The sequence below is a fragment of the Pteronotus mesoamericanus genome, unplaced genomic scaffold (assembly GCF_021234165.1).
Source record: "Pteronotus mesoamericanus isolate MK-2021 breed Mesoamerican mustached bat unplaced genomic scaffold, CSHL_Meso_final contig_493, whole genome shotgun sequence".
Classification (NCBI taxonomy): Eukaryota; Metazoa; Chordata; class Mammalia; order Chiroptera; family Mormoopidae; genus Pteronotus; species Pteronotus mesoamericanus.
The window spans coordinates 428,468-567,152 of NW_026555183.1; the positions used below are offsets into that span (position 1 = coordinate 428,468).

The 138,685-nt window shown below is 50.8% G+C and overlaps 6 protein-coding genes and 1 pseudogene across 8 annotated transcripts in view; 4 read left to right on the forward strand and 3 right to left on the reverse strand.

The window, feature by feature from the left end:
- The first annotated feature begins 9,772 nt into the window (after window positions 1-9,772).
- LOC129074382 (vesicle-associated membrane protein-associated protein A-like) lies at window positions 9,773-13,562 on the forward strand (annotated as a pseudogene).
- A 1,084-nt stretch (window positions 13,563-14,646) lies between these two features.
- Window positions 14,647-31,139, forward strand: PLXNB3 (plexin B3). Its single transcript, XM_054578111.1, has 36 exons — window positions 14,647-14,675; window positions 16,043-16,139; window positions 18,075-19,118; window positions 19,563-19,742; window positions 20,358-20,486; window positions 20,564-20,664; window positions 21,218-21,350; window positions 21,515-21,671; window positions 21,760-21,868; window positions 21,948-22,062; window positions 22,246-22,371; window positions 22,455-22,571; window positions 22,874-22,967; window positions 23,051-23,220; window positions 23,451-23,602; window positions 23,823-23,928; window positions 24,749-24,879; window positions 25,141-25,317; window positions 25,439-25,628; window positions 25,768-25,998; window positions 26,083-26,244; window positions 26,327-26,478; window positions 26,642-26,742; window positions 26,822-27,045; window positions 27,209-27,387; window positions 27,688-27,754; window positions 28,076-28,403; window positions 28,531-28,634; window positions 28,724-28,817; window positions 29,169-29,347; window positions 29,500-29,660; window positions 29,907-30,054; window positions 30,247-30,311; window positions 30,379-30,454; window positions 30,568-30,642; window positions 30,867-31,139. Exons 3-36 carry the CDS (start codon window positions 18,084-18,086, stop codon window positions 30,969-30,971), a joined length of 5,673 nt encoding a protein of 1,890 aa, XP_054434086.1. The 5' UTR covers window positions 14,647-14,675; window positions 16,043-16,139; window positions 18,075-18,083; the 3' UTR covers window positions 30,972-31,139.
- A 1,708-nt stretch (window positions 31,140-32,847) lies between these two features.
- Window positions 32,848-37,526, forward strand: SRPK3 (SRSF protein kinase 3). The gene is made up of 15 exons (XM_054578147.1): window positions 32,848-32,962; window positions 33,035-33,165; window positions 33,315-33,423; window positions 33,553-33,640; window positions 33,923-34,010; window positions 34,496-34,602; window positions 34,685-34,850; window positions 34,957-34,982; window positions 35,459-35,588; window positions 35,693-35,932; window positions 36,020-36,120; window positions 36,558-36,665; window positions 36,734-36,803; window positions 36,883-36,975; window positions 37,115-37,526. The coding sequence occupies exons 1-15, from the start codon at window positions 32,913-32,915 to the stop codon at window positions 37,297-37,299; spliced, it is 1,692 nt and encodes a 563-aa protein (XP_054434122.1). The 5' UTR covers window positions 32,848-32,912; the 3' UTR covers window positions 37,300-37,526.
- A 53-nt stretch (window positions 37,527-37,579) lies between these two features.
- IDH3G (isocitrate dehydrogenase (NAD(+)) 3 non-catalytic subunit gamma) lies at window positions 37,580-46,931 on the reverse strand. 2 transcript variants are annotated; one of them, XM_054578149.1, is made up of 13 exons: window positions 46,798-46,931; window positions 42,638-42,676; window positions 42,322-42,333; window positions 41,963-42,060; window positions 41,403-41,515; window positions 40,280-40,340; window positions 40,025-40,157; window positions 39,734-39,867; window positions 39,283-39,385; window positions 39,045-39,191; window positions 38,195-38,289; window positions 38,050-38,110; window positions 37,580-37,749 (listed from the first exon to the last, which is right to left on the reverse strand). In XM_054578149.1, the coding sequence occupies exons 1-13, from the start codon at window positions 46,876-46,878 to the stop codon at window positions 37,648-37,650; spliced, it is 1,179 nt and encodes a 392-aa protein (XP_054434124.1). In that variant the 5' UTR covers window positions 46,879-46,931; the 3' UTR covers window positions 37,580-37,647. The 2 variants fall into 2 exon arrangements, with proteins under 2 accessions (XP_054434124.1, XP_054434125.1); XM_054578150.1 differs by lacking the exon at window positions 42,322-42,333.
- A 94-nt stretch (window positions 46,932-47,025) lies between these two features.
- SSR4 (signal sequence receptor subunit 4) lies at window positions 47,026-51,184 on the forward strand. The gene is made up of 6 exons (XM_054578112.1): window positions 47,026-47,301; window positions 49,178-49,296; window positions 50,132-50,206; window positions 50,370-50,459; window positions 50,757-50,822; window positions 51,015-51,184. Exons 1-6 carry the CDS (start codon window positions 47,235-47,237, stop codon window positions 51,117-51,119), a joined length of 522 nt encoding a protein of 173 aa, XP_054434087.1. The 5' UTR covers window positions 47,026-47,234; the 3' UTR covers window positions 51,120-51,184.
- Window positions 51,185-55,317: 4,133 nt separating this feature from the next.
- PDZD4 (PDZ domain containing 4) lies at window positions 55,318-78,572 on the reverse strand. Of its 2 annotated transcripts, XM_054578114.1 has the most exons (8): window positions 78,373-78,572; window positions 61,311-61,546; window positions 60,122-60,212; window positions 59,535-59,633; window positions 58,506-58,568; window positions 57,987-58,088; window positions 57,574-57,684; window positions 55,318-57,406 (listed from the first exon to the last, which is right to left on the reverse strand). In XM_054578114.1, exons 1-8 carry the CDS (start codon window positions 78,430-78,432, stop codon window positions 55,859-55,861), a joined length of 2,310 nt encoding a protein of 769 aa, XP_054434089.1. In that variant the 5' UTR covers window positions 78,433-78,572; the 3' UTR covers window positions 55,318-55,858. The 2 variants fall into 2 exon arrangements, with proteins under 2 accessions (XP_054434089.1, XP_054434088.1); XM_054578113.1 differs by lacking the exons at window positions 61,311-61,546; window positions 78,373-78,572 and adding an exon at window positions 60,759-60,989.
- A 48,401-nt stretch (window positions 78,573-126,973) lies between these two features.
- L1CAM (L1 cell adhesion molecule) overlaps window positions 126,974-138,685 on the reverse strand; it is a 15,117-nt gene continuing 3,405 nt past the window's right edge. The window contains exons 3-28 of the mRNA XM_054578115.1: window positions 138,265-138,370; window positions 137,818-138,020; window positions 136,863-136,985; window positions 136,578-136,748; window positions 136,219-136,330; window positions 135,912-136,096; window positions 135,635-135,766; window positions 135,357-135,500; window positions 134,702-134,813; window positions 134,417-134,583; window positions 134,163-134,319; window positions 133,818-133,942; window positions 133,547-133,657; window positions 133,115-133,312; window positions 132,568-132,638; window positions 132,156-132,378; window positions 131,491-131,606; window positions 131,066-131,267; window positions 130,848-130,970; window positions 130,559-130,732; window positions 130,340-130,459; window positions 130,062-130,217; window positions 129,467-129,601; window positions 129,082-129,154; window positions 128,963-128,974; window positions 126,974-128,366 (exon numbers count right to left, since the gene is read on the reverse strand). Coding sequence (XP_054434090.1) covers window positions 128,135-128,366; window positions 128,963-128,974; window positions 129,082-129,154; window positions 129,467-129,601; window positions 130,062-130,217; window positions 130,340-130,459; window positions 130,559-130,732; window positions 130,848-130,970; window positions 131,066-131,267; window positions 131,491-131,606; window positions 132,156-132,378; window positions 132,568-132,638; window positions 133,115-133,312; window positions 133,547-133,657; window positions 133,818-133,942; window positions 134,163-134,319; window positions 134,417-134,583; window positions 134,702-134,813; window positions 135,357-135,500; window positions 135,635-135,766; window positions 135,912-136,096; window positions 136,219-136,330; window positions 136,578-136,748; window positions 136,863-136,985; window positions 137,818-138,020; window positions 138,265-138,370 — 3,683 coding nt within the window. The 3' untranslated portion in view covers window positions 126,974-128,134. The remainder of the gene's footprint in view (window positions 128,367-128,962; window positions 128,975-129,081; window positions 129,155-129,466; window positions 129,602-130,061; window positions 130,218-130,339; window positions 130,460-130,558; window positions 130,733-130,847; window positions 130,971-131,065; window positions 131,268-131,490; window positions 131,607-132,155; window positions 132,379-132,567; window positions 132,639-133,114; window positions 133,313-133,546; window positions 133,658-133,817; window positions 133,943-134,162; window positions 134,320-134,416; window positions 134,584-134,701; window positions 134,814-135,356; window positions 135,501-135,634; window positions 135,767-135,911; window positions 136,097-136,218; window positions 136,331-136,577; window positions 136,749-136,862; window positions 136,986-137,817; window positions 138,021-138,264; window positions 138,371-138,685) is intronic.

Below are 138,685 nucleotides of genomic sequence, written 5' to 3' on the forward strand. Positions count from 1 at the left end.
ACAGTGTGGGAAACCAGGGAACCAGGAAGCGGGCTGACTGGGGGAACATGGGGGAGGAAAGGTCCTGGCCCGGCCTGGCAAGGGCAGTGGGGAAGAGTTGTTTCTAGATCTTCTAGGAGGAGGAAACACTTGTACAAAGGGCCAGGAGTAAATCGGAAGCAAGACACGGGTTCTTGATGCAGAGTGCAGGGGAAGGCAGGGACAAGGCCTACCCTAAGGAGCCTGAACTTACTCCAGAGACAACAAGAAGCTACTAAAGAGTTTTCAGCAGGATGAAAGAACTTTAAGCACATGGAGTTATGCTTAAAGCGGGCTGTGTGGAGAGTTGTTTGGAAGGAGGCACACCATTAGAAAAAGAATGAAGTTCTGACCCGTGTTACAACATGGGTGAACTGAAAAAACATGATTCTGACCGAGGAGAAGGAGCCAGTTACAAAAGACACATATCGTATGAATCCATTCCTGTGAAATGTCCAGAATAAGCAAACACGCAGAGACAGAAAGGGGATCAGTGAGTGCCAGGGGCCAGGAAGGTTGAGCAATGCAGAATGACTGCTAATGGGTACAAGATAGCCTTTTGGGAGAATGAAAATGTTCTGAACAATAGAGGTGATGGTTGCACTAAATGCCACTTAATTGTGTGCTTTAAAAGGGTTAAATTTGTGTTATGTGAGTTTCACCTCAAGAAATAGGTGATCAATGATTGATTGCTTGATGATAGAGGACAGATTGATAAGTAATAGAGCGGAGAGAGAGAGGGGCATAGATGAGCGAACACGCCACCTTAAACAGCCCAGACAAGCTGCGCTGAAGCCTGAAATCTCTGACAGATTAGAGAGATTAGAAGAAAGGCAATAGGCCTGGGGGTGGGGTCAGACGAGGGGCGGGGGGTGGGGGATAAAGTCAAGATGACCCTTGGGTTCTGGCTTGGGTGGCCTGGTAGAGAGGGATGGCACCCTTCACTGAGAAGGGGGGTCAGGTTGGGGAGAAGCCGTCACCCAGTTAGCATTTGCCGGGCCTGGGCCTGCAGCGCCCTGGGAAATGATGAGTAGGCAGTGGCCAGGGAAGTTTGCAGCTTGGATGAACTCCAGCCTGGAGATCCTCCGAGGGGGCATCGGGCTAGCAGAGAGGTAGGTGGTGGTTGAAGATCTGCACAGACAGCCTGGGAGAAGGAGGCTTGGTCTCATGGCAGCTGTGGGATGGGTGGGAGATAGGATGCATTTTATCCAGATTTTGAGGTTAAGGTTTGTTCTCGATTCCAAGAGAGGTGACGAATGGAAAGGTGGTGAGTTGTGGAGTTGTTCCTCCATCTCTTCCCAAGATTGCGTAAGTCATCCCTGTCTGATCGTAAATCCTTTTGTTCAGGAAAAAAAATTAAATAGCTCAAGGTTCTGTGGTCTGCCACCAAACCCTAACTGATACGGATGGAAAGAGACAAACCAGCAAATACCATACACAAAGAAGTTAGTGAAGAGAAATTAATATAAGACAAAGTAGACCTCAGGGCAGAAATCATTATTAGGAGTAAAAGAGGTTGCTGCATAATGATTAAAGAAATAATTCACTTGGAGCATTAACCATTCTGAATGTGTGTGTACCTGCCCAATGACAGAGCTTCAAATGTATATCGAACAAAAAAGTAGCAGTAAAGGGGAAAATTAATAAATCAGTGCATCCACCACAGTGAATTACACCACCTGCCACTACAATTGGCAGCTCAAGTAGACAAAGCCAGTAAGAATGTAGAAGGCAACGTGAACAAGCTTGATTAACGGGCATTCCAAAACTAATGACTACGCATTCTTATCAAGTTCACCTCAAATATTAACTATAACCCACCATGTCCTAAGCCACAAAACAAATCTGAACAAGTACTAAAAGAACTGGTATTGTACAGATCGTGTACCCAAGCTGCAATAGAATAAAATCATAAATTGATAATAAAACTAAAATTAGGTTCTCCCAAATGTTTGGAAATTTAAATTTACAAATTCAAATGTACAAATACATTTCCAAATGATTGGTCCAAGAAGAATGATAGTGGAAATCTAAAAACAGAACTGAACAACAATGACAAAACTATATGGAAACTTATGGGATGTAGCCCAAGCAATACTTATGAGGAAATGTATAGCCTCAAGTGAATAAGATGAACACCAACTCAGGAAATTAGAAAAACCACAATAGAATAAACCTAAAGAAAGTAGAAGGAAGGCCCTGGTCTAGTAGCTCAGTTGGTTAGAGCATCATCCTGATACACCAAGGTTGTAGGTTCAATCCCCTGTCAGGGCACATACATCAACCAATGAGTGCATAAATAAATGGAACAACAAATAGGTCTCTCCCCACCCTTCCTCTCTCTATAATCAATTTTAAAAAAGGAAAGTAGAAGTAAGGAAATCACAAAGAGAGCAGAAATTAATGAAATGGAAAACACAAAGATCAATAAAACCAAAAATTGACTCTTTGAAATTAGTAAAATAGGCAAGTCTCTGGCAAGATTGAAAGGAGAGAACATAAAAATTAACGATGTTCAGAAGGAAAAGCCGAATATAACCATGGACCCAAGAGCCATTTCAAACATAATGGGAAACTTTGAGTTAAGCATGGGAGCTTGAACACTTGTGTGGTCCTTGCTTCTCAAAACACCACGAAAGTGACAGTAAGGGAGTGACAAATGTAAAGAAGAATAAACTCACCAAAGAAATGTAGAGGAGGACCTCTCCAGGAAAATTCTGGAAACTGGTGGAGGACTAGAAGAGCAGAACAAACTTTAAAACAGTGGTGGGAAGCAGCCAGCAGCAGGGACTGGGTTTGCACAGGAATTGGAGGCACCAGATATCTCAGAAGAAGAAAAAAAGTGACTATATGGTGGGGGTGGTAGAAGAGAAGAATCGACTGAAAGTCTGTATAAGAAGCCTCTAACAATCACACAAAGTGTAAAAAAAAAAAAAAGCTTCTAGATCATGTATATACACATATTATATATGATACCTGACAGATGCACACATCTTTGTCCCACCTTGTGCAGAAGACCAGACTTTATTCTCTGGTGAGTTAAAACAGAAGGTCTGTGGAAATGCAAATTAAAGCCAGAGTGAAGTATCCTTTTATTCCCACTAATTGACAGAAATTTAAAGAGTCTGACAATACCAAGTGTTAGCAGTACTATGGAGTAGCAGAAACTCTTACACTATGGGGTAGAGGCAGAGGAGATGTAAACTGGTACAACCACTTTGGAAAACAATTTGGCATTATCTAGTAGAGTTGAAGACATGCATATTTATAACCTAACAATGTCATTCCTGAGCACACCCTGGAGAAGGTCTTCCACAAATATGCCAGATTACATGCACGAACCATTCATAACAGCATTGTTGTTGTTGTTGTTTTTAATTTTATTTATTCATTTTTAGAGAAGAAAAGGGAGGGAGAAAGAGGGAGAGACACAGAAATGTGTGGTTTCCTCTCACACGCCCCCTGCTGGGGACCTGGCCTGCAACCCAGGCATGTGCCCTACACTGGGAATCGAACCAGTGACTCTTTGGTTAATAGGCCGGTGCTCAATCCACTGAGCAACACCAGCTAGGGCCATAACAGCATTGTTTGTAATAGGCAAGAGACGGAAACCACCCAAATGCCTATTAACAGGAGAATAAATGAACTATGTTAGAGTCATACAATGGAAAACTATTCTGCAATAAAAGTGAATAAACTACAGCAATATGTATCAACTTATATGCATATAAAAAATGTAATATGGAAAGAAAGCAACAAGTTACAGAAAAATACATCTAGTATAATTCCATTTATATAAAGTTCAAAAAATACAAATGAGATCATTCATATTTGGGACAAGTATAAAGAAAAGCAAGGAAAGGATAGTGGTTGCCTCTGTCAAGGGAAGAAGAGGGTACCTGGGGGCTTTAAAGACATTGGAAATATCCTGCCACTGACAGTGGGGACATCAGTGTAGCACTTTATCACCATTCTCTAAACAATTCATATAAGTGCTATGTGTTCTTTTGTATGTATTAGGTTGAGTAAAATGAAACTGCCATTTTTATAGGTCAAAAATAGCTGAATGTTAAGCAATATCATCGGGTTTTGACCTATCAAATTTCATAATAAAATAAAACCAAGAGACTTTATGCTAATAATCTCCCTGACTGGTGTGGTTCAGCGAGTTGGGCATCATCCCCCAAAGCCAATGTCTCCAGTTCAATTGCTGGTCAGGGCACATGCCTGGGTTGCAGGCCAGGTCCCCGGTTGGGGTGTGCAAGAGGCAACTGATCGATGTTTCTCTCACATAATCAATTTTTCTCTCCCTCTCTTTCTCCCTCCCTTACCGCTCTCTCTAAAAACTATTAGAATCTTTTTTTATAAAAAGACTTATGCTAATAAGTGTGAAACTTTGATGAAATGAACATGTTCCTAGGAATATATTGTTTACTAAACATTGACTCAAAATTGAAAAATTCACCTGAAAATTCATATGGAATCTCAAGGGACCCCAAATAGCCAAAACAATTCTGCAAAAGAAGAGCAAATTTTGAGAACTCACACGTCCTGATTTCAAAACATATTACAAAGCTACAGGAACTGAAACGGTGTGGTACTGGCATGAAAACAGGCAAAGTAGACCAACAGAACAGAATAGACAGCCCAGAAATAAATCCTCACTTATCTAGTCAAATGATCTTCGACGACGGTGCCAAGACCATTCAATGGAGAAAAACAGTCTCTTCAATAAATGGTGGTGGAAAAACGGAATATTCACATGCAAAAGAATGATGTTGGACCCTTATCTTACATCATATACAAAAATCAACCCAAAACAGATTAAAGTATAATAACTAAAACGATAAAACTTCTAAAAGAAAACATAGGAAAAAATCTTGATAACATTGGAATGGGCAATGAATGACTTCTTGCAAACAACACTGAAAGCATAGGCAACAAAATCAAAAGTAGACAAATGGGATAACATCAAACTTAAAACTTTTATGCATCGAAGGACACAATCAACAGAGTGAAAAGGACGCCTATAGAATGGGAGAAAATGTTTGCAAATCATATATCTGACAAGGTGTTAATATCCAGAATATATAAAGAACTCTTACAACTCAACAACGAAAAATCGAATTACCCAATCAAAAAATGGGCAAAGGAGTTGAATGGCTATTACTCCAAAGATGATATGCAAACGGCCAACAAGCATGTGAAAAGATGCTCAACATCACTAATCATCAATAAATGTAAGTCAAAACCACAATAAGATATCACCTCACACCCATTAGGGTGGTTACTATTAAAAAAAAAAAAGGAAATGTCAAGTGTTGGCAAGGATGCGGAGAAATTGGAAGCCTTGTGCACTGTTGGTGGGATTGTAAAATGATGCAACTGCCATGGAAAACAGTACGGAGGTTCCTCAAAAAATTAAAAATAGAATTACCATAGGATCCAGAAATCCCACTTCTGGGCCTGTATCCAAAAGAATGGAAAGCAGATATTTGCATATCCATATTCATGGTTGCAGTATTCACAATAGCCAAGAAGTAGAAGCAACCTGAGTGTTCATCCGCCGGTGAATGGATAAGCAAAATGTAGTATATACATACAGCGGAATATTATTCCCACTTTAAAAGGGAGGAAACCCTGCCATATACTACATGCGTGAACCTGGAGGACATTATGCCAAGTGAAATAAAACAAATATTGTATGATTCTACTTATATGAGGTATCGAAAGTAGTCAAACTCATAGAGACAGAAAGTAGAAGGGTGGGTGACAGAGGCTGGGTGAGGGGGAGAAGAAGAGTTTTTTAATGGGCATAGAGTTCCAGTTCTGCAAGGTCTTGAAAAAGTTTTGGAGACCTATTTCACAACAATGGAAGTGTACTTAACACAATTGAACTGTACACTTAAAAATGGTGAAGATGAGCCCTGACTAGTGCGGCTCAGTGGACTGGGAGCCGGCCTGCAAATCAAAGGGTCACCGGTTCGGTTCCCAGTGTAGGGCACATGCCTGGGTTGCAGGCCAGGACCCCAGTAGGGGACATGTGAGATGCAACCACACATTGATGTTTCTCTCCCTCTCTTCCTCCCTTCCCTGCTCTAAAAATAAATAAATAAATAAATAAATTTTTTAAAAACAACTCTTATTTAAAACAAAAAATCAGGAACAAGACAGGGAGGTCTGATTTCACCTCTCTTTTTCAACATAGTATTGGAAGTCCTAGCCACAGCAATCAGACAAAAGGAAGAAATAAAAGGCATCCAAATTGGAAAGGAAGAAGTAAAACTGCCTTTATTTGCAGATGACATGATACTTACTATACATAGACAACCTCAAAGATTCCACCAAGAAACTACTAAAACTGATAAATGAATTTAACAAAGTAGCAGGATAAAAAATTAATATACAGAAATCAGTTGCATTTTTTATAGGCCAATAACAAACTAACAGAAAGGGAAATTAGAAAAACAATCCCATTCACAATTGCTTCAGAAACAATAAAATACCTAGGAATAAACCTAACCAAGGAAGTAAAAGACCTGTACTCAGAAAATTATAAGACACTGAAGAAAGAAATCAAAGAAGATACAAATAAGTGGAAGCACACATTGTGTTTATGAATAGGAAGAATTAACATCATTAAAATGTCCATACTACCTAAAGCAATATATAGATGCAATGCAATTCCTATCAAGATTCCAATGATGTCTTTCACAGAACTAGAACAAATATTTCAAAAATTCATATGAAACTACAAAAGGCCCCGCAGAGCAACAGCAATTCTGAGAAAGAAGAGCAAAGTTGGAGGAATCACACTACCTAACATCAAACTATACTATAAGGCCATAGTAATCAAAACAGCATGGTACCGGCATAAGAACAGACACATAGATCAATGGAACAGAATAGACAGTCCAGAAATAAACCCACACCTCTATAGTCAATATTCAACAGAGGAAGGAAGTACATACAATAAGCTAAAGATGGTTTATTCAATAGATGGTGTCGGGAAAATTGGACAGGTAGGTGCAGAAAAATGAAACTAGACCACCTCCTTACACCACACACAATAACAAATTCAAAATGGATCAAAAACTTAAACGTTAGATCCGGAACCATAAAAATCCTGGAAGAAAACATAGGCAGCAAAATCTCCAACATTGTTCATAGTAATTTTTTAATTGGATATATCTCCCCAGGCAAGGGAAACAAAAGAGAAAAAAATAAACAAATGGGACTACATCAAAGTAAAAAGTTTTTGCAAAGCAAAGGAAATCATCAACAACATAAAAAGACAACCCACAGAATGGTAGAACATATTTACGGATATAGCTGATAAGGGATTAATATCCAAAATTTATAAAGTACTTATAAAACTCAATGCCAAAAAAATAAACAACCCAATTAAAGAATGGGCAAAGGACCTGAATAGACACTTCTCCAAAGAGGACATGCAGATGGCCAATAGACGGATGAAAAGATGTTCAACGTCATTAATCATCAGAGAAATGCAAATTAAAGCCACGGTGAGATACCATCTCACACCTGTCAGAATGGTTCTAGTCAATAAATCAGCAAACAAGTGCTGGCAAGGATGTGGAGAAAGGGGAACTGTTTTGCACTGTTGGTGGGAATGCAGACTGGTGCAGCCACTGTGGAAAACAGTATGGAGATACCTCAAAAAAATTAAAAATGGATCTGCCTTTTGACCCAGCAATTCCATTTCTGGGAATATGCCCTAAGGAACCCAAAACACTAATTTGAAAGTAAATGGGCATCCCTATGTTCATTGCAACATTATTTACAATTGCCAAGATATGGAAGCAGCCCATATGTCCATCAATAGATGAGTGGATAAAACAACTATGGGCCATTTACACAATGGAATACTACTCAACCATCAAAAAGAAGAAAAATTTTACCCTTTGCAACAGCATGGATGGACCTGGAGAACATTATGCTAAGTGACATAAGTCAGTCAGAGAAAGAAAAATACCCTATGATTTCACTCATATGTGGGATCTAATGAACAAACTGAACTAACAAGCAAAACAGAGACAGACTCGTAGATGGAGAGCAGATAACAGTTAGTGGAGAGGGAGGTTAGGGGGTGGAAGGATTGAGCAAAAAGGAAAAAGGATTCATGGATGTGGACAACAGTGTGGTGATTGCTGGGGAAAGGGGATATAAGGGGACTAAATGGTAATGGGGAAAATACAATAAAGATTTAAAAAAAAGAAACAGAATGCCCTGGCTGGTGTGGCTCAACGGATTGAGCACTGGCCTGCTAACCAAAGGGTCACAGGTTCAATTCCCAGTCAGGGCACATGCCTGGGTTGCAGGGCAGGTCCCCAGTAGGGGCGCTTGAGAGGCAACACACTGATGTATCTCTCTCTCTCTCTTTCTCCCTCCCGTCCCCTCTCTCTAAAAAAAAATTAAACAGAATCTTAAAAAAAAAAAAGAAAGCTAAAACCTGAACTGTTCCATAATTATTAAATAAATTGGATCAGTAGCTTAAAATGTATGGATAGAGGGGCAAGAGGCTGCAAAAACAAGGAAGGCTTAGATAGTTTTACAGATTAATTCCACCAAACCTTCAAGGAACTGAGAGCCCCTCTCTTAAATTGTTTCAGGAAATGAAAAAAAGAGGAAACGCTCCCCCAGTGCATTTCATGATGTCTTGATACCAAAACCGAACAAGGAGTATACAAGGCTTAAAAAAAAAAAGCCAAAACAAAACTGTATATGAATAAAATGCACCATGACAAAGTTGAATTGAGCCCAGAAAATGCAAGGGAGGTTTAATATTAGAAAATCAATTAATATAATTTACCACATTAACAGATGAGAGGAGGAAAATTTTGTCATCATCTCAATAATACAGTCAGAGAAAAACATTTGATAAAATTCAACATATTACAAACTAGGACTACAAGGAAATTTCCCTAACCTCATAAATGTGTCTACCGAATACCTCCATCCAACATCATATTTAACGATGAAACATGGAGGACATTGTCTTTGCTTCCATTCAATGGTGTGCTATTCAAGGAAGTAAAGTGAAAAAAAGAAACCATAGTTACAAGGCCTGGAAAAGAAGACACAAAATAGTCATTACTGGCAGATGACATGATTATGTAAGTAGAAAACCAAAAAGAATCCACAAAGGGAATCCAGAAAGAATTATTAGACTTAACACAAGAGTTTACAGGGTAGCCTGATACAAAATCCATACACAAAGTCGATTGTGTTTCTATATACCAACAACACAGTCAGGAGGTGAACTTAAAAGACAGTATTTATAATGGCACAAAAAAGTAAGTCTAGTAATAAATCTGAAAAATGATGTGCAAGTCCTTTAGGGAGAGGTTATTGAAAGGATCTTAATAGATATGCTATGCTGGTACATGGGAACTCAATATTTTAAAGATGGCTAGTCTCCAAAGTGATTCAAAATTTTTTTAAAAAATCCCTCTTAAGATTTTCCTGGAACTTAACAGTCTCTTTCTTAAACTTCTAAGGAAAACTAAAGGTCCTAGAATAAGCGTGATAGTTGTGAAAGATGAGGAGGAAGAGAAGAAGGAGCAACAAATGAAGGGGGAGCACAAGGAGGTGAAAAGAGAGAAAGAGAAAGTAGAAAAAAGAAGAGACTCCCAACTATAAAGACTTGCTTTAAAGCTTTAGTAGGCACAACAGGGTAGGGAAGTAAACCCAATGGACAGAAGAGAGAGCCATGCTCACACAAGCATGGGACATGACATATGACAAAGGGTTCACCACACGTCTGTACAAAAGGATGAGCCGACTAATGAGGTGGGGATGATGGATACCCATGTGGAAAAATATAAAACAAGGTCCCTATCTCACGCCATACACAAACAAACCCATTCTAGATAGATGAAGAAGCTGAATATGAAAGCCTATAAACATTTATTTTTTTAAGGATTTTATTTATTTGTTTTTAGAAAAAGGGGGAGAGAGGGAGAAAGAGAGCGAGGGAAACATCGATGTGCAAGAGAAACATCAATCGGTTGCCTCTCAAACACCCCCAGCCAGGGATCCAGCCCGCAACCCAGGTATGTGCCCTGACTGGGAATAGAACAGGCGACTTTTCAGTTTGCAGGCTGGTGCTCTACCCACTGAGCCACACCATTCAGGGCCCTATAAACATATTTAGAAAAGAAACACATGAGTAGGGTGGGGGGACGGGAGGATTTCCTAAACAAGACAAAAATGACGAACCATCAAAGAGAAGATCAATAAATGTAGTTCTATTCAAATTAAGACTTGTTCATCTAACAACGCTGTAAGCTAACTGAGAAGACAAGTAATGGACGGGGAGAAGACATAACAGACCAAGGACTGGCATCTAGAATATATAACGAATCCCTCAAAATAGTAAGGAAAAGAAACACATGGAAAAAATTGGCAAAGACACGATGAGGCATTTCGCAGGAGATGAAACGCAAAGCAGCTCAATATTATTAGAACGCAGGGAATGCCAATTAAAAGCCCAACAAGGCATAACCACTTCATCCCCCTCATATTGACAGAAAGAACTAAGTACTTCCCCGACTGATGTGGCTCAGTGGGCTGGGTGTTGTTTCGCAAGCCAAAAGGTCTCGGGTTCGATTCTCGTCAGAGCACATGCCTGGGTTGCGGGCCAGGTCCCTGGTTGGGGGCGTGCCTGAGGCAACCATCGATGTTTCTCTCACACATCAATATTTCTCTGTCTCTCTTTCTCCCTCCTTTCCCCTCTCTCTAAAAATAAATAAATTAATTTTAAAAAGTTCTTAAAAGAAAGAACTAAGTACTAGGTAAAAGTACTAGGTCAAGGGGTTCAGTCAGCTGTGAGACCTTCAGCTGCTCACCTAGCAAGCTGCCCACCAACCCGGTGACATAGTGGCAGGTTCATCCCAGCTGTTGCCCTTGTGCCCAGTCCCCAGCCAGCAGCGGGCACATCCCACTCTGTGCGGTCTCTCCATTGGCGTCTGCCTCTGGGTCTACTTACGTGAAGCATGAGTAGATCCTGGTCCTCCACCCTCCCACAGACCTCAAAATCAAAGGCCTGTTCACAGATGTAGTCACTACAGATCTTAGCTTGTGAAATCCATCATGTAGAAAAGTATGTTTCCAAGTGAAGACTACAGCACCTCGTCGGTGCTGTGTGAGGCCCAACGGTGGAATTACGGAGCCAGGGCTGAGAGGGACTGCTTCAGCAATGCGGCAGCCTTTTGACTATGAGCCCAATGAATGTAGTAAACCCAAGTTCATGGTACAGTTTTTGCTCCAAACGTTTCAGATATGGAAGCTGTGTGGAAAGAGGCAAAACCCAATGAATTAATGGATTCTAAATTGAGATGTGTTTTTGAAATGCCCAATGAAAATGATAAATTGAATGATATGAAACATAGCGATGCTGTTCTGCTGAATGCATCTAAACAAGATGGACCCACGCCAAAACCACATAGTGTTTCACTCAATGACACTGAAACAAGGAAACCCGGGGAAGAATGTGAAAGACTTCAGGGAGGAATAATGAAGCTATCAGAAGAAAATCAACACTGGAGAGACGAAGGTTTAAGGCTCAGTAAGGTAGCACACACGGATAAACCTGGATCAACCGCGGCTGCATCCTTCAGAGATAAACTCACCAGTCCTCTTCCTTCACTTCTTGTTGTAATTGCAGCCATTTTCATTGGATTCTTTCTAGGGAAATTCATCTTGTGGAGTAAAGCATGTAGAATGCTCTTCTTTTATTTTCTCTTGACCGGAAAAAGATTTGTTTACCTACCAATTCATTGGTAGCTTGGCCCAAGGCGACCATTTCTTTTCTGTGTACAGTGTCACATAGGGTTTGCCTTTAATGATCTCTTACAGTTAGAAAACACGGTAAGAAAAAATTGTTCGACTACTGGACAAACTGTATATTATCAGATCATGACTAGCAGATGTCAGTTACACATTCAGTCCTTCATGAAGTTCATAAATAAAGAATTGTTCTTTCTTTGTGATTTTAATGAGTTCAATAATTTTTCAGCCTTGTAAATGTTATTTTTATTATCCCTTTAAATTTTATCTGTTGCTATTACCTCGTGAAATGATTTATTTCAATTGCCAATCGCACTCATTCAGAAAATGCCAAGAGGTATTCTGTGGGGAAATGGTGCCCCTCACAGTGTAAATTTTCTCCTTTACCTTTGCTGGTATCCTGGCAGAATTTTTCTTAACCCTTGTGAGGCAGTTGTTGACTGAGTTTTTCATCCTTACAACCTTGGCCCATGGTATTTAACATTAAACAAATACAGCTGTTAACAGATTCTCCAAAAAAAAAGAAAGTACTAAGTACAAAGATGTGGAGAAACAGAAATGCATGTGTATAGAGTGACACTGGGAGTGTCACATGGGATAACAGCTTGGAAAGCGATTCCTCCATACCTGGCAGCCAGACTGCATGCGTGCTGTGACCTGGTGAGTCCCCTTCCAGCATCTAGAGAACCTGGCACTTGGCAAGGAAACAGCATCAGGACACCCAATGCAGCACCTCTGGTTGCTCAGAACAGAGGAAGCTGCCTTCCCGCCCCTCACAAGGCCAGCGATAACCAGCGTCCTGTGCAGCTGGCCAAGTGGCCGATTCATGTGAATCAGCGTCAATATATCTCCAAGGACAGTGGGGAAGGGAAGGAGCCCTGTGCAGAAGAAAACATACAGTCCAACTCCCTTTCTTAAGACGTGAAAGCTCACAAAACCAGCAAAGGTCCTTCATGGGTGCCACCAACTTCAGACCAGGTGACCTGTCATCTGCTTAGGAGGAATGGAAGGGGCCCTTGCAGGTCATATAACATACATGCTAATCAAAAATTGTGTTGTGTGGGGACAGATTTATTTTCCTTTGTGGAAAGGTAGGAAAAAGTTCCCAATGCTAGCGTTGAAGATGTCTGTCTTTCCTGAGGCCACCAAAGTGTGTGTGTAGGAGTGGCGGCGTGGAAGCACAGGGTTGGAGAGAGGCCCAGGTGACTACGGGGGCGCTGAGGGACAGTCCTTCCAGTTCTAATGTTCAGAGCCCTTTCCCCATCACCCCCCCCCTCGCCACCTCCTGGAGCTTCTAGATCTCTCCCTGGCTCTTTCTCGGCCTCCTGGCCTTCCCCCATGTCCCTGGCCTCTCTTCCAAGTCCTCTCTAACAACTGATACCCACCCCCCAGTCCTCCAGTCACCCTGAGCTGAACTTCTCACACCAGCACTCCAACAGCTCCACTGGCCATCTCCTCCTGTCTGTAGGCCCTTGAGTCCTCCTGTCTGTCCTCCTTCTGGCTCCCCTGCCCCATGGAGAGCAATGCCCCAGCAGAAAGGACTGAGGGGTCTCCTGGATTCTACTGCCTTCATTGCCTATACCCCATCCAATAACAAGTCTCCAGGACTCTGCTCTCCCAGAGCATGTCTGGAATGCATTCACCTCTCTTCTTGCCCACCTGTTCTAGGCTTCCCCATCTTCTCCACCCCATGGTCCAAAGGCAAAGCTGTTTCCAAGGTCATGGCCAAGTAAGTCCAAGTTCTCCCTGAGTTGCTGACCTCTGCACCCTCAAAGCCTACCCCGACCAACCTTATGCTCCAGGTAGGAGAAATCACCCCATGGACATGTCACCTGCATTTTCAGCCTCGGGCAGTTCCCATTTCTCCTCCTTCCCAATACCTGCTGTATTCATGGTTCAGGGCAGCTGGCCTGATGGTTAAGTGCAGGGACCGCGTGGTTGAGTCTTAGCCTTGTCACTTACTAGCTGCGGAACTTTGTGTAAGTTTCCTAACCTCTCATGCCTCGGTTTCCTCTCCCGTGAACTGGGAGAAGTAGCTATACCCCTCTCTGGAGCCGTTGGAAGGACTGAATGAGTTAACATACCTACAACATTTAGCCTAGCTCCAGTACCTCAGGAGGAGGGTCAGAGTAGCAGCACTCATTTAACCTTAGCTTAAACCTCAATTCCTCTCTCTGATGCCCTGAGCGCCCCTAGACTTGACTCTCCCTCCTTGTGCCTCATGGTGTCCTCCGCAGGTGGGCTTTTATGACAGCAGGGCCTCATCTGTTGGTAAGGAGTTCTGCTGGAGACCCAGAAGATTCATTTTTAATTATTGAAATTTTATTTATTGATTTGAGAGAGAGAGATTCGTTATTCCACCTATTTATGCATTCATTGGTTGATTCTTATATGTGCCCTGACTGGGGATTGAACCTGCAAACTTGAAGTATCAGGATGATGTTCTAACCAACCAAGCTACCCCGCCGGGGCTGGAAGACTTTTGAGGCACGCGGAAATGGGCTTTGTCTCTGACCAGGTTCAAGCCTGGCACCCAGAAGGTACTCTGTGAAAGGCTACGGGATGCTCCCCTGACCACCCGATGGGAGGGTACCACCCTGCTCTCACCTGCTCCAGTCAGGTGCCCACAACCTGCCCTCTGCCATGCCCGCCAAGGCCGGCAGAGGGCAGCAGCACTCTGCCCTGCTCCATCAGGCAAAAGGAAGGGCGGGGAGGGGCTGGGCTGTGGCCCGCCAGGATGAGTCGGGTTGGGCACGATTGCATTGTGGGGAGAGAGGCCGGGACTCCACAGAGACGCACTTCTGGCACCGCCAGCTGCTCCTCAGCCCCTGCCGCCGCCCACCCAGGTAGGCAAGAGCCAGGGCTGGTGAGGGCAAGGGGTACAGGGGCCTCTGGACTGAGGAGCAACACCTCAGGATGTGCTGGGACCTGGGAGAAGCCAGGGGTCCACAGGACCAACTAGCTCTGATCTGACCCAGGCCTTCAGGGGCCAGCCCCAGCCTTGTGGTACTTTCTGGTGCCTGGTGGCACAGTGCCCCCCCGCCCAGGGGATGGCCCTGGAGCTGAGATGTAGGACCCAGAGCTTCTGCCCCCAAAATGGGAGAGCTGGCTTTGCCAAGGAAAGGGAACAGGGTAGGGAGGTGGCCCGCCCAGCTCCCTGCCCCCACAGCCACTCAACTGGCCCGGCCAGGTGGCAGCAAGCCCTGCTGCTGCCGTGCACAATGGAGAAGGCAGGGACTCCAACCTGCACGCACCTGCCCCAGAGCCATGACCCAGAACACTGGCTCTGCAGGCTCGGTGTGCAAACGGTACCCTGGGAGAGTGGCAAGGGAGCCAGTTGCCAGCAGACACTCCTTTCCCCACCCCATGCACGGAGGGTGGGTCTAGGCCCTTCCTGGGATGGTGTTTCCCTGGAGGAGGGGGAGGGGCACAGCCAGTGACCAGTTGCCACTGCCTGAAGCTAAGGGCTGGGTTCCCGCGGGGCCATAACCCCCACCCCTTTCTGTGCGTCCTCTGCCAGCACTATCCACTACCACCATGATGTCTCTGGCACAACGTTGCCAGTCCCCAGAGGTGGGGCTGGATGGGGACAGCCCAACTGCTTGCTTTCTGGCCAGTCCTATTCTGGGCCGAAGCGGTGGGGGGTGTTGGGGAGAAAGTCTCCTGGATGGGTTGCCTTTGTCAGCGTCTCCCCTGCCCCCAGTCTGGACAAAGGCAGGCATTGAGGGCCAGGACTGGCATTTCAGCCAGGCACCAAGACTACTAAGGCTGAGTCTGGCATTGCAGGGACTCAGTGCTCTGACCCTCCTGGGCGGGCTCTGTGGCCTCCCCCATGCCGCTCACAAGGAGGAGCTTGCTGGCTGACACCAGAGCGGTGGGGCTGGCTACGTGGGTCTCATTTTTCGGGCTGGAGGAAACCCTGTCCCTTTGTCCCCAGATCCCAGGGGGTGTCTCTCCGAGGGTGGGGAGTGTCCGGGAGCCCCTTGGACAGAACAGTCAGGGTGGGAAGAGACTACCAGAGAGTGGGTCCCTGGCCTCTGGACAGAGGGGACATTGTTGAGTTGGAGGCAGGGCTGCCTTGGCCAGGCCACTATTGACAAAGCTGCCAGCTGTGGCGGAGCCCGGCCGCTAGGCCCTTGCCCCCCTCCCGCCTCCTCCTCCCCCAGGGCCACTGTGAATGGGGCCAAGCCTCAACTGTCTCCCTCCCACTCAGGGCAATGCCCCCCACAGCAGTCTTGTGCCTGTCACCACTGGCCTGGGGCAGCTGAAGTAAAGAAGTGTGCTTCCCTCTGCTGTTCCCCTTCTCAGCGGTGAGTGCCTGGGCCCCAAGTCCCCAGAGATGTTCTTGGGAGGAGCAGGGCAGGTGAAAGAGCAGAGGCGAACCTGGGCGTAGGGCTCCAGTGTGCTGCACCTCCTGGCCACAGTCCCTCTACCCTGTCACCCACATGCCACAGACACTGCCGCTGATATCCCAGGTCTGGAGGAAATAGGCCTGTCTCTGAGCCAGGCCTGACCTTCCTGTCTGTGTTGCCAAGATAAGGGGCTCTCCCCCACTGGCACGCCTGGGAGCCCAGGCGTGTGCCTCTGCTGGCAGGCGGTGGGGCACTGAGTGACCATGGGCCTGCTGTGCCCGCAGTGCCCAGTTATACGGGCTCCCAGCTCCACTTAAAACCCAGCTTCTGTCCCCTTCTCTGTGGCTCTGGGCTTGTGGTCAGGAGGAGGGAGGAGCAAAAGTCCACTGAGGTCTGGGGTTTCTGACCCGTTGGCAACTCTGTCTTTGTCTCTTGCCTGGTCACCTGGGCAGCCAGCCGGGGCTGTTGGGCAGGGGCTCCTAATGGCCCCCCTCTGGGAAGCAACGCTCAGACTCAGCGCCCCCGCCCCCCGCACCGGCCCATGGGAGATACCTCCGGGCTGGGCTCTAAATGGCTCCAAATGGGTGGGGAGCCGTGCCTATGCCCTCTCTGGGTAGGATTCCCTTCAAGCTTTCCACCCCTCTTCCCCGACTGCCCTCTTCTCAGTCAAGCTCTCTCCCTGGCTGTCATCCTCTCACTCCCCTCTTTCCTCTCTCCCCGCTCCACATCCACACTCTGGGTACCAGGCCCCAGTGGACCCTGGCCGTTGGGGCGCACAGAGCAGGGGGACAGACCTCCTGTACCCTGCCTTGATGCCCTCCCGCCTCTTCCCCCAGACCTCACTCAGACTGGCTCCCAGCTCTCCCCCAACCCCAGCCTGACCACTCCACCCGCCCCCCGCTCAGTCTGGAGGGGCCCTCACAGCCCTCTGTGACAGGACCCTGTTCTCCAGGGTCCTGGCTAGCCCTCCACCCTCCTTGACATCTTTGGGGCGCGCTAGGGCAGTGTCCAGCTGTGTCTCAGCCTGCATTCCTCTGGCTGCCTCGGTTTCTCCCTGGCTTTTTCTCTTCTCTTCTGTACTCCCTCTGCCTGCTGGTGAGGGCCTCTCTTGGCCGCAGCTCTGGCTGCCCAGGGCCAGTTTAGTCTCCCTGATGGGGTCTCCCTGCTCTTGCTGACCCTCATGCCTCTGGTCCCTGTGCCATCTCTCATCTGGACCGCCCATGACGTGGCTTCCACCAGCTCGCCTTCTCTCATGTCCTCTTCTGTCCGTGGGGTCCTGCTCCCTTTCCTCCTCATCTGGATGCTCCCCACCCCCCCCCCCCCCCGGCCTTCCCTCCTCTCTCCCCATCACCACCTCCTCTGCCCTGCTCTCCTCTCCTCCTCTCCGTGGTCTTTCCTCTCTCTGTCATTGCCCACTCTGTCACTGTGTCCTTCTGTTCTTGTGGCTTTTCAGGATCTGCCCCCCTTCAACACGCTAAGTGCATATAAAATGGAAAATGAAAGAAATTCTTCCCTTGTGCACGCATGTGCACACCACCCCCATCTCGTGGATAGTCTCTTTGTCCCTCTTTCTGTCCTCCTCTCTCTCTGACCCCTTTCTCACTCCCTCCCTCCCAGTCTCCCTGCTCTCTCTTTGTCCCTCTCTTTGCTTCTCTCTGCCCTCTATTTTTCTCTGTCCCCGCTCTCTGCCTCCTTCTCTCTGCCTCTCTGTCCTTTTCTCCCCCGCCCCCACCCCCACCTTTTTAATCTGTCTCTCTTCTCACTTCTTCTCTCCCTCTGGTGCTCTCTTCGCCCCCTCGCCTTCAGGTCCCCCGCTGCCCTTACCCGTGCTGGCCGGGGGAGGGGAGGCGGCGCTTCCTCCCACTGGGCTTCAGGTGCTCGGCTCTCTCCCAGGACCTTGTGATGGCTCCCTGGTCTCCCTTCGGCTCCCACCTCCTGCTCCTGCTGTTGCTGCTGTGCCCACCGCTGCCCCTGACTCAGGCCCGTCACTTCTCTGCACCCAACACTACCTTCAACCATTTGGCACTGGCGCCCAGCCAGGGCACACTCTACGTGGGTGCAGTGAACCGCCTCTTCCAGCTCAGCCCTGAATTACAGCTTGAGGCTGTGGCTGTCACCGGCCCTGTCTTCGACAGTCCCGACTGTGTGCCTTTCCGTGACCCAGCTGAGTGCCCACAGGCCCAGCTCACTGACAATGCCAACCAGCTGCTGCTCGTGAACAGCCGGGCCCGGGAGCTGGTGGCCTGCGGGCAAGTGCGGCAGGGTGTGTGCGAGAAGCGGCACCTTGAGGATGTGTCCCAGCTGCTGTACCAGGCCGAGGACCCCGGCGACGGGCAGTTTGTGGCCGCCAACGCTCCAGGAGTGGCCACAGTGGGCCTGGTGGTGCCTGCTCCAGGCCGGGACCTCCTGCTGGTGGCCAGAGGCCTGGCAGGCAAGCTGTCAGGAGGGGTGCCACCCCTGACTGTCCGCCAACTGGCTGGGCCACAGCCCTTCTCCAGCGAGGGCCTGGGCCGCCTCGTGGTGGGGGACTTCTCCGACTACAACAACAGCTACGTGGCGGCCTTTGCCAACACCCGCTTCGCCTACTTCGTCTTCCGCCGCCGTGGGGCCCGGGCACAGGCCGAGTACCGCTCCTACATTGCCCGCGTCTGCCTGGGGGATGCCAATCTTTACTCCTATGTGGAGGTGCCCCTCAACTGCCATGGCCAGGGCCTCATCCAGGCTGCCTTCCTCGCCCCGGGCGCCTTGCTGGGGGCATTTGCTGCGGGCCCAAGGGGGGCACAGGCGGCCCTGTGCACCTTTCCCCTGGCAGAGCTGGATGGGAGCATGGAGCAGGCCCGGCGCCTTTGCTACACAGCAGGTGGCCGGGGCCCCAGCGGCACAGAGGAAGCCACCGTGGAGTATGGTGTCACTTCACGCTGCGTCACCCTGCCCCCTGTGAGTGGCTGGACCCAGGCCCCGCACTTGTCCTCTCACCTCAGGCTATGCCCACTGTCTTCTGGCAGCAGCTCTGGCCTTCTCTCGCTGCCTCATCTGGCTTTGCCTGACTCTCTGTCCCTGCCCCTTGTTGTCCCGCGGCTGCCACATGGAGTCCTGGGCCATAGGCAGCTGGACATTCTCATGTGACAATGGCCCATGACCTCTTGGTTAGAGGATGGCAAAAAGGGGCCAGCTTGGTCTCCAAGTCTCCTAGCTGCTCTGTCTTTCTTGCTCTCTGCCGTGTGAGCTTGTCTTGCCACGGGGCTCCCTGGCCCTGTTCTCCAGCCCGCCTCGCCCTCTTCTCGCTGGCTACCTGGCTGTCCTCCTCTGACTAGCTCTGGGCCTGGGGAAGGCACCCCCTGCCTCTTCTGAGAACTGATTCTCCTCTCCCTGCCTGTCCAGGACTCCCCTGAGTCGTACCCCTGTGGCGATGAGCACACCCCCAGCCCCATTGCCGGTCGCCAGCCCCTGGAGGCCGGGCCTCTGCTGCAGTTCGGGCAGCCCATCAGCGCCATCGCAGCCCTCCAGGCAGATGGGCACATGGTAGCCTTCCTGGGGGACACCCAGGGCCAGCTGCATAAGGTGAGGGCCTGACGGAGCAAGGGAGCTTCCATAGCACCGGCCTCCCAGGCCCCGCAGTCTCTACATTGCCAGGCTAGGCCCTGTAGTGGTTCAGGGGAGCCCCAGGTACCTTGTCTCTTGGCTTGTGTCCTGGCTGTCTGGGTGCCACCTGCTCGCTGTCTGGCTCCCAGAGGCAGGGCTTAGGATGACAACCCAGGAGCCTCCCAGACAGCCCCGACTTCTGCAGCCCGTAAGTGGGAGCTGACAGCCAAGGTGGATGAGGGTGGCAGGGAGGCCGGGTGGGCAGTGCCTGGTCCTCAGAGCCAGCCTGGCCCCAGAGGTCTCTCAGAGGCAAACTCTTGCCTTCTCGTCACCTGCTTGTCTTCCCACAGCTGCCTTCCCACTCCTCGTGCCCGAGGGTCTCACCCAGGGAGGCCCTGCCACCCCAGCTGGGTGACGCGGAATGGAGGAGGCAACATGGGCAGGCTGGACGCCCACGGGCCTTCCCCACCCTCCACGGCCTGGGATCCCCAGCCAGGAAGAGAGCACATGCCCTGGATAGTTGGCCTGAGGCCATCTTGAGAGTGGGCCTTGGCTCGGAAGGCTGGCCCAGTCGTGTCCTTGTCCTCCCCGCAGGTCTATCTCAATGGCTCCCAAAGCCAGGTGTACCACTCCCAGCAAGTGGGGCCTCCAGGCTCCGCCATCAGCCCCGACCTGCTGGTGGACAGCAGCGGCAGCCACCTCTATGTTCTGACTGCCCAGAAGGTGAGAGCTATCCCAGGGGGCTGGGTACGTGAGGCCTTAGCCCCCACACCCACCGCCTCTCCCTACTGCCTATGCAGGTGGACCAGGTACCGGTGGCAGCCTGCCCCCAGTTCCCTGACTGCACCAGCTGCCTCCAGGCCCAGGACCCGCTGTGTGGCTGGTGCGTCCTCCAGGGCAGGTGAGCGCAGGGCCTACGCCCAGGTTTGGGCTGACGTGTGGTATATGCCAGGAGGCCACACCTGGAAGCAGCTCCAGGCATGCCAGGAAGCCAGCTGGGCTCCCTGTGATAAAGACTGGGGGCCTCTGCTGAGTTCCTCCACGCTGCCCCATTCCACCCAACCGGGAATCTGGTCGGCAGCCCCTTCCCGCCTCTGCCAACCCTCTTCACTTCTCATTCTCCCAGCTCTACCTTGGGCCAGGTCTTTGTCACTCCTCCCAGGTGTCCCCTCCAGCCCATGCTCCACACGGCAGTTGCAGCAATCCCCACGGCACCCCTAAGTCACTTGTGCATGCCTTCCCTCCGTAGCCCGGCCCCCTCTTACTCACTGTCAATGCCAAAGCCCATGCATTGGCCGCAAAGCCCTTTGTGCTGGGCCCCTTCCTCTGCCAGCACAGTCCTTTTCATTTCCCCTGCTTGCTGCACTCCAGAGGGGCCATCCTTCCAACCCCCTGCTGCCGGTCATCCAGGGATCCTGAGACCCAAGCAGTGACCCATGGGCCCTTAACCACAGGTGTACCCGCAAAAGCCAATGCAGGAGGGCAGCCCAGCCCAACCAGTGGCTGTGGAGCTATGAGGAGGACAGCCGCTGCCTGCGTGTCCAGAGCTTGCTGCCGACCCACCACCCACGCCAGGAGCAGGGCCAGGTGAGGCTCATACCACCACCTGCCTGTGGGAATGCCCCCAGGCTGCCCCCATCCTCCTCCCCTGTGGCCTGTGCTCCTGCTCACTTTACTCTGGCTCCATCTCCCTTGGCGAGTTGGCCCCCGAGAAGCCCTTGTCTGCTCTGCTTTCCTTGCACATGCCCCAGGTCACCTTGTCCATCCCCCGGCTGCCCACCCTGGCTATGGATGAATACTTCCATTGCGCCTTTGGAGACTATGACAGCTTGGCTTATGTGGAAGGGCCCCACGTGGGCTGTGTCACCCCTCCCGAAGACCAGCTGCCGCTTAACCCTCCAGGCACAGGTGAGGGGTCCCTGGGGAGAGTGGCTGGGGCAGGAGCTGGAGGGCCAGGAGCCACATGACCTACCCTGCCATCACCATCGCTTCTTAGACCACACCACATTGTCCCTGGCCCTGATGTTTGAGGACGTGGCTGTAGCTGCCACCAACTTCTCCTTCTACGACTGCAGTGCTGTCCAGGCCTTAGAGGTGGCTGCCCCGTGAGTGCTGGTCCTGGCTGCCGGGTAAGGGTGGCAACCTCAGGGAGTGCCCAGCCTGAACAGCCCCCTGCCCCTCCAGGTGCCGGGCTTGTGTGGGCAGCCTCTGGCGATGCCACTGGTGCCCCCAGAGCAGCCGTTGTGTGTATGGAGAGCACTGCCCAGAGGGCGAGAAGACCATCTATAGCAGCCAAGAGGTGGGTGGGCCTTGTCTGCTGGGCTCCCTTCAGTGCTCAACCCCCCTATGACCACAGGGCTGCGTGCAGGCCTCTGCTCGCCCAGCAGCCAGCCTGCACTGCCGCTCAAGGCAGACCCTCCCCGCCCTCTGCCTTGCCCAGACCCCTTGACTTCTGAAGGGCTAGCAGATCTTCTTTCCCCAGGTGGACGTCCAGGCCCATGGCCCAGAGGTTTGTCCTCAGGTCGAGGGCCTGGCAGGTCCCCACCTCGTGCCTGTGGGCTGGGAGAGCCGTTTGGCCCTGCGAGTTCGGAACCTTCAGCATTTCCGAGTGAGCGATCTGGTGAACGGGGGGTGGGGACAGGGTAGGGGGTGGCTGGCAACGTCCAGGGTCCTGACGATGTCTCCCCCCAGGGCCTGCCAGCCTCCTACCACTGCTGGCTGGAGCTGCCTGGAGAACTACGGAGGCTGCCAGCCTCCCTGGAAGAGACGGCCGGGGATGCGGGCCTCATCTACTGCCAGGCTCAGCAGGTGAGCAGTAGCCCCACAGCCTCACCTGCCACTGGCGCCTTCTGCAACCCTCAGATACCCCAAACCCCCTTACCTCCAAGCCTGTCCCAGGCCTTCAGAGGCTCGCCCTCTACATTCCGTTGTCACGAGGCCTGCTCTTCGCAGCAGGAACACGATGCTCAGGGCCTCTGCCCCGGGCCTGCAGTCTGGTGGGAAATGTGGGCAGCGAACAATGGCATCCATTCTGGAGGGAGCATCCTGGAGGAGGCAGGGTTTAGGGGTGTCTCGAGTTGGGCTAAGCCTGACCCACCCTCCATCCACAGTTCCACCCCTCCGTGGCCCAGCGGGAACTCCCAGTGCCCATCTACGTCACCCGGGGCGAGAGCCAGCGGCTGGACAATGCCCATACTCTTCATGGTGAGCTTGGGGGCGGCAGGGCAGGCAAGGCAGGGTATGAGGCGAAGGGGCGGTGCCTCAGTGTGCCGCCTGACCTTCCCCAGTGACCCTCTATGACTGTGCCGTGGGCCACCCCGACTGTAGCCACTGCCAGGCAGCCAACAAGAGCCTGGGCTGTCTATGGTGCAGCCACGGCCAGCCTGCTTGTCTCTATGGGCCACTGTGCCCACCTGGGGCCGTGCAGCTGTTGTGTCCAACGCCCAGCATTGACATGGTGAGCCCTCCGGTCCCCCACCCGGGCCTCCACCCCACACGCCTCCCCTATGGCCCAGTCTCCCACCCCTTCCCTCACCCTTAGCCCCATCTGCCTTGCTCTGTCCCTCACTGTCCTAGCCTCGCCCGGGTCAGAGGAGCCCTGTCGCAGTCTGGTCAGCTAACCAGGCGCTCCTCACTGCAGAGCTGGCGTGGTTTTGGGGATTCCATGGCCATCCTTCCCTGCTGCAGGTTGAGCCCCTGACTGGCCCCCCTGAGGGTGGCCTGGCCCTCACCATTCTGGGCTCCAACCTGGGCCGGGACTTTGCCGACGTGCAGGATGCCGTGAGCGTGGCTGGCCAGCCCTGCAGCCCTGACCCATCTCTCTACCGCACCTCTGCCCGGTGAGGCCCTCAGGGACTAGCCACCCAGAAAGAAGGGAGGCTTGCGGCCAGGAAATGTGGGCCCGGGTCAGATGTGCCAAGGGAGGGGAGGGGAGCTGCCACTGAAAGGGGCGGAGGGGGCAGGCTTCAGGCAGTGGCTGGTGGGTGGCCCCACAGCTCCAGCCAGGGAAGGGCCCAGCCCACAGGGGCCCTGAGCAACTACCAGGCCTCTGCTCCCCAGGATTGTGTGTGTGACATCTCCTGCCCCCAATGGCACCACAGGGCCAATCCAAGTGGCCATTAAGAGTCGGCCACCAGGCATCTCAACCCAGCATTTCACCTACCAGGTCCGTGTCCGCCCTGGGCTGGTCCCCCCCAGGGAGGAGGGAGGGGCAGAAAGGCATGGACAACTAGATGAGGATTTCAAACTTGGCCTAAGGGTAGCCAGAAGTATTGCCGCATGTCCGGTAGGGAAGCTACATGGCCTGAGTAGAGGACAGGCTGGGAGCAGCGGAGGTCGGGCTGGGAGCAGCGGAGGTCGGGCTGGAAGCAACGGCGGCACAGTGAAGACACTGCTGGCAGCAGCTGTCCAAAAGGGAAGCAGGCAACAGAAGCAACAAGTGCAGAGAGTAGGCAGGCCAGTCTGGGACTTGGAGCTGCTGGGACTTGCTTCAGGCCTGGCTGCCTGCAGGCATGGGGATTGGGGAGACCAGGGATGCCTTTAGGTGATAGCCTGAGTCTTAGGTGCCTCCAGGGGCCGTCTGGAGGGCCAAAAAGCCCAGGGCAGGAGCAGTGAGGGGCAGGAGCAAGTTTGCATTGGATTAGCATCCGCTTGGCACATACAGCACCTCAAGGAGCAATTGGATCTCAGAGTTTAGCGTTGGGGGCGGGGTGCCTGGGAAGTGCAGGCAATGGCAGAGGAGGCCTTGCAGCGAGCAGACACAGTAAGGAGAGAAGAGGCCCCATCCCAGTGGGCAGGGCACGAGGAGAGCTACGAGGCTACAGGAGAGGAGCACAGGGCTTCCAGAAGGTGGGTGTGGTTGGCTGTGGCCCAGGAGACAGAGCTGAGAAATGGGCCAGCACCTCACGGCCTTGGGGGTGGGAGCTGAGGTGAGGAAATGCCAGGCCAGGCTGCCATGCCTGCCCCAGCCTGCCCTGTCCCCCCAGGACCCCATCCTGCTGAGCCTGAGCCCCCAGTGGGGACCCCAGGCAGGGGGCACCCAGCTCACCATCCATGGGCAGCACCTCCAGACAGGAGGCAACATCAGCGCCTTCGTGGGCAGCCAATCTTGTCCTATGTGAGTATCTCTCCCCTCCTCATTCTACGTTCTAGCTTGACTGCTGTCAGCTGGGGATGTTCCTTGCGGGCCTCAGTGTCCTCTTGTGTGCAGCAGAGGGGTTGGACTCAGGGCCCTCCCAGGCCCCCGTGAAAGTCCAAGAGAAATGGCCACTGGGACCACCCCTGGTGGGCTCTGCCCTAGAGGGCGGCAAAGCGGGGCTCTTGTGGGGTGGCCAGGCTGAAGCTGCAGCCCGAGGTGCCAGACCCCTCCCACCTGCAGCCAGGAGCCAGTGTGTCCCGAGGCCATCGTGTGCCACACCATGCCTCAGGACAGCCCGGGAGAAGCTGTGGTGCGTGTGGTCTTTGGTCATGCCCAGCGTACGCTTCTGGCCAGCCCTTTCCGCTACACCGCCAACCCCCAGCTCACAGCAGCAGAGCCCAGCGTCAGCTTCCGAGGGTGAGGACCTGGTCGGCCAGGGCAACCTGTGCGCCCTGCCTGGGATGCCCAGAGGTGGAGAGGCGGGACTGTGCTGGGCTGCCTGTCACTCCCACCCCTGCTGACTACTATCCTGGCACAGGGGCGGGCGGCTGATCCGAGTCAGGGGCAAGGATCTGGATGTGGTGCGGTGGCCCCTACTGTCCGTGTGGCTGGAGGTCACGGCCGAGGTGCAGGCTGCGGGGTCCCAGCCCCAGGACCTAAGGAGGAGCTGTGGGGCCCGTGCTGTAGCTCCTCAGGCTTGTGTCCAGCTTGAGGGGGGTTTGCTGCAGGTGAGCCTCCGCCAGCAGTCATCAGGGCTGCCATGGGGCCATGCCCAGTGAAGGGGACAGGGAAGGCCACCACGGTCCTGGGTAAAAGCAGGAAAGCCTCAGCTCACCCCACTTCACCTTGGCCCCAACTTCCTCGCAGTGCTCCACCGTCTGCTCCATCAACTCCTCCAGCCTCCTCCTGTGCCAGAGCCCCGCTGTGCCAGATGGGGCGCACCCTCAGCGCGTCTTCTTCACCCTAGACAATGTACACGTGGACTTTGCCAATGCCAGTGGGGGACAGGACTTCCTGTACCAGCCCAATCCCCGGCTGGCCCCCCTCAGCCACAAGGGGCCTGCGCGCCTCAAGCCCGGCAATGTCCTGGACGTGGAGGTGAGAGCTTCTGCCGCCGTTGCCGTGCAGGGGCTGTGGGCACAGGCTGGGTGGCCTGGCTCAGGCCCCTGGTCTGTCTCCTAGGGCGAGGGCCTCAACCTGGGGATCAGTAAGGAGGAGGTGCACGTGCACATTGGCGACGGCGAGTGCCTGGTGAAGACGCTCACACTCACACACCTGTACTGTGAGCCGCCCCCGCGGGTCCCACAGCCTGTCAATGGCTCCAGCACACTGCCACAGTTTGTGGTAAGGCTGGGCCCTGGGTGCAGAGGTAGATGGCCGAATGCAGCACTGAAGGCCCACGCTCAGGAGCCTTGCCCCCCACCAGGTGCAGATGGGCAACCTGCGGCTGGCTCTGGGCCCCGTCCAATATGAGGCTGAGCCCATGCTGTCTGCATTCCCTGTGAAGGCTCAGGTAGGCCTGGGCATGGGTGTCGCTGTGCTGATCGCCGCTGTGCTCCTCCTCACTCTCATGTACAGGTGAGGGGCCCTCCCGAACATGCGCGCACCTGCACAAACTTCCCTCTTCACTTGGAAAGGGCACCCCGTGGCAGGCCTCCAAGCAGGCAGCCATCTCCTGACTTAACGGCCTTGGCCCAGGCAGGCCTGGATCTGTGGCTAACACCTAGTCCCTGGGCTGCAGGCACAAGAGCAAGCAGGCCCTGCGTGATTATCAGAAGGTTCTGGTGCAGCTGGAGAACCTGGAGATTGGCGTGGGCGACCAGTGCCGCAAGGAATTTACAGGTGGGGAGGGGGCAGTGGGGAGGTGGGCAGAGGACCCCCTGGGGCCCGAGCCCACACCTTGGTGGCTCTCGCTCTGCAGACCTGATGACCGAGATGACTGACCTCAGCAGCGACCTGGAGGCCAGCGGGATCCCTTTCCTGGACTACCGCACGTACACTGAGCGTGTCTTCTTCCCAGGGCACGGCGGCTGCCCGCTGCAGCCTGTGTTCGAAGGGCCTGGGGAAGAAGGCCACCGTGCCCCTGTGCGCCAGGGCCTCACGCAGCTCTCCAACCTGCTCAATAGCAAGCTGTTTCTCCTCACAGTGAGGGCCACAAAGGCGGGCAGGGGGTCTCAGGGAAGGGAGGGCGAGGAGGTGGGGCTGGGCACAGGCCGGGCTGGGTGGCAGGTATAGACACAAAGGTGGGAGGACCCACGGGGCATGGTGCTTCCCAGAGTGAGCACCAGCTCCCCCCACTACCACCTAGCTCATCCACACGCTGGAGGAGCAGCCCAGTTTCTCCCAGCGGGACCGCTGCCACGTGGCTTCACTGCTGTCCCTGGCACTGCACAGCAAGCTCGAGTACCTGACTGACATCATGAGGACGCTGCTTGGTGACTTGGCTGCCCACTACGTGCACAAGAACCCCAAGCTCATGCTTCGGAGGTTGGGTTTGGCCTGACATTGATCCTGGCAGCAGGGGTAGTGGCTCCCCCTGAGCTGCCCACTACCTTGCTCTGTCCTGGGGTGGGTGGAGCCAGGAACCCCCAGGAGGTAGGTTAGGACAGAAGCCATTGGCAGGGAAGTAGACGGGCATCCTCACCAGAGACGGGCATCCTCACCAGAGACGTAGGCACAAAGGGCTGACAAGGTGGAAAAGCTCTGCATCGCCTCTGTGGCCCGTCTCAGCCCAGGGACGGGGGGCCCTGCAGCACCCGTCTCTAACCTGAAGCCTGCTCCCCACAGAACAGAGACCATGGTGGAGAAGCTGCTCACTAACTGGCTGTCCATCTGTCTCTACACCTTCCTGAGGGTGAGAGGAGCCCTGGATGGCACCTTCTGCCCTTGCTCCACTGAGAAACTGCTGCCTGTGGCCTCTTTAACCTGCACCCACATTCCCCCAGGGGCCTCAGGGCGTGAGGGCACAGTGATGGGGGGCGGTGTGCAAAGGGAAGGGCTTTGAACTTTTTTCCGGGCTGGATGGAAGGCAGCGGCCAGCTGTCATTGCCCTCGCCGCCCTCACTCTGTGCAGCTGGCTGACCCTCCCCACCCCACCCCCACCCCACCAAGCCCTCTGAGCTTTGCGCAGCCGACCAATCCCCTGGCCAATGCCGCTCTGTCCTAACGGTTGCAGGAGGTGGCTGGTGAACCCCTGTATATGCTCCTCCGGGCCATCCAGTACCAGGTGGATAAGGGTCCGGTGGATGCCGTAACAGGCAAGGCGAAAAGGACCCTGAACGACAGTCGCTTGCTCCGGGAGGATGTGGAGTACCGGCCCCTGACACTGATGGTGCTGGTGGGCCCTGGGGCTGGCGGGGCTGCAGGGAGCAGCGCAGCGCAGCACGTGCCCGCCCGGGTGCTCGACACAGACACCATCACCCAGGTCAAGGAGAAGGTGTTGGACCAAGTCTACAAGGGTACCCCCTTCTCCCAGAGGCCCTCTGTGCACACCCTAGACCTTGGTGAGAGAGCCTGCCTGCCCTCCCCTCTTGGGTCTGTTCCACCGGTAGAGGCTCAACTCTGCCTTGCTCTGAATGGCAGACTTGGGGAACAGGCTGCAGGCTGATTGGCTTCCCTGGGTCCCTCCAGAGTGGCGCTCAGGCCTGGCTGGTCATCTAACCCTGTCAGATGAGGACCTGACCTCGGTGATTCAGAATCATTGGAAGAGACTCAACACCCTGCAGCACTATAAGGTTCACGGTGGGCACACGTTGGGGGGGCTGGCCTTCCACCTCTGGATCAGCCAGAGAAGAAGTCCAGCCTCTGCTCCCCTCCCCTCCAGGTCCCAGATGGGGCCACAGTGGGACTTATCCCTCAGATGCACAATGGAGGCGCCATCTCCCAGAGCCTGGCCCAGAGCTGCCCCTCCGGGGAGAGTGAGTCCCAAATCCAGACATACCTATCGATCTGCCCCCACGAACTTGAGGAGGGCAGGCAGGGGTCCCGGGGAATGCCGTCACCTGGGTCTCCTCATCCCTTGCCAGCAGGCCAGCCAAAGCTCCAGGCTGAGCCAAGGGCCTGGGGCGGATGAGGGCACCAGTATGTCCTGGTCAGGGAGCTCCAGGGGCATGGGGTGCTGGGCTGAGCAAGCCCCTGGCCTGCCACCCTCCTTTCCGCATCGCTATCCTCTGCTTTCCCAGGCTCCTCCCACCCTGCACCACCCCAGCCAAAGTGGGGCGGGGTGGACAGCAGGGGCATAGGACTGAGGCTGGCACATGTGTCCTCAGACATCCCCATGCTGGAGGATGGCGAGGAGGGCGGGGTCCGCCTCTGGCACCTGGTGAAAGGCACTGAGGAGCCAGAAGGGGCCAAGGTACGGCGCAGCAGCCTGCGGGAGCGGGAACGGGAGCGGGCACGGGCCAAGGCCATCCCGGAAATCTACCTCACCCGCTTGCTCTCCATGAAGGTCAGTGCAGCTAGGAAGCTGGGCCTCAGGGGAGCCGCGTGGCAGGAAGGCTCGCCTAGGGGCCCCTGATTGAGCTGGGGAGGAGACACGGTCCTGAGAGGCTGAGCGGTGGCCCCATCCCCGCTGATGGAGCCCGCTCCCGTTCCTTCTAGGGTACACTGCAGAAGTTTGTGGATGACACCTTCCAGGCCATCCTCAGTGTGAACCGGCCGGTGCCCATCGCTGTCAAGTACCTGTTTGACTTCCTGGATGAGCTGGCAGAGAAGCATGGCATCGAGGACCCAGAGACCTTGCACATCTGGAAGACTAACAGGTATCTTGCCTGCTGCCCCCATCCCGTGCAGAAGGGACATGGAGCCCCGGAGGGACAAGGACATTGCCATGGCAAGAGCAGCAGGACCTGAACAGGAAGCCAGGCTTGGCAGTATCAGCTGGATTTCTGGCCACCCCCAGCATGGACTCACAGGATAGCTCCCTGTGGAACCCGCGGCTGGGGCCTAGGCTGATAACGTGTGCTGGACTAGCCACGCCTTATACCTATGCTGGCCTGTGTCTCCAGCCTGCTGTTGCGGTTCTGGGTGAACACCCTGAAGAACCCACAGCTCATCTTCGATGTACGAGTATCAGACAACGTGGATGCCATCCTTGCCGTCATTGCCCAGACCTTCATCGACTCCTGCACTGTCTCAGAGCATAAAGTGGGCCGGGTGAGAGCAGAGCTGGCCGGAGCGGCACTCAAGGGGTTAAGGAGAAAAGGCTTGTGGAGGAAGCCGTGGGGGCGGGGTACAAAGCCCTGGGTGGGGCTGAGACATAATGAGGGGAGGGGCATTGGTGGCACAGTCCTGGGGACAGGGCCAGAGCTCCTTCACCCCACTAACACCCACCCCTACCTGGAGCAGGATTCCCCTGTGAACAAACTGCTGTATGCCCGGGAGATCCCTCGCTACAAGCAGATGGTGGAGAGGTAGGTGTCAGGGTGTCACCGCTGGGGGTGGAGGCTGCCCACCCCTAACTGTGTTCCCCCCCTCCAGATACTACTCTGACATTCGCCAGAGCTCTCCAGCAAGCTACCAGGAAATGAACTCAGCTCTGGCCGAGCTCTCGGGGGTGAGGCATAACCCCGGGGTGCGCCCTTCCACATTTGGAGGACAGGGTGGAAGGGGGAGGCTTGGGCTTGAGGCCCAGGCTGGGACCTCAGCCCCTCAATGTGCTGCCCCCAGAATTACGCCTCTGCTCCCCACTGTTTGGAAGCTCTGCAAGAACTCTACAAACACATCCATAGGTATTACGACCAGGTGAGGCCAGGGCTCCCCAGGGGTAGGAGTACCTCCTGGGGGTGGAGGAGGTGTCCACGCCCACCCCCACCCTCGCAAGCAGAGGGGAGGAAGGACCCAGGGAGGCCAGGGGCAGTCCCCAGTGGATCCCCCAGCCGCTGCTGAGATAGAAGCAGGGCTGGGTAGCACTGGCCAGTGGGCAGAGGCTGGAGGCTCACACAGGGTGCCCTCCGCTGCCCCGGCAGATCATCGACGCCCTAGAGGAGGACCCCGTGGGCCAGAAGATGCAACTGGCCTGCCGTCTGCAGCAGATTGCTGCCCTGGTGGAGAACAAGGTGACTGACCTATGAACTCAGTCCACAGTGGGAACCTGAGGCCCACCGGCTTGGAGAGCAACAAGCAGGACCCACCACCGCAGTGCCTTATGACCCCCGGATCAAGCCAGCAACAGAAGAGAGGAGCTGGCAGAGCAGAGGGGGACTCCCTGCAACCTCTCCCCTCCCCATCCGTCCTCCCCGCCCCGGGCTTTTTTCTAATTTATAGCAAACCTTCCCCTTCCCCCTCATTATATTTATTTGCTTGCTGAAGAGTTGCACCTGGAAATAAAATCTGTCTTTTTAGAAAAAGACCAATCCCCAACCCCTTCTGTCCCCTGGAGTCTATGCAGCCCTCTCCTCAGCCCCATGGCTGTGACTTCTGCTGCCTGAGGAAAGGAGGGGTCATTAGGCACCCCCAGGCCTTGCTCTCCTCCGCCCCCTCACCTCTCTTGGTCCCTGCAGGAAAGGCACCCCTGCCCTCCCGTCCCCATCTGTGCCCACGCCGCTCTACCAGTTCTTTTTCTGGCACAGAGACACAGGACCAAGTGTCTCCCATCTCGGGCTAACCACAGTCACTGCTAAGCCCCCCCCCCGTTTCATTCTGACTCCCCGACAGTTCCCAGCTCGCCTCCAGGCTTCACGCATGCCCCCTACATTCCCTCCTGGGAGCAGCCAGAGTGATTTTTCTAAAGAGCATAAGTGCCCATTGGCCTCTGCCAGAACCCCGTACTTGCTCGCCCAAGGCCTCCCCTCCGCCCTTGACCCCCAGCCAATCTGCGGCCAGGCCAGCCACAGAGCCATGGGCCGCCAGAGGTCTCCAGCCCATCCTGCTACTGGCCTTACCCCAACGAGGCCCTGTCCCACCCTGGAGGCTTAGCCACCCACCCCCTTTCTGAGGGCCTGATTCTTCCCTGCCCCACGGATGCAGGCCCAGAGTCACAAGTTCTGCCTAACCTGGGCATCCCTTTGTCACCAGCCACTGGAGGCTGGGGGGGGGTGGCTTGATTGCTCCCCACTAGAGGAGAGCTGCTGCTGAGGGCAGGGCCAGTGTGGGCAGCTCCCTGTGCCTCCCACTTGGGCACATGGCATGTGTTGGTGGAGACAATAAGCAGGGCAGGGAACGGCAAGCCTGGAATGGAGCCGGGAAGGAGACTGCATGGGCTCTCAGTGCCAGAGTCCTCGCTGGCCAGGTTCTCAGGCTTCCATTTGGTCGCCACCTCTGGTGGGAAGAAGGAGTTGCCTTCAGCTCATGCCCCTGACTCTCAGCTATACCAGGGCCCCTAGTGACCCGCATTCAGGAAAAGGAGGACACCGGGCTCCCGCAGTTCTTAGGGATCAATGAGGCACGGGAAAAGTGGGAACCCTGCTGAGAGTGGGCCGGGAGTGTGGTGCCCAGGCAGTAGGAGAGGTCCCCTCTGGGAAGGCCCTCACAAGGGCCAAGTGGTAAGCCAGAGAATGTTCCAAAAGTGTCAGTGGTGCTCTCGGCACTGGGGTGGGGTTGAGGTTGGGGCGGGGGTGGAGAATGCAGGGTGGTCTTGCGCTGAGTGAGGATGGGGTTACTGTGCCCACAGTGTCCTTGCCTAGCTGTCCCCCTCAGCTGGCTCTGAAGTTTGAGAACTCAGACTGAGGTCCAGTAGCCACGTCCCCGCGTGGTTGACCCCCTTGGTCATGGGATGCCTGTGGGGTTGCTCAGTGTAGAGACTGGGTCACATCCTGTCCCCGAGGTGGCCCCCTCTGCCAGTCCTGGGGCAGTAGCAGAGGGCTCATCCTGGGGGCTGGGCTCTCCCAGGCCCCTGTCACAGCACTACCCCCTCCCCGCTGCATACCTTGCCCACAGCTGAGCAGCTGGGAGGCTATTTATAAAGGCGGGTGAGATCAGCAGCCGGCCAGCCTGCTGCGGAGGCTATAAATTCGCAGGCCGAGGCCGGGCCCCAGAGGAGCAACCGCCCGGGGTGCTGGGGCACCGGAGCCAGGATGAGCGCCAGCGTGGGCGGTGGGGACAGTGTCGGTGGCAGCAGCAGCAGGTAGGGCTTGGCCCAGGTGCATGGGGGCCCCTGGCACCTCACATGCTCACTGCCCGCCGGCCCCACTCACAGCTCACAGGCCTCCTGTGGGCCCGAGTCCTCAGGCTCTGAACTAGCCCCCGCTGGGCCAGCACCGCGGATGCTGCAGGGGCTGCTGGGATCTGACGATGAGGAGCAGGAGGACCCTAAGGACTACTGCAAGGGTGAGGCCTGGCCTGGATCGCAGGCAGCCAGGTGTCGCCACGGGGAGCGGGACAACCCAGGAGAAAGCGGGTGCTGACATCAGCCCACGTGGGCCAGGGGGCCAGAAGGGTGACGGCCCCCACGGGGCTCTATTGGCTCCCTTCCCCAGGCGGCTACTACCCTGTGAAGATCGGGGACCTGTTCAATGGGCGGTACCACGTGGTGCGCAAGCTGGGCTGGGGCCACTTCTCCACCGTCTGGCTCTGCTGGGACATCCAGTGAGTGTCCCCTTTGCCCCTGGGTCCCAATGCCAGCTGGGATCCTGCCCCTGGACTTGGATGGGGCCACCACAATGTCCCCATGGGTCTAGCTGGGGCTGGCAGCTGACGCAGGTCTTGGTGTTGCAGGCGCAAGCGCTTCGTGGCCCTGAAAGTGGTTAAGAGCGCAGGGCATTACACGGAGACAGCTGTGGATGAGATCAAGCTCCTGAAATGTGTGAGACGCCTCCCTTACCAACTCCCAGCTCCCTGGGAGCTGCCTGGGGCCTCACAATGTGGGTGCAAGGCCCGCTGGGGCTCCTGGGGTGGGGCGGGGCTCCCAAAGGGCAGGCTTCCACTGGCTCTGCCTTTCTGGGAAGACCTGGAGGAGCTGGCAAGGGAGGGGCCAGCAGCCGTCCTTCCAGCACCCTGCTACAATGGGAGAGGAGGCTGCTGCTGCTGGGGGCAACTGGTGAGGGGCAGGTCGGAGCCATCCATGGCCCCTTGGCTTTTGGTCCAGGTCCGAGACAGTGACCCCAGTGACCCCAAAAGAGAGACCATTGTTCAGCTCATCGATGACTTCAGGATCTCAGGGGTTAATGGAGTCCATATCCTTTGTAGGCTGAGCAAAGCACTGTGGCGGTGCAGGGGCCAGCTTGTGCCTTCCCAGCTCCTAGAGCCTCAGTTTGCAAATATGCGCGATGGAGTTATACCCCTTCCAGTGACATTTGTCTTTGAAATATCCTCACTACTTTTTTATGGCGGGGAGGGGTAACCGGATTGCTGAGTAACCCCCAACTAGCAGGGGCCACCTCTGTGGCACACCAGGGCACTGGAGTGGGGTTGATCTGAGAGGCTCTGTGTCTGCTCCTCAAGTGCCTTTTCCCTAGGATGACCACAGAACGTACCATCCCAATCGGCATACCTGACTATGACAGGGACACTATGACACCTGGATGGTGGTGATCACCAGGCCCACCGAGGCCCAGCTCTGCACTGCCCGAGCCTCATTGCTCCCTCATCCCAGCTGAGGATGAGTGGGGCCTGTGTCCCAGCTGTGTGTCTGCCAACCATCCTTCACTCCAAGTCCCAGATGTGTGCATGGTGCTAGAGGTCCTGGGCCACCAACTTCTCAAGTGGATCATCAAGTCCAACTACCAGGGCCTGCCTGTGCCCTGCGTGAAAAGCATTGTGAGACAGGTGAGTGTCCTGGGCCCTGTGTGCACAGCACTGGGAGGCAGCCTGGGCAGGGCTGGCGGAGCTCAGGAGCGGCTCTCCCCAGGTGCTACACGGCCTGGACTACCTCCATACCAAGTGCAAGATCATCCACACAGACATCAAGCCTGAGAACATCCTGCTGTGTGTGGGTGACACCTACATCAGGCGCCTGGCCGCTGAGGCCACAGAGTGGCAGCAGTCAGGGGCCCCACCCCCATCCCGCTCCACAGGTACGAGAGCCTGTGCGGGGCTGGAGCTGGGCCTGTGGGCCTCAGCCCCTGCCTGAGTCTCTGTTCCTTTCTCTCCGCCCCCCGCCATGCTCCTCCTGCCCCCCAGTCAGCAATGCCCCCCAGGAGGTTTGGGTAAGTTGGGCACCCCTTTTCGTGTGCCTCATCTCCCCATGTCTTCGAAGCTTGCCTCCTTGTCCTCCCCACCCTTCCCAGCACTCTCGCAGTGGCATTTCCAAAAGGCTGGGTGGCCCAGATGAGGGTGATACTCAGGGTGGGTCACATGACTCAAACTGCCTGCTATTGGGCTCACCAGAGGGGCCCAGGCTGCCCCTGGGGCGGGTAGTCACCCAATCTGAGGCAGGCCCGTTAGCTCCTCCCCAACCTCGGGCTTTGAGAAGTGAACGCAGGAGGAAAGGCAGAAGGTGGACAAGAAGCTGATGCCAAAGGGGGGGGGGCTGGAGGGGGACTGTACCACATTTTGATGTCCACGGGAGCCCTGGGGCCTGGAGGTCTTGTCCCCTGTGGGGCATGTGGACCACAGGCAGAGGCCTGGGCTGGTCAAGGGACGAGTGACAGGAACCGTGGGGTGACCCTGGCTCTAACGGCAGCCAGGTAAGCTGTCAAAAAACAAGAGGAAGAAGATGAGGCGCAAAAGAAAACAGCAGAAGTGGCTGCTGGAGGAGCGGCTGCGTGACCTGCAGAGGCTGGAAGCCTTGGAGGCAGCGGCCCAAGCAGAGGGTGAGACACTGGAAGGGCTGGAAGGGCTGGAGGGGCCCCGGGGCTGCCAAGCATGGCCACCAGGGCATCAGCTCACACACCACCACTTCTGCCCATCTCCCCAGACTCTGGCTCAAGACTAGAGGGGGGCAGCGGCTCCACCTCTTCTTCCGGCTGCCACCCTGGAGGGGCCAGGGCCGGCCCCTCCCCTGCTTCCTCCTCCCCTGCCCAGGTGGCAGACCGCAGCCTCAGCTCAGGCTCCCAGACCTCGGGCTTCTCCGGCTCCCTTTTCTCTCCTGCCTCATACTCCATCCTCTCAGGCTCATCCAACCAACGGGAGACTGGGGGCCTCCTGTCACCCAGCAGTAAGCAGGGCAGGGCCAGCGGGTGGCGGGCAGGTAGGGCGGGGGGGGCCAGGCCAGCTCAGTTTCTCCCTTCTCTTACTTACCCAGCACCATTTGGTGCCTCGAACCTCCTGGTGAACCCCCTAGAACCCCAAAATGCAGACAAGATCAAGATCAAGATCGCAGACCTGGGCAACGCCTGCTGGGTGGTATGAGCGTGCCTTGGAAAGCAGAGCTGGGTGCCCTGCCGTGAGGGTGGAGGCACAGGCCCACTCCTGGGGAACCCCGACCCGACTTGGGCCTGTGGGGCAATGGATCATTTGTTCAGAAAGGGCTCACCCAGCAATACACTTGACCAGACCCCTCGGTCTGCCTGGCGTGGCAGACCCAGGGCTGAGTCCATGGGCCCCACCCAGTCAGCAGAACTAGGCCCATAGCAAGGGGTGGGGGGGCCACTGGGAAGAGGCCAGACTCTGCCTTAGATCACCTGGCCAGTTCTTCCTGGGACTTTTGGGGATCCTGAGGCTCACAGAGAGCCCCACTAAGCTCCTTGCATAGCCCAGAGGAGGTGGCAGAAGAGTGGGAGACTGGTGGGGGCAGGCCAGCTGTGGCCCCAGCTCCTCCCCAGGGCTCCCCTTGCCTCCAGCACAAACACTTCACTGAGGACATACAGACGCGGCAGTACCGGGCCTTGGAGGTGCTGATTGGTGCCGAGTATGGGCCCCCAGCTGACATCTGGAGCACGGCATGCATGGTAGGCCTGGGCTGCCCCCACTAGGGGCCAGCCTGCTGGCCAGCAGCCTCAACCTCTGCTCCTTCCAGGCCTTTGAGCTAGCCACTGGCGACTACCTGTTCGAGCCCCACTCTGGAGAAGACTACACTCGTGACGAGGGTAAGGGAGGCATGCCTTGGGTTCGGCCTCACAGCCTTGGGGCCTCCGGGCTGCCTCCCAGCCTCCTCTCTGTCCACAGACCACATTGCCCATATTGTGGAGCTCCTGGGAGACATCCCCCCAGCCTTCGCCCTCTCAGGCCGCTACTCCAGGGAGTTCTTCAACCGGAGAGGTGAGGCCGAACAGACTCAGGCTGCCTGGGTGCGGAGGGTCGGGCAGAGAGGGACCCTGGGTTCTCAGAGGGGAGCACAGGCCTCAGAGCCAGAAGCCATGCTGGCAGAGCTTAACCGAAGCCCTGCTGCCCACCCCAGGAGAGCTGCGGCACATCCACAACCTCAAGCGCTGGGGTCTGTATGAGGTGCTCATAGAGAAGTATGAGTGGCCCCTGGAGCAGGCCACTCAGTTCAGCGCCTTCCTGCTGCCCATGATGGAGTACATCCCCGAAAAGCGGGCCAGCGCGGCCGACTGCCTCCAGCACCCCTGGCTCAACCCCTAGGCCTTGTCGGCTCCTGCCTGAACCCTCACCTCTCAGTGCCTTCCGGGGAAGAAAGACAACTGCCATCCTACTGGAGCTACCCTCTCCTACCCTGCGGCTACAAGCGCTTACTCCCCCATGGCAGAATAGACAGATGCTGGGGACAGGCCCACCTGTGGGAATTTGTTCTGCCCCTGACCTTCACAGAGGGCTCTGTGAGAAGTGTGTTTCTTTTCTTAATAAAGTGTGAACTGAAATACCCTCATCCTGGAGTGACAGAGCACAAGGCCGAGGGCTGGGGCAGAAACTGGTTTATTCTGGGTCGTCCCAGCAAGCCAGCTGGGGTGCTGGGGTGGGGGTGGGGACAGCCTAGGCCTCCACAGCCCGGCCGTTACTGACGCGGATATGGCGGATGATGTCCTGGATGGCTTCTGATGTAGTGCCCTGGCCGCCAATATCCGGAGTGTGTATCTGCGGGGAGATGGGCAAACCTGGGCACACGGCAGAGCCCCAACACCCAACCCCTACCCTGCAAGTGGCCCAGGGCTGCCCACTGTTGCCTGTGGCTTTCAGGGGCTGGAACTGCCACCAGGAAGGCAACAATACCAGCTAAGGCCCAGAAGCCCTGCCTACCTGGTACCACCCTCCCCCTGGGGGCAGCAAGAAGTGCCAGGTCACCATCTCCAGCCCCTCAGGTGTCACACCAGCTCGACCCGGGCTAGAGGAGGGGTTTGGGGGTGGGGGAGGCAGGGAAGGGGAGAAGAGCCTTACGTTTTCATTGTCCATGGATGCCAACACAGCGTTGCGGATGGAGGTGGCGTAGGAGTGTAGCCTAAGGAGGGAGAGCAGCCTTCAGTCCTCAGGGCCTAGGGAGCTGATTGAGGGACTCACAGGCAGGCATCGAGAAACCACTTACTTGAGGTGGTCGAGCATCATGCAACTTGCCAGCAGTGTAGCTGTGGGATTGGCAATATTCTTATTGGCGATACTCTTGCCTGTGTTCCTTGTAGCCTGGAAGAGGCAAGATGACAAAGGGGGTGGCAAATGTAAGAATGCAGGGAGTATGATTTCATTTGTGTGAAGTGTACAGACAAGCAAATCCACACAGAGAAAAAGCAGATCAGCTGGTGCAAGGGGCTGGAGGAAAGGGAATGGGGAGTGACTGCTAACGGGGACAGGGTCTCCTTTTGGGGTAACAGAAATGTTCTGCACCTACAGAAGTGATGTACGACACTGTGGATGTACTTAATACCCCTGAATTACTCACTCTGAAGGGGTTTCACTCTATGTTATACAAAATTTTACCTCAATTAAAAAAAAACTTAAAAATAATGGATCAATAAAATGTGGTCTGTCTTTATAATGGACTATTATTCAGTCATAAAAAGGAATGAAGTACTGACAGGCTACAAAATGGATCAACCTGGAAAACATCGTGCTAAGGGAAAGAAAACAGTCACAAAAAGACACATGTTGTATGAGTCCATTTATATAAAATACCTATAATAGGCAAATCCATAAGGCAGAAATCAGATCAGTGGTTGCAAGGGGGCAGGGATGGGGGTGGGCATGGAAAGCGACAGCTGACAAGTAGTGTTTCTTTTTGGGGTGATAAAAAATGTTCTGGAATTAGATAGTGGTGACGGTTGCACAACTCTGGATACTCTAAAAATCAATGAATTGTACACTTTCAATGGGTGAAGTGGATGGTGTGCGAGCTATTGCTCAAAAAAGCCAGCAGCCCTGGCGTGACGGGCAGCACTCACCGTCTCAAACACAGCATACACGTGGCCATAGTTGGCCCCAGCCACCAGGCCAGGGCCCCCAACCAGCCCTGCGCAGACGTTGTTGACAATGTTGCCATAGAGATTGGGCATCACCATGACATCAAACTGCTGGGGCCGGGACACCAGCTGCAGGGCAAGGAGGGCCAGACAGAAGCTTAAGCATGAGGAGCCCAGGGTGCCTAGAGCAGGCAGCCATGGAGCCCAGTGGGTTAACTACCTGCATGGTAGTGTTATCCACAATCATATTCTCAAAGGTGATCTGGGGGTAGCGGGCTGCCACCTCCTTGCAGCACTGGAGGAAGAGGCCATCTCCTAGTTTCCTATGGAGGGGAACACAGGAAGGACACCAGCTTGGCCACTGCAAAGGTCAGCTGGAAGGATGCGGTGTGCAGATGGCCACAGAAGCCTGGGTTCTAACCTCTAGCCAGTTCCCCATCTGCAAAATGGGCAGAATTCTGTTCCACCTCCCCCAAGTGTACACTGGGGTGGGGTCGTGGCTGGACACCGGCAACAAGGCACAACCCTGGGTGTGTGGGCGTGGCCCCTTGGCGGCTGGCCAGGGTCCTGGGCCCCGAGTCCCTGAGAACAGGCCAAGCAGGCTGCTCAGTTCAGCTGCTTCAGGACCACTGGCAGAATGGGCAGGAGCATGGCAGGGGTGGGGAACATACATAATGTTGGCCTTGTGCACGGCTGTCACTTTCTTGCGCCCACTCTCCTGGGCCAGTTTGAAGGCATATTCAGCAATGCGCAGGGACTTGGCCTTGGTGATGATCTTCAGGCTCTCCACCACTCCTGCCACACTCTGAGAAGGGGATGAGAAGAGACCAGGTTCTGTCTGAACCTGCTCTCCAGCACAAGCTTCCCCCTGGGCACATCCTTCCTTGCCGCTGACCCTCCCCGGGCTCATCCCCAGCCCCCACAACCAGAGAGAGTAAGGGGGCAGCCCAGGTCTCACTCACCTCATGCTCTAGGCTGCTGTACTCGCCCTCTGTGTTTTCCCGGACAATGAGAATATCTATGTCCCTGTGCCGCGTCACCACTCCTGGTAGGCTCTTACAGTGGATGACATTGGCATAAAGGTCTAGGCTGGTGCTAGGGACACACAGAGAGAGAGGGGCAGCTGGCCAGTGCCACCACTCTCTGCTAGCACAGCCCATATTATCCCTGCCAAGAGCCCACCCCTGCCGAGTCCACCCTGTGTACTTGGCTCTCACCGAAGAATGTTGTTTCGGGATTTGTGGGATGGTGGCAGGTTATGGTTTGTTTCAATATTGCCTGCAGGACAGAAACAAGACAGGCAATCTGAAGAAGGGACCCCCAGGCTCAGCTGTGCCACCATGTTCCCCTTCCTGACACAGGGCACAAACACCAAAGGCAGCTCCAATCCCAGAAGATGGCTTTTGGCAGCCAATCTGTCTGGTATGGCAGGTACATACCAGACACTCAATAAATACTCACTGAATGAATAAATGAACAAGGCTTGGCAGCCAATCAGGAGGCCTTATCAGACCCTGGGAGGAGAAAGGCTAGACCAGGGTCTGGCTAGATAGAAAGTGACCACTCCTGCTTACCAACGGGCTGGCCAGCCAGGCTGGTGCCAGCAAGGAGACCCCGGCCAGGGTTATTGCCGGGCCCTGCATCATAGTGCCACCCAAGCCCCACCTCAGGGACAGGAGGGGGCTGCCTGGAAAAGGCCACAGCTTGGCCTTGGCTGGACGGAGCACACCCAGAGCAGGTGCAGTAGGAGAGCAGCAGCCACTGGGAAATGGCACTCAAAGGGTGCCAAGTGGAAGATGCATTCCTCAGGACCCACCAGGGCCACCGGTGCCTCCGAGTCATGCCCTGCGTGGACTGCCTTCACCCAGAATGCCCTCAGGCACCCTGTGGTCGGCATGTTCGCTTCTCCACTTGACTGCCAGGGCCTACATCTCTACTTTGGTTCACCTTTGCCCACACACTCCTCACACCAAACAGTGATCAAAACACTTTAAGAACCTGGACCAAACCAAGTTTGCCTCTAGGAGGGCCTAGAATTCTTGAAATATCCATAGCTGTGCCAGCTGGAGCCAAGGCAGCAGGCAGCGGTTGCAAACTGCATCTTTGTGACATTTGGTTTGTGAAGACAGACTCTGAGGGTCAAAGCAGACCCTAACAGACAGGGCTACCTCAGGAGGAGAGAAGAGGGTGGGAGGCAGTCCGTCACTAGACAGGCTCCCGCACAGTCTAGTGCCACCAAGATCTCAGAATCACAGAACGGACAGGCACTCAGGAGCTTCCGTCCCCTCTCCAAGCACAAGTATCAGCTCAGAAGTGAAATAACCATGCCCCCAAGCTCACCCTTCAGGGCCACGCGGTTCCGACGGATGGCCATGATAGCGTTGCGGATGTCTTCTTCATCGGCATTGGAGCTCACGTGCACCTCTTCAAAGTCCACTGGCACACATGCGTGCCTGGGGAAAAACTAGATCAGAGCAGCTGGCCCTGGGCCCCCCCAGCACCTCTCCTATGAAGCCTGCCTGGACCACTGGCTGCAGAAGGCTCTGTCCTGCTGCTGCTGCCTACCCTGATCTGGCTCTGGCTGATAGGAGACTGGGCTCACTTGCAACAACTGATGGGAACTTACTTGACATCTACAACATAGTTAGCAAGAGTGGCGCCACCTTCCCCATGCCCAGCCCGGCCTGGTGGGATTGCCAGCACGAGGATGAAAGGCCTGGCCTTATAGCCCTCTTGCCACTGGCTCACTGGGTGCTTGGGCAAAGTCCCAGCAAGTGGGCTTCTGGACTTACTGCCCCTGCCCCGGCACAAAGTTCTTAGCGCACCCCCTTGGCTGGGCCTGAGGCACAACCTTCCCTAGAAGGACAGGTCAAGGGGAGGTAGGCCTGGGGGCTCCTTACCTGAACACAGATTTGACGTGCAGCATGAGCTCTGGCCCAATGCCATCTCCTGGAATCATAGTCACTGTGTGTCGCCCACCATACTTAGCTGATGGAGGCTGGAAGGAGGAAGAGGGTGAATGCAGGCCTTTAGTTCCCTTCCTCCCACCAGCACTGACCCAGAGGGTCAGCCAGTCATGAAGTGCCAGTTTGGGGTACTTTAGCCCTGCGCCCCGCCCCATCCCAGACAGGGCTGATCACAGGGGCTCCTTGATCAAGAGGACTATAGCAGAGGCAGTCCCTGCCCCGACCTGGACTTGGGTCAGTCCCAAAGCAACTAAAAGCCCCAAATCTAACATGCAGATGAAAAGAATACTCACAATTGTTTGTTGCTAGAGGGGGAAAAGGAAGGAAGAAGATTTGGATCAGCCAAGGTTAGAGGAACAAGACTCTCTTCCCTGGGGATACTGTCTAGCACAGTTCAGGTAAGGAGGTAAGGAGGTAAGGAGGAGGGATGGGTGACTTCTGGAGACCATGCCTCAGAGGGAAGGACAGAGGGCCAGGGAACAAAAAGGCACAGCACATACACCAGCACACGCACAGACAGAGGCACACATGCATAAACACAAATATACACACGTGCAAGCACACACATACTACGCAGATGCACGCACGCACACCCAGGCAAGTACTTACTGAGAAGCATCTCCGGGGGGCCTCCTGGGCACCTAGAACCTGGCAAAGAGAACCCAGATGCTAGTGATTGTTGCCCGGCCCAAAAAGTCAATTTGGCAAGGAACAGCAACTGTCCCCACAGTGCCCAGACAGGCCCTACACGTCACCCCCCATGTCACCTCCTCCACATCACCCCTTCCACTTCACCCATGCACACTGTCCAGTGAACAACAGCACCCAATGCATGCCCAGACGAATGGCTCCAGAGCCATTTTCCAGAGACCAGCCTGCTGAAGCACCGTGGAGGGTCGCCATAATCCTTTATGCCTCCTTTAGCTCCATGGTCAGTTTTTAAAAGAAAATGTTTTCCTCCCCTCCCCCAACTTTAGTTGTTTCTGATTCCTTTTTGGTCAATTATTCCTATTCAGTGATGTCTGTTACATGGAAAAGTTGGCATGCTAAACATCGTACAATAAAGGAAATCATTATAATAAACAAGGCCACCACAACGATCATTTTATCTTTTTTTAAAATTGTTTTTCCTTATTACAAAAGCAGCATATGGCCCTGGCCAGGTAGCTCAGTTGGTTAGAGCGTCATCCCCATACACCAAGGTTGTGGGTTCGAATCCCAGTAAGGGCACATACAAGAAGCAACCAACGAATGCATCAGTAAGAGGAACAACAAATCAATCCCCACCCCCCCCAAAAATCAGTAAATATGGTAATTTTTTTATTTTTTTAAAGATTTCACCTATTTATTTTTTTAAAGAGGGGAAGAGAGGGAGAGAAACATCAATGTGTGGTTGTCCCTCGCACTCCCCCTACTGGGGATGTGGCCCACAACCCAGGCATGTGCCCTACACTGGGGATCCAACCAGCAGCCCTTTGGTTCATAGGCCGGTACTCAAATCCACTGAGCCACACCAGCCAGTGCTGGCAAATCTTTTTTAAAAAGCAGCATGTAATCAGAACATGGAAAAAATATAGAACATAGAGATGAGAAGAAAAAGACAGAACCCAGCTTGCCTTCCAGAGAGACAAGTACTGTTGGGAACTGCCCTCCAGAATCAGATATCCAAAGCAACCATGCAGGAAAAACCCAACCATTTTTAGAAGAATAACAGACACCAATCTTTTGGAAGGCTTTCATAAAGGATTGCAAAACTGCTTCATGGCCTACAGGGATGACAAATGTCCCCCAACTCCAGCTCGGAATCAGCCATGTTTGGCCACATCGGTGCCACGCTTGACAGCTTCAGAGCAAAAACCACCGAGCCAAATAAGACAGGTGCTGAGAAGTGACCAATCTGGAGTCCCCACATTGTCCTGGAAGGAGAAGCCCTCATCCAAGGTCCCACTGCAGGGGGACTACAGGCCCACATGTCCCTCAATCCAAAGAAGCAGGAGCAGAACCAAGGTCCTTCTTGTCACTTGGTAATGCCCTGCCACTTGCCTGTGGAGCAGCATCAGAGCATTCCAGCCAACAGCAGAGTCACTGTGGCCATTTCTCGCCATGCCTTCCTACTAGAAGTCTGGAAAGCTCAAGCAGAGGCTGACCATCTGAGTCTCCTGGCCAGTATTCACAAGGCATCCACCTGCACAAGCTCTGGAAGCACAGATGTGCCACTCACCCACCCAAGTCAGGCGCTAGGAGCGAGATGACTGCTAGGACCAGATGCTCTGGGGATATCTGCTGACCCATGTGGTCCCTGGATCTGTAGTCACAGGCATACTCAGGGCTTTTCTATTTTCCTTCTAATACTTGTCAGCAGTTTGATTCATTTTCTTTATAGGCTATCAATACAAACTTGTGGAAGAAGGCTTAGACTGCCCTTCCTCCAGGAAGCTTTCCCTGACGCCCTAAGGGTGCTGAGCTATTAGTACCCACCTCTGGCCTTCCAAAGCCCTATCTCAATTCCTCTCCTTCCAACCACAATCTCCCTAGGCTGTCACTGCCTTGCTCCCTCCCAGACCCCTAAGCCACCGAGAGTGGAAGCCAAGTTTGTCTAGTCCCCTACGGTTACCCTAAGACACAGCAGAATGCCTGGCTCAGAGCAAGGACACAAGAACATTTCCTGAATGAATGAGCATTATCAGAAAACGTAGGACGAGATGGAGGGCTTTTGGGGCTAAGGAGACCTCAGTCCGAATCAACATCTACTACTCTTGGCAACAAACAGCTTAACCTTGCTCCACTTCCCGTCCTCACCTGAAATCCAAGGAACAGAGGTGCCTATTTTATGCAACTGTTAAAAGGATTAAGCAAGAGGAAGTATGGGAAGTCCCTAGCCAGGCATGCAGAGCTGTGCAAAAGCATACCAGCCCCTTCACCCCAACAATCCCTCAGGCCAGCGTTCAACACTGGTGTCCAATTGTGGGAGGCGGGGGGGATGCTGGGCTGACCCTTGCTGCTCCTGGCAGTAATTCTCTTTGGGTTTTGGCCCTCTGAAGTCCACTGACACTGAACAGGTAACTCAGGTGTGGTGGTGAGCCAGCCCTTGCACCAGGCCTGGCTCTGGTCTGTGCAACTCCCCTCCTCCACCTTAAATCGCAACACCACCACCACCAGGGTTAAACCTCTTCCTCACCTGGTCCCTAAGCTAGATGTTCCTCCTAGCTTTGGCCAAAGACCCAGAGAGCTCTCAGGATAGAGACTCCCTTGACCTTGCTCTGAGCAGATGCAGACACCTTCCTTCATGGTTACAGAGGTTCTGCCTCACATCCAGGCTCAGTGAATCTACCCATCAAAGGAGCTTGGTATGCAGGATGGGACAGATGCATAGGCTTCCTGCTCAGTTCTCAAGCGAGAGGGTGGACTGTCAGCCCTCATTCTTTGATGGTGCTACGTAAAGGAAGCCAGGGTGGTATGTGTTCCCACCAAAGGGCTCCCACACTCCACAGCTTAGTGAGGCTTCTCTCTTCAGCGTGTTTCCATCAGATCAAGTATAAATGGTAGTTGCATGTTTTCCCACAATTAGCGGGAGCAAAGACCTGGGGTTCACTTCTAAAGGTTCCCATACCCACGACAACCAGTCTCAGGGCAAGACACTGCCCAGATTGTTCACAGACCCCTATGTCCACCCCAACGTGGACACAAACACACACACAAGAGTCAGGGAGGAGATAAATGTCTTCACAAAGGACCTGTGGGAGCTTAGCAGCCAGAGCTGTCAGGGCCTCTGGAAAGTCTCTCTCATCAGCAAGGTGGGAGAAGTGAGCATTTTAAATAGAATTTCATAAAGCATAAGCTGTTACAAGGTCTTCCCCAAGGGTAAGAGAGGGGAAGAAGACAAGAGATGTTTCCACAAGGAGTGTCAGCAAAGTTTCAGGGTTCTAGGCCAGTGTTGGCTGGATCTTTTGAGATCTTTTGAGAAAGAAGCAAAACTGAAACCCAGATAGAGGAGGGGCCTGGCCTGAGGCTACACAGTAGGTCAGTGGGGTAGCCAGGCCTGGAGAGCATATCTCTTGTCCTCCAGGCCAGTCCTGGATCGCTGATGCTTCAGATGGATTACGACCCGCCCAGAAACTAAATTATCCTCATTTAAGTGTGTAAAGAGAGAGGAATTGGACCCAAATAACCAAGGTCCTAAACGGAGAACTCCGGAAAGCCCCGGGGGACCTCCACTCGCCAGCCTCAGAAACCCTAGCTCCCTCCTATTCCAAGCACCCGCGGTGGAAACAACTGGAGCTATAAGAATGTCCGGGGAAGGGCTGGGGGTACTTGGCCAAATCCAATTCTCTATCTCCACTGGGACATGTGGCAAAGCAGTCCACAAGAGAAACCCGAGGCACGTATGCAAGGAACCGGATTCCCAAGGCGACAAGAACAAGGCAGACCAAGACATGCGACCGCCTTGGGAACGGTCCCACAAGGACACTAGAGAGGCGACACTCGGGACACCTAAGAGCGTTCTCCCTACCTGTCCCTAGCTCCCCGACCACAAGATGCAGACCCCTGGGAAAGCCGGATCAGCGCCAACTTTAGCCAATCCCCTCACTGACAACGGAGGCGACCAATCAACTCTGGTGCACAGCCCTCTCCCCACCCCTCACCGGGCCTGCAACCAATCGGATTCCAGGACGTTGTGGCGGCGAAGGCCCCAGGTCAGACCCCACCGAGGGGCAAGGACCCCCCACCTAGCGCGGCGACTGTCCCTGCGACCTGCTCCCCCCTCTCACCTCCCAAGGACGGCAGAGGAGGGTAGGCCTGAGCACTGACTTCGCAGGGCCGCAGACAGCCACCGCCACCTTCAGCGCCATGACAGAAACTGACAACCGCGGCACGTTCCAACAGGCGAACACCGCTCTCGCGAGAGTTCGGAGGTGCCCAAAGTCCGCGAAGTGGGCGCAGACCTGGCATTGCGCACGCGCATGGCTTGCCTGTTCTCACGCCGTTTTCCGGCGCCCGAAGAGAAACCGCCACCGCCATCTTGGGGGGCGCCCAGCCGGGCCCCTGGTCGGGTGAGAGGACACGTCGGTGCCGCCAGCGACGTCATAGGCCCGCCCGGCCTGCCGGCGCCTGATTGGCTGCTGCGTTTTCTTACGCGTCGCGCTTCCTTGTCTGCCCCTCGTGCTCAGTGGAATCGCTCTTTTTTTACCTCAGCATAGAAGAAGCGATGGTGGCGCTGGCATCTCTCGGCGCCCTGGCGCTACTCCTGATGTCGGGCCTCTCCTGCTGCTCAGGTAGCGGCATGGCAGGAGCTCGTTTTTGTCGAGCTTCTCTCCAACGACTGGTGGTGCGTGGCGGGGAGGAGGGATGCGGGCAAAACGGGGTTCTGGGCCTTCTTCCTCCGAGAGGCAGGTGGCTTCGGGGCGCGACGACCAAGGCCACCACGCGCTTCTGCACCACACACCTTTACCTAGCAGCCAGGCTGCAGGAAGAAACAGCCCAATCTTACCCTTGCCCCGTCTGCTGGGAGGAAGAGTTTCAGAGCCTCTCCCGTGCACCCAGCCCCCACCCCCAGCAGAGAAAGTGACACACGTCCCTGCTCCCTCTCCCGGAGCTCCTGGTATCGGAAGAGGGTCGTACAGGAGCAGAGCCCTACAGCGCAGGGTGATGGGGCGAGAATCTGGGCTGGTGGAGAGGAGACCCCTGACCAAGTGCGGTGGGGCCAGGCCTCCCCGGGAAGGGAGCTCTAAGTGAAAAGGGAGCAGGGACGGCCCAGGCAGAGTGGCCGTGAGCGTGGGCAAGTTAGATCGGAGCTGACGAGGTTAAGGTAAGCGGGAACCTCGAGTGTCAGGCCAGACTGTTGACTTTTGACTTTTTACCTGAGGCCCTGAGGTAACCTTAAAGGGCTTTTCAGCAGAGCTGAGACGCCACAGTCGGATCAGTTGACATTCTTGAGAGATTCTTAACACCTAGTGGCAGGATTGAGCTCAGATTGGAGTCCAGAAGTGTGTTGAGAAGGATGTTCTTGCAAGGAGATGGAGCCCTCTGGGGGCTGGATTGGGCAGGGGGGGCTTTCTGCGCATTCACTTTACCTACCCTACTTCGGGCCAGCGCCCTTGGTGCCTGGAGTATTTCACCAACATAGCTGGCCTCCTGCCTACACGCTTCTCTCTGACCCCTCAGGAATTCCCCGTGCTGTAGCCAGTTATGTGTGGAAAGGACAGATCTGGCTGTATTACCCTCTGGCGCTTACACAGTGTCCATAGGAAAAAGGCCAGGCTTAGCAGGGCACAGAAGGATCTGCAGGATGTGGCTCCTGAGAACCATCCCCACCAGTGTTGTCAGGCATCTTCCATGTCCAAACCCAAAACCTTCTCCGACTGCCTCAACCTAAGGCATGGCTCTCGGACACCACATTCAGAGAGCAGCTGGCTGAGAACTTTACTACTGGTAGCATTTACTTGGTTCCCTGTTACTAAGGTGGGACCCTTCTTTCTCTGTAGCCTCTAGCAGTGCAGAGATGGCTAAGGCAGCATTTTTCCTCTCAGGGTAGCCCTGTTCAAGGGGACAAGTTTTGCATCTGGATCCAGAACGTCACCCATTTCCTTCCCTTGGGAAACACTGGGGCTAGTGTTGGCATTTCAACTGTGGCTGGGGTCAGAGACTCTTCCCTCATCTTGAAAGCCCACGTGCTTGCTTGGCAGCACCATGTTTGGTGTCTGTGGAGGACGCCTTCAGTAAACTCTAGGGCTCTTCATGGCTCTGAATTGAGGTCAGCTTAGGTCCCTGGGCTTCCGGGGTGCTGCAGGGCAGGACAGGCTGCAGCCCCAAATTGCATGGCTTCCCTGCTTGTAGGTTCAGGGACAGATGCAAGTTGTGCAGTGAATCCATGCAGCCACCCACAAAGACTCACCACCTGCTCTTCTTTCGCCCCTGCATTGAGGTTCTAGCTGTACAAAGCCTTCCCATTCCCCACCCCTCCTTGCCACTGCACTTCTGGCTGATCATTCATATCTGTCTCCCACATCCTACCTGGCAGAGTCCAAAGGGCCCCATGAGTCCTCAGATGATGAAGTGTGGGAGTTGGGGTCAGGGTGGTCCTGACTGTCCCCTGGCCCGGCACGTACAAGCTAGGCCTTACCCAGGCATCTCTCTGCCTCCTCCCCACAGCAGAGGCATGCGTGGAGCCCCAGATCACACCTTCTTACTATACAACTTCTGATGCCGTCATTTCCACTGAGACTGTCTTCATCGTGGAGATTTCCCTGACATGCAAGAACAGGGTCCAGGTGAGGCAGTGGGTGTTCAGCCAGGAGGGTGCTGGGGTGAGACGTGGGTAGTGAACATAGGACCTTGGGCATCAGCTGCTCAACTGGCAGTTGATGGGGTCAGACCCATGGACCCATGTGGATTTTGATTCACAGGTGTAGGAAAGATCGGGGCATACCAAGATCACATTCTGGCAGGTGTTTAAAGAACATTCTCCTAAGCTGCCTGGTCTGCTTTGTCTAAGTGCAGTAATGTAGGTAGACACTTCGCTGTGTCTTGAAAGCATGTATGTGGAAGTAAGAAATAGCCAGGGGTCAGTCCCCAGGCTCCTTCATCCCTTTTCTGCTCTTTGCCGAAGTATATGTCCATGTGTGTATTTTGTAATTTTAAGACTGAGAAGACCTGGCCTTCGGCCCTGACCTTAAGCTGCAGCCCAAAGAAGGAAGTTGGGCTTTGTGGGTACAACAACACTTCTTGGGCAGCTCATTGGGCACCCCGTGGCCCCAGCACCCCCATACAGGCTCAGAAATAATGAGGACACTCAAATCATCCCACCCTGTTCACAGCTAACAAGTTTGTTGTGGGATAGGGAGGCCAGGTCATGTGTCCCCAACCCCCTCTTTGAGGAAACAGATAATGACAGCATCCATGGGTGTTGGCTTCCTGGCAAGGCTCTGGGTTGTGCCAGGCCTACCTCCATGATTCTCTCATGGTATCCCATGCCAGACACTGCAGTCCCCAAACATGCCTGCCTTCCCTGCCCACAGGCCACAGGCGCTGCTGTGGGCAGCACTGTGGGGTCTCTGCCAACAACCAGATAAGGGAAAATGATTCTCCATTTGTTCCCTCCCCCAGAACATGGCTCTTTATGCTGATGTCAGTGGAAAACAATTTCCTGTCACCCGGGGCCAGGATGTGGGTCGCTATCAGGTAAGGGTTGCTTTGGTTGTCATTTTTTGGGGAAGACCACTGCTCACTAGTGTGACTTGAAATCCTAGAGGTGGCCTGGTTAAGCAGGGTCAGGGTTATTAGCACTGGCAGGGGAGCCCTGATGTGTCCTTTGTGCCCACCCTGTACCACATACCCAACCCAGGTATCCTGGAGCTTAGACCACAAGAGTGCCCATGCAGGTACCTATGAGGTCAGATTCTTCGACGAGGAGTCCTACAGCCTCCTGAGGAAGGTGAGTATCACCTGGAGCCCCTCCCAGGCCTGCTGGCAGGCGGGCACACCCTCCTTCCACAGCCACCTCCCACCCTGCAGCCCCTTCTCCCTGGAGCTCTGGGCCACCTGGGGCCTTGCTTACAGGAGCAGGAAGCCTGGGCACGTGCCTTCCTATCCGCCTGCTCCACCTGTGCTTGTACCTTGTGTGCTTCTCCCTTACACATTTCTCTCTTCTCCCATGACTCAAGCCAATGGTCCTGCCTCTCCTACCCCACCCCACTCAGCAACGCCCCTCACTCCAGCACCTCCTTTTCAGGCTCAGAGAAATAACGAGGACATTTCCATCATCCCACCCCTGTTCACAGTCAGTGTGGACCATCGGGTAAGTGAGCTGAAGAGGCTGACCTGGTCTTGGGAAACAGCCAGCACACAGCAAGCCTCATTCTTTTTTAGGGGGTGGGGGCTGGGCCATAGTTGGCCAGCAAGCCTTTATGTCCCCTAGAGAAGGTAACCAGGGCTGGCTGGGCCCCTTGCCGGCCATCCCCTGAGCTTGCTTTGGTCTCCTTTCTTTCAGGGCACCTGGAATGGGCCCTGGGTTTCCACCGAGGTGTTGGCCGCAGCCATCGGCCTAGTGATCTACTACCTGGCCTTCAACGCCAAGAGCCACATCCAGGCCTGAGGGTAACGCTCTCAGCCCTCCCTCCTTGTTTCTTTCAATAAAGTTATATGGCTCCTGGCTCCTCACTTGTGTTGCCACACCATGCCTTCCAGACAGTGCAGCAGAGTGGAGATGGGGCAGAAATTCCTGTCCCATGGGTTTGTTTTGCTCTTTGCTATCGCAGACTCTCCTTCCTCAGCCCCCAGCTAAGCCTGCCCTGCCTGGTACACCTAGTACCCATTGCCCACCCCTCTCTCAGTTGCCTGCATTGGTTTGAGTGGGGCATAGAGTTGCCCCTTCCCCCAGCACATGCCATCTTCTTCCCCCAGAGAGGACTGCTTTGTTCTCTCCTGCCCTCCCCTACCCACCCTGGCCTGCCTAGGGCAGGGCCCCTCAGACCGCCTGCCATTAGGAGTGCAACTGCCTAACCTCCCTGAAATCCAGCAGTCAGCCACACACACACAGACACAGCCCTCCTGGCCTCCAGTGGCTCCTGTGGAGCCTAGGGCAGAAGCCACGTGCTGAAGCGCTTTTGTGCTTCTCCTGTGGTATGTCGTGAGTGCCTCTATTTTACTGATGTGGTCGAAGCTGATATACCTGGCAGGTGTCTGGGGTGTGGTCTTTCTAAACACTATACCCTGTCCCTTGCATGTCGCTTCCCAGCGTGCTCCCACTTCATGGTGTCAGGTGGGACGCACAGAAGGCAGAGGGACTAGATGACCATGACCCCCATGTCTCTGGAGCCCATCGCTGCTTCTGGTTTGGACTTGCACTTTCCCCTCCTAGTGGCCCTGCTCCCCTGAGCACCCAGTGCCCCTCAGGACACCAGACATGCCTGTTCCTGCTTCATGCTCCAGGCCAACCTTCAGCCTTCCTTCCCAGACCAGTTTCACTAGTACCACCTGTGGCTGCAGAGGTGCTGAGGGCCCTGGGGTCCAAGGGGGCTAGATGGCAAATCTCAGGGGAGTCCTTCCCACATACATGATCCAAGTTAGTCTGCTCAGCTCTGTCATGGTGACTTCCTCCTATGGGGTTCTCAGTGGCGGGTTTGAGGGGGTGTTATTGGGCCCTTCTGACGGAGTGCCAGCACCCTTGTGCTTGACTGTTACAGAAGACAAATAGGGCTCTGTGAACACAGAAGCCTCCAGAGGTTGTGCTCAAAAAGGAGAGTAGGCCCAAAACCTACCTGGCAGAGCAGGGGGCTCCTCAGTTTCTGGGCTCTGTCCTCCGTAGCAGTAGGAAGGGCTGGGAGGGGAGAGCGGCTTGTGACCGAGGTGGGACTGCCTGGGACCTCCTCCAGACTGGGACACCAGCCTCTCCTTGCTCATCGGGATGGGAGCAACTGGCAGGGATGGGGAGGCTCTGAAAAGCTGGGTTCTCATTCCCTAAAGCAGCACAGCAGGAGAGTTAGGTAGGGCTGAGTCCTCTGAGGACCAAGCCAGGCTAGGGCTGCTGGTTGCTGGATTTGCTAGATTCCAAAGACCGGCAGAGGGAGCTCAAGGGGAGCCTGCTGGTGGTGATCAGTGCTCACCCTCATTCTAAGGAGGTAAAGGAGACCAGTTCTCAAGTCGTGCATTGAGCAAACAACCTGGGCAGGGGAGGCAAGTTCAACAGTGGCAGCCGTGTGCAGCCCCGTTACTTTGATCCTGACTCCGCCACCCTGCCCAATGGCAATGAGACCCGAAAGTGAAGTCACTGTTCCAGGATATCAATAGCCAAGGGCTGCCAACCCTCCTGGTGCCACCTTTCCAAGAACCAGTGAGTGCCACGCCCCCAGTGCTGGCTTTCATAAGGCCAAGGGACTCCAGGTTCCAGGCGTCTTGGCCCACAATCCTGGCACAGTGGGCCTCCAACCAACTCAGTGGAGCAACCAGAGTGGGGTGCCTCTAGAGCAGCTCATGGCACACATAAACTTCTAAAATTCTGCAGCACACCAGAAAATATTTTTTTAATTTTTATTTACTTTCTAGAGAGGGGAAGGGAGGGAGAAAAATTTATGGATGTGCAAGACAAACATGGATTGGTTGCTTCTCACACACCCCCAACTGGGGACCTGGCCTGCAACCCAGGCTTGTACCCTGACTGGGAAGCAGTGACCTTTTGGTTCGCAGGCCAGCACTCAATTGACTGAGCCACACCAGCCAGGGCCAGAAAATCTTTGCTGATCTGACCAAAAAAGGTATAATTTTTATTGACTCACAAGGGATGGCTATTGTGTTGGCTGTTGTCATTTTTTTAAATTGGACAATCTAAGGAAAAAGAGGTTTAATCAGGTATTGCGTGTTTTTAAAATTCTTGCAACATACCAGTTGAAAATTGCTGCTCTAGAGTCATCAAAGTGAGTCTCCCAGCAGCTGGAGGGATGCCCAGGGATCAGCTGAGTTCTATCTCCAACTCCCCCAGCACCCGTTTTCTGTGGAAGCGGAGGCCCATTCTCTTCATGGGCCTGTATCCCTTCCAGGGAAACAGACTGGTCACAAGAGTCTATGAACCTAGTCCTCAGCCAGAAGTCCTGGAGGGCTGAAGAAAGCTGAGGTGAAAAGGGAGCATCTCCTGCCCCTACCCCTCTGCTCCCCATCATCCCTTTGCACCCAGTCCTTAACTCCCTTCCCACTTGCTGAGCCTTGCACAGCCTGCAGTGTGACATGCCTTTCCTCCCAGCTGCTCAGCCAGCCAAACAGATGTAGCCCACTTGGGAACCAGCCTTCTCAGCAGGGTGCTGGGCTTCCGGGAACATAAACTGGGTTCCTTGCTCAAGCCCATGTCAGCCAATTAGTGCAATTAACAAGAGGTCTACATTGTTGTTTCAAGAGACTTATTTTACCGTGTCCTTGCTTGCTTCAGCTGCCAGCAGTGTCCAGTGTCTGTTTAAGGGAAGCTCCCTCCATGGCCAAATTGCCCACTCCAGGGAGTGCCACGCACAGAACAGGCCACACCCAGAGCTGGCCTTCAGGGAACTGGCCCTCACCCAGCATTCAGCATGATTCCTGGCACTTACAAGATGCCCAGTGGTTTGCTCACTGAATGGAACCACCAGCATCTGGCTGCACCTCTGGAAGTCTCTGAGCCAGAAGGGCCCTCTGTGTGCCACCCAGGTGCCCCTTCATTTGGCCAAGACTTTTACTCAGCATCTTCTACATGCTAAGCACTGTGGGGACCCAAATAGAGAAGATAACCTGTGCCTCTGAGAAGCTCTCAGCTCCTTACCCCCGCTGAGGCTTTTCTGGAGCAGGGGAGGAGGTGAGTGGAACCCTCTTCTCTCAGGCTCCACCAGGGAATGGGTATTGGCCTTATTCAGTGGCAAGCCCCGCCACCAGTCCTGAGCCAGGCTTCTGCCATCCTTCCTGCATCTGGGAACCACCCCTGTGGCCATGTCACACCACTGAAATGATTCAAGTGACCCTGTCATACCTCCTCCCAGAATACAGGACACTGACATCAGAAGACCTTGCTGTTCCTTAGTGACATGCCAAGGAAAGTGGAGGCACAGCTTTCAGTTAGTCCCAGTCCTCGCCTGCCCTGTCCTTCCCCCCACAACACACACCCCTCTCCCACTCCAAACCGATTTCTCCTAGCACGATGAGAATGAACACAGGGAGGCCAGAAGTCACCATAAAAAGGCAGCTTGCTTTATTGTCATGATGCCAGTGGGGCACAAGGATGGGCAGCCTATCTGACTCCAGTCTGAGACTGAGGCCGAGGGGCCCCGGGAAGCCTGAGGTCAGCTCTCAGTATAAATGCACCAGTTCCTGAGGGCTGCCCAGTCCACACCTGCAGAGCAGGGCGCAGGGCATCTTCTCCCCAGTCAGCCCAGCTGGCTGGGCACACCTCTCATTCGGGTCCAGGCCACTCCCTCAACTCCATGTGGTTCTTGTCACAAAAGTCTTTTGCTATTACTCATGGGCTTTGGCTTCGGGATCACTCATGTCTAAGCACGACCCTCAGAAGAGAAGCCACACTCGTCTTGGAGTCAGGCACAGCCCTGGGCTCAGTTATGTCTTCTTGGATGGATACTGTCCCCTCAGTCCCCCTAGTCTCAGCTCTCCCTCTTCAGAGGAGTTAGCCCCAGGGTGAGCCTCGCAAGCCATGTCAGGGGCTCCTTGTCCCCACACCTCAGAGAAAGCTGCTTCCCATCCCTCCCCTTCATTCCCATCCCTTCCCTCCCACCCAACCCTCCCTCTTATCCCACCCCCCCCACCCACCTCCTTCCCAGCCCTCACTAGGGGATTCCACCTTCGTCAGACTGCCTGAAGGAGCTGCCAGTCCCCAGGGAAGGTGCACAAAACAGAAAAACAATTGGCAAGCACAGAAAGGGAGAAAAACCACAAAAATCAGGGTTGCCTTTGTCTACAAACAGTGGAGGCTCCCAGCAGGGGAAGAGACTGCTCAGCTCGGAAGCTGGACATTCTCTTGTGCTTAGGACAATCCTCTTCACCTCCTTTTCAGCTCAACTTCCCTGTGCCCAAGTTCCCACACTGAGAGACCGCTAGAGGGCTGTGCATGAGTGTGTGCACGTGCCTGTGCCTGGGCTCGTGCTGCGTACACACACGCACGCAGCTGAAGGGGTGCCCCTGCTCCTCAGAGGCTTCTCTCTGGTAACAAAGTCCTGTGCACAAAGACGGTACACGCACACCTGTCCACATACAGACACACACTAGATTCTAAGGGAGAGTAGGGGGCAGGGTCCCTGGAGGCTCACTGAACCTGGGCTGGGGCAGAGGGCCAGCACCTGGAGAACAGCTGGCTCCCACCTGGGAGGCTCAGACAGTGGTAACGGAGAGCAGAGGGTTGTAGACCCGCTTGCCATCAGCCGAGCGTGTGCCGTGGGCCAGCATCTCCTGGATGGTGATCCAGTTGTCTAGAATCTTCTTGTTGCGCTTCTTCATGGTTTTGCGGTGGCTCAAGGCAATGATGTTGAGCTCAGCCTTGCTGTCGCCATTCTGCTGTTCCCTCAGGCACTCCAGCCGGCTCTGCATCATGAACTCACGCCGCTTCCGCTGCTCCCGGGCCCGGATCAGGTGCTGCTTCCGCTCTTCTTTGCTCCAGTAGCGGCCCATCTTCATCTCACTCACCGCATCGTCGTCCGTGGTCATGCCACTGCGCTCCTCCCGGATCTTCAGGGCCCGGGCTTTGAGGAGGCGATCACGCACAGGCCGCTTGGCCACATAGCGGGTTCCGTCGCTGCGCACCTTGACCTTCCACTCCATGCGGGGTGCTTCATTGGCTGTTGCCACTGCTCCGCCCACCCGAGGGCCACTAGCCAAACTCAGGGGGCCATGACCCAGATCCTCCAGGCCACGCGGTGGGGCCAGCTGCACACAGCTGTGGTAGTGCTCACTCTCCTGGCCCTGGGCTCGGTGGCGCCTAGAGAGGTAAGGGCTGCCCTCGGGGCCCACGCGCTCCAGGGTCACCCCCATCTTTGGGCCGCGGCGGACGCGCTCCTCTGAGTGCTGTCTCCGGCCCACCTCAGGATCCCGGGAGAGGGATCGGAATTTGGCGGGGCTCCCCTGTGGAGGAGCTCCCTTGGGGTGGGTGGCAACAGGGGGGCCGGGGGCGGTCTGGTTCAAGTTGGAGTTGCCAGCAGCTGCCCGCCTCAGGGGGCTCTCCAGCAGGGGCTCGGTGAGCAGTGGGGTGCTGCGGCAGCTCTCCCCTGTGTTGTAGGCACTGGTGCTGTCCTTGTCAGACTTCTCAGGCAGCTCAGAGATGTCGGACAGCTCATGCTTCTTGGGCTCACTGGCTCCCAGCTCATAGAGGCTCTCGTCCTCCAGCAGCCAGGCCTTCATGCAGCGCTCCCGCAGCTGCTGCATCTTCTGCGCCCGCAGGATGTTGCGGCACTTGAATTCCAGGTGCCGGAGCTCCTCCTCCAACATGGCCATCTCATGGCCCAGGCTCTCATTGCGGTTGACGTCCAGGGCACTGTTGCCCCCAGAGGCCCGGGGAAAGAGGAGGCCCAACTGGTTGCCATTCTCCAGGTGGCACTTTATCTCCAGCAGCTCCCGGTAGCGCTCATACTCCTCGTCAGTGAGGCCAGGGACTTCGCCACCACCGAGCCCGGCCCCCTCAGCCAGCAGGGAGTCCATACTGAAGTGGAAGTCCCGGCTCTGCAGGGCATCCCCTTGCAGGCCGAACTTGCGCAGGGTCCCAGGTGTGTTGGTGGTGCTCGGGGGCTCGTCCCCCAGCAGGTCGTGCTCAGAGCTCTCCTCATTGCGGGTGCTCTCATCAGTCCGGCCCACCCCACTGTCCAGCTCCTGGCTGTTGCTCAGGCCTGGGCCCACATCAGGGACCCCTTGCTCCTCTTCGTTCCCGAGCTGGGTAGAAAGGTGAACCCTGCTCAGTCTGGGTCCCACTAGCAGGATTGGCATCAGGAGGGCTTTTGGGTCCGGCGCACCTCCCACGCCCCCCCAGCCCCTCCTCCCTCTCCCTTCCTGCTTGCCCTCCTCGCCCTCCCTACTACCTGTTCTTCCTCCTTGCTCACCTGCTGGGCAGGGGACGATTTCAACTTCCCACCGCGCGGGTCCCCCTCATTCTCTGAGCCCAAGTTATCCAGGAAGTCATCCCGGTCACTGTCCTTCCATCGCTTTGCCAGCTGCAGAGACAGGCCCGTGATGTCCCCCATTGTCTTAAGGGCTTCCCCAGACACCCCCCCGCAGTTGCCTCGAGGTTCCATACCCAGCCTCCTGGTCTCAATGAAGTTAACAACCCAAGAGAGTGGTGGTCCCAGCCCACTCAGCCATCATAGGTCAAAAGGGGAAATAGGCCCTGGGACACTGCCAGCCCTTTATCAGTGCCAGGTTGTTGGCATGTCTGTGCTCTTGTCACAGAACGGCAGATTCCGAGACAGAAGGCCCAATGTGAGGGGACCCAGAACACCCTGCTGGACACACACACCTGGCTCTCAGGCCGGGCCACCAGCAGGGAGATGTTGGTGTTCTCCTCTTGGCTCAGGATGGCCACCGCCTCTTCCCGGTTCTGGACGTCCACACCGTTTATCTGTGGCAGGCCGAGGAACAATCAGGGACACCAGAGCTGGCCCTGGGGCGGGCCCTGGTTGAGCGCCCTGGTCTAGAACAGGCTCTTGAGCTTTGGCAGGATGCAAATAAGTGAAAGGTGCTTCGGGAGAGGACCGCCCGGCCGGTGCAAAAGCACATGTGCTCAGAGAATAACATGGAGGAGGAGATATGCTCACATCTGGGGAATAGAGGGAGAGGCTGGCAAGGTGCCAGAGCAGATCCCCTGTGCACACAGGGGTCACCCAAGGTAGCTGTGCAAGAGAGATAAGACCCAGCCCTGGTTTTAATCACGGCAGGACGCCTGGCACCAGGCTAACCTCTTAGCAGGACAGAGCAGGGATCGACTAAGAAGAGGTGGTGTGACAGCTGGCACATCAGGGCCTCCTACCCTGCTCACCTGGATGATTCGGTCTCCTTCTCGGATCCGGCCGTCTTTGGCTGCAATGCTGTTGGGATTCACCTGCAAGGCACACACATCCTGGGCACTTAGCACGTCCACTAAAGTGCCTTTTCAGTAGGAAGGGTCAGCCCCAAAGCAAACCAAAGGCTCCTTGCTTACTACCTCTTCAGTTCAGACCAGCAGCTTCCAAGCTCCAGGAGGCAGGGACAGAACAGTAGGCCTGGGGCTTGTCACCTCACCGCAGCACAAGCCGCTGACTTGCTGACCAAAGCCTTCCAGCCCCTGTCTGCCAACCCCATGCCCACGCCCTGGCTGGCACTCCTACACTCTTTTGTATGGAAGCCTGGGGGGGAGGGTGGGTGTGTGTGTGTGTACGTACGTACGTACGTACATGTGCGCGCACGCACAGGAAACTGGACACTTCCCCATACTTTGCCGTACCCCAAAAATGTCAGCAGTAGGATAGTCACATGAGGGTTAACTTGATTAGGACACTGCTAGAGTGTGGAGGGGAACAGGGAAGTCATCCTCCCTCCTGCAGACACACAGACATCTGTGACAGACGGGTGAGGAAGAATGGCCCCCATGAGTGCCCGGAGGGCTGCTGGCTGCAAGATGTGAGAGGAAGAATAAAGCGTGGCCTGGACCTCATCCTGCCTCAGCCTTGCTCAGTGTCCCATTCTGGCCATGTGTGCTGGTGAGGGCTGTCAGGCTGGACATACACTAAAGCCATTGTTTGCCCTGGCCTCACTAAGCAGCGGGCTCCCTGTGATGCTAAGCAGGCCCTGTCCCTGGCACCTGGGTCCCTGTGGGCGGCCTTAGAGCCCTAGGCAGTGTGGAGAGGCCAAGGGGTTGGATGGTGTGCCAGACCCCGCCTCAGCACCCACCACCGTGGCACCCGTTCCCCTCACTGCTACAATAGAGGTGGGCATCAAAGTCCAGCTTTGAAGTCCTAGCACACAAGAAGACAGCATGGGGCTCTGCTGCCTTCTAGGAGACTCCACCCCCGTATCCCCACCTTCATACCTCTCCAACGTAGATGCCCAGGTCCTCCTCATCATCGGTGCGGTAGCAAACCATCAGGCCCAGCTTGTCCTGGTGGCTGGCTTTATACAGCTCCACCTCCTGCCACAAGAGGGGGTGAGGGAAGCAGAGGAAGAAAGCCCCGGAAATATGTGAACAACGACCCATGCTGCAGCGGGTGGCAGCCATGGCCCAGCCCTGACCCCCAGCAGCACTTCACCTGAGCTGAGCTTCCAGTCCCAGGTTTGGTGGATCTCTCTTACCATCCCAAAATGGCGCATGTGTTCAGTGGTCTTCCCTACCAGGAAGTGCCCGAGACATACGAGACACACGAGACATACAGGACACAGACATGTGCAGACGCAGACTCACCAACAGAAACTGACCATAGGACCTCACCCGTGCCCTCCTCCCCAATTCAGCCAGACTTGGTGGGTGAGCCTGAGTAACCAGCCACACACTGGGAAGGACCACAAGGCCCAGCAGCCTGGGAGCAGCAGGAGCCAGGCCTGCGCTGGGCTGTAGACAGCCGTCCTGGGGGGCTGGCTCCCGAGGCTGGCTGCAGGCCTTGCCCTGGCCACCCGGCTCACCTCATACTCCAGCTCGTCCATACGATCTGCCTCCTGCGGGCCGCCCTCCATGAACTCCGCTGGGTCATAATACTCATGGTTGATTGGGGGGCTGCCCAGGAGAAGGGGGGGATCAGGCTGGCCATCTGCTCCACTCATGCCCTTGCCCAAGCTCCTGGGCTGGCCAGTCTCACTGCACTCAGCATGGAGCCCTGCTCTGGGTACACCCTCAGGGAAGGCGGCCAGGCTACTTCTTCCAGAACCCCTTCCTTCTGAGCTACATGCACAAATCAGGAATTGTTACTGAACGGGAGTGTGCAGGGGTCCGCACTGAGGACACAGGCATGCCTAGCTGTCCCCCAGCTCAGACTCTCCAAAGCATGCCAGCCAGCAGGGACTGACTTCTCCAAACTATGTGTGAGTGCCCTTCCCGCCCAGCACTGACCCCACTCATGCAATGCCCCCAGGAGTTATCCAGGCCCCGGAGGACTGCTAAGGGGCAGAAAAAGACCCAGTCTACCTCTAATGGTGGCCGCCCCTCTTGCCCCGAAGCTAAGCTTGGCTGTTGGCGGCCCTGGGCCTACCTCTCTGCGGAGGGGATCCTGGGACCACCTCCCTGCAGCAGGAGTTTAGACTAGCAGAATGAGTCAGTGCTCACACAGTCATGAGCCACCAGGCCTGGATGAGAGGCCCTTCTTCCGAGCAGGCCAAAGAAAGGAGCCGAAGAGATGGAAGAAGTTCAGAGCAGGAAGAAGGATGAGACAGATAAGGATGCAAGAAGATTCAAGGGGTGATGCTTGTGAGGCAGAAGGCGATGGGGCGGCAGAGGAGAGAGGATGAAGGAGGAGGAGCTGAGGACCTCAACCTTCCAGCAGCAAGGTCCCAGGATGATCCTCCCTTGGCCCTGGGGGTAGATACAATGGGGATCCTGGATGTCAGCCTCCCCTGGCCCCTTCCTCGGCTGATGTCCAGCCCGAGGCTAGAGGCCTGGAGATTTTTGAGCCCTTGGGTGCCACAGTCGACTCTGGAGGCCAGGAAGCCTGCTTCCTGCCTGAGAGGGCAAGCCAGTTGGAGTCTCCCTGCCACACCCAGAGCTGCAGCGCTGTAGCCTCTGGGTGGTGTGGGGGTGGCTGCCCCTGGTGGCGTGCCCTCTCTGGAGGCAGGGCCCGGGGCCCTCCTGAGGGCGACTCACAGCTCAGACAGGACGTACGGCTCCAGGATGACCATGGGCGGGGTGGGCGGGCGCAGCTTGCCCAGCGCCATGATATGCTCGAAGGTGATGTCAGTCTGAGTGCCACTGTCCACCAGCTGCAGGTCGTGACAGGAGCTGTCCCCCCGGAGGCGGGGGCTGCGTCTCAGCACCTGGATCACCAGGGGCTCCTTGGAGGAGCGCAGGGCCTCCAGGGTTTGCTCCTGAGACAGCTTGGAGAGCTCCTTCCCGTTCACCTGCGGCAGAGACACGCCCCCATGAGAACCCACTGACCAGAACCCCAGTCTGCTCAACCAAGAAATCTGCTCTCCACCCTTGGTCCTGCTTACCCTCAGTGTCCTCATTCACAGGCAAACTCCACCTCTTAGCCCTGCCCCTACACAGTGCTGTCTGGGGATTGCTGGGCCATACCCCGAAGGCCGGGGAGCCTGTGATTGATGCCTGGGTCTGGGGGCTCTGCTCTCACACTGGAACATCCTTCAGCCCTCCTCTAGGAGCCACCCGCTCTTCGGTCCCCCTCACTCCGGCCCTGCTTCTCCTTCAGGCAGCACTGAGGCCAGAGCTAGCATCTAAAAAATTTACAGTCACCCTTGGCAATAACTGGGCATCTCTTGTATGAGAAAAGACCTTGACTCCTATCCCAATGGGTGTCAGTCAACAAACAGGCTCAGGTGGGAGGGTCGGGAAGAATAAGAAGATGGGAAGGACAGGATCTCTGTCCTTGAGGTAGTGATGGACTCACCAAAGAGAAAAAGGCCAACATGCACAGAGCCTCCTGGCATTACAAGGCAGTCTAAGGCCAAGGAAGTGGCCCCATCTATGACCACTGCTGTTTCTTAGGTGCCTGATGTGCCCAATTCTGACCGCGACAATCTATTTGGCAGATGAGGAAACCAAGGTTCAGCAAGATGAAGGAGTCCTGAGCCAGGCCAGGATGCACAGTGGTCGGGGACAGGAGCAGGGAAGGAGGCCCTATCAGGCTGGGGGCCAAGGAGAAGATGGGAAAAGCAGGCTGATACTGGCTGGAGGAGGGAGGGCCTTCCAGGCAGAGATCCAGGCTGGGGTCTGAGCTGGGGGCAGAAGGCTGGACCCCAGCCCAGCCCCTGATTTCTGCAGCAGCCTGTGTGCTGTGGGCTCTGGGGCAGTCACTTTTCAGCTAGTGAGCCGGTGAACCCCACTGCACACACTGCAACTCCAGGGCCCTCCTTGGCAAGGAGGCAAAAACACTAATGACCAAACACACACAGCCAGAATTTGTCATGGGGCCAGTGAGGGAGAGTCGGGAAGCAGTTCCCGGAGCGGGGAGAATGGCAAGGTCTGCAGTTCACTCAGCAGCTTTGTGGAAGGGCTCTTCCAGGCCTGGGGAGGCCACACACTAGCAGTGACATCCCAAATGACTACACCCAGCAGGTAAGCGCTAAAAGAGACCTTTGGGGACTGCTATGGAAGCAGAGGGGGCAAGGGAAGGCTCCCTGAGCAAGTGTCTCCTGTCCTGCTTCAGGGGAAGGGAGAGGGGGCTACAGCGAGACAGGGAGGCTGGTTTGCAGGTGGAAGCAGAGTCCCTGACAGTCAGCATGAAGAGTGCAGGTCCCAGGAACCCAGTGCACCCATGGACAGAGCTTCTGCAGGATGACAGGGAGAAGGGCTCTCATTTACCACACGGGGGCACAGGGGGATGTGGCCAAGGAGAGCCCCTTTCTGCTTAGATATGCTGTTCCTGTCTTCTCATTCTCATACACAGAGCCACCTTCCTCCTGGATGTCTCAGGGGAGTGGGAGTTCTTTGTAAAGATGCCCAGTCCAAGTGCAAAATCATGTCTTCCCAGCTGCAGCGTGACAGACCAGCCCTGGGGTATCGTTCCAGGAAGGCAGGCTGTCTTAGGGGAGCCCAGGGAGCCCAGGGAGCCCTGGCTGGCCACGGCTCCTCTGAGTAATTGCCTTTCTGCTATATGATTATGTCCTTGTAGGTAATTTCAGCTTTTGTCTCCCCTCTCTCCAAACATCCCATGGTCAGAAAAGGTATGTTTTAATCAATTTTGTCTAATTATGAAAGAAACACAGGTTCATTATAAACATTTGAAAAATGTAGAAAACCACCGCGTGTCTTCGGAATTCAGAGTTCCTGAGTTTCTGCAGAACAGCTGTAAGAGCCTGAGGAGCCGCAGCATCTCAGGTCTGGTGGGAGGCAACATGGGGCTGGGGGTCCAGAGTGAGGAGTGGGCTCACTTGGGGACCTGGGAGAAGCCCCCTCCTTGCTATATGTAGTAGGGGCTGGGGGGGTATGGGAGGTGGTGCCCGTGTAGGGTATGGATGGGAGTAGGGCAGAGGGTATGTGAGTGGGGATTGGTAGGGTGGGAATAGGAGTGTGGGGGAGCAGTGGGGATGTGGGTGGGGTTTTGGCTGAGGTGTAGTAGGTATGTGGGTAGAGTGCATTTAGGGGTGGTGTTTATGGATTGAGTGGATGTGGTGGTCTGGGTAGGGCTATAAGTGGGGTGCGGGGATCTGGGTGCGAATGGATTGTGTGGGTGAGGGGTAGGCTTAGTGGCTGCGGGGTGGGTATATGACCCTGTATTGAACCCTCTTCTCCTCTAGAAGGTCTTCTCTCCTCCATCTCACCCCCGACCCTCCGCCACCTTCCCACTCAGCCCTAAGTGTCAGCCTGTGTCATTATCCTCCTTTGTTTCCATCCTAAGCTTTTGGTTAATTATTCATCTGCAGGGCGGGGTGGGGGGGGGCACCTGGGGTGGGGCTCTACATCATCTTACCCCAGCTCTCACAGCTGCCATTCTTTCCTGCCCCCTCATGCATCCTTCCTCCTGTGGGCCAGGGCAATGGGAGCGGGCATCCCTGGCACCTGCTCATCACTTACTGCTCTCCTCTTGTCACGTATACCCACTCAAGGCCAGGTGCCTAAGCGTGTCCATCCCACCCAAAGAACCACACTCACTGGTAAACAGACACACGGAGGCTCTCTGCTCAAGCACCTGTGCATTGGGAGCTACGAGAAAGGCCCAGCGAACACCCAGGGAGGGAGAGCACTGAGCATGCTGAACATGTGGGTAAACCTAACATGTGCGTGAGGTTTCACAGCCATGGACTTGATTTTCATCAGGCTCTGGGAGACTCACCAAATACACTCACAGCACACCTGGATTTCCAACCTGAGAGGGCCCACCAGAAGTTAAAGGCTCAGGGTGGGCACGGGGAGGCCCAAGCTGGGCCACAGCAGACAAGGAATCCTCAGCTCATCCTCCAATCAGAGAGGAAGCCAGGCTCCAAGGGGGCCCACCCAGCCTTCCCAGGAGCTCCTGGGCAAGGTGGCCCTCAGCTCGGTTTCTATGTCTGTCACCGAAGGACACCTGCTCCTATTGCTCTGGTCCACAGAAAGAAGGACACCCAAGGGAAGGGACCTGGCTACTTAGAGCCAGCAGGAATCCAGTTAGGATCATGTTCCATGTGGAACCAGGGTGGTCAGCTTCGCGAGAAGCCTTTCCAGTTCAGGAAGAGGCACACTTGCTGCATGAGCCCATTGTCAGAAAATTCACAATATCAAGTGCAGACCTGCCTCTTTTGAAACAATCCAGAAGAAATCCACTTTATCTTCCAATACACTTCACATACCTGACGCCCAGTTGAACATCCCACGTACCTCCTTCACCCCAGTTCCCAATGGCTCTCATCTTCTCTAGTACCCCGGGCGGTCTGCGCAAGCCTTGCCATGTGCCGGGCATTATTTCTTGCCTTAGCTAGAAAGGACCCTTCAGCAGTAGTCCTGCCGGTTTCGGCGTGCTTGCCTTGCCTGAGCCTCCATGATCTCTACTTGGGGCCTCTCCGCACTCAGCCCTTTCAACTGTTCTGGGATGGGCCCAATTGGGTCGGCCCATGGACCACAGCTCCAACCCAATCCCAGCTGAACTACAAGTCACTTCATTTCCACCAAGGAGAGGGGACTCGAGTCTCTGAGGCATCCCTTTGCCCAAATGAGACCAAGGTGGCCCTCACACTGTGCTTTCAGACAGCCTGGCTCCCATTTATGCGCTGAGAGAGCACTCACTGCCCAGTCTCCACAGGTCCCAGGAGCAGAAGCCACCCCCAGGCCCCGTGGCCCTCAGCATCCCTCATCCCGGCTGACCCCCTCACCCGATCACATACTCAGCCTGGGTCTTACCTCAGTGTGAAATAGTTATCTTTCTGAAGGAATGTATCATTAATTATAAAGTTTGAAAACGTTCATCATACCCTCTGATCCAGTAAATTTGCTCTAAATAATAGATCCTAAAATGATGACAGATATTATGCAAATTGCAAGGATGTTAAAAGCAGCATTAGTTTTTTTATTGTGGTAAAATAGGCCTAACACAAAATTTACCATCTTAACCATTTTACAGTGTCCAATTCAGTGGCATTTAGCACATTCACATTGTGCAACCATTGCCTCTGTCTCATTTCTGTCCATCTGGACATTTCAGATAAATGGACTCCTACAGTACGTATCTGAGTTGTCTGGCATCTTTCCTTAGCAAGTTTTCTAGGTTCACCCATATTGCAGCAAGCATCACTACTTCACTCCTTCTAAAGCTAAATAATATTCTACTGTACTCCATAATACAGGGTATAGCACAAACACACCTTTTTTTTTTTTTTTTTTTTTTTTTTTTTTACAAAATCATAAGCATGTAATTCTGTAACGTAACAATATTACACTCAGGCACACCATATGGCATTTTAGGTGAAATGTTCAAATTGCTGTCCATCTCGTGTGAGACATTCACATACCCTACCAACCACACTCAGGAAAGCCTTACGTCTGCCAGACCCTGTATTCCATTGTATAGATAGACCATATTTTGTTTCTCTGTGGGTGGACATTTGGGTTGTTTCTACCTTTTGGAGACTCAATCATGCTGCTAGGAGTATTCCTGCACAAGTCCCCAACTTCATGTTTGAGTCCCTGTTCTCAAATTTTTGGGGTGTACACCTAGGAGTGGAATCACTGCACCATATGGTCATTCTACATTTAATTCATTAAGGTACCACCATTCTTTTTAATGCCAAAAACTTTACAACAATCTTGACCGTAAGTGTCTACCACAGTATTCTAATAGCAAGTCTGTTTATTAAAGATATAAAATGACACATGAACATCCTGACTGGTGTAGCTCAGTGGATTGGGCTTCATCCTGCAAACAGAAAGGTTGTGAGTTCGATCCCTGGTCGGTTGGGGTGCGCGCAAGAGGCAACCAATCCAAGTTTCTCTTGCGCATCCATTATTTCTCTCCCTTTCTCCCTCCCTCCCCCTCTCTAAAAATAAATAAAATATTTAAAATAACACATAAACTATGATGATTACCATATGAAGTGTTTATGGGAAAGGGCTTGGAAAGAATAAATAAAAATATTGTGCAATGGAAATGGAAATCTGAGACTTCTGGGAGTATAGATCCCGGCAAGTGGTAGGCAGCCTAGGCTGAGTGGAAGCCGTATTTTTTTTGGAGAGGAGAAGGGAGGGAAAAAGAGGGAGAGAATCATTAATGTGTGGCTGCATCTTGCGCCCACAATCCAGGCATGTGCCCTACAACGGGAATCAAACCAGCGACCCCTTGCTTCGCAGGCCCACACTCAATCCACTGAGCCACACCAGCCAGGGCATGGAAGCAGTATTTATGTGACTTTTCTCTTTTGTTCTTCACAGCATTTTCTCCAGCGAGCATTACTTTTATAATCACAGAGAAAGTACACAAAAACAATCTAGCCTGTGATCTGTGCTGAGGTTTTCGCAGTTTCCCTGCAGACCATGGGAGGTGGCTGGTTGTGCCCCTGGCTCCTGGGCAGCCAGGCTCAGACTGCAGCCTCTGGGCTCCAGCCCCTTGAGTGCCAATTAAAGGAGAGCAGTGACAATGAAGTCACATCAGACTTCACATCCGGACCTGATCGAAGAAGGCACAGGAGGTCCTAACTTTCTCCCTCCACTGCCTTCAACTTCCTGCCCAAAAGGAAGAGACAGATCCCAGGAGCCTGGAGCCCTAGAGGATGAAGTAGTGGAGGGATGGGGGAGGGGGAGCCTTGGACTGTGGGCTCCAGGTAGGGGAAGGGCCTTCACTCCAGGACCTCCTGCCCTGAAGGTGAGGGTGATGAATCACAGCCACCCACCTCTCAAGGGAGGTGGCCAAGGAGATCTTATACCCACTCCAGGGAAGACTGGGAAGCCGGTTTTGGAAGAATGGGGAAGGGCCTGGCCACAGGGCTGGCCAGTTAGCCTCAAATGGCCCTGGAGACAGGGCAGGACTGGGCAGACACCCTCTAACCCCCACCCCCTCCCCACCCCCATCCTCCCACCCAACTCCCACCGTCTCTCTAGGATTGCATTTGCAGAAATGATTCTGCAGGTGGCCAAGGTGTGGGCCATTATCTCTGAAGTCCAGGGTCTAAGCAGAAGGGGGCACTAGACCTATCAGGATGATCACTTTGTAAGTTACACATCTGAAACTAATATACGTATGTCAACTGTCACTGAAAAAAATTGTATTTGTTTTTTAAAAAAGAAGAGGACACCCTGGCCAGGTAATTTGGTTGGTTAAAGCACTGTCCGATACACCAAGGATGTGGGTTCAATCCCTGGCAAGGGCACATACGACAATCAACGAGTGAATAAATAAGTGAAACAACAAATTGATGTCTCTCCCTCTCTCTCCGAAATCGATTTTAAAAAGAGGACAAGAGGCCCCAGGGTGGGAGAGGACACTGACACTCTAGGTGCTGGGTCTGCCTTCAGAGGGAGCCCACGCCCACCTGGTACCCCAATGCCCATCCCAGCCACTCAGTGCAAGCCAGGACCCTGACCCCTCCAACAAGAGCTTGGTGACCAACCAGAAAGCAGGGTGAGGGTGTGAGGGGTTGGGAAAGGGGACAAGACACAGCTAGGGCATGTGCTTAGCCTAAGGCAAGCCTAAAAGGAGGACCTGGATGGAATCATGGTGGGAGTGGGAAGACCCTTCTAACTAACAATCAAGGCTGTTGGAGGTGAGTGAAGGAGGTGAGGGGCCCCAGCAGGTGGACCGTCCCAGGCTGCACAGGAAGCATAGAGTGGGAGCTCCCGGGCCACTGCCTGCTGTCTGTGCTCTGGGAGCAGCCCTGGAGGACCCAGCTCTCTCATCACCAGGGAGATGAGGACAAGAGGCACCTGAGTTCACCTGAATGATGATGGGACAGATTCAAAAGAGGAAAATTTCATAATGCTAGAGAATGAGGAAAAGAGAAAGCCTTGGAGACGTAGGTAGGCAAGAAGAACACCAGGGTAGGAGAAGGGACACCAGTGGCAGGTCAAGGACACATGGGAGGAGCAAGAAGACCCAGGGACAAATGAGAGCAACACAGGAAGCTCAGGGGTCTGTCAAGATTGGGCAGGGGCCCGGTACAGGCGAGGGCGCTGGCGCTGCTTCCCCCCACACACAGGGAGCACTATGGGCCAGGGCAGTGGCCAGCAGCCGGTAGCAGAAGGCGGCCCTAGGCATATTCGCGCACAGTCCCCCTCCCATCCCAGAGCCTCAGACAAAGAGTCAGTGTGCATCTCTCCCTCCCCCGTGATCTCTCTCCCCTCTCAGTGTGTGTGTCTGTGTGTGTGTGTGTGTGTCTGTCTGTCTCTCCCTCCCATTCGTGTCTCTCCTTCCCTCTCCCATCTCTCACCTCACCCCATCTCTCTCTCCTTCCTTCCCCCTCCCCACCCCCTTTCGTCTGTTTCTCTCTTGTCTGCCTCTCTCTCCCCATACTTCCCAGATGCTCCGATTTGGAATGGGAATCTCAGCAGATGAGCAGGGAGGGGGAGGCTGAGAAAAAGAGCCCAGGCCTGGCTTTCTCGAGTCCCCGTGGGGACACCCTGGGAATCCCGGGGAAGGCCTTTTCACTCATGGTAAGGCCTCAGGGAGGTGGTTAACTACCTAATTGCTAGGGGCGCCCACAGCCACTACATTATGACTCAACTAACCCCACTCTGAGGATTAGGAAACAGACTAGGAGAGCGCAGAAATCAGAAGTTACCCTCTTGTCCTGGAGCAGGGAGTTCTGACCAACCAGCTGGCTCTCAGCTCTGCAGTCAGGAGTGTCCAGGGGACACTCTGGACGCAGCTGTGTCTCTGGCTTCCCCAGTCCAAACAAGTATCATGGGGACCTCCGAACTGACAGAGGACTGGCGAAGAAGGAAGCCCAGAGAAGAGCAGCCTGAGCCAAAGGCAGATTCTCTGCACTCCTGCCTTTTCAGTGGCCCAACCAAAGTCCTCGTTCATGTCTTACCAATTCTGGATTTTGAAAATTGGCAAGCCGCAGGAGTGCTGGGACATCTGACCGTGGACATCTGCATTCCCTTCACCCCAGTCCCCCAAGAGTGCACAGTCTGCTGCCCCAATCCCTCCTCTCTACACATACATTACACTTCTGACAGCAAGATGCTGCTGACATGAATGCTGCCATTCCTGAAGGAAACAACACCCTTAAAATGCTCATGGATTTAGCACTGATCTGGTCACCTCCACATCTCTCCAATTGTACTACTAATGCCCTTATAGCTTTTTTTTTTCCCCATCCAGGATCCAATCAAGGATCACACACATTACATTTGATTGTTATGTCTCTAAGTCTCCTCAAATCTAGAACAATTCATCCACTTTTTAAATTTTCGTGACATTGACCTCTTAGAAGAGTCCAGGGCAGCTGCCTTGTAGAATGTCCCAGAGTCTGGATTTGCCCTCATTAGATTCAGCTTAAGCACTTCGACAAGCTGCTGCATCCTTGTCCGTCCCCCCCATCCTACCAACATCAGGAGACAATGGGGTCAGGCTGTCCCACTGCTAGGGAGGCCTGGTTGGTTTGATCATGTAGCCAAGGTGAAGGCTGCCAGATCTCTCAGTGACAAAAAAATTGCATTTACACTTCCTAATTCATAGGAAATTTGGAGTAATACCTTGAGACCCTGTGAATAAATATCCTATTCCCTGACATTTATCTAATGGTTTTACCATCCAAGGATGATTCTTGCCTGAATAAAGTGCATTGGTGGCTACAAAATGCCTTAATTTGTAAGAATTCTAGCAGGGACACAGCAGTACACTCCATCATGTGACCAGCCCAGTGAATGGTGCATGTCCCCACCTGAGGCTGCTTGGACGAGCCATACCAACCCCCCCATAACACCCCCAGGACCTTTCCGCCTGGGGGCAATAGCGAAAAAAGAAAACATGAGAAGCCTTCATCTCCAAGGTGTTTTTACTAGTCTGGAGGCGGTGTGTGTCTGGGTGCCCATGTGAGCTGCCTGCATGTTGGTAAGGCTGTGAGTGATAGCAAAGGAGGGTCAGTTACTACATGTGGCATGGAAGAATAGATTATGTCCTTTGGGACTCACCTTGAGTAGTGGCCCTTGGAAATTGATTCAGTGGTTCTGAGGTGAGGCCTCCCTTATTTGTAACAAATTCACATCCTAAGTGATGTTGATATGATTTGGGGCTTCACCGATTTAACGCAAGTTCCTATCTGAGGTTCTTACTACTCTGCATGTAGACCAAGGACCAGCAGAACAGACATTGCTTGGGAGCGTGAGACATGCAGAATCCCAGGCCGTACCTGGACCTGCCCAACCAATCCCCTATTTTAACAAGGGCCCCAGGGCGGAGTCAGCTGTCCCAGAGGACCCCCTCGAGTAACCAGGGGGACGTGCACACACCTGAACAGGATTCAGGCATCAAGCGCTTGCTGTAAAGGGTCTCTCTCGCCTCTCTCTTCAGCCCTCCCCTTTCCTCCTCCAAGCTGCTAAGGAGGTGGGTGGTGTCCACCCATGGTGGGCTGAAATCTGACCCATCTGCCCTGCTCCCTGCCTTTCCCAGGGTGGGGACAGGCCTCTCAGAAACCTCTGAAGTACTGCTTGGACAGAGCAGCAGGGCAGGTGGGATGCCCCACTCGACCTGCGTGTAAAAGCAAAGCAATTCCTGAGGCCGTGATCAAGGTCCATCCTTCAGTGTGCTCACTGCTTCCCAGGCCCTGTGGACAACTGAAAACACCCTCCTACCCACCTCAGGACTAACCTGGGTGGCCCAAGGGCTCTATCCTCAATCCTCATTTAGTAGTAATTAAAATGATATTCTTTATGGAGTGCTTTTCATTTCTGCTGCTCAAAGCAAGCATGAGGAAGAGGCAGATTGCACTACAACGAGGGGAGATGCCTGTGACACCCAAAGCTAGCCCCAAGCCCCAGCTTCTCAGTCTTTCTTCCTTTGGCTTGATTCCTGAGCAAATAGCCCAATCTGTTCATTTCTTTTACAGCAGAGGAACCCTCAGAATAATACTGGACATTCCTCTGTCACTGGGCATTGACTGTGACACATCCATGAGTGAGGCCTTCTCCACCCAATGTCAGCATTTCAACAACTGACCTAATGTGTTGATGGCAGTAATTCCACCCAAACGAGGCTCCCGGGGACCCAGTGCCAAAGATACTGATTTTGCCAAGACAATGATCCCAGGAGGCAGACACTCTTTATTCCCATTTAGAAGGTGAGGAAACAGGCACTGAGCTACTGAACCAGTCAGTATCAGGGCACCACACTGTCTTACCTGGCAGGGACCTGAGACAGAAGGAAGACCCATTCAGCCTCACCAGGACCCGTGCCGGGCTAAATACTCGCACCTGCTTTTTTGCCTTTTGGGGGTGTATGCTTGCACATGTATTTCTTGTTTTTAAAGTTTTAGTGAGGTATAATTGTCTGCACATATTGAGAGCATACAATTTTTAAAGTTTGGAGATATCATATATATGCACGTGTGAAACCCTCACCGCAATCAAGAGAGCTACCATTTCCATTGTCGCCAAGTGTCCTCATGCCCCTTTGTCATCCCTCCCTTCCAACCATCCATGCAAATGCTGCTCTTTCTTCTGGCCCTATAGATTAATTTGCATTTCTAGTCTTTTCTATCAATGGCTCAGACAGTCCTCAGAAACGAAGGAAGGGCATTTTAAACTCTTGGGTCAGTGGTGAAGCCTGGTGAGGTGGTCCACATGACGACGACTGGAATTCAGGGCGCCGTCCGCCATCCGCGCACTCCACAGTGATTTCCAGAGGACCTACTCCATGCACAACGACAGAACCAAAGCCCTGCTCACAGAAGGCCCTCACTAAAGCGGAAGGGAGCATGTCAAGTGGGGAGAGGTGTCATGGAAGATAAAGATGCCTCGGAAAGAGGGGACAGGTATGGGCCCACTGCCCTCCCACGCTGCTCTCACCATATCCCCCCTCAAATAAGTAAAAAGGCCCCCAGGCGAGGGAATTTGTGGTGCTCCAAGCTGGATTTCTAGCACACAGGATGGGGGCTGGCACAGTGGGGGTTCAGCAAGTAGGTGCTGGAGGAAAGAACACTAGGGAGACTACCCAAGGACTGGAGAGGTGTTCTGTGACCTCTCCTGATGCGGCCAGAGGGGAGAAGACAGGCGGTTGACTCACTCATCCTAGAGGCTGAAAGAAGAGCAGAGAGGGCTGGGCCCTGCAGGGAATGGGTGAAGTGGGCTGGAGGCACTTCCTTTGTCACATAGTGCTCCCATGTGCCAGGCCTGCCAGCCAGGCAGCGCACGACGGTGTCAGAGAAGCAGGGAGCAAAATCAGGAACACCGCAGTGACAAGTGGGAAAGGCAGGCAAAGAGAAGCTCAAGACAGTGCAGCGTTATTAGGTCCACCAGAGAAAAGGGCACAAGCCCAGCAAGCAGAGGCACACGGAAGGCATTTTGTGCCTTGGTGCTAGATGGCGCTAGGTGATGCTGCTTCCTCCCTTTCCGCCCTTTGTAACCTGGCTCCTTCTGACTCTTAACTCAACATGCATATCTGCCCCAACTCAGGGTCCTTTCCAGATTTCCAAGCTCAACCCTCCCCACCCCCTCCACCTCCAGCACCCATCCTTGCAGTACATGACTTGGATAATAGAAACTGGGCCCTGGTTGGTGGACTGAGTGCTGGCCAGCAAACTAAGAGGTCACCAGTTCGATTCCGAGTCAGGGCACATGCCTGGGTTGCAGGTCACATCCCCGGTTGGGGGCGTGCGAGAGGCAACCACACAGTGATGTTCATCTCTCCTTTCTTTCTCCTTCCCTTCCTCTCTCTAAAAATAAATAAAATCTTAAAAAAATAAATAAAAGGAAAAAGGAAATTGGGAAGGAGTTCTGACATGCTGCATTTAAAGTACTGTTATAGACCATGTCAGTAGAATAAAGGGCCAAAGTCACATGAACATCTCAACAGCCACGGAAAAGGCATTTGACAAAATCTAACAACGCTTCACGATAAGAACACTCAAACTAAGAATAGAAGGGAACTTAACCTGATAAGGAGCATCTGTGAAAAACCCACCGCTAACCTCATACTCATTGTTGAAAGACTGGAAGCTTTCCCTTAGATCAGAAACAAAGCAACGGTGCCCACTTCTATTCAACATTGTACTGGAGGTTCTAACCAAAGCAAATAGGCAAGAAAAAGAAAGAAAAGGCATCCAGATTAGAAAGAAAATAAAACTATCTCTATTAGCCCATGACATGATCCCATATATAAAAAAATCCTGAAGAACCCACTAAAAACTATTAAAACTAATAGATGAAGTTTAGTAAGGCTGCAGGATACAGGATCAATATACCAAAAAATCAATTGTATTTCTATACAACGGCAATGAGAAAAATGAAAAAGAAACTGAGAAAACAATTCCACTTACAATAACATCATAAAGAATAAAACATACAAGAATAGATTTAAGAAAAGTGCAAAATATCAGTGAAGGAAATTGAAGGCCCAAATGTAAAGACATCCCATGTTCATGGGTGATAAATAAATACTCCCTCAAATTGATCTATTAATTCAATGCAATGCATGCAATTCCCACAAAATTGCACCAGGCTTCTTTTCAGAAATTGCCAAGCTGATCCTAAAATTCACATGGAAACTCAAGGAAACCGGAATAGCCAAAACAATCTTGAAGAGTAAGTACTAAGTTGGAGGATTCACACTTGCTGATTTCAAAATTTACTTAACAAAACTACAGTAAAAGCAGTTGGTACTGGCATAAAGATAGAAATGTCTCCAAAAGATACACAAATGACCAACAGCACATGAAAAGATGCTCATCATTAGCCATAGCCATCAGGAAAATGCAAATCAAAACCACAGTGTGCTCGCACCTCACACACAGTAGGACGGCTATTATCTAAAACACGTGTTGTCTGCCCTGGCTGGCGTGGCTCAGTGGATTGAGTACCGGCCTGCAAAACTAAAGGGTCACCAGTTTTCGTCCCAGTCAGGACCATGCCTGGGCTGTGGGCCAGGTCCCCAGTTGGGGGTCGCGCAAGATGCAACCACACATTGATGTTTCCCTCTCTTTCTCCCTCCTTTTCCCTCTCTAAAAGTAAATAAATTTTTTAAAAAAAAAACATGTGTTGGGCCCTGGCCCATGTGGCCCAGTTGGAGTGACTGAACGTCACAAGGGTTCGATTCCCTGTTAGGGCACATACCTAGGGTCTCCAGTGGGTACGTTCTATGTTCCTCTCTCACGTTTCTTTCCCCTTTCTCTCTCCCTCCCTTCCACTCTCTCTAAAAATCAATCAGCATGTCCTCAGGTGGGTATAAAATAAGTTAATTAATTTTAAAACATGTGTTGGGGCCCAGCTGGGTGGTTGGGTACACAAAAAAGTTTCAGTTTGATCATCGGTTGAGGCACATATGGGAGGCAATGGATCAATACCTCTCTCAAATCAATAAACCTATCCTTGAGTGAAGATTTTTAAAAAATGTGTTGGGGAGGATGTGAAGAAATTGGAACCCTTACACTGCTGGTGGGAATGTAAAATGGTTAAGCCCCAGTGGAAACATCGAACAGAATTACCCTATGATTCAGCAATCCATTTCTGGGGACATACCCAATAAAACTGAAAGTAGGGACTCAAACAGATATTTGTACACCCACAGCAGCATGATTCACGATAGCCAAAAGGTGGAAACCCAAAAGGCCATTGATGATGAATGGATAAATATGATGCGGTGTAGTCATACAAGGGACTCTTACTCAGCAATAAAAAAATGTTAATACATGCTACAACATGGATGAACTTGAAAGCATGATGAGAGAATCCAGGCACAAAGGGTCACATATCATACAGTTCCATTTGGAAATGTCTGGAAAAGGCAAATCCACAAAGACAGCAAGTAAATCAGTGGGTGCTGAGGGGCTGAGAGGTATGGGGGGAAAAGGGTACAGGGCTTTCTTTTTAAGGTAACAGAAATGTTCTGGAATGAGATAGTGGTGATACTTGCCCAATTCCCTGAATATACCAAAAACTTCTGAACTGTACACTTTAAGGGTATGCAAATTATATATCTCAAGCTGCAATTTGTTGTTTTTTTTTAAGTGTCTGTGAGTTATCAGGCAAAAAGGGCCTGGAACTCAAGGCTAGGCTAGAGACTTGGAGGTTCCCTAACCTGGGGCTCAGAGAACGCTGGAAGTCTAGGAAGGGGCTCCAGGGAGCCCTTGTACAAGGAAGTCACATGGCAAGTGATGTGGGTGGAAATGTGCATTTCTCTGGGCTGCATTGTGTCTCGGTGGGGGTCCCTTTCCCTGCTAAGGTGCAGGGGTCACAAGTGGGTATGGAGGAGACAAAAAGTGCCACTGAAGCTGGGGGAACACCAGTGTTTAAGGATCACTGGGGCCAGGCAAGGAGTTCTGGAAGCTGGCTGGTCTTTTGGGACAAAAGCTTCCTTCCTTGAGAAGGGGTTACAGGCAAGAGTTCCCCCCTGCCTATGCCAGGGACTTCAGCCCCCCAGAAACGAGGCCAATGGGGATAGCTGACAGTTTTCTCTGCTTTACAGGTTTTAAAAATTCAATCCTCTTTGTCTCCCCTTAATTTTAAAAGATGGTTCCTCTTTTCTAAAGATTTCATTCATCATTACTACCGCTGCTACTACTACTGCCACTACTAGAGAGAGGGGAAGGGAGGGAGAGAGAGAAACATCAATGTGTGAGGGAAACATGGATCAGTTCCCTCTCCCACGTGCCCCAGCCACTGGGGATGCCCGCAATTCGGGCATGTGTCCCAACCAGGAATCCAACTGCCAACTTTCGCCTCGTGGGACGAGGCCCAATCAACTAAGCCACACAAGTCAGGGCAGGTAATTCCTCTTCTAAAACAGCATCCAGTCTCCCCTTCTGCCCACACTTCTGCAGAAGCTTTAAAAGGGACCAACGTTCCCAGGAACTGGCCCGGGGATGGCTGCAGCCCAGACCAGGAAACAGCAGAGGGCGGCTGGCCTTCAGAGCCCGCCACCCCTCAGGCCTGCCTGCCCAGGCCTTGGGGCTATCTCTCAAGGAGGAATGCCTGGTTAGGGAATTTTGATTCAAGGCCTCAGACATGGAAACCCCTCAAGGGAGCCTCAACCCAACCTGTGGCGTCTCCTCCCACTACCAAGGGGCGCCCCAAAGGGTTACTGCAGTGTCACCTCCCAACCATGGCTCATTTCAGACCTGTAGTGCAGTGCAGGTTGCCCTCCGCTTTTTACGCATCCCCACGAGGCCCGGCCTGAAATGAATTATTACGTCAATGCCTTGTCGGCAAAGTCCAGAGCCCACCGCTTTGGAACCGCTTGCCTTCTGATGAAATGATTTCAAGAAAGGAAGCAATGAAGATTCCACGGCTTCATTGACCAACCAGCGCAGCCCACCTCCCTACGACAGTTCGGGTGCCCACAACAGGGATTCCACGGGACTGCCTCTCGGTCCCAGCCTGGGTCATTCCCGAACCTAATCCCACGAGGAGGCAAAAAAAAAAAAAAAAGAGCCAGGAACGGGGGGCGGGGGCGGGAGGCAGGAATCATGAACAGCGGAGAGTTCACGCGCCCCGGAAACCTACCGGGAGAGAGCAGAGAAGTGCCGCCAGGCCAGGGCAAGATTACCCTTCCTGCCCGCACAGTTCTACACCTCTCCTTCGACCTCCTTCGGGCCTGCACTTCGACCCGTCCTGACCAATAAACACGGAGTTAAAGCGCATACCTGTCAGTGCCGGGTCAGCCCCTGGGTCTCGATTCCCTCTGACCTTCAACTCCCTCCACTTAGCCCTGGGGGCGTCTCAGGCCACACCATCTGGAACATTTCTCTAGACAGCTCTTAGAGCGCACACAGAAAGTACACACACGCGGGACCGAAGGAGTCTCCGCGCACATACAGATGGGGCACAGGCACGCACTCACGAAATAACTCCACGTACAGGAAAGGAAGCCCCACTTCCAGCCCCGGAGCTGGAGTCCCAGTCGCAGCAGGGAAGCCCAGTGTCTCCTCTTCCTCCCAGCCTCGCACCGCCCGGTCCACGCCCCCCGAGGCCCAGCGGGGGAGAGAGCAGGCCGGGCACCGCCGCCTGCGGACGGCCCTCCCCGCTGAACCCGGAGGCGGCCACTCACCCGAGGCATCCAAGGCCGGGGAGCCCACCGTTTGGGTTGGGCCGGAGAGGAGGGTGCCAACCCGGGCCGGGCGTCGGTGGGGCCCTGGCTTGCCCGTGCGCTCCTGCGCCCCTTTCCCGCTGGGACCTATATTTGGCCTCCCCCGCGCGGCAGGCGCCCGCCTCTCTGCCCTGCCCTGGGTCCAGCAGAGCAAACGCGTGCAGGGCAAACAGCCCGTTTCTGTGCAACCTCCACGCCAAGCCGGCGCCCGCAGCATCGCGCCTCCCAGGTCCCAAACGCGCGGATCTCGGACCGAACCCAACTTCCCGACCTGGTCCGATCTGAACCCAAGGCTCGCGTCCCAATCTACTCCTGGCGCCCAAAGGATGCGTCCCGCACCCCCATCCCCACGCAGTTCCCTCTCGTCTGTGACTGGTTCCCACGGAGCGCCAACACCCAGCAGCTGCAGAAATTGAGGGCGGGGATGGCTCCCTACCTCTTCCTCTAGAATCCTCCAGCCCTCCCACATCTGCGGCCCCGGCTATACCAGGCCCTACTCCCGGGCCGGCTTTCTCCCGGGGTGGCGCCCACACACGCCCCCCCCCCACAGCGGCCCAGCCGCCCTACCTGAAGCATCACTTTGTACTGCTCCTCCGGTTTCTGGACCACGCACATATTACATCCCATGGTGCTGGCCGGTGAGGGAAGAGGGCGGAAACGGGTAAATGCCTTTCACTGGTCCTTACGCGGGACCTCGGGTCCCGGGCCGGGGCCCGGAGCCATACCCTAGAGCAGGGGGCGGGCCGCCTAGAGGGGAAGGGGGGCACGCCCCCAAGGGGGGGTCAGCTCCACGCCCCTCGGGTTAACTCTTAGCTGGCAGAGGCCAAGCGCGGGCATGCTCCCTCGCACCCGGCCAGGATTAAAAAAAAAAAAAAAAAAAGGGAAGCGGGGGATGGGCGGGCGCGCCGGGCGTTGCTTGGCTACGGCCCCCCAGGATGCGCGGGGGCGCGCCGGGCCTCCGGGGGCGTCAGGGGCCGTGGGCCGCGCGCCTCCCCGCCCGCGGGGCCCGCCGCTGCCGCTGCCGCTGCCGCTGCCGCCTCCGGCTCCCGCCCATGGCCGCTGGCCCCGGGAGCCCGGCCCTTGCGCTCAGCGCCGCGGCCCGGCCCGCCGACTGGTGGGCGGCGGCGCGGCGGCGGCCCCCGCTCGCGGCCAGGCCCGCGCCCGCGCTCCCGCCACGCCCGGCCGCGCTCCCGGCGATCCCGGCGCCCGTTCTCCGGCCCCCAGCTGGCCCTGCAGTCTCTAGCTCCCGCCCGAGACGACGGACACGCGCGCGCGCCCGCGGCTGTGGCGGGGGAGGGGCGCGGGGACGGGGCGCACGCGCGCGGGGGAGGGGAGCGAGGCTGGGTGGGAGCTCGAGCGGCGGGAGGCCGGGGGAGCTGGCGCGGGAAGCCGGGGGTGGGACCTAGACTCGAGTGTTGAAGTGGGGGGTGTCCCTGCCTCGCCGCCACCCCCAGCGTCGGGCCCCGGGGCACCCTGCACAGGACGTGCCGCCTGTGTAGTGCTGGCCGGGGAGACACAGAAATCCTGTTTAGAAGAGCGCCTCCCGGGATCCCCCTGAGAGCTCAGGGCCTCGGAGGGGGGCGCGATTTCAGCCCCTTTGCCAGGTCTTTTAAGGCAGCAGCCCGAATGCCTCTACCCCTCCCTCCGGTTTCCTTTTAATGACGGTTTCCCCCCTTTAACTCAGTGATTCCTTCACTGTCGTTGAAATGGACACCTTTGTTAATTTTTTTTTTTTAAGAATAAAAGAAAAAAACCTTGAGGTGGAGGGGATCGTGGAGAGAGCCTGCCAAGCGGCTTAGGATACCCTGGGGCCCTTGCGTGATCATAGGAGTGGCCCGCCTGGGTCTGCTGCATACCTACCTGTGTCTCTAATCCCCAGTGTGCGCTCAGGTACAGCGCGGTAACGTTCCCTCCATCTCTTCTCTCCCACCACCTGTCCTCTCTTCTTGTACAATCCTAAAGAGAGAGAAGACCTTTGCCTGGAAAGCGCATCCGATTGAGGACCACATTCTCATGGGGTGCCGGGGAGAGCTGCTGAGCTCAAGCGCCCTGAGCTGCACGCCTTATTTCCAGGCTTTGGCAAGTGACAAAATCATTAACCACACAGAGCTCTTTAATTAGACCGCAGCGGTGGGGGAAGGCCCTTCCAAAGCCCTTCTTTCCTCCCTGACTCCTGGTTGATGGGAATCTGGAGAATGGATGTGCGTGTGCCCCGAAAGCAGCTCTTGAGACAAGGGCTAGTAGGCAGATTGCTTGTGTTGGAAAGTGTTTTCCAGATGAAAGTCAGGATGCGCTCTCAAAGTTGGTGAGTGCTCAGAGCTGCTGGGACTTGACCTTGCTAGGAGCTGGATAGAGTGCATCTCAGACATGCCTGTCCCAGACCTGAAGAGGGGACTGCCATACCACAAAGGACCACAAACGCCGTGGCAGAAAACGACAGAAATGTATTCTCTTACAGTTCTGGAGGCTCCAAGTCCAAAATGAAGGTGTTGGCAGTGCCGTGCTCCCTCTTAGGGCTCTACAGGAGGGTCCTTCTGTGTCTTTTCCAAGCTTCTTGGGGGTTCTCAGCAATTTTTGTTTTCCCTTGGCTTGCAGTACATCACTCCAATTTTTACCTCCGTCTTCACATGACCTCTTTCCTGAATGGGACTGTAGCGAAGCAACAGTAGGTTTTTACCAGCATCATGAGATGACCGCCTGTGAACCAGGTCTGAGTGTTTTCCCCTCACCAGTCAGTCACAGGGAACCGCCTGCCATGAGTCCACAGATGGGAGGTGAGGGGGAGTACCGGAGTGATGGAGGCCAAGGACCTGGGGTCTGGACTATCTGTCCATGTATCTGACTTGAGCATCCGGCTGCCGTTGGACCTGGTCCTGAAGGTGCCATCTCCACGGGATTGCTGCTCTGCCTGCCTGGCCACATGGCTTGGTGGGTTTGCCAGTACTTAGCTTACAACAGGCAGCTTCAGTCACAGAGACACTCCATGTCCTATGGTCAGACTCTAAGTCTGTACCACAAGCCAGTAGCATGATAGCAACTGCTTTGAGTGATGAGTATCTCTGGTACGGCCTTGCTCCAACCTTAATGAGTCTGTGTTGGGATCCTTCTTTTGAGGCTTCCCGCAGACTCCTCACGGCACTGTTATCTAATGAGGACAGATCCCTCTCCTCTCTTGCACCTTTGGTTGGTTGTGATTGCATCGTGACTAGCGACAGAGCAGCCTGCACTGCAGGCCTTAACGGGTCATGCCTGTGTACCCCAAGCCCCACTTGATCAGACATTCCACCAGTTTGGTGCTCTATCCAGCATCGTGCCAGAAAAGTCCCTTTTCTTGCTTGAGGTAGACTCAGTTTCTCCCTAACAAATATGAAGCCCTCTGAGAGTATGGGAAGAAAGGAGGACAGAGACAGTTGATACGGGGCAGCTACTTCGATCTGAGCTCAGCAATGAGGAAGAGAGAGGAGGGACATCCCAGCGTGGCAGGAGGGTGACAGGTGTGGCAGGCAGTGTGGAGCAGAAGAGGGTGCTCACGAGACAGACATGGTGAGGGCTGGCACCTCCATGATCACTGTGACCGTTGGAGCATCCTTTCATCTGAAGGCCCAATGCCAAGGTGAGCCCGGCCCAGGTTCTTTTCTGAACTGGTCCCGCCCTGACGCTTGGATCTGCCGAGGGCACCAGGTCACCCCACAGAGGGCTCCACTCCAACCCACCCCTGACTGCTGCAAAGAGGCCAGGAACCCATTCTGTTTTTCCACTGGAGGTAAGTAAGGTCTCTGGTCTCCATTCTAGCCCCGCCAGATGCCCTACTGGAGAGTCCTGTTTCCCAGTACTTGCTTGTGACCTTGCCCACTGGCTCCCCCACAAGGGAACTCCCAGGGACAATGAAGCCAGACCATGACGCCAAAACACTGTCCAGCTTCTCTTCTCTGGGGAGTCTTCTGTCATCCCAGAGTGACAAGGTTGCCCTCTCCTAGTGTGGCTATAAGCTTTGTGGATGCTATTCCATCTTCCATGGGTTGTGCGAAAACAGTCACTGCCAAACCCAAGGGCACTTAGATTTTCTATGTCATCATGTTCTAAGATTTTAGTTTTGCATTTTACATGTAGGTCTATGATCAATTTTGAGTTAATTTTTTTGTGAAGGATAATAAGGTCCGTTTAGATTTATTTTTTTTTGCATATGGACATCCAGTTGTTCCAGCACCGTTCATTGAAAAGATGGATCCTTTCTCCATTGAATTGCTTTTGCTGACTGTCAAAGATCAGTTGACAGTATTTGTAAAGGTCTATTTCCATTATTCCATTTTGCGAAACTGGGAAGAAACCTTGTTGATGGCAGGGAGGAGGCAAATGGGAAGCCCAGGGGGCTTCTCATGTTCTGTATGAGAACATGTCCTGACTCATGGGAACATGGGTATTTGCTTTTCTAGTTTTTTTTAAATTCAGATGAACAAAATCAGATTACTTACTATCCACCAAGTTAGTCCATTCGAGACCTGCTTTCATTTTGTTTATTTTAAAAATAAGCTCATTAACACCTGTGAAGCCACCACCCAACCCTGGCATAGGACCACCACCAGTAACTTGCATATACTGTCCTGACCCCCAGTTCCCCCGCACCCCACAGTGACCGATAGCCTGCATTTGAATTTATCGTTCTCTTGCTTCTAAAATTTGTGATGCAATCTGTAGGACAAAATCTGCCATTTTTACAATTCAGAGGCATTAGTTATATTCACAATATTCAACCATCACCACTATTTCCAAAACCCTTTAATTACCCCAAAGAGAACTTCTGTACCCATTAAACAATAGCTCCCTATTCTCCTCCTTTAGGCCCTATTCACCTCTATCTACTTCTTGTCTATGAATTTACCCATTCTAGATATTTCACATAAATGAAATCGTATAATATTTGTCATTTTATAACTGGCTTATTTCACTTAGCATAATGTTCTCAAGGTTCATCCTTGTTGTAACATGTGTCAGAATTTTATTCCTTTTTATGGCTGAAAAGCATTCCATTGTATGGACAGGCCATATTTGTTTATTCAGTCATATGTCAAAGGACACTTAGGTTGCTTCCCCCATTTTTTACATAGCTTAATTATATATTTATGTATGCCTAAAATTATGTTTTCAGTTTAGCATAGTTTTGACTTTATGCAAAAAGTATCCTATCTGTAGTCTTCTGGGACTTGCTTTTCTCTTCTCAATATTATATAACTAAGTTTTTTTTTCCCGATGCTGTCATTTCCCTGAAGGGCACTTTGGTTGTTTGCAGTTTGTTGCTATGAACTTTTGTGTGTGTGCCCCCTAGTGCAACCTATGAAGTTCCTCTTGCGTTATGTGCCAAGATACGGAAGAGTGGAAGATATGCACATATTCAACTTGACAGGTGAGGCCCAATTTTTTTTCCCCAAAGTGGTCTTACCAATTTATATTCCCACTAGCAATATATAAAAGACCTCTCTGTAATATCCACAGGTTCCGCCATCCACTGAGGGTCTTGGAACAATCCCCTGCAGATAAGGGGGGATTACTGGGCATTTCCTTCTCCATTTGTTGAATAATTCCCTTTCTTCCCTGATCTGCCACCTGAGTTACATATTAAAGGAATGGCTTATCTTTGAGGAGTCTGTTTAGGGCTCTCTGTCTCATCCCACTGACCAGTTTGTCTACCCTTGTACTCCTTTGTACTAATGTCAGGCTTTGTTGATTATCATAGCTTTATAGTGAGTCTTGTTATTTGCTAGGCAAGCCCCCACTCATTCATCTTCTTCAAGGGTGTGTTACTTCATCTTGACCTTTGCTCTTCCAGAAAGCCAACAGTAAACCTGATACCTGAACCTACTAAAGAGAGTATAGAGCAAAACCAATGGACAACTCTCACTTTTGAATAAAAGTGCAAAGTTTAAAAAGAAAAGATAACTGAGTGAACCCCAGCAATATAACAAAGGGTCAAATATTATGTATGACCAAGTAGGGTCTAGCCCAGAAATACGAGAGTGGTTCAACGTCAGATCTTTTCACAGAAGTCATTACTCAGCAGATTAGAAGCAACTACTTGATCACATCAGTAGGTTTTGTAAGGCATTTGGTAAAATTCAATATTCATTCCTTTAAAAGAGCATGAACATTACAAACCTGGCTGTGAGAGACAGTGCTTTGACTGTTCTAGTGATCTCACAAAAGCATTTTCAACAAAACTCGGAGACAGGTATCCTCAGCCCCAAGCAAGTTGTGGGAGCTTTCCAAGGCAGTTGGAATTCTCATGGAAGCTGCAGGGAACGGGCAGGCATGCGGAGTAAATTGTGAACTGCCCGACTCTCTCATATCCCAGATAAGAGCAGTGCACTTTGTCTAAGTATGGGGTTTGTTCTGAAGTGGGACAGCTATATCCCTGTACACAGCAAGAGCTATAGGACTTGGGGAACATCGGCGGGAGATGGAACAGGAGCCATGTAGGGGATATGTGCAATTAAAAGGCAGCAAGTATATAACAGAGCATCCAACGGGTGGCGCATCTCAGAAAACACCGAAAACAAAGTACACTTCTGTAAGTAAGGGACTCATCCTGAAGTAGTAATCCTACACGCCTTGCATAAAACGGGAGCCTAGAGATCTGGGGTAAAAACAATGGAGACACAGCAGAAGCCACACTGTGGGGGTGGGTGGGGGAAGGGCGGTGAAGATATGCGAGATTGGTTTAGTGCTAGCACAGCTGAGAAACACAAAGTTATCAATATTTTCCCTACTGTTCGTGCTTTCTGTGTCCCGTTTAAGAAATCTTTCCCCAAAACAAAATGATGTTGAATGTAAACTGTAATTGAAAAACAAAAATAAAAAACAAGTTAATTAATGAAATCAAATAAACTTGAAAAGGAAAAGTATTCCCCAACCCCAAGATCATGAACATGTTCTCCCGTTGTCCTCTACAAGCTTTAGTGTATAGCATCAAGCAGTGGTGAAGATTTTTTTTCCAAAAAAAAAAAAAAAAATTTTCCAGTCTGACGATGCTTAGGAACGTTTTGTAGGGTCTTTTACAAGGTCCAGGTTGGGGTTGGTTTTTGGGGGTTTTTTTTTTCAGTTACAGGACTGGTTTCTTTTATTATTATTAATTTTAGGGAAAGAGAGGAAGAGGGAAGAGAGAAACGATTTGTTGTTCCACTTATTTATGCATTCATTCACTGGTTGATTTTTGTATGTGCTCTAACCGGACATCGAACCTGCAACCTTGGTATATCAGACAAAGCTCTAATCCACTGAACAACCTGGCCAGGGCCAGGTTAGTTTTTTGACTTGTTTTTAACAAAGCAGGACGCCTACCAAAGTACTCCCTTCCTTTAAAAAGTACATTGCATTGAGATTCAAGTCCCTTTAGGGATGGGGCATTTGCTTATACTTATTAGGTTGTAAAAAAAAATTACAATATAAATGGAGCAACTTAAAAATGGAGCCAGAGCAGCCCCGCCAGAGGAACTGCTTTGCATGTCTTCTGCCTCAAACCTTTGCAATGTTAGAACAAAGCAAAAGACCCTTTGGACGGGGCCGAGGGCAACCCTGTGCTTCAACAGTCCCTTTTGAGGACAGAGGCATCTGCTCATTGTTATCAGGGCTTGCCTCTTTTAAATTGTAAGGGGGCCACTGGAAATTCTCGGAGCTGGCTCTCAATTGCTTCCCCAAGTAAATTAATCTTGTGATTGCCTGGCGAGGAGAACTGACCCCTCCTCTCCTTGCTGCCTCGAGTCCCACCATCTCTTGCACAGATCTTGGCTGTAGTCCCCAAACAACTTTCCGTCTTCGGTGGCTACACCTCCCCCCACTTACCTGCTCCCCCATCGAGGCTGCTTTTGCAAAAGCATCTCTGTCCTTGGGAAGAGGTGGGGGCGGGGATTCTCTACCCTCTTTAGGTCTCTCTCTGGCTGGGCCTAAGAATTAAGCTGACTGACATTAGACATTAACAGGAGGAAAGCATGCACATTTTATTAAATGTTCACATGTACGTGACAGCCTTCAGAAGAGAACGGAGACCCAAAGACGTGACCAAAACAGGAAGCGTTTATACCTTTTAGACAAAGACTTGATGAATCTGTGAAGAATTGATGAGACAAAGGGGTCTGGGCTAGGGGTGGTCCGAGGTGAAGGGGTCTGGGTAGGGGTGGTGAAGTGACTAGGAACAGAAGGGTGGTTTAACAGTGTTTGTACAGGTTTCCAGGACTCCAGTTTCCCGTTTCTGGTGATAAGAATGTCCTCCTTCCTCCTGGTACGGGGAGGGCGCCTTTCACAGGGGAGTTTTATCACCCGTTTTCAGGGAGAAAAAGGGGGGTCCTCCTTGCACCTGCTGTTTCTTACATGCCTTTGATTCAAAATAATCAATATGGCAAAGCGGCCAATTTGGGGGTGACATACTCTTGCTTCAGGGGCTTCTTAGGCATTGGACTTGGGTTCTTGGTTACATGGATGTGTTCACTTTGTGCAAATTCATCAAGCTGTGTATTTACGATTTTGCACTTTGCTGTGTACTTTCATAACAGTTCACTCAGACTTTTTTCCTCCATCTGGATATCCAGTTGATGCAGCTCCAATTAATGAAAAGCTGCCCTTTCCCCATCGCTGTGAAGTGTGTTGGAGAAACGTGATTAAAAACAAAATCTCCCAACCCAGAACACCTCTCCACAAAAACAGAAAAGGAAAACAACTGTGTCGCTGAATAAGGATGAAACCAGAATATGGTGTGCACAGCAGGCCACCATCTGAGGGGGTGCAAAGACACAAAGAAGTCTCGCCCTCTACAGAATGGATACTTGCCATTCCAATAGGGATGTTTTGCCACTTGGAACCTGGCATCCGTTAAAGAAAGACCCATCCCCTCCCAGGAAACAGGGCGCCCGGAGGTGTCTTCCTTGATTGCATTTCAAAAAGTTGTTTCCAGGTCCTTGAGGGGAGGAAACATTCCCAAGTTGTGAGAATGGCCCAAAGCTTATTTACCATTAAAAAGATTTACATACATTTAAAAAGACAAAGGAAGAAGTTCTGCATGAAAAGGTTGAGAGGGGGGAAGTCTCATGCCTTATTTTCTACAGGGAGAATTAAGGCTCTTATTCTCAATTTGTATTTGCCTTACAGTCTCTTCCCTGTATTACTATGAAATAGTAATTGTACAATATTAATTCTCTCCATTGTTTTCACCTTTTTCTGGGCAAGGTGCAGATGCTTAAATGGCCAGCAAGTAAAATACAAAACAAAATAATGCAAAATTACAATAGGATGAATTTTAAAATTCAGTATATTTGCCTTGGGAGAATAACCTTTAAATATTTCATATATCATGCCTATGTTGAGGCTTAAATCAGATTCTTAGTAAGCAATTTGTGAACATTTTTCTTCATCATACGTTAATTTTACTATCTGTTGTGACATTTTTATTACTCGAGCTTTCAAACAGTTAACTATTTTAGTATTATGTTTAAGTTCTTATACAATCCAAGTTTAGAGTAACTTAATTCTGAAGTTTTATAGTTTGAATTTTTAACTAAGAGTTTTACTTGTAAGGCCCAATAAATTTCTCCTGAGTTATCATGTGTAAATGTCATCATATTTACACGATAATTTAGGCCCTTCAGTAATTGTTCCATTTTCTCAAATAATGTGTCTCAGATGCGAATACAATGGTACGTAAAGAGAAAACCGTGGGCCCCAATGGTGTCCCTCCTGCTAAAAGCCCATGGTACCAAACCTAGTTTTGATACTTGATCTAACTGCAGTTTCAGACTCTCCAGAAACATCATCTTAATCGACCAGTTTGGAATTTACTGGTCAAGCACCAAGATAGTCTGTCACATGGGCCTCTCCATCCCGCCCCCCAAATAGAAGAGGACCAAGAGGGCACTATGCCAAGTGAAATAAGTCAGAGAAAGACGAATACTTTTTTACCTCATTTACATGTGGAAGCTAAAAAAAATAAAATAAAATAGCCCGGACTGGTGTGGCTCAGTGGACTGAGCGCAGGCCTGCGAACCAAAAGCACCAGTTTGATTCCCAGTCAGAGCACATGCCAGGGTTGTGGGCCAGGTCCCCAGTTGGGGACATGGGAGAAGCAAACAGCCAATGTTTTTCTCCCTCTCCTTCTCCCTCCCTTCCCTGCTCTCTAAAAATAAATCAATAAAATACTTAAAAAAATGTTTTTGAAAACAGCCCTAGCTAGTGTGGCTCAGTGTATTGGGCACCGGTCTGTGAATCAAATGGTCACCAGTTCGATTCCCAGTCAGGGCACCTGCCTGGGTTGCAGACCAGGTCCCCAGCAGGGGGTGAGTGAAATGCAACCACACATTGATGTTTCTCTCCCTCTCTTCCCCTCTCTAAAAATAAATAAATTAAAAAATTTAAAAACTAAATGAATGAACAGAGTAAAATGACCCATAGACAGAAGTTGTGGTTGCCAAAAGAGAGGGGGGTAGGGGATGGAAATTTTCTTTAAATTAAATAATCAAATAAGAAAAGTAGAAGAAAGCTAAAACAATCTAAAGTAAGTAATAAATGTAGAGTGTATATATATATATATATATATATATATATATATACTGTATAACAACAAAATAAGATGCATTAGTTATTTTAAATATAATAACAGGAAACCACCTATTGAAATTTACTATCCATCATATTAGGTTAAAAGAAAAAACTCAAATATATGCTATTTAGAAGAAACACATTTAAAAGAAACAGGGATAATAAAAGCAATAGGTAAGTGCAATACACAAACCAAAGAACACAGGTAAGGCAATAATCATATTTGATGTTAGTATCAAGTAACATGGAATTTAGGATTAAAAACAAGTAGAATAAAAAGGATAAAATATACAACTGACAAAAAAGGGTGGTCAGTCATAGGACATTAGCCCCTTTCTCAGGCCCTCTTTCCCAGAGCTGGCTGGACCCCATAAAGCATGACTGACCCTAATTGTTTTATGAACCTCTATCCTCAGGACTAGAACATTACTGGAAGCGCCCTGAAGGCACAGAGGCTCTGGGAACTTAAGAAACGGGACAAACAGGACCTCAGCCACACTGACCAGAGCCTGCAACCAAAGATAACATCAAAACAAGTTGCAGCCCAACTGAAACATCTTGCTCTACAAGCACCCGATTACCGATAAAAGCCCAAAGCCCTGACCCCTCAGGGCTGGTGCATATCTCTGCACCTAGCCCTTTCCCTCTCTTGGGAAAGTAAAAATAAAACCTTTACTCTCTGCACTTTCTTCCCTTTGGGAATTCTTTCAGAGCCCGCATCACCGACCACCCTAACAGTCAGGAAGGTATATGTATTCAAAACAAAAGAAAGAGACAAAGAAAAAAAGTCTATGCACCAAACTCTATCACAGCTAAAGTTATAAATCCATAACAAAAAAAAGAGAGTTTTATTTTTAAAAAAAATGAACACAAAGAAGAGGCAATCTGCATGATAAAAAACCCTTATCTTTCTCTCTCTCTCCAAGAAGATGATGTCCTGGGCCCCAAATTAATCCCTTCTTTTCTTTTGTTAATAGCTCCCTTGCCCCAGCCTTCCTTCTACAGCAACCATCCATTTAGTAAACATTCCACATTCCCCCCAACCCCTCAGCGCCCTTCTAGTTGCTGAATAGGATGCTGTCTGGTTCAGTAATTTTTTTTAGTAATTGTTTAAGAAAGCCAATTAGATCTTCACATTTACTCCGCTGAATTTTTGTTAAACAACACTCACGGCCATCATCTAGTCTTACCATGAAGCACCAGTTCATGGGAACCGATAGAACTTCCAGTTTTTGACGTGCCCAGTTATATTTGTTACTAGTCTTGGGACAAACCCCTCCTATGGGCCATTTTTTTTCCTTGCATCATTCCAAATCAATAGTCATATTATTATAAGGTTAAGGCAATTACATCTCCCTGAACAACAGCCAACCTTTGCTTATCCATCTATATTGGGACTGGGGGCGCTTGTTTCCTAAAGTGAGTTAAATGACATTAGACCTGTCTTCTGCAGTATCTATCTGTAAATGCCAGGTTTCTCTTTGTCTATTAATTAGATGCTTTCCTTCTCGACACCATCCTTTCATCTCTTCCGGAAGTCATGGCTCCAATACTTACTTGTTTCCTTAAATTTGAACAGTCCTGTAACTTTCAACTAATAATGATATTTTAGAGATTTATTTATCTATCTATCTATCTATCTATTTAGAGCTCTTTTCCTAAAAATTTTTAATCCTCACCTGAAGATATACTTAGAGAGGAAGGAGGAGAGAGAGAGAGAGAGAGAGAGAGAGAGAGACCTCGAATCCTACGCCCCCTGGTTGCCTCTTGTACACACCCCAACCAGGGATAAAAAATCCAACCTAGGCATGAATGTACCCTGACCAAGAATCAAACTCACAACCTTTTGGTATATGAGACATCACTCAAACCAACTCAGCCACCTGACCAGGCCAGGGCCTTAGAGCTCTATTATAGCTGATTGGTACTGGTGGAATTATTTTTTCCCAGAATTAAACTATTTCAAGCAGTCCAATCTCAATTTTTAACCAAATAACATGGTTGTTAGTAAATGCAATTCTTAAAGTGATTCAAATACCCACTACTGTGAATAGGACCACTATGAGAACAGGGCTAAGTTCAATGCCAATATCAGATACTCTAGAAAAATGTTTTGTGTGAACCGCAGTCCAGTCCTCCTAAAGGGCTGGCTTCACGCAGCATAGACACAGCTGGGTCTTTTTTCACTCTGATGACCCTATGAACGATCAGCAGCACGTGGAAGGGTCCCTCCCGGGGCAGCAACAGCCCACTTTCCTTCTGGGAAGGCCTTTATGTAGCTGAAATCTCTCAGTCAACTTGGTTAGCACACTTCTTTGGAGCGATCCTTATCCTTTTGGGTTCTTCTAACTTTAAATCTCAGGGTTTCTAAGACAGAGAGAAACCTTTTTAAGGAACAAGCATGGCAGTGGAAGGATTCGTTTAAATCAGGCACGGAACTTGGGCTCTGACCCAAATTCATAGACCTCCCACACATAAAGTCAAAAGCAGTAGGACCGTGCTTGCTTAAAGGGGTCGCTCTAATTTTTAACAAGATGAATGGCAAAGTTGTAGACCACCTTAACACGGTAGGTTACAGAACTTTGGCCAATGAGTATTTGGGAGTTTGAGTGGTTAGATCCTGGAAGTAGAAATAAAGTTACTTTTTTGTGTATGATTCAAATGCTCTGGGAAGCCAAAAGCAGAAGTCATGTTTATTAAGAGAACCTACCATTGCCTGAGCAGTGGCTTTTGAAGAGAGCAAGACTTGGGGCCCTCACGACGTAACACACACCCCAGCTAGACAAAAATCTCTTACCTTTTACAAATATTAGTTCTATGAAATTCACCTGCTTCCAGGTTGCCAGTAAAGCTGGTCAAGGAAAACTTCCTGTGCTTACCTTTGCAGTGTCCTATAGCCTATGGACAATTCTGCTGATAAATGGCACACCTCTTTGATATGTTTTGAATAATTTCATTTATTTAGTGAGTGTAGTAAGAGTCTAGCGCTTTTAAAATTCCTCTCTTACTCAGGTAAATTTTTGTTAGATTTTATTTATTTATTTTTTAGAGAGGGAAAGGGAGGGAGGGAAGAGAAACATCAATGTATGGTTGCCTCTGGAGCGTCCCTTACTGGGGACCTGGCCTGCAAACCCAGGCCTGTGCCCTGACAGGGAATCAAACCAGCAACCCTTCGGTTCACAGGCTGGCACTCAATCCACTGAGCCACACCAGCCAGGGCTCTTACTCAGATGAATTTTATACAACACGAACCAGGCAAATAGGGAAAGATTTTGTGAGGGAATTCCCACAGCTCAAACTTTTTTAAAAAATATATTTTATTGATTATGCTATTAAAGTTGTCCCATTTTCTTTCTCCCCTTTATTCCCCTCCATCCTACACTGCCTCACCCCCCCACCAATCCCCTCCCCCGCCTTAGTTCATGTCCATGGGTCGTACATATAAGTTCTTTGGTTTCTCCATTTCTACACTATACTTAACCTCCCCCTGTCTATTTTGTACCTACTATTCATGCTGCTTATTCCCTGTACCTTTTCCCCCATTCTTCCCCTTCCCCCTCCCCTCTGTTTTACTGTTCATAGCTTTTTGTCTTCTTTTTCTTAGATAAGTCCCTTCAACATTTCATATAATAAGGGCTTGGTGATGATGAACTCCTGTAACTTGACCTTATCTGGGAAGCACTTTATCTGCCCTTCCATTCTAAGTGATAGCTTTGCTGCATAGAGTCATCTTGGATGTATGTCCTTGCCCTTCATGACTTTGAATACTTCTTGCCAGCCCCTTCTTGCCTGCAAGGTTTCTTTTGAGAAATCAGTTGAGAGTCTTACGGGAATTCCTTTGTAGGTAACTGTCTCCTTTTTTCTTGCTGCTTTTAAGATTCTCTCCTTATCTTTGATCTTGGGTAACTTAATTATGATGTGCCTTGGTGTGTGCTTCCTTGGGTCCAGCTTCTTTGGGACTCTGAGCTTCCTGGACCTCCTGGAAGTCTATTTTCTTCGGCAGATTGGAGAAGTTCTTTTTCATTTTTTCAAATAAATATTCAATTTCTTGCTCTTCCTCTTTCCCTTCTGACACCCCTATGATTCAGATGTTGGATCGTTTAAAGTTGTCCCAGAGGTCCCTAAGCCTCTCCTCATTTTTTTGAATTCTTATTTCTTCATTCTGTTCTGGTTGAATGTTTATCTCTTCCTTCTGCTCCCAATCATTGATTTGCGTCTTGGTTTCCTTCCCGTTACTGTTGGTTCCCTGTATATTTTTCTTCATTTCACTTCGCATAGCCTTTGCTTTTTCCTCCACTTTGCGATCATACTCAACCAATTCATTGAGCATCCAGATCACCAGTGCTTTGAACTGTGCACCTGATGGGTTGGCTCTCTGTTTATCGCTTAGTTCTACTTTTTGAGCTTTGATCTGTTCTTTCATTTGGGCAGTATTTCCTTGTCTCAGTGCACGTTGGAAATTGTTGGAAGGGGCGGAGCCTTAGGTATTTGCCAGGGTAGTGCAACCCTGGTCGCTGAGTTGTGATGCTCTCTGTGGGGGAGGGGTCCAAGAGGGAAAAATGCCACTTGCTCAGCTCTCTGCCGGCTCTCAGTCACTTCCCCCACTACCTACAAGCAAATTGGGCCCTTTTGGTGCCGATTCCCAGGTGCGTGGGTTTGTGTACATTCTAGGACCCTGTGGGTCTCTCCAAAGGACACTCCTATGAGGCTGGGAGTTTCTCCTGCCACCGCAACCCCCACAGGTTTTTACCTCCAGAGGTTTTGAGGCTTTCTTTTCCTGCACTGGAACCCTGGATTGCACTGTCTGCCTCTCTCCCCAGCTGTTCCTCCGGTTTATCTGCATGTAAATGTGGGACCGCCTGGTCCTCTAACCGCTGCCTTGCTGCGCATCCTCTCTGCCCCAGCTTCCCGTCTCTACCCCTCCTACCAGTCTGGGTAGATGTTTCTTTAGCTCCTTGCTTGTCGGATTTCCATGCAGTTCGATTTTCTGGCAGTACTGGTTATTTTTTGTTTTTAAATTTGTTGTTGTCCTTCTTTTGGTTGTTCGAGGAGGGAAAGTATATCTACCTAGGCCTCCATCTCGGCCGGCCCCACAGCTCAAACTTCTTGTAACACCCCTTTCATTTGCCTACTTCCTTCTGTGGAGTTTTGTTGTTGTTGTTGTTGAACAAACAAAAGCTTCTTATTGTATTCAGAGTGGCCTCTATGTGTGCAATGTTTACAGCGCTAGCAAGACAATCCTCACCTTTAGAAACCTCATCCTTTTGGTCTGTGTGAGCTCTAAAATGCTATACAGTCATCCCCTATTATCTGCACGGATGTGTTCCAAGACCCCGAGTAGATACCTGAACCTGCAGATAGTACCAAACCATATATGTGTGTGTATATACGCACACAACAGTACTATGTTTTTCCTATACATATGACTTATGGGCAGGGAACAGACAGCATGGAGACACTGGAAAAAGGGATGAGTAAAATCCCAGAAGGGACAAGGAGGGAAGGTGAGAGATGTCATCACACTACTCAGAACAGCGCGCATTTTAAAACTTGTGAATTCTTCATTTCTGGAATTTTCCAGTACTTTTGGATCATGGTTGACCATAGGTAACTGAAACTTCAGAAAGTGATACTGCAAGTAAAAAGGGACTACTTTACTGACATCTGAGCAGGCAGTTACTGTATAAAGCCTCTAACAAATCAACTATCAATTTTTCCATGAGGTATTTTAGTTCCTATAGAATTTAGAAATTCTCTATTTTTTCAAATTCATCCTGTAGTATGACGGACACGAAACATATATATATATATGTATATTATATATATAATTAATATATTATATACAATGTATATATAACAAATATAACACATTTTATTTATTTTTAGAGAGAGGGGAAGGGAAGGAGCAAGAGAGGGAGCGAAACATCCAATGTGTGGCTTCCTCTTGCACGCTCCCATATGGGGACCTGGCCTGCAACCCAGGCATGTGCCCTGACTGGGAATCAAACCGGTGACCTTTCACTTCATAGGCTGGCACTCAGTTCAGTGAGCCACACCAGCCACGGCAACACATATGTTCATTTTAAGTTCAGAACCAAGAATTGAAGCTCTAGTCACTACCATTAACTCGATTGGTTGTGCAGATCTAACTCCAGACAAAACATGATCCTCCACGGTTTTATGACAAATCCCCACAGCAAAGGAAGCCTTAAGTGAGCCACTTTTATCTAAGTACATGACCCATGAGTAAACATCATCAAATGTGTAATATGAACAAGAATATCAGATGAATCAGGTTGTGTTTTTCACAATTTGTAACCCCAAAGCTAGAGGAGAGACTAGAAGCCATTTTGAGTTGTTCAAAGGCTCTTCTGGAGAAACCAGAGTTAGTGGAACTGCTCCATCAGAGGTTTGGTCTGCTCTGCAAAAGTTGAAATGAATCCACTGTTGATGACACTGTACTAGTCCCAAAATAGTCTAATTTTTTTTAGTAGCAGTAGTAGGCTGTTTTATCTGTGAAGTGGGCTGCCTCCTAGACTGTCATACTTTTTGGCCTGCAACTGATGCCCTAAGCATCTTAATTCAGTTTAGCATACAGCAATGTGTCTGCTGAGGCTTGTGTCCCTGTCCAGGGAGAAATTGTGGGAAAGTCAAGGTATTAGTTTTCCATTGCTCTTTAGTTTCTAAGGCTACCAGCAAGTCATCTACATACTGAATAACCATAGATTTCTCTCTCTGGTGGGACACATTAAGTTTTCCTGTAAATGTCTAGAGAAAAGAAGAGGAGAGTATAAAACCCTTGAGAAATCCTTTGCTATAAATATTGGACTTTTTCCATAAACGAAAGCAAACAATTTAGACTCACCTTCTAGAGGAAGAGAAAGAAAAAAGAAGGCAGAGTACAGATAGATATAGAGAAAAACTATTGCACATGATACTGGAGTCAGAATAGTTGCAGGGGTTAATGAGGCATCAGATTTATTTACCTCTTCAAATTCTTGTACAAATCTGTACAGTGGTTGATCATCTTTATCAAATTTATCTTCTGTTATGCTCTGAATGTGTGTGTTCTCCCAAATTCCTAATCCCAAAGAGATGGTATTTGGAGGTGGAGAATTTGGGAGGTAATTAGGTTTAGATGAGGTCATAAGGGTAAGACCCTTATAAGGGATTAGTGCCTTTATGAGAAAGCTAGAGATCTGTTCCTTTCCACCAAGAAGCACTCAGAAAACACTGTGGGAGCGCACAGTGAGAAGGCAGCCATCTGTATGAAACAAGCTCTCACCAGAAACCAAATTGGCCAGCACCCTTGATCTTAGACTTCCAGCCTCCAGCACTGAGGGAAATAAAGGTCTGTTGTTGAAGCCCTCCTCCTCCCTGGCCCTGACCTGGTCTGGTCTATGGTATTTTATTATAGCAGCCCAAGCATGCTAAAGCATCTTTCTTCTTTATTTGAAGTATAAGAGTATTAGGGGGCAAATGTCTTATTAAAATTATCCCTTATTTTTCTAATTCTTGTATAACTTTTTTTCATTTTGTATTAGATTTTATTTATTTATTTTTAGAGAGAGGGGAAGGGAAGGAGAAAGAGAGGGAGGGAAACATCAATGTGTGGTTGCCTCTCACGCACCCCGCATGGGAGAACTGGTCTGCAACCCAGGCAATTGTCGTGACTGGAAGTCGAACTGACAATCCTTCGGTTCGCATTCCGGTGCTCATTCCACTGAGCCACGCCAGCCAAGGGCTAATTCTTGTGTAACGGGTTTTATTCCTTCTGCTGGAGCTCTTGACAAAGGTTGTTGTTTTACACATGACTATGGCTTATCCCTTTAGTAAACTATTTTTATTTGTTCTATATCGTGAATTTAACTTGCGTATTTATTCTCTAGGGCCGCAAAGATGCAACAATTTCTTTAAGCTTGGGGTGCTTCTCTAGCACAGAGTGAGATGGCCACTCTCGGCCATCCCCATTTTCTTTCAGAAGTCACAGAGTAACCAAATCAGGTGACTTTTCCCCCAGGAGCTCCACAGACGCTCCCTCCAGAGGACAGAATCTGACAGCCTCTAAGTTGCACAGCAGGCCTCTCCCCAGCAGGTTTCTGGGACACTTGGGAGAAGTAAGGACTCAGGTCGTTCCCCAGTCAGAGAGCCTATCTGGGTGGGAACCATGGAGGGAAAGGAACAATAGAGGGCTGACTGAGACCAGCAACCTGTGTTATGGAAAGTGAGACATTTCCCAGGAAGTTTCAGAATAAACAGCACTGGGATCTACCAGAAAAGGCAAGGATTAATTTGGCTTAAGGAAGTGTTATTGACGCATAGGTTCCCCAGTTCCCTCCTCTGAGAGTCCCTCAGTCTGTGATTTTTGAGCCCTTCACTAAGTATTTCCTAGCCGAGTCTTGTCCTTCCAGGCTCTCCTGATCCTCTTGTCCCTGAAATTCCTGCCTACTCCAGTCTCTTTCTACAATCCATCTTCCAACATTCTGTCCTTTTGCCATAAAGACATGTAATGTCTTTTTTCCTTTTTCCCCTTTATAAGTTGGTCAGAGTAGAGATCACTCCTTTTAGGAAAGAGTGCTAACTGAGCAACCGACACAGCAGTTTTTTAGTTTCTTCTTTTCTTTTTTGCCTTTCTCTAGAGTTCCCAAATCTGGGTAGCTACTAATATGCTTGAGTAATAGTCAATCCTGGACATCCTCCCAACCTTCTTCCTATCTTGAGTTTTGAGAGTCAAGACAAAGGTGATCAGAGTCAGAGGGTGATTTCAACCTACCCTTGGATCCATGGCAATAGATTTTAAGAAACAAAAATCCTCAAGAAACCATGGGTGAAATTGATGACTCACTGTCTTTCGAATATGCTGCTGCAGGCTTTCACAGCTCATCTTTACCAAAAGGCTTCAAGTGTGGCCACCAGCACCCCCCTGCATGGGTCTCTAATCCAGAGTCATGGCGGATGGTGAACAGTTGGCTTTGCAGGGCCAACATATTCCCTTGATGTGCTGTCCCAACCGACATGCTTGCTCCAGCAAATGAGCAAAGTTTTTTGGTTGAAGAATTGTATGCAGTAGCCAGTGCATATCCCCATGCATGGGGCCATACATAGAAAACCTGCTGCCAAGTGCTTCTGCCAACTTCTTGTTTTAAATGGATAACATCAACTGGCAAGGAAGGCATGTGGATGACACTAGAGCACTAGTAGCTTCTCAGTGGCATCAGCTTTGCTGGCCATCCAAATGCAAAAGAGTGGGTTTTTTTCACATTGACACAAGAAAAAGGTAAAATTATATGGCCCTATGGTCTCCTTTCCAATATTGACATCCATCAGCTTAATACCTTGTTAATAGCAGACAATAAGAAAATCTCCCAGTGCTTAGAAGCTGAACAACATATCTCTCAACAATCCATGGGTCAAAGAAGTTTTGAGGGAGATTTTAAAAAATACACTGAACTGAATGAAAATGAAAATACAGCATAGCAAAACAGACGAGACACAGTTAAAACAGTTCTGAGACAGAAATTTATACACTAAATGCACACATTTGAAAAGAGGACAAGCCTCAAGTCAGTAACCTGAGCTCTCACTTCAAAAGACTAGAAAAGAAGAGTAAAATGAACGCAAAGCAAGCAGAAGGAAGGAAACTAAAGACAAGACCAGAAACCAAGGGCATTGGACCCACAAAAATAATAGAGAAAATCAATGAAACGTAGAGCTGCTTATTTGAAAAGATCAAATAAAAATGAAATAGGGGCCCTGGCTGGTGTGGTTCAGAGGATTGAGTGCCAGCCTGTGAACCAGGGGATTGCTGGTTCGATTCCTAGCCAGGGCACATGCCCGGATTGTGGGTCAGGTCCCCAATGAGGGGCATGCAAGAAGCAACCACACATTGATGTTCTCTCCCTCTCTTTCTCCCTCCCTTCCCCTCTCTAAAAATAAATAAATAAATAAAAATCTTTCTTTTAAAAAATGGTGTACTCAGCTGGTTGGAGTGTTGTTCAGTAAACCAAAAGGTCAGAAAGGTCTTGGGTTCAATTCCCAGTCAGGGTTGCCCCCACCCCACTTCGGGCTCATGCGAGAGGCAACTGATGATTTTTCTCTCTCACATCAAAGTTTCTCTCCCTTTCTTTCTCCCTCCCTCCTTCTGTCTCTAAAAAAATCAATAAGAATTTTTAATAAATAAAATAGGGGACATCATCACAGTTCTTTCAGGCATCAAAAGGATAATAAGGAATTCTACTAATAACTTTTAAACAAAGATTTGACACCTTAAATAGAAATGGAAATGGGCCAATTCTTCAAAAAACACTAACCACTACAAATCACCTAATATAAAATAAATAATTTGAATAACTTTATAAATATTAAGAAAATTGAGTTGATGATTTACGATCCCCCTTTCGGGGAGAAAAAAAACACTTCTGGTCCCAGATGGTTTCACTGGATAATTCTGCCAAACATTTAAAGAAGAATTAATATCCATTCTACACAATCTTTATCCAGAAAATAGAAAAGGAGGAAACAGTTCTTAATTCATTTTATGAAGGTAGTAATGCCCTGATACCAAAACCAGATAAAGAGAGTGAAAAAAGAGAAAACTACAAACCAATATCCTTAATGAATATAGACTCAAAAATCCTTAACTAAATATTAGTGATTGGAATTCAGCAAAATGTAGGAAGACTTTTACACCATGAGAAAGGAGGACCTATTCCAGGCATGTAGGCTGGTTCAATACTTGAAAATCAACGCAATCTGCCATATTAATGCCTAAAGAAGAAAAACCACAAAATGGTATTAACCAATACAGAAAAAGCATTTGACAAAATTTAATTCATGATTAAAAACTCTCAGGAAAATAGGAATAGACGGGTAACTTGATTAAGTATCTTTTGTTATCATCTAAAGAGTTAACATTATATTATTTTGGTATCATCTACAGTTAACATTATACTTAGAGGTGAAAGACTGCTTTCCCCCTAAGATCTGAAGGAAACAAGACAAGGATGTTTGCTTTCAGTACTCTTCTTCAAAATAGTGCTAAAAGATATAGCCAGTGCACAAAGGCAAGAAAAAGAAATAAAAGGCATACAGATCAGAAAGGAAGAAATAAAACTGTCCTTATTTGTAGATGACATAATTGTCTATGTGGAAAATCCCAAGGAGTGTACAAGAACCTCCTAGAACTAATATAGGAGTTCAGCAAGGTTGTAGGATACAAGGTCAGTATACAGGAATCAATGACCATGTGGATACCAACATTTAAAATACAATATCATTTACAAGAGCTCAAAAAAATGAAACACTGAGGTACAAATCTAACAAAACATGTATAGGACTTGTTTGCTAAAAATTACAAAAAACTCATGAAAGAGCTAAATAAATAGAAAGATATAACCCGTTCATGGATTAGAAGACTCAACATAACAAAGATATAAATTCTCCCAAAATTGACATGCAGGTTTTTTAAACATATTTTTTAAATTTATTTTTAGAGAGAAGGGAAGGGAGGGAGAAAGAGAGGGAGAGAAACGTCCATGTGTGGTTGCTCCTTGCATGCCCCCACTGGAGACCAGGCCTGCAACCTAGGCATGCGCCCTGACTGGGAATTGAACCAGTGATCCTTTGGTTCACAGGCCGGCACTCAATCTACTGGGTCACACCAGCCAATAAAAAATTTTTTTTATTTATTGATTTGAGAGAGAGAGAGAGAGAGAGAGAGAGAGACATCAATTTGTTGCTCCACCTATCTATCTATGTATTCATTGGTTGTTTCTTGTATGTGCCCTGATGAGGGATCGAACCCATAACCTTGGTGTATCAGGACAATGTTCCAACCAACTGAATCACCCAACCAGGGTAACATGCTGATTTAATGCAATTCCTATAAAAATCACAGCAAGATTTCTTGTAGGTATAAACAATATTATTCAAAAATTTATATTGAAAGGAAAAGGAATTAGAATAACTACAACAATTTTTTAGAAAGAATAATAGAGTGAAAATAATTAGTCTACCCAACTTCAAGCTTTATTATATAGCTATAGCAATAGAGACAATGTGTTATTGGCAGGGGAAAACACATAAAACAATGGAACATAATAGAGAACCTAGAAATAGAGCCACACATATACTCAACTGATTTTTGACAAAGGTACAAAAGCAATCCAATGCAGTAAGGATAGACTTTGAAACAATTGTCCTGGAGCAATTGGACATCCATCTGCAGGAAAAAAAAGAAGAAGAAGAAGAAGAAGAAGAAGAAGAAGAAGAAGGAGAAGGAGAAGGAGAAGGAGAAGGAGAAGGAGAAGGAGAAGGAGAAGGAGAAGGAGAAGGAGAAGGAGAAGGAGAAGGAGAAGGAGAAGGAGAAGAAGAAGAAGAAGAAGAAGAAGAAGAAGAAGAAGAAGAAAAACAAAACAAAACCTCAACCAAAGTTTCACACCTTATACAAAAATTAACTCAGAATGGGTTGTGGACATAAATATAAAATTTTTAGGGAAAAGAAAAGGAGAAAGCCTTCAGGACCTAAGGCTAAGCAAAGAGTTCTTAGATTTGATACCAACAGCATGATCTATACAAGGAAACATTGTTTATTAGACTTTATCAGACTTAATTACACTTTATTAGAATTAAAAGGCTTTGCTTTGGAAAGATTCTGTTAAGAGGATGGAAAGGCAAGCTATAGACTTGGAGAAAATACTTACAAACCACATATCTGAGAAAGGATGAGTATTTTGAATATATAAAGAACTCAAAGCCGAACAGTAAAAACAAACAAACAAACAAGTTAATTAGAAAGTGGACAAAAGACAGGAACAGACATATTACTGAAGGGGATATGCAGATGACTAATAAGCATATAAAAAGATGTTGGCCATTATTATCCATTAGGGAAACGCAAACTAAAACTGCAATGAGATGTTACCACATGGTTATCAGGATGGCTAAACCAAAAAATATAGTGATAATACCAAATGCTGGTGAGAATGGGCTGGTTGGAAAGTAAAATGGCACTGCCACTTTGAAAGACAGTTTGGCAGTTCCTTATAAAACTAAACATGCAATTACCATATGGCCCAGCAGTTGTACTTCTGGGCATTTATTCCAGAGAAGTGAAGACTTATGATCACACAAAAATCTGTACACGAATAGCAGCTTTATCCATAATAGCCTAAAACAGCAAACAACACAGATGTCCTTCAATGGGTAACTGGTTAAAGATTATTATTTATTTATCTTTAGAGAGAGGGGTAGTGAGGGAGAAAGAGAGGGAGCGAAACATCAATGTGAGAAAGAGACATAAATCAGTTGCCTCTCATCCCCGACCGGGGACCAAACCTGCAACCCAGGCATGTGCCCTGACCAGGATTTGAACCAGCGACCTTTCATTTTGCGGGACAACATTCAACCCACTGAGCCACACTAGTCAGAGATAGTGGATGACTGGTTAAATAAACTGTGGTACATCTACACCATGAAATACTCCTCCAGAGAATTATGATGATTGAAAAAAGCAAGCTCCAAGAATGGAACTGTATGATCTCTAAGGTCCTATTCATATAACATTTTTGAAATGACAACATTATAGAAATAGAGAACACATAATGGTTACCAGGGAATAGGGAAAGTTTGGGGGAAAGGGCAAAGGACGGTGGGTGTGACCATAAAAGGACAACAGGAATGAATATAACAGATGTGACTATAAAAAAACAACTCCAGCCCTGGCTGGTGTGGCTCAGTGGATTGAGCTCTGGCCTGCAAACCAAAGTATTGCCAGTTTGATTTCCAGTGTAGGGCACATACCTGGGTTGTGGGCCAGGTCCCCAGCAGGGGGTAAATGAGATGCAACCATACATTGATGTTTTTCTCCCTCTCTTCCTCCCTCCCTTCCCCTCTCTAAAAATAAATAAATAAAATCTTTAAAAAAAAAAAAAAGACAACTCCATGCGCTGGCTGGTGTAGCTCAGTGGATTGAGCACCAGCCAGTGAACAAGGGGGTCACCAGTTCAGTTCCTAGTCTGGGCGCATGCCTAGGTTGCTGGCCAAGAGGCAACCCATCGATGTTTCTCTCACATACTGATGTTTTTCAACCTCCATTTCTTTCGCCCTTCTACTCTCTTAAATAAATAAATAAATAAGTAAATAAATAGACAACTCTAAACTTCTGGTCAACATGGAAGCGTAGGTAGACATGCTTTGCCTTCTTGTATAACCATAAGAAGTATCACAACTAACCTAAAAACAGAAAACACCCAGAAACTGTCAGAAAATTGAACTATGTGGAAGTCCAACAACCAAAGACTTAAAGAATCCATATTCATCCAGACGGGTAGGAGGCGCAGAGACAGGGAGGTGGAGTAGAAAGGACAAGGTGTGATAGCGGTGGCCAGAGGATAGAACAGTCTCACATTCACATGTGGTGGATAAAATCTGGAGGAATACTTTGGGAACAAGTGACCCCAGCCCTAGGCCAAACTGCACAGCCTAGGGTTCCAGCACTGAGAAATAAAGCCTCATAACTTCTGGCTGTAAAAAACCGTGGGGGTCAGGGCAGTGGAAGAAATTGCAGGTCTCTTGGGAGAGTCCATTTAAAGAACCCACACAGCCCTAGAATGAACACAAACCTACCCACTCTGGGAACCACTGCCAGGCAGCAGCTAGAGGGGCACCAGTCACATACAAGAAGGAGGTGAAGTGACTGGAAATGGGGTAAGTGCTGAGTACTTCTCCAGTGGCATTGTTGCCTCTCTGACCCCTCACCCACATACAGATCCACAAAGCAGTGAAGCCGGTTGCCCTGCCCTGGTGAATACCTAAGGCTCCGCCCTATACAACTTAATAGGTGCACTGAGACAAGGAGTCAAAGCAGCTCTACCTAATGCACAAAAGCAAACACAGGGAGGCTGCCAAATCAAGGAGACAAAGAAATATGGCCCAAATGAAAGAACAGAACAAAACCCCAGAAGAAGAACTAAGTGAAAAAGAGATAGCCAACCTATCAGATGCAGAGTTCAAAACACTGGTGATAAAGATACTCAGAAAACTCACTATTCAGTGAGTATTCACAGCAAAAACATAAGGGAAGAAATGAAGGCTACACTAAGTGAAATAAAGAAAAATCCATAGGGAACCAACAGTGAAAGGAAGGAAGCTAGGGTTCAAATCAATGATTTGGGACATAAGGAAGTAATAAACAATCAACCAGAACAGAATGAAGAAACATGAATTCAAAAAAATGAGGAGAGAATAAGAAGACTTTGGGACATCTCCAAAAGTGCCAACATCCGAATCATAGGGATGCCAAAAGCAGAAGAGGAAGAGCAGGAAATTAAAAACTCATTTGAAAAAATAATGAAAGAAAACTTCCCTAATATGGCAAAGGAAATAGACACACAAGTCCAGAAAGCATGGAGTCCCAAACAAGTTGGACTCAAAGAGGACCTCACCAAGACACATCATAATTAAAATGCCAAAGGTTAAAGATAAAAAGAGAATCTTAAAAGCAGCAAGAGAAAAGCAGAGAGTTACCTACAAAGACTCATAAGACTCCCATAAGACTCTCAGCTGATTTCTCAAAAGAAACTGCAGGCAAGAAGGGACTGCCAAGAAGTATTCTAAGTGATGAAAAGCGAGGACCTACAACCTAGATTTATCTATCCAGCTAAAAAAGCTATCATTTAGAATTGAAGGGCAGATAAAGTGCTTCCCAGACAAGGTAAAGCTAAAGGAGTTCATCATCACCAAGCCCTTATTATATGAAAAGGTAAAGGGACTTATTTAAGAAAAAGATCAAAACTATAAATGTTAAAATGACAACAAACACAACTATCAACAACTGAGTCTATAAAACAAAACAAAACCAAAGCAAACTAAGCAAACAGCTAGAACAGGACTAGAATCATAGATATGGAGATCATTTGGCAGGTTATCGGTGGGGAGGGGGAAGGGGAAAAATGAGGGAAAAGGTACAGAGATTAAGAAGCGTAATTGGTAGATACAAAGTAGACGGGGGGATGTTAAGAAAAGTATGGGAAGTGGAGAAGCCAAAGAACTTACATGCATGACCCATGGACATCAACTAAGGTGGGGGGATTGCTGTAGGGAAGGGGGATGCTAGGCACAGGGAGACAAAAGGGGAAAAATAGGATAACTGTAATAGCATAATCAATAAAATATACTTTAAAAAAAGACAATTCCACTGTGGTAGTCAGGATCAATCACCCCAGCCAGCACAGGAACTCTGTCCCTTGTTCTCTTGATTCAAAAGCATGAGGAGCCCCAAGTGGCCAGGAGGCAGTCTTAACTTCCAGTTCAGCAGAATCATTGCTATATCTCCTGGTGGAAGCATTCCTCCCTCTGGGACTATGACCTTTAGGTCTGCAGAACATAAAGTTGCAGGAAAAGGAAGCAAACATTTTGCTAGTAGGTCACTAGAGTTAATAGTGAGTGGTCCACTTCCATTTCCTCCCTTTGATTCCTGGACCATGAATCCTGCCTATGGGATAATCAGGACCATATATTTGTACACTGATTCACACGTACATCCTTCTGGAGAACCTTGCCCAGCCTTAGAAGGTATTGCCACCCAGCTGGCCATGTAACTGAATTTTCAGAGGGTCACTCCACCTTTCTATTAAGCCAGCTGCTTTAGGATGGTGAGGAACATGGTAAGCCAGGGAATTGTATGAGCATGGACCCTTTGCCTCACTTCTTTTCTGTGAAGTGAGCTCCTTCAGAGCAGTGTTGTATGGAATACCATGAAGGTAGATAAGGCACTCTGTGAGTCCATGGACAGTAGTTTTGGCAGAAGCATTGTGTACAGGGAAGGAAAATGCATATCCCAATGTCTAATCTAGAAAGAACAAATGGCTGCCCCTTCCATGATGGAATGAATACCATAAATACTAATATTTAAAGTTTTTTAAATTTGTAAATCATTTTACTTCTTGCTTGTCATCTAATTGAATTCAGGTGAGATTGACAATTTTTATACAAGGGTTAATGTATATTTTGGCTGTTTTAATGTTTTATTTTTAATAAATCTCATGATATAGAAACAAGGCTATATTGTCAGGAATAGAGGAGTTTTTATTTTGATTTATTTTTAAAAATATTTTTTTTATTTATTTTTAGAGAGAGGGGAAGGGAGGGAGAAAGAGAGGGAGAGAAACATCAATGTGTAGTAAATACATCAATCTGTTGCCTCTCACATACCCCCAACTGGGGCCTGGCCTGCAACCCAGGCATGTGCCCTGATATGGAATTGAACCATCAACTTTTTGGTTCACAGACTGGCACTCAATCCACTTAGCCACACCAGCCAGGGCAGGAATAGGAGTTTTTAAAGTAATTTTCAAGAAACTCAAGATATTCATTTTCTTTTGTTTTTTAAATTTAAGACATTTTTAATTTATCAGTCTTTGAGAGAGCAACATTGATTTGATGTTCCACTTATTTATGCAGTATTTATGCATTCATTGGTTCATTCTTGTATGTGCCCTGACAGGGGACCAAACAACAAACTTAGCATATTGGGACACTGTTCTAACCAACTGAGCTATCTGGCCAGGGTCAAGATATTCATTTTTCTTTAATGTTAAAAATGTTTGTTGATTTTATTTTATTTAAATCACATTTATTATATTACAGTTGTCTCAATTTTTCCCCCTTTGCCCTTTCCACCCATCCCACCCTGCCCCCCTCTCCCACAGTCAATTCCCACTAAGTTGTCCATGTCCATGGGTCATTCATCCATGTTCTTTGTCTAGTCCCTTCCCCTTCTTTCTACCATTGCCTTCCTTGCCCTTCCCTCTGGTCACTTTCTGCCCACTACATGTTTCCTTGCCTTTTGGTTTATTTTTTTTTAAGATTTTATTTATTTATTTTTAGAGAGGGGAAGGGAGGGAGAAAGAGAAGGAGAGAAACATCAGTGTGTGGTTGCCTCTCACACGCCTCCTGCCAAGGACCAGGCCTGCAACCCAGGCATGTGCCCTACACTGGGAATGGAACCGGCGACCCTTTGGTTCGCAGGCCGGGGCTCAGTCCACTGAGCCACACCAGCTAGGGCTTTTTGGTTTATTTTGTTCGTTAGTTTATTTTGCCGAATAGATTATACTTATAGATGAGATCATATGGTATTAGTCTTTCAACGACTGCCTTATTTCACCTAGCACAACATTCTCCAGTTACATCCATGTTGTTGCAAAAGATAGGAGTTTCTTTCTTTCTTTTTCTTTCTTTCTTCCTTTCTGTTTTTTTTAAATGCAGATTTTATTTATTTATTTATTTATTTAAATGTCAAGATCCATTATAAAATATTAAAAAATTTAAATCGATTATAAAGTCTCAGCAATTAAAACAGCATGACACCAGCACAAAAATAATAAAGTAGATCAAGGAAATAAAATGAGCACTGTAGAAACAAATGTATATATCTGTCTAACAATGTAATATAGGATTAAACTGATATTTCAAATCAGTGGGGAAAATAAGGCTTATTCAACATATAAGGTTCATGGACCACTATTACTTGAAATAAAACAAATATAGAGCCCTATTTCACACATTATCCAAGAAATATTCAGGTGAGTTAAAAATCAGTGTGTAAAATCTAAGGAGTTTTAGGAGAAAATACAAAATAATATTTTTCTTACCCAGAAGTAACATATTCAAACCCAGAAGCTACAAAGTAAGACATTGACAATATGACCATGTTAAACATTTAAAACTATATAGTAATATATGTATAAAAAAAGTTAAAGGAGAAGTAATAGAATAGGAAAGTATTTGCAACACTTCTAAAAAAAGGTTAATAGTTTTGTTTTTTTAGGGAAAAAATTCTACAAACATTTAAACAAAAAATAGATGAAGAATACCAAAAAGTCATTTAAAGCTTTTTTAAAAAAAATAATGGAAATAGGCAAGAAATATACAAAAACAAGTTTAAACAAATAATAAAGTAACCATTAAAATAACACGTCACTGTCACAGTCAGACTAAGTATTAAAAATATTGGTAATATCAAGTATTGGTGACTGTGAAAGGAACTGGGTATTCATAGATTTTCTTTTTCCTCATCTTCTTAAAGCAGTCCCTTTAGCATGTTTTGCAATGCAGGTTTGGTGGAGGTGTATTCTTTTAGCCTTCTTTTGTCTGGGAAACTCCTTATTTCACCTGCCATTGTAATTGAGAGCCTCTCTGGGTAGAGCAGTCTTGGTTGCAGGCCTTTGCTTTTCATGACTTGGAATATTTCTTGCCATTCCCTTCTGGCTTGTAGTGTTTCTGTTGAGGAGTCAGCTGCTAGCCGTACCGGGGCTCCCTTCTACGGTACTACCTGTTTCTCCCTTGCTTCCCTTAGGATTCTCTGTTTGTCTTTGATATTTGCCACTTTCGTGATGATGTGTCTTGGAGTGGGCCTCTTTGGGTTCCTCTTGAATGGGACCCTCTGTGCTTCCTGGACTTGCGTGACTTTTTCTCTCCTCCAATGAGGGAAGTTTTCCATCATCACTTTTTCAAACAGGTTCTCTATCCCTTGCTCCTCTTCTTCTCCCTCTGGTATCCCTATTATACGGGTATTATTACGTTCCAGGTTGTCCTGCATTTCCCTAAATGCCTCTTTGTGCTTTTTGAGTCTTTTTTCGTTTTCTTGCTCTTTCTGGGAGCTTTTTTCTACCTTATCCTTCAGCTGGCTGATTCAATCCTCTGCTTCATCTAGCCTGCTTTTGATTCCTTCTACTGTGTTCTTCCATTTAGAAACTGTATTCTTCATTTCCTCTTGCCTCTTATTGAGAGTTTCTATGTCCTTTTTCATGCTGATATAGTTTGCAGTAACTTCCTTGTAGTTTCCCTGTAGTTTTTGGTAATTCTCTCTGCGTTGTTTTGAACTCAATATCTGACAGTTTCCTTGCCTCTATTTCATTTAGTTCTCTTTCTGGGGATTCCTCCTTTCCCTTCGACTGGGGGGGGGGGGTGTTTCTTTGTCTTCCTATTATTTGTGAGACTCTTCTTTTTTTGCTTCTGCTTCTTAAATTGATCTGTCTTGATTTCCTGACTTTGTGATGTTAACTTCTATGGTAGGAAACCACTGTTCTTTTCTTTCTGGATCTGCCTCTGATGATGTCAGATGTTGACCCTGAGTGACCTAAGGCAGTCTGTTTGAGACTTCCAGGACTCTACTGTCTATGGCTGTCTCCTTCAGCTGTTAATCTAGTCACTCTGCACTCAGGAGGCCGGCTTAGAGACACCACAGGGCAGGGCAGAGTCCCTCCTGGGGACAGGGTTGTTGGGTCTTCTCAAGCTGCTGTCTCTCAGGAGCGTGGTCAGCCTGAGCCATATGGCTGCTGCTGTATCAAGAAGGAGTCAGCACTGGGATCCCACCAGCTACCCTCTATATTCTCTGCCCCAAAGCCTTTGTCTCCAGTCTCTCTTCAAGAGTCTCTAGAGCACTCTGCACCCCCTTTAACCAGGGATCTACTATCTGTGGCTGCTACTCTGTACTCAGCAGGGCCAAGTCCCTCCTGGGGGCGGGGCTATTTGGTCCTCTGACAATGCTGCCACTCAGGGGAGTGGTCTCTGCCTGAGCAAGATGGCTGCTGCCACATGGGGAATGAGTCCGCTCCAGGATCCCGCCGGCTACTGTCTCCGTTCTCTCCCCAAAGCCTCCTTCCTCAGTTTCTCCTCCGGCGTCTCTAGCCCACTCTGCCCCTGTCTTTGTCAGAGACCAGTGTAAGTGGCTGCAAATAAAAATGTGTGCTTTGGCCCTTTAAATGGCCCTTTGTGTCTCCAGCTGCCTGTCTCTGGCAGAGAGCAACCCTGCCGCTTTTCACAGCTGGGTGTTATCTGAATACTTTATGGGCTCTGGTGCTATAGGCTGGAGATCCCCACTTATGGTTTAAACCCAGCTCTCCTCGGGGGGATCCAACCGGCTGTTTCAATATCCTTCTGGTGCTGCCGCCCGTGGGCGCCCCGCCCGCCTTCTCAAGTCTCTACCGCACTTCTTACCAGTTAGATTGTGCTAAAGCTGATTCTTCTGTCTCTGAGGATATAAGTCTCCTCTCTCATTAATTATTCAGTTGTTTGTTCCAGGTGATTTCTCCACAATTCAGTTGTAATTCCAGGTTGGTTCTGGGAGGAGGTCTGTGTGACTTCCACTCACTCCTCTGCCATCTTGATTCTCTGTTTATTGATTTTAAAAAGAGAGGCAGGGAGGGGGGAGAGAGAGAGACATCGATATGAGAGAGAAACGTCTATTGTTTGCTCCATATATGTACACTGATCAGGGAAAACACTCAACCTAGATATGTGACCTGACTGGGGATTGAACCCTCAACCTTTTAGCATCCTGGGTGACACTCCAACCAAGTGAGCCATACTGGCAGGGCCAGGATATTCATTTTAAACTTTTGTCTAAAATGAAGCAAGTGAAAGTATATTTTAAAAATTCATCTTGAATTCTTCATCAATAGCCAGTGCAAACAAATTATTCTATAAAGTTATAGTCAAATTTAAATAATCTTTTAAGTAGCTCCAACCAGTGTGGCTCAGTTGGTTGGGCGTCGTCCCACAAAAGAAAAAGTCGCAGGTTGAATTCGCATGAAGGCACATGCTTGGGTTGCAAGTTCAGTCCCTGGTCAGGGTGCATACTGATCAATGTTTCTCTCCCTTGCCCTCTCTCCAAAAATAGATAAATAAGACTTAATACTTTCTCTGGTGAAGTTAATAAATAAGGAATTCGCTCAGTTTTTTTTTTCTCTGAAAATGTCTATTTTACTTCATCCTCAAAGGATATTTTATCAGTTAGCTTTTGCTATGTAGTGAACCACCACCAAATGGTAAATTACTCATTCACAATTACGTGTGCCAGCAATTTGGGCTGGGTTCAGCTGCATGGTTCTCCTTTTGGTCTTGCCAGAGCTCACTCATGTGGTTGCTGTCAGCTGACAGACAATTTGGCTGGAGTAATGGAGTGGCTGAGGCCTGTGTCTCCAGTGGACAAGTCCAGGTATACTCACATGGTGGTGGTCACAGAAATCCAGACAGCAGAAAGGGAGAAAGTCCTGATGTACATGCACTTAAAAAAAAAAAAAGATTTTATTTACTTACTTTTAGAGAGAGGGGAATGGAGGGAGAAAGAGAGGGAGAGAAACATCAATGTGAGAGAGGTAATGGATTGTTCGTGTCTCTCTCGCCCCCAACCAGGGACCTGGCCCATAACCCAGGTACATGCACTGACTGGGACCAGAACCAATGACCTTGTGGTTTGCAGGCCTGTGCTCAATTCACTGAACCACACCATCCAGGGTTGTACCTGAGCTGTGCCGGCACTTTTTAAGCTGCATGATTCTTAATGTCCCATTGGCCAAAGCAAATCACAAAGCCAAGGTCAGATTTAACAGTGGGGGAATGGACTCCATCTCTTTTTTAAATTATATTTTATTATGCTATTGTAATTGTCCTGATTTTCCCCCCCCTTGCTGCCCTCCACCCAGCACCCCACACTCTGTCAGGCAATCCCCTCACCTTTGTTCATGTCTACAGGTCATGTGTGTAAGTTCTTTGGCTACTCCCTTTCCTATACTGTACATCACCATGGCTATTCTGTAACTACCTATTTGTACTTTTTTTTATAAGATTTTTTATTTTTAGACAGAGGGGAAGAGAGGGAGAGAAACATCAATGTGTGGTTGCCTGTGGCATGCCCCCTACTGGGAAACTGGCCTGCAACCCAGGCATGTGCCCTGACTGGGAATTGAACCGGCGACCCTGGCTGGTGCTCAATCCCCTGAGCCACACCAGCCAGGGCCCTATTTGTACTTCTTAATCCCCTCACCTCTCACCCATTCGCCCACACCCCCCTTCTCATCTCTTTATCTTTAACCTTTGGCATTTTAATCATGATGTGTCTTGCAGTGGGCCTCTTTGCATCCATCTTGTTTGGGACTCTCTGTGCTTCCTGGACTTGCATGTCTATTTCCTTCACCAAATTAAGGAAGTTTTCTTTCATTATTTTTTCAAATACATTTCCAATTTCTTGTTCCTTCTCTTCTCTGGCACCCCTATGATGTGAATGTTGGATTGCTTAAAGTTGTCCCATAGGCTGCTTACACTATCCTCATTTTTTTGGATTATTTTTTCTTGTTGTTCTGATTGCTTGTTTGTTTTTGTTGTTTTTTTTTTCCCTTTGGCCTCCTTGTGTTCCAAATCATTGATTTGATTCTCAGCTTCATCCACTCTATTGCTGTTTCCCTGTATATTGCTCTTTATTTCAGTTAGTGTATCCTTTGTTTCTCACTGGATCTTTTTTGTGCTGTTGAGGTCCTCGCTAATATCCTTGAGCATCCCTGTAACCAGTGTTTTGAACTCTGCGTCTGATAGATTATTTATCTCCCTTTTATTTAGTTCTTTTCCTGGAGTTTTTATGTGTTCTTTCATTTGGGTCATGTGTCTTTGTCCCCTCATTTTGGCAACCTCCTTGTGTTTGTTTCTATGTATTAGGTAGAGCTGCTATGACTCCATGTCTTGGTAGTGTGGCTTAATATAGTAGATGTCCTATAGGGTCCAGTGGCACAGCCTCCCCTAGCACCCAATCTGGGTACTCAAGGTGCACCCATCGTGTGGGCTGAGTACACCCTCCTCTTGTAGTCGAGTCTTGGTTGCAGTTGGCAGGTCAATGGGAGGGATTTACCCAGGCCAGTCTGTTGCAAGGACTTGCTGTGACTACTGACCACCAACTTCTGCCCTTTTTTGGAGGAGCAGCTGTGCAGGTGCAGAGTGGTGGTGCTCTGATGTGGTCTGTAGCTGTCCCCTGGGTGCGCTGGCCCTGGGGTTTCCTAGGTGGTGCCGGCCAAGGTTAGCCCCCATCTGTGTTTTACCTGGGACCACCCTGCCTGAGCTATAACGCAATCTGAGATGGCTGCTACTTGTGCTTAGTTTGGAGATTTCCAGGCGAAGCCAAGCTGTGAATCTATGCTTGTGCTGCTAGTGCTGGCCTAGGGGCTCACTGAAGCCAGCTGTTACTTGTTTGAGAGGATTTAGGAAGTTGTGCAGCATGAGCCAAGACCAGCAATTCATATGGAGAAGCAGCTTCAGGGGACCTGAAAGTTGGGTTGGGTGGAGTCTCTGGGGATCTTCAAAGCGGGTCAGACAGTGTTAGCCAGGCTGATGCAGTCTCAGATATGGCACCAGCCTACTGGCTCTGTTGGGGGAGGGTTTGGCAAAGGGACAATGGCCTCTGCTTGCCTTGATACCAGACACCTCAGCCTCCCCCTGCATGCCACTGGTGCCCCTCAAGACACTTCCCAGTGCCGGAGCCCAGAGGGAGTGAGTCAAGTAAGTGAGTCCGTGTGTGGGTTCTTTAAGAGGAACTGCTTGGGGCTCCATCAGTTTCATCCACCGACTCAATTCTCGCTGGTGTTTGTAGCCAGAATTTGTGGGGACTTATCTTCCTGGCACTGGAACCCTGGACTAGGGGGCCTGGTGTGGGTCTGGGACTCCTCGCTCCCTAGATGTCCCTCCCGAATTTTTATCCACCACACGTGGGTGTGGAACCAGCCCATTCCACATCTGTACTCCTTCTACCAGTATGGATGGCTGTGGTTTCTGTAATTTTGTAGTTGTCAGATTTACATTCAACTCGATTTCTGTCAGTTCTGAGCAATGGTTGTTCTATATTTTAGTTGTAATTTTGATGTGGTTGTGCAAAGAGGCAAACCATGCCTGCCTACACTGCCATCTTGACCGGAAGTCCTTGGACTCCATCTCTTGAAGAGAGGAGTTGCAAAGTTACATTGCAAAAGGATATGCATATGGAATGGGAAGAATTTATTGCTATTTTTGTGATCTATCATAAATGTTTTCATTGTATATAAAATTTGAGGCTGGCAGTTTTTTTTTGTCAGTAAAGCAAATATACTATTTCCTTGTTTTCTGGCTTCTGTAACTTGTACTGAGAAGTTGGCTGTCAATCTAATTGCAGAGCTATAAAAGTAATCTTTGTTTTTTCCCTCCTCTGACTGCTTTGAATATTTTTGTCTTTGCTTTTCCTACATATACTCTGATGTACCTCAGTGAGGTTTGCTTTAGTTTTATCCTGATTTGAGTTCATATGATTTCTAGAAATTGTGTCTTGATGTCTGTCATGAATTTTGGAAAATTTCTAGCCATTAACTCTTCGAATATCGTTTGTGCCCCATTCTTTCTCTCCCTTCCTTCTAGTACACCAATAATACATCTATTAGAGTTTCTTTTTGTATTCTCTATGTCTTTTACCTCCTTTTATTTTGTCTTTTACTATTGTTTATCTCTCCAAGCTTTATTCTGCCTAATTTCTTTTGACCTAACTTCCAGTTCACTAATTCTCTGTTTAGGTCCTGTTTAACTCACCCATTGAGCTCTTAATTTTGCTTATTGTATTTTATATTTCTAGAATTTTCATTGGATTCTTTTTTGCAGTTTCAAATTGTCTGCTGAATTTCTCAATTTTGTTTTCTCTTTCCTTAAATGTATTAAATATAATTATTTTAATGTCTGTCTGATTATTCCATTACTGGAGTCCCTGTAGTTCTGTTTCTGTTATCTGTTGCTTTTCTAATTTTATTTTTATTACATGTCCTTGCATCCCTATGGCCTGGTTATTTTAAATTGAGTGCTGGGCATTGCATATGGAAAACTGTATAAATAATTTGCAGCCAAGGATGATGCTATTTTCCTCCAGAGAAGATTTATATTTGCTCTGGCAGACAGCAGGGACACTAGAAATCCTGAATTTCCTTTATCCAGTGTCCAGGGATTGAAATGGCTCAGACCTTGACTAAGGTCCCTTAAAAGACAGCTCTACTCTATTTCCACTTTCCTAGACCTTTCGATTTTCAACCCAAAGCATGAGGTGCCACCTCTTTGGTGGGCCCTGAACTCCAAGTTGATTTCTGGCCACACAAGTCTATCAACAGCTGTGCTCAGCTTCTCATCTGCCTTTTCTAGAATTAGCAGGTGGCCTTAAGGGATAAACCACCTTAAATGCTGAGTTCACCTCTCTCTCAGTTTCTTCTTCCTTCCGCATCTTTGCCCGGTAATTCTTTACTACCTGGTATCACTTGGATATTTTCAAGCAAATGTTTTTCATAGTTTGTTGAGCTCATCCAGTTGTTCTTAGTGAGTGCTATGGTTCAGATTACTTACTCTGTCATTACTGGCCACAGAAGTCATTCAGTATCATGCTTTTAGGTTCTTTATATTGCTGGGTCAACATATAATCTTGCTGGCAAATACTGCACAGTGTTCCCTAATGTCATACCTGCTTCCTCAGTGACGAATGTCCAGATTTCCTGCAACTGCCAGTCACTGCAAATAAAGCTGCAATAAGCTTTGTCACATATGTCACCTTCCACCTTGTGTTATACCTAAGAGCAGAATTGCAGGGACTCAGGCTAGGTATATAATTAATTTAACTAGATACTGACATATTGTTTTCCAGAATAGCTGTGCCTATACTCCCAGCAGCAGTACACAAGGGGTCCTATATCCCTACATCGGTACCAGCATTTGATAATTTGATATTACTTATGTTTCTGTGTGTGTGTGTGTGTGTGTGTGTGTGTGTGTGTGAGATTGCCAACCTAATGGGTGTAAAGTGATATCTCGTTGTTTTAATTTGTGTTTCTCTGATAATCAATGTGTTTGAACATCTTTTTATGCCTCTTAGCATTTGGGGGTTTTCTTTTTAAAGAAAAAATTTTATTTAGTTATTTTTAAAAAGGAGAAGGGAGGGAAAAAGAGAGGGAAACATCAATGTGCGGTTGCCTCTCGAGCGCCCCCTACTGGGGGACCTGGCCCACAACCCAAGCATGTGCCCTAGACTGGGAATCAAACCAGCGACCCTTTGGTTTGTAGGCTGGCACTCAGTCCATTGAGCCACACCAGCTGGGGAAGGTTTCTTCTATTAACTGCCTATTCCTATGCTTTGCCCACTTGTCTTAATTTTATTTTCCAGCTCTATTGAGATATAATTGACAAATAACCACTAAAGGGCACTGTAAGTCAGGATCCAGCTGGGAAAACAAACTACACAAGATATTTCAACAGAAAGGATGGCATAGAGAGAATTGATTAAGTAGTCGGTGGAAGGAAGGCATTGGAGGAAGAGAGATAGCAAAGAGGTAATAATTGTAGAAAGCATTTCCCACTTTCAGGGCTGGGAGAACAAGAAGAGCAGGTGGTTATGAATCTCTAAGCTCAGAGGAGGAGCCCTGAAGAGCTGGAAATCAGACTCTGAGGAGAGGGTGCCGAATGGCTATTGCTGATACTATTAAAGGCTTAGGAGAGGAGCCCCATTGATCCAGGGACTCTGACTTCTTAATGGGTGTTCCCTGACTGGTTCTGAGCTAGAGATGGAAATCAACTGATGTTGGCAAGCTGAGGGCCAAGGCTGCGTGACAGCAATAGGAGCAGAAAGCAAACGGGAAGGAGCAAGATCCCCATTCCCTTCTCCAGTTTCACAGTCATTCTCTAGTGTTGCTCCTGGGGAAACCTAACAAAGAGCCCACAAGACAAGGAAGAAATGTGGTTGCAGAGTTCCTCCCTGTGCCAGTATCACAAAGCCAGATGTGGCGTAATTCCCCCTCCCACCTCTTTGGCTTCTCAGCATCAATACAAAGCCTTCTACATGTATTTGAACTTCCATCAGCAATGCTGACAACTTTATGTTTCTGCCTGACAAAATGCCAGCATCCTTCAAAAAAATATGTTCCCACCCTCTCCCCAAAGGGGAAAGACACAAAGTCCCAACAGCCTTCGTAATCTTCTCCAAATGACAGCCACAGTATTAATGATGTTAGTTTCTCCTCTAAATAAGTCATAATCCCACTTGAATATTCTGTTACCCAGAGACTAAATTGTAGAGTTACCTGTTAAAATAATTGCTATATAAACTAATAAGGGTAAAGGAGAAGCAGAAAATAGTATATTTTTATATATAATTATTTTTTCCAAGAGGCTGTTAAATCATTTATTGATTACACACGATAATGGATGATACACCAACTTCATTCCCATTTACAGTTGTATCTGGTACCGTAATTCAATTTAGATATATCACATAGGATATGCCAACAATCATTAATAACCAAATAAACTCCATGACTCTGCTTGGGTGACGCTTTTAATGGTGAACTCCAGCTCACAATACAGTAACGTATTAATCCAACTATATACACCAAGGTTTCTGAAGACAATGGCTTGTATGCCCAAGCAGAATGTAAATAAATTTCAAATGGAACCTGGCATCACTCTGAAGGAATTCCAACTTCGCCCTGTTGGGGTAATTTACCAAGATGGCTTCAGAGTAGACTAACTTTACACAGCACATTTTTTAAAAAAGGCACACTTATTCGGCGTCATGATCAGACTATTACATTTAGCAATCAACAGCATGGGTGCAAAATAAAACTACATTGAAAACCCTTTGTTGGAGTGCTTTACACTTTCCAGAACAGAAACTAAAATAACCTGTTATACAATTAGTCACAAATACAGTCTTGGAGGGTTTTTTTTTTTAAGATTTCATTCATTCATTCATTCATTCATTCATTCATTCATTTATTTTAGAGAGATGGGAAGGGAGGAAAAGAAACATGGATGTGTGAGAGATGCATCCATCGGCTGCCTCTCACAGACCCCGAACTGGGAACCTGGCCTACCACCTAGGCCTGTGCTCTGACTGGGAATTGAACCGGTGACCTTCCAGTTCACAGGCTGGCACTCAATCCACAGAGTCACACCAGCCAGGGCCTGTCCTCAAGTTTTTTGCCCATTCACATGAGTATTGTCTAAAACATGTCGTCTTGGTAGCAGCTAGGCCCTGCCACCACTGTGCTTGGCTGAGTTCACAAATCTGTTGCAACATGTAGCTTCCCTGTCACTTCTCTGGCTCTCTTGTCCTGCTAAGCATTGCTACTCAGCAGTTATTAAAACCTTCTGCTACTGCCATAGCTGCTGCCACTGCTGCTGGAACTGCCATAGCCACCTTGGTTTTGTAGTTTGGCAAAGCATTGGCTTCCACCACGACAGGGGCCAGAGCTTCTGCCTGCAAAATCTCCTCCTTTTGTGGGTCTAAAATTTGAGGACTGATTGTTGTAACTGCCAAAATCATTATAGTTTCTGCCACCTACAAAATTGCTTCCATCATTGCTGAATCCATTACAGCCAGCCCCACTGCCACCATATCTACCACCACCACCATGGCTGCCACCAAAGCACCTTGACCACTGAGGTTTCCTCCATGACCAGAGTTGTCATTCCCACCAAACCACCTCCATGAACACCTCCGAAGTTTCCAGGACCGCTTCGACTTTTTTGGCTGGGTGAAGCACTAGCCAGCTCTTGCTTAGGGCTTTCTTTATGTCACAGTTATGGTCATTCATTATGGGATTTCTGAATGACAATCTCATTTACAGAGTCATGGTCATCAAAAGTTACAAAAGCGAAGCCTTTCTTTTTGCCACTGCCTCGGTCAGTCATGATTTCAATTCCTTCAATTTCCCCATACTGTTCAAAATAACCGCCGAGGTGACGTTCTTCAGTGGCTTCTTTAATACCACTGACCAAAATGTTTTCCACTGTTAAGTGGGCACAGGTGTTTGAGAATCTTCTCTGGAAACAGCCATCTTTAGTTCCACAAGTCTTCCATCTACCTCATGTGTCCTTGCATGCATGGCTGTATCCACCTCTTCCACAGTGGCATATGTGACAAACCCAAAGCCTCAGGAGCACTTGGTGTTTGGATCTCTCATCACCACACAGTCTGCGAGTGTTCCCCGTTGCTCAAAATGGCTCCTCAGATTCTCATCTGTCGTTTCAAAGCTCAGACCTCTGATAAAGAGCTTCCGTAGCTGTTCCAGCTCTTTGGAAGACTCTGACTTAGACACGATGACAGCAGGAAAGGAGGCTTCAACGATGCTTACTCAGAGGCGTCCACTGGCAGAAAGTATTATTATATATAACTAAATAATATAATTAAGGAAGAAATTATACATGGCTGTATAACTCTTATTTGTATAACTGGTCAGGAGTTCAAAGTTGATTTTTATAATTTCCTTCTACTATATTTTCTTGTATTTCTCTTGCTCTTGGCTCACATCCTGGCTAGTTGGAGCTCTATATCTGGTGGAGTTTCTCAGACTTTCATTCCTGAAGAGTCTGAGTCCTCAGTGGCACAACATTCTTGTTTTTAATATATATTTTACTTATTTTATTTTTAGAGAGGGAGGGAGGGAGGGAAAAAGAAGGAGAGAAACATCAATGTGTGATTGCCTCTCGCGTGCCTCACTGGGGACCTGGCCCACAACCCAGGCGTGTGCCCTGACTGGGAATTAAACCAGTGACCTCTGGTTCACAGGCCAGTGCTCAATCCACTGAGCCACACCAGCCAGGACTTCAACATTCTTTTTTTAATTAATTAATTAATTAATTTTTATTAAAAAATATTTAAAAAATTTTATTTATTTTCAGAGAGAGGGGAATGGAAGGAGAAAGAGAGGGAGAGGAACATCAAAGTGTGAAAGAAACATCGATTGGTTACCTCTTGCACGCCCCCAACCAGGGACCAGGCTTGCAACCCAGGTATGTTCTCTGACCGGGAATTGAACTGGTGACCTTTTGGTTCACAGGCCAGAGCTCAATCCACTGAGCCACACCAGCCAGGGCATAATTAATTAATTTTTAGAGAAAGGGGAAGGGAAGGAGAAAGAGATGGAGAGAAACATCGATGTGAGAGGGAAACACCGATGGGTTGCCCCCCACATGCGCCCTGACTAGGAGCTGAACCCCCGACCCTCCACCCTGCAGGGTGACAGCCAACCAACTGAGCCACACAGGTCGGGGCGGCACACCTTTCCAGGTGCCATGTCTGCAGTAGTATGATTCTCTGTTGTTGCAGATTTGGCCCTCGGAAGACACCAGGGCCAGATTGGCCTGGGTGAGAAGAAGTCTATGTTGCTAAGCCCATGCATGATGTACTGTTGCCACCATGACCACTTTGTTCATGAGTCCACTGAGCAAGCACTGGGGTGGCCGGGAAAAAGGCTGGCCGGTATCCACAGAGCACATCATTTTGTCCACCTGGGTACTGAGAGTCTCCTCTGCAGTGGACACCGTTCTGGGAAATTCATCCACATTCCTCTTTCCCAAACTTCTATAAACAAACTTCCAATGCTGTTCTTCCCAAGTCATGACTATTGAGCCAAATCATTAGCAGTTTCTTATGAATCAATGTACTTCTGGCCATCTCTCAGGCCTATCAGAATGGGCAATGGACTATATCTATCTATCTATCTATCTATTTATTTATTTATTGTATTTTTTTCCGTTATAATTTATCCCCTTTATAGCACCCTGCCCCCCACAATCACCACACTGCTGTCTGTTTCCATGAGTCCTTTTTCCTTTTTGCTTGATCCCTCCACTCCCTAACCCACCCCCAGCCCCCAGAGCTGTCAGCCTGCTCTCTATCTATGTCTGTCTCTATTTTGCTTTTTAGTTCAGTTTGTTCATTAGATTTCTCATATGAGTGAAATCCTATGATATTTGTCTTTCTCTGACTGGTTTATTTCACTTAGCATAATGTTCTGTAGGTCCATCCATGCTTTCACAAAAGGTAACATTTCTTCTTTTTTTATAGCCGAGTAGTATTCCATTGTGTAAATGTCCCATAATTGTTTTATCCACTCATTTACTGATGGACCCTTGAGCTGATCCCATATGTTGGCTATGGCAAATAACACTGCAATGATGAGCTGCATCACTTTAAATAGTTTCTGCACAGCCAAGGTAAGCATTAATACAACGAAAGGCAACCTACAGAATGGGAGGAAATATTTGCAAACCAGATATCGGATAAGGGGTTAATATCCAAAATATATAAGGAACTCCTACAGCTCAGTAGCAAAAATAAATAAATAATTCAATTAAAAATGTGTAAAAGACCTGAACAGACATTTTCCCAAAGAAGATATGTGCATGGCCAACAGGCACATGAAAAGGTGCTCAACATCACTAATCAACAGGGAAATGCGAATCAAAACCCTCATCTGTTAGAATGCCCATCATTAAAAAGGTAACAGATAGATGTTGGTGAGGATGTGTAGAAGGGAACCCTTGTTTACTGCTGGTGGAATGTAAATTGGTGCAGCCTCTATGGAAAACAGCATGGAAGACCCTCAAAAAATTAGAAATAGAGCTACCATATGATCTATCAATCCTACGTCTGAGAATATATCCAAAGGAAATGAAAACAGGATATTTATTTATTTTTGTTTCTTTTTGTTGTTGTTGCTTTCTTCTTTTTGAAAGCAGGATATTTAAAAGATATCTGCACCCCCACATTTATTGCAGTATTTTTTATAATAGCCAAGACAAGGAAATCTAAGTGCCTGTGATTGGATGAAAGGATAAATAAAATGCAGCACATATATACAATGGAATATTATTCAACCGTAAAAAGAAGGAAATCCTGTCATTTGTGACAATGTGGATGGACCTCGAGGACACTGTGCTGCTAAGTGTAATAAGTCAGTCAGAGAATGACAAATACCGTATGATCTCAGTTATATGTAGACTTGAAAAACACTGAATTCATAGGAGCAGAGAGTGGAATGGTGATTGCCAGGAGCTATTGTGGGGTAGGGGAGATGGAGTGATGTTGAGCAAAAGGTACAATTTTCAGTTATAAGATGAATCACTTCTGGAGATCTAACATATAGCATGGTGACTACAGTTAACAATACTGTATTTTATATTTTCAAGTTGCAAGGAGAGTAGATTTTAAATGTTCTCACCACCCACATCAACAAAACAGTAATACTGAGAGGTGAAGGATGTGGTAAGTAACCTTACTGTGGTAAACATTTCACAACATATACGTGTATTAAGTGATCACATGGTACATCTTACACTTACACAATAGTCTATGCCAATTATATCCCGATGAAGGGGGAAAATTTTTTTAAAAGAGTGGACAATCTGCCCTGGCCAGGTGGCTCAGTTGGTTACAGTGTCATTCCAATACACCAAGGCTGTGGGTTTGATTCCCCATCAGGGCACATACAAAACTCAGCCAATGAATGCATAAATGAGTGGAACAACAAATCGATGTTTCTCTCTCTCTCTCCCCTTCTTCCCCTTTCTCTCTAAAATCAATAAGTAAAATAAACAGAAAAGAATGGACAATCAGCTGTACTGCTCAAGGTTCTGCCCACTTGGAGAATTTTCCCTTGCCACTGCCCTTGGGGTCGCCCATCAGTGGTACTGGAATGCTGCAGCCATCTACTGGCAGATTGTGTAGAATGACCTATAAACCAGGCTTGAATTACTTCCCCCTCAGTCAACTGGTCAAACGAACATTTCAGGAAGTATGGACACGGTTGAGAGAGAGGAGGCCAAGCTATAGGACTTGGTGTCAGAGGAATCGGAAGCGCTTGCTCATGCAACTTTTTGTGCTTTCTGAAACCACCTGAGCTTCGAGCTCTAAAATCCCATTTCTACTCATGGTGACGCACTGCAGCACAGGCCCAACCTAGAGCTTGATGAGTCCGACAAACACCCAGTTCCTTATAGAAAACTGAGGTCACGTGGTCACCAGTGGTTCTGAGAATTCAGTCTCTGAGAGGGCCTGATGGCAAGCCAAAGGAGAAAGGTTATCAGAAGAAGAAGGCATGGGTTTTCTGCAAAACCCTAGAAGTCTGCACAGTGATTGTCCTATTGGTGCTTGCCAGAGACTCCGCACAATGTCACTACTTCCCACAGACACTTTAATATTATTGGATCTGCTGGGTAGAAACACCCAGTTGGAAGAATAGCTTGTACTGCAGCCTGGACTCATTGTACAGTTATCAGTTGCTCTGATCCCCACACAAAATGGGCAGCCGTATGAGTTACACAGTAAATAAGTCAATGTAACACACACATATGTAATATAAATTTCATAGTCCCAAAGAGTCCACCAAACATTATTTTTAGAGGCGGTCTGTGCAAGGTGCAGCATCAGGTCTTTTACCTTGAAGAGGATATCTTTCCATGAGGTGTCCAACCTTTTGGCATCTCTGGGCCACACTAAAAGAAGAGGAGTTGTCTTGGGCCACACATTAAGCATGCAAACACTAATGAAAACTGATGAGCCAAAAAAAAAAAAAAGGTTTTATGTAAATTTATGATTTTGTGTTAGACCACATTCATAGCCATCCTGGGCCACATGCAGCCCACCGACCAAGGGTTGGACACCCCTGATTGAATTTCTAGAAACTTCACTGAGGTTTTACTTTCCTAAATTTTCATGGGAGTACATCTCATATCTTCTGATTTTCATATGTCTTACTAAGGTATTTGTAGTACTTTCTGCTTCTTGCTCATCAGATTCAATTGGGATGATATCATCAGTGTAGTGGACCAATGGACATTGTGAGGAATGGTAAGATTGTCAAAGTTTCTAAGTATTATGTTATGTCAAAGAGAAGGAGAAATTACATGGCCTTCAGGCAAGACTGCGAAGGTGTACTGCTAGCCCTTCCAGGTAAAAACAAAGTGCTTCCGGTGGACTTTGCAAATTACTATAGAGTCAAACACTTGATAGGGCAATAGCTGAATACCAGAGGCCAGGGGTTATGATGCTCTACTTCAGTGAAGAAACTACATTTGGAACAGCAGCTGCAGTTGGAGTCACTGACTGATTAAGCTTACATAATCCACAGTCATTCTCCAAGATCCCTCCACCTTCGGAACACAGTCAAATAGACAAATTGGGATATGAGAGATATCACTGTAACTGCGACTTTTAAGTTCAAAACACTGACTGCTGCAGTTCCCCCTAGAAATTACCCCTTTGGGATTTTCCCCAAAGCCAGGGTTGTTCTGGCACCTTGTTATCATTGAATTTAGGCCGCAGGTAAGTGCAAATTTAAGTCAGCCAACCAAGTAGGATGTTAAAGTCCCTTCCAGCGGCATGGGCTAATGTTAAATGTACAATTTTTGGTAAATGGACCCAGCTTAATAAATTGCGCCCAATGCAACATTACATTCTATCCTCCTTGGAATAACATCCTCAGAATCCATTCCCACACATATTCCCCCAGGTTTCTGCCAGTATTCCCTAGCAAAAAAATCTTGTTATTCTTTCCATGTATAAGGAACTTCCTCCTGGGTCTTAGCGTGTGCTGTACCCTTAGGCCACGTTGAGATTGGACATTATTATGGGTCTAAAGGTAACGGGGGATGGTTGTGGTGGGTCGTGGGGAGAATAGGTGTTCCCTTGCAAGGCAGCAGAGAGCTTCCATGACCGTCCTAAAAATTCTCTTGCTTTTTGCAGCCATGGGGCTAACTGTGTGAAAACCAAGCACAACGTTTAATTGTGTGGGTCACAGAACCCCATCTTAATTGAATTCCCAGCCCCTTCACATTTCTCATGGGAAAGGCAGGGCAGTGGATGGGGAGGAGTGGGACCCTGAGACTTAATAGTGCTTTCAAGACCGAAGATGCAAGTGAACAAACCAATCCCCAAAGCCTCCCTTTCAGAATACGATTCCTGATGCCACTCCTGTTTTCAGTTTCTCAATCAGTCTGGAATGGCTCTTATCAGGAAGGAGAAATGATGACAGATCCTGTCCTTCCCTAGCACCTTCAGAGCCATCTCAACCCTGTTGATTTGATCCTGGACATCTGGCCTCCAGAACTGGGAGACGATACATTCCCGTTGTATGTCACTTGGTGTGTGATCTTTTGTTACAGCAGCCCCCTGCCTAAGGCTGCAAGGAAGGAAAGAGGCTGCAACTCCTCCAGCTTAGCAACCTCCCAGGAGAAACTCAGTCTGAGGCGGGCAGATCCTAGCTGGTGCTGGGGGTCTCTGAGCTCAGAGGAGGGTTTCCTGGGGCTGAGACCCAGACCTGTGAAGAGGAGGAGGGGCACTGGTTGTCTGGTGTTGGTGTCTCAGAGGTGGGATGCAACAAACCTGCTTTTGTAAGTATTGGGAGATCTGAAAATTGGATTCCACTAGTGCCATGGAAATGAGAGGCTTGCCGTGAGGGTGAGGAAGCTCCTTATGGTGATGCTGACAGGAAGAAGCATTTCCCTCCTTCCTCCTTCAGCCTTGCAGTCTTCCTCCAACATCCTCTGTTGGCAGAACCTAAACTTGGAGCCAGCTAGCAAAGCATGAACATGGTTTGCAGAGTCCCCACTCTGAAACCATGAGGCAGAGGACAGCACAGTGAGTTGGGACCCAAGAGACAGTATAACAACTTAATAATTGGCATGCTCATTCTCCGGCCCAACAACCCTCCTCTCCTGGGGCATGTACCCTCTCCTCTACCCCCGAGAAAGGACTGCATATTTCCACTTGATCCATAATAGCCAGAACTGGAAGTGACCCAAATGTCGACCAATGGAAAAATGGATAAGTAAGTCATGGTGAGCCCCACAATGGATACTTAGCAATGAACAGCAGGGAAAAAATGACACAGACAGCCACATGGGTGGTGTCACAATACTGGTATTTGTTGGGTGGAGGCATGAAGGATTTTTCTGCCGTGATAGAAATGTCCTACAGCTTTGATCTGAGTGATGGGTTCACAGGTAAAAAAAAACTCAGATGTGCACTTTCTTTCACGTATGCTATCCCTCAATAAAGACACTTGAGCGGACTTTTAGGGCAGTGAAATTACTCTACATGATGTTGTAAAGTTGGATCCATGTCATTATACATTTGTCCAAATCCACAGAACACACAACCCCAAGAATGAACCCTAATGTAAGCTGTAATTAATGATAACATATCACTATTGGCTCATCCGTTGTAACAAATGTCCCACACCAATGCAATATCTTAGTAACAGAGGAGACTGCTAAGGGCAGGGAATGAGGGATACTATAGGAGAACTTTCTACTCTCTGGCCAATTTTTCTGTAAACCTGAAATTGCTCTAAAAAAAGTATTAATTTTTTGTATTATTCTATTAGTTGTCCCAATTCCCCCCCTCCCTCCCCCAGTTGCTCTCTCCTACCCCACCCACCGCACCTCTGCTCCCACAGTCAATCCCCACCCTGTTGTCCATGTCCATGGGTCCTTTATACATATCCCTTGACTAGGCAGCTCAGGGCAGACCTGGCAGCGCCACATCATCGGGATCCCAGGCTCCTTTGATGTTGCTGCTCTGCCATCCTCAATAGCTAGCTAACTTCCATTCACTGGTCCAGCATGGCTCCTCCCAGCCCACCATCAAATTTGTGTTCCTGCTGGTGAGAAGATGGAGCAGGACAGGGAAAGGCATTCTCTGTTTCTTTAAAGGCACAGCCCAAAGGTTGCCCCTCCATTCACATTCCACTGGCCCCATCTAGGTGCAAAGGAGGATGGGAAATATATCTATAGCTATTGTTACGTAAGAACAAGAAGACCTATATTGGGGACAAGTGACACTGCTACAGGTGATTAAGGAGGGATGATGAACACAGACAAGTCTGGAGGGGGGTTGCTGTAAGTAGGAGCAGAGAAATGGGGAGAGATCTGGGAGGCTTTGTGGTTAGGAGTATTTTGAGTGATGGAAGCTATAACAACATGCTTGTCTACCCACGGGACTGACCAAAAGGGACAGGAAGAGAGGTACAGAAAAGAGAAGGAAGACAGAGCAGAGCAATCCTTGAGTGGGTCACGGGGGTAGGTCTTGGTGCCCAGGTAGAAGGGCCGATCTCAAGGGACTGTGGCTCACCCACGGGGGCTGGGCCAGGGGAAGGCAGAGGGTTTGGGGCAGAGCTTCAGGGATGGATTTGACGGTGGGGGAATAAATTCTCTTCTGTTGCTTTCTGCCCACTCAGTTAACGGAACAAAGGCCCGGAAAGACCAGAGGTAAGGAAAAGGTGCATGGCCCTCACCCGGGAGAGCCAAAGAACATACTGACTCAGGAGTTCCCAGGGCAGGCTGGCTGTGCCCATGGGTCCACTTGAGGTTTATGTGTGGTCGTTCATTTAAAGTGCACACTGGTTGCATGCTTTGTCTGGTGTGGCTCAGTGGATTGAGCGCCAGCCTGCAAACCAAAAGGTCATCAGTTCGATTCCCAGTCAGGACACAAGCCTGGGTTGTGGGCCGGGTCCCCAGTAGGGGGCATGCGGCAATCCTTGCCATTTCTCTCACATATGTGTCAATATTTCCCTCCCTCTCTCTCCCTACTTTCCCCTCTCTCTAAAAGTAAATAAAAATTCTTTAAAAAAATAATAAAGCACATAGTGGTTTCAAGGGCTGGGCACCAAGGGAGGTCTACTCCATCTGGGCACTGAAGCCAGGAGCCAGACAGGCACTTGAAGGTTGCTTGTCACATTAGACGAGGGAGACGCTCCAGCGCCTGCTCCACTGCTGGAATGAGGAGTCCAATGATGGCGATAACCCGGAGCTGCCTTGAAGGCCAGCAGGGGCAAGAGGAGCAGGCAGCAAGGCCTGGAAGGGGAGGGAGGAAGAGTTGGCCTACTGCAGGGAACGAGGGAGATGGCAGAGAAGCCATGCTCAGTAAAATGACAACAGTTCCTCTTTGTTTCCAGGTTTTTATTTGCCTGTTATAATTCTGATATTTATGTACATATATATATTTTTGTTTTTTTGTAAAGGGCTCATCAACAGACCAAGCAAAGGCAGACAGGGAGACAGGGGCTGCTGGCAGGAGCACAGCAGAGCTGGGAGAACCCATCTTTCCTTTTTTTTTTTTTTTTTTAATTTTTCCTGGGATGGGATCATCAAAGCTAATTGCTATAAAACCTAGAAACCACCTAGAGACTCAGACATCTGCCTACACACTAGTGGCATATGGGGAAAGGGCAAGGGTAGGAACTGTCAAAGTCATGGTGTATTTACATTCCCAAGGTGGGCAGAAGGGAAGGCTGAGGAAGGAAACTGTTCTGACCGGGGGGTGGCAGGGCTGCTAAGGGGTCCTAGAGTGTGGTAGCAGCTGGGAGAGGCAGGGGCCAGGGGCAGTGGGAAGGAGGTGTGCCCACCGCATACCCTGGCAGTGATGGAGGCCACTTGGATGTTGTCTGATGGGTACTGAAGGCAGCGTGTGTATGGAGCTCCTGAAAGCCAGCCACGGGGTGCGGTGGGCAGCCAGAGGAGGGTGATACTGGCAAGTGGGGACTCTGCGCTCTCCACATGGCCTCCTGCACCCGTGGCCAGCTTACTCAGCACCCATCCCGGTTGGAGCAGAGATGGCAAAGAGAAGAGAGCAGATGGTGGGGACCCAAATTCTATCCTCAGTCCCAGCCAGGCTGGCCACAAAGTGGCCGGGGAAGAAGGTGCCAGTCCTAGTCCTGAAAAGATCCCACCAGGCTGCATCTGGGAGACACCTGTGGAGCCATCTCCACTTCCCCTCCCCGACCACCACGGCCTCTGTCTGCCCAAAGGCTGGCAAGGCAGCACCTGAAGGCTCCTGATGTTTGAGCGATCAGCCAGCCCCCGAGCTGGAGCAAAGCAGCGTGTGCCCAACAAGGGGTGCAGCTGGGTTTTGGCAATAAAGTGGGGTGTGGGTAGTCATAAGGGGATTAGGCAGTGAGCTCCTCTCTTCTGCTCCCAACTCAAGCCTCCCACTGGCCCAGGGCCAGAGGGTGGGGTGTGAGGCCTGGTGGCGACAGGAAGGGGCCTCAGTCCCAAGGTCAGGGGCCCAGAACAGGCATCGGGCTGCGGGGTCTTGGCCTCTGACTCCACTGTGGCCCGCCCAGCCCTGGGCTGCACCTTGCCTGGCTGGACCCCACTACTCCAAGGTCCCTGCAGGGTTGATGGGGGAGGCAGCCCCTGAGCTGTCGTTGCCTCCTGCTGCCTCCTTCTCCTTCTTGCCACTGTACTGGCCAATGAAGGAGCCGTCCTCGTTGAACTGGACGTCCACACTGCCCCCATAGTCAGCCAGGCTGTCATCACTGCCCAGGGGCTTGATGTCTCCATTGAGGGATGGCTGGCTGCTGCCAAAGGCCTTCTCCTCGTTGTCACTGCAGGGGCAGAGGGCGGGAGGGAGTGGGAGGCTGCCCAGTGGAGCCCAGCAAGAGCTGACAGGTGCCGGCCTCCTGGAGGAAGCCCGGCTGGGAGGCACGGTGGCGCCCCAGTGGCCCAGCTTCTGTCCGCTCTCCGTTTGCTCTGGGTGCAGTGAGGAAGAGGTTCTCATCCTTGACACACATCTGGGAGGGCAAGTGGCACGCACACCACCAGAAGGGCAAGGGCTGAGTATACCCAGAGTCCTGGCAGATGTGAGGGAGCGAGTGGTACTCAGCCTGGGGTGCTCAGGGGCCCTGGCTCCTTGCCTGTAAGTGAGCCACACAGGAGCGCCTGCCCAGCTGTTAGGCGCTCCTTCCAGAGCTCACAGGGGAGGAGTTGGGAAGGCGACAGGCAGGCCTAGAAGCTGGGTGTCAGAGTGCACAAGAGCTGGAGGTGTTGGCTTGTCTCTGAAACAAGGAGCTGCCAGGTCAGAAGGCTGGGAGAGTGCAGAGTTTGGCAAGTAGGGGCCAGTGGCACTCCCAAGCACACGGTGTCCACAGGAGGGTCCCTGTCCTAGGGGTCGGACAATATCTTCCCACCACCCCTGCCTTACCTCTCCAGGGACCTGATGTCACCCGGCAGCACAAGGGAGAGAGAAAGACAGGGTCAGATACGAAAGCAAGGGTGGCACTGCTGGGCAGCTGGCTGGCAATGCTTCCACCCCCAGCTCACCTGTACTCGCCGAAGGTCTCGTCCTTCATCGGCCGGGCCTCGGAGTCCACCTGGGTGTCCTCCTTATCCTTTACTGAAGACACACAGAGAGGAGCCAGCTTCTTCTCCAGCCCCAGCCTGTCTCTGGACACTGGGCCCCATCCCCCAGCAGGGGTCATAGGTGAGGCTCTCCCTCTGTGCTCTGAGCGCCCCCAACACCGTGTCGGCAGCTCTCAGAAGCCAGGAAACTTTCAAGGGGGTAGCACTCATCCCACACAGGCCTGGCTGCCATTTCCTCTGGTCCCCTGCCTGCCCCCAACATGCCCATGCCATCTTGCTTGAGGCTCAGGAGGAGACAAAGGAGGACTTGCGGAAGGGATATAGGGTGGCCCAGGGTCAGGGTTACCTGAGTACTTGCCACCCTTGCTGCGCTTGATAAAGCAGAGAATGAGCAAGATGAGGAGCAAGAGAATGATGGCGCTGACGAAGCCAATGAACCAGCCCTCGGTGGCAAAGCCGGGGGGAGGGAGTCTCACTCGGCCTGATGAGGAGAGCCCATTCCGGGGTGAGACAGGGGCCCTGGGCACTGCAGACCCTCAGCCCAAGCCCATGCCACCAGGTTCATGGCTTTGTGGGCAGGCCTCACTTTTGTCACAACCCCTCTGCCCTCAAGGAGTGGGCAGTGGCAGGGGCAGGCCTGGCCCGCAGACACCAGAGGGTCCGGTGGGGGGTAATGACCTGGGGCTGAGGTGTGCGTGTAGCTGACACTTGAGGGGGACTCTCTGGAGCACAGCGGGCAGGAGGGGAGACCTTCTGACAGAATGATTGCCTTAGAGACAGTTAAAATAAAAGGATACTAAAATGGGCCATTGCAGGGGCCTGGACTTCTCTGCCATGGACCAAGGGGCACCCAGATTCTGGGAGGAGAGAGGAGCCATGGCATGGGGCCTGGGGCAGTGGTGGCTGAGCCAGAGACAGAAGGAAGCTTCCTGGGGCCTCACCAGTGCCATTGGTCTTCACAAACATTTGGCGCAGGAACATCATCTCCTTGAACAGGCGAATCTCGTAGGAAGTGTCAGGCTGCAAGTCCCACTGTGTGTAGGTCCTCTGGCTGTAGTTGACATACTGTGGCAGGAGGTAAGGGGGCATCTTCTCATCTGCAGGGGTGAGAGGGGAGCAAGGATGAATGGGAGCGCTAGGCAGCACCCTGGCTCCGCACCGCCCCCAGTCGCTCTGGGCCCAGAGCACCTCCCCCCGCAGAGGCCCCATTTGCGCTCACCACCCTGGGCTTTGAATGAGATCTGGAACCTGAAGTTGCACTGGCCCTCCTTGGGGATCCAGGAGACCACGCTGTAGTTCTCGCCAGCCATGGCTGAGATGTTACCAAAATCTGGGGTCCCTGGGGAGCGAGAGGAGGGTATGGGACCTTGAAGCAGCTCAAGGTTCGCCCTCCCGGGCCTAGTTGCCTGGCGGGACCTCCTTAGCCCTTCCACCTTACCAGATAGGGCCATGGTGCTTCCTTCCCGCACAATGGCCTCGCCAGGGCCCTCCTTCGTGGTGGCCTGCAGCTGGAAGCGGTACCGCAGGTGGGGGCTGAGGTTGGTCAGGTTGTGCATCCGGAGATCAGGGTCCGAAAGGTTGAAGGACAACTGCTCCTTACCCCCATCATCCACTGCAAAGGCAGGCAAGGAAGGAGTCAGCTTCGGCGGATAGCTCTACCCACATCCCTGCTCCCTTCCGTCTCCTGGTCAGGCTGGGCTGGGCCTCTGGGCCCACAACATACGTACATGGGTGGTAGGAGAGCACGTAGCCAGTGAGCACGCCATTGTGGTTGACTGGAGGTTCCCAGTAGAGCAGCAGGCTGGTGTTGGACTGGCACTCCAGGTGCAATGCTGCAGGGTTGTCAGGCACTGCAGGGCACAGAGACGAGTAGCAGGTCCTCACCCAGGCTCACTCTGGGACAGGGAGGAGGGGCTGGGACAGGGGTGCAGAGTGCAAAGCTCACCTCCCTCTGGGGTATTGAAAGTCGTCTGGCTGGCAGGCCCCAGTCCCCGGCTGTTGAAAGCCTGCACCTCCAGATGGTAAGAGCTATAGGGCTGCAGGCCTCCCAGGATGGCGCTGGTGGTGTTGGCGGGCACCACCACATGGCCTCTGTAGACATACCTCTTGCTGTTTCTCCTCTGACCGCCCTCCCACCAGTATGTCACCTGCAGGTGGACAGGAGACACCCCATAGGGGCGGAAGGCATCCAGCAGCGATCCCCGGTACCTGCTACCCACTGCCCCAATGGGGACCCTTTCCTCACAACCCAAGGACCTCCGGAAAAGCGGCTGACAAGTGACAGAGGCCCACCTCCAATCTTCTCTCACTCTTGGTGGCCTCCCACCTCCCCCGGGGGATCACCTTAGCTTCCACACTTTGGACCCTTACATTGTATCCGCGCAGGTGGCCCTTGACCTGGGCTGGATCCACAGGCAACCACTTGACCAGCACGGTGCTCGAGTTGAGGATTTCGATGTCATCTAGCGTAGGTCTTGCCTGGGGACCTGGAAACAGGCAGTAACACGGACGAGGGCCTGTGGCATCCTGAGGCCAGCCCAGAGCCCTCCCTCGGGGGGGAAGATGGGTTTGGATGCTCTATGGGGGACAGGCAGTTTGAGGGGCAGGGCATTTGTACGGCCTCAGGGTGTCTCCCTGCAGACTGTTTCTTAGTTGCAAAGGCGAAAAGTAGAAACTACAGGGAGGGATAACCAGAGAACGTTTTGACCAGGTGATCAAAATGAACATCTGGTAATGTTCCACATTCAAGGGCAGGAAAGCAGTGGAACAACTAGACCCGAATGTGGGATCCTGGACTGGACCTTGGACTGGGGGAAAAGACAGCACTGACTGATAACTGGAATACTGGCTGCCAACTAGAGAAATGTATTGATGGTAACTTTCTGGACTTTCATAATGGCACTTTGGTTATGTAAGATTCAGACAACATTCTTACTCCTAAGAGATGCACTATTGAGAGGCGGGGACTGGGTGCACAGTGGGAGAGGAGTAGGCTGTGAAGAAGGCACATGCAGGCTCCCACACCCGCTACTCACAGTCTTCCCCAGAGTAGCCAATGGTGACCTGGGGCTCGGGGCCTTTGCCCTGGCTGTTGATGGCCTGGACCTTGATCTCATAGGGCACAAAGGTGGAGGTGTTGGACACCACCAAGAAGGGATCGCTCACGGTCTGTTCCTGCCAGGTCCCTCGCACCCCCTCAGGGCGCCACTGGACACGGTACTGAACCTGGGGGGCATTCCAGTCCATCCACATGAGTGGCTGCAGGGGGCGAGCAGGAGGGGAGGTGGTCAGCCAAGAGCAGCTCCTTCCTGTGACCTGCCCCCCTTCCCCTGTGACTCAGCCTCACGTCCCCAGTCATCCTCTGGTCTTTAGCACAGCCAGGGGGAGCAGCAAACACATGGGTCTTGGCCTGATGTCCAGGGGTGAGCTCAGGCCAGGCCCCCTCACCTTCCAAGTGATGACCATATTGTTGGTCTCATTCCCTTCCCCCTTCACATCCACGGGGTTCTTCTCCGGGGCTGAAAAGTAACATGTGGTTAACACATCAATGCTGCGGGCTCCTGCTGAGGACCCCATACCCCCTTCCCTGCTGTTGTGAGGATAAGCAAGAGACGGGGTGAAGGGCCCTGGAGAGAAGAAAGGCAGCCATGGTAGACGAACCAGTTGCTGGCTGAGTTGGCCTGGTGGCCTTGCCTGGCGAGCTGCAGGGACAGACTGGGGGTTATGAGGCACAGAAGGGGAGGCAGGTGGGCCTAGCTTGCTGGCGCTCACGGACAACATAGGTGTAGGCACTGGCCAACAGGACCAAGCCTGAGGACCAAGGAAGGAATGGCCCATTCTGACCCTGGAAAAGCCAATAGCCCTGAAGAAACCCCGACCCTCCGCTCCCTCTGGAAACCTGAAAGCAGAGGAGCTTGGGCACATTCACCTCTGCAAGCCCTTCTTACAGAGCCTAGGGACTCCAGCATCTGAGGCCCCCTCCCAGGAAGCTCACCTGCCTCAGGTGTAACCACAGTCTCAGAGGCCGGGCTGGGTTCCCCAGGGCCATATCTGTTGATGGCAGTAACTCTAAAGGTGTAGTGGACATAAGGTGACAGCTTGAGGGTGGTGGAGGTCTGGTTTCCAGGTACCTTGCCCAGACTGTGCCATTTCCCAGGATCCCTCTCCTTGTCTTCGAATTCAATGTCATACTCTGCCAAAAGAAGTGAACCGGCGACAGAGTTATCAGCGTGTGGCATGGGGGAGGGGTAATAAGGATATAAGTCTGGCTCTCCCCGAGGGAGCGCCCCAAGCAACTGGCATTCTCGGACTTGCATGAGGAACCGTGAGCCCCAGTCAGATGGTAGTCATGGAGCCAGGGCTCTGAGGGCGGACTATCTGGGGGTGGCAGTGGGGGAGGTAGTGGCATCATGCTCAGGTCTCTTACTCTCAACAGGGGAGTTGTGATCATCAGCAGGTCTCCAAGACAGGCGAACCTGGTTCTGCTTCAGCAGGTGACGATTGGACACCTCCAGCTGAGGCACGGGCCCAGGGCTTCCTGAGGGCCACGGAGGGTGGGTTCCCTGGCCCATGCTCGAGCCAGGAGGCCCACCCCCAAGCTCAAAAGCGCCCTGTGATGTGAATTTAGGCCCCTGTGCTCGAAGGCTTGTGCCCCCCATGCCTCCAGGCCGCGAGCCTGCCACCGCCCTAGGACTCACCCACCACCAGGAGTTCTGCCCTGCTTTCCACCACATCCAGCTTTGTGCTGGCCACACAGCTGTAGTTGCCCTGGTCACTATAGCTCAGGTTGGAGATGACCAGGCGCCCATGATTTATGATGTACCTGGTGGGAAGGGGAGGGAGGGATGCTTGTCCTTCTGTTCCCAGTGAACCCGCCACTTTATGTCATCTATGAAGGGAGGCTCATTCCCTTCCTTCTCCTGCCAGGACCTTCTCCCTCAAAGCAGGGGCGCTCCCCCATGGGTAAGACCAAGAGGTCTAGACATTCTGCTTTTCCCACACTACCCCCTTCCACCGAGCCCTGGCTGGGACTGGGCCCGCACTTGTCACCATCCCCAAGCTCCTGGAGGCTGTGACCGTCTCTGCGCCAGGTGATGCTGTGCTGCAAGGAGGTATCAAAGGAGGCCTGGCAGGTGAATGTCACTGTTGAGCCTTTCTTCGCAATTGTGCTCTGGGGTCCCTGCTTGATCTCAGTGGCATCTGAGGGCAATGATGGGAAGGGAGGGTCACTCTGGTCCTCCAGAGACCCTGACCATCCCTCCTGGCAGTGCTAATCGCAGGGGAGTGGTCACCTAACCTTTGACCTGCAGGTTCGCCACAATGGTTGCATTGTTTTGGTCATTCATAACGTGGCAGAAGTAGTATCCTGTGTCACTGGCACGGAGGTCTCGAATGCCCAGGGTCCCGTTGGTGTAGGGGAAGAAGCGTTCATCCTGTAGCACGGTCTTTCCTTCCTCGTTCAGCCTAGCACAAGCAGAGTGGGCCTGACACAGAACCCACCGATGTGTTCCCCCCCTGCCCTCCCTGGCTTCCTAGGCCAGAAGATGGCTTAGACCACCCCTGCTGGGGTACGGGCACTTACCACTGGAGATTGGGCACAGGAGCTCCGAAGGCCTTGCAAAGAAGGTAGGCAGTGCTGCCCTTAACTGCCAGATAGGTCTCGTTGTCTGGGGTCAGGATCTTGGCCGGCAGCTCTGGAGGAGGAGTCACAGGAAACAGCGCAGGGGCCAGATTCAGGCCTGGGCAGGGGAGCCCTGCGCACCTTGCTTCCCTATGCCCAGCTCAGTCTCCCGCCAGGCTGAGCCTCTCTCTGCCTCGGACGTGCTTCCCTATCCAAGCCACCCAAGCTTTACCAATTATTCAAGGCCCCCATGACAGTCTACCCCTTCCTGAGAGCCTTCCTAGCCCAGCCCCCATCTTCCCTGAGGCTCCAGGAGAGGAGCCACCCTGCTGGCCTTGGGCACATCCTGGTCAGGGTGACACGGAGTGGGCCCGACTTCTCTCTGAGGCTGCCTCTTCATCTGCCCTTCCTCCACACCCCTTCCCTGCTGTCGCGAGGATAAGCAACAGATGGGAGATGGGGTGAAGGGCCCCAGAGAAAAGAAAGGCAGCCGTGGTAGACGAACCAGTTGCTGGCTGAGTTGGCCTGGTGGCCTTGCCTGGCGAGCTGCAGGGACAGACTGGGGGTTATGAGGCATAGAAGGGGAGGCAGGCGGGCCTAGCTTGCTGGCACTCACGGACAACATAGATGTAGGCATTGGCCAGCAGGACCCCGTGCCGGTTTCGGGCCTCACACTGGGTCACCATCGTGTCGCTGGGCTGCACGTTGCTCAGGATCAGGGATCCATGCTGGATCCGGTACTTCTGGTCCTTGGCCAGCTCTGTGCATGCAGCAGGTGGGTCCGAGGGCCAGAGCAGAGCAGTAAGCCACACAGAGGCCCCTCCTCACCCTCCTCTTCTTCTCCCATTTCCCAGGGCTCTCCATGCTCCCTACCCCTACCCGAGGCCCTCTCACCCTCCACAGGGATCCCGTTGATTCTCCAGGTGACCTCTGGTTGGGGCCTGCCCTGCACTTGGCAGTCCAGGCGGGCAGTCTCCCCTGGTCCATACAAATGGCTCTGGGGCTCGTGCAGCCAGTATGGGGCAGCTTTGAGGAAGGGGAGAGTTGCCCTGAGCCCACAGCCTGCAGCCAGCTCTTCCCATCCCTGCGAGTCCCCAGACTGTGGTCCCCAGAGATTATTTTTGGGAGCCTTGCAATGGGGCAGGGGTCAAGCCCAGCTTAGGCACCATACCCTCCACAGTGACATAGTAGGAATGCCGGTCACTGCCCAACGAGTTCTCAGCCACACAATGGTACTCGCCGTCATCCTCCTCGCCCACATCCAGCAGGTGCAGGGTCTTGTTGTGGTTCTGATAGGTGACTCTGTTGGCTGGCATGGGGCCACTTGGGCGCAACCACTTGATGGTGGGCGTGGGGCTGCCGGAGGCCATGATGTAGGGAGGCCAAGGAGGAGAGTGGTACAGAGAGAAGATAGGGCTGCTGAGCCCCGCTCCTTGACAGAGACCCTGCCCGACCGCACCCAAGGCTCTTAGACTCACAAGCCTTCAGCGATGCACTCGAGAACCAACGGCTGTCCCTGCAAGGCCACCAGGTGGCTGCTGGCATTGGTGGGGAAGAGAAGGCGTGGCTTCCTGTCGATCATGCTGTTGGCTGTGAGGAGCGAGGGAGTGGGTGACTCTGGACACTTTAACGAGCCTCTAGGGTCTCGGTTTTCTCCTCTGCTACATGAATGAGGGAGGACCTCATTTCTGCCCTTGCCACCTAAGAAGGGGTCTGGACAGGGTTGAGGTGGGAGCCAAGCTCCTCCCAAAGAAGACCAAGGTCCTCTGATCTAGGGGGTGGGCGGGACCTGAGGGTGAGAGAGGAGTGGGGGTGTGTCAGAGCCTTTGGGACTCACTGGCTTTGACACGAAGGTCAATAGGTTCCTTTTGAATGATTGTCCGAGTGCCAGGGAAGTGAGCATGGCAGATGTAGTCTGAGTGGTTGTCCGAGGTGAGCACATTCGCAAAATAGAGGTTGCCATTCTGGCCCATTGTCACCCGTTCGTCCTGTTTGATGTGCAAGATCTCTGCGGGGGTTGGGGACACAGAAGCAGAGGTTAGGACCGCCCTCCACGCCCCATCCAGGAAGACATGCCCGTTGGCACCCCCACTCCAGGCAGCAGCCCCTTGTGGGCACCCACTGCTGTTCATCCAGTAGATCCGGAGCGGCTCTGCACTGGGTGGAGGGTGGCAAGGCAGAATCACTGACTCCCCTTCCTCTACCTCGACAGGCTTTACGGTCTCCTTTGGCCACTTGGGGGCACCTAGAAGGGACAAAGAGGCCGGCAGGATGGGTCCCAACTCTCCTCCTGGTCAAGACAGGTCAAGGCAGGGGAAAGGTGGAGGAATAACTGACGGTGTGAGAGGGAAGGTCACATAACGGGAGGCGGAGACTTTGGGTTCTTTCTGGGCTCACGGTTGAGGCTGGCACTTCACGCAGGAGAGGATGGACAGGCCAGATGGCTCTAAAGGGTTAACCCTCCACGATTCTCAGCTCCCACCCCCAGGACAGGACAAGGATGGGTGGGGGGAAGGCTGACGTGCAGCAGTGGGGGAGGGGAGCTGTGGAGGATGTGGGAATCACAGACCCTTCCATCATCCTGACATAGAAACCATGGCAACAGTTCCCAAGGTAACCGGAGGTGCAGAGAGAGGAGAGAAGCGAGCTTGGGAGGCAGAAAGCTCAGGGAGGATGTAATGCGGAGGGAAAACCCCAGGGAAAGGGTGACACAGATAAAGGCAGAGCCAAAGAGGCCAGGTTGGAGATGGGGAGAAGGAACAGGGGGGAGAGAAAGGGGAACCAGAGGGAAGGGGACAGAGTGGTGGGAGAAGTGGAGAGAGATGACCCAAGGGTGGTGCAGAAGGAAATGGGACCACAGAGGTAGAAAGGGAACAGAAGCCCAAGCCCAGGCAATGACTCAGACAGAGACAGGGCAGGCAAGAGGGAGGGAGGACGCAGGCAGAGAATCAACCCTCCACCCACTCTGTCAGCCAACAAGCTTGAGCCCACAAGCTCCCACACAAGGCCCCTGAGACCTCGTCCAGGACCCTCTCATGTGCCCCAGGCCTTTCTCCCATCCTTGCAATGCCTCGCACCCTCAGCCATAAGCTGGATCTCATGGGACATGGCAGTGCCCAGCTTATTGCTGGCGAAGCAGCGATAGGTGCCCTGGAACCTCTGGGCAAAGTTGCTGTTGTTGCCGGTGATGGTGAAGTTGCCAGAGTGGGGCGCCTGGTACACGGTCACACCCGGTTCCTCCTTGGGTTTGAAGTGGATGCCATCCCGAGTCCAGCGGTACCTGTGGGCGGAAAAGGACTCAGAGGACTGAGGTCTTGGAACCTGGGTGAGGAGCTGGAATAGGCCAGAGGCAAGGGCAATAGCAGCCAGGGGCCCCCGGGATAGTCCAGGACAGGGCAAGGACCGAGGGTGATGAGGGAGATCTGAGGCTTCTGGGCTCAGAGGCTGGAAGGCCTGGGAGGCATGAGGATTAGAGGTTGAGGTCAAGAGTCAACAATAGGGCTTAGAGGGTGCAGGTCACTCACTGAACTTCGGGTATGCCACTGGCCTCACACTTCAGGCTGATGTCATCTGTGGGGAAGACAACCAGGCGCCGTGGAGACTGTTCCGTGATGACAGGTGGCTGCATCACTGGGGACGGGATGGGGAGAGTGGTGGTGAGGATGACGCCACAGCCTCAACCCCTGTCCCATCATGAGAGAAGCAGGGTCTGGAAGAGCCCCTAGAGGCTTCAGGGCCACGGGGGTCGGGGAAGAGGTCGAACATGCTAGAGAGACCAACAAGCTTGACCATAGGCATGTGGGGCGTGAACAGAGAGACAGAGGTACAGAAGAAATGTACAAAGAGACAGAACTGAGAAAACAGCAACAAAAGTTACAAAGAAAGATGTCTATAGGAGATGAAGCCAAACAGAGGGGCAAAGAGTGTGGAAGAAAAAAAATAAAA

Bases quoted from the DNA above. Each gene is read 5' to 3' on its own strand.
- PLXNB3 (XM_054578111.1), top strand. From the start codon at position 18,084: ATGGCTCCCTGGTCTCCCTTCGGCTCCCACCTCCTGCTCCTGCTGTTG. The intron at 25,318-25,438 runs GTGAGGACCTGG...ATCCTGGCACAG, and splicing joins CCCAGCGTCAGCTTCCGAGG to GGGCGGGCGGCTGATCCGAG. The intron at 30,643-30,866 runs GTGAGGCCAGGG...CTGCCCCGGCAG, and splicing joins TCCATAGGTATTACGACCAG to ATCATCGACGCCCTAGAGGA.
- SRPK3 (XM_054578147.1), top strand. From the start codon at position 32,913: ATGAGCGCCAGCGTGGGCGGTGGGGACAGTGTCGGTGGCAGCAGCAGC. The intron at 35,589-35,692 runs GTGAGACACTGG...CCATCTCCCCAG, and splicing joins GGCAGCGGCCCAAGCAGAGG to ACTCTGGCTCAAGACTAGAG. The intron at 36,666-36,733 runs GTAGGCCTGGGC...TGCTCCTTCCAG, and splicing joins TCTGGAGCACGGCATGCATG to GCCTTTGAGCTAGCCACTGG.
- IDH3G (XM_054578149.1), bottom strand. From the start codon at position 46,878: ATGGCGCTGAAGGTGGCGGTGGCTGTCTGCGGCCCTGCGAAGTCAGTG. The intron at 38,111-38,194 runs GTAAGTGGTTTC...CTCCCTCCTTAG, and splicing joins ATGATGCTCGACCACCTCAA to GCTACACTCCTACGCCACCT. The intron at 37,750-38,049 runs GTAAGGCTCTTC...ATCTCCCCGCAG, and splicing joins CATCCATGGACAATGAAAAC to ATACACACTCCGGATATTGG.
- SSR4 (XM_054578112.1), top strand. From the start codon at position 47,235: ATGGTGGCGCTGGCATCTCTCGGCGCCCTGGCGCTACTCCTGATGTCG. The intron at 49,297-50,131 runs GTGAGGCAGTGG...TCCCTCCCCCAG, and splicing joins CATGCAAGAACAGGGTCCAG to AACATGGCTCTTTATGCTGA. The intron at 50,207-50,369 runs GTAAGGGTTGCT...TACCCAACCCAG, and splicing joins AGGATGTGGGTCGCTATCAG to GTATCCTGGAGCTTAGACCA.
- PDZD4 (XM_054578114.1), bottom strand. From the start codon at position 78,432: ATGGGATGTAATATGTGCGTGGTCCAGAAACCGGAGGAGCAGTACAAA. The intron at 60,213-61,310 runs GTACGTCCTGTC...TCTCCTGGGCAG, and splicing joins CCCATGGTCATCCTGGAGCC to CCCCCCAATCAACCATGAGT. The intron at 57,685-57,986 runs GTGTGTGTGTCC...CTGTCTCTGCAG, and splicing joins TGGCCCGGCCTGAGAGCCAG to CTGGCAAAGCGATGGAAGGA.